Consider the following 131709-nt stretch of genomic DNA (forward strand, 5'->3'; position numbering starts at 1 on the left):
CATCATGCATCACTCTGCATTTGCCCAGATTAAACTCCATCTGTCATTTCTATGCCTAAGTCTCCAATCTATCTATATCTTATTGTAAACTCTGACAATCCTTGGCATTGTAAGAAGTCTGACAACACCAAGTTTAAGTCCAACCAATTTATTTGATAGTAAACTCACAAGCTTTCGAGGTTAAACTCTTCGTCAGGTGAATGGAGAGGTCTGGCCTCAGACAGAGCATATAAAGCACAGACAGTTTACAGATTACTGATTAGAATGCAAATCTTTACACCTAACCTGCTATTCAAGTCTTAAAGTGGCCGACAATGTGAGTGGAAGGAGCACTGATCACAGGCTAAAGAGATGTGTATTGTCTCCAGACACTACAGTAAGTGAGGTTTTGCAAACCCAGGCAAGTCATGGGGGTTACAGATCCTTGGCATTATCAGCAACCCCACCAATCTTCGTGTCATCCGCAAATTTACTAATCAGTACACCAACATTTTCCTCCAGCTCATTTATTTATACTACAAACAGAGGTCCCTGATCCCTGCAGAACATCACTAGCTACAGATTTCCATTCTGAAAAACACTCTTCCACCACTGTTCTTGGTCTTCTATAACCAAGCCAGTTTTGTATCCATCTAGCCAGCCCACCCCAAATCTCATGTGGGGCAGTACAGTGGCACAGTGGTTAGCGCTGCTGCTTCACAGTGCCAGGGACCTGGGTTTGATTGCTGGTTTGGATCACTGTCTGTGTGGAGTTTGCACATTCTCCCCATGTCTGCATGAGTTTCCTTCAAATGCTCCCGCACATTGAAAGACACGCTGGTTAGGTGCATTGACCTTAGCACCACAATTTGGCGACCAGGGGAATTTCACAGTAACTTCATTGCGGTGCTAATGTAAGCCTTACTTGTGACTAATAAATAAGTTAACTTAGTTTTTGTACCAGTCTGCCATGTAGGACCTTGTCAAACGCCTTACTAAAATCCATATAAACTACATCCACACCCCTTCCCTCATCAATTATTTTTATCACCTCTTCAAAAAGTTTTAATCAAATTGGTGAGACATGATTTTCTCCATACAAAACCATACTGCCTGTCACTAACTAGTCCATTTTCTTCCAAATGTGCATATGTCCTGTTCCTCAGTATCTTTCCTCCACTGAAGTCGGGCTCACTGGGCTAACCCTAACCCTAACCCTAATGCAGGATTATCTCTGCTTCCTTTTTAAACAAGGGAACAACACTGGCTATTCTCCAGTCCTCTGGAATCTCACCTGTGATCAAAGGGAATGTGAAGATATCTGTTAACACTCCAGCTATTTTCTCCCCTTGCCTCCCACGGTAACCTGGGATAGATCCGATCCAGCCCCAGGAACTTGTCTACCTTAACGCAGTTTAGGAGTTCAAATACATAATTCTCTGAAGGTGCAAGTGGTAGATAAAGTCATTTAAAATGTCTGTAACATGCTTTAGTGCAATACAAAAAGGGCCCCAGGCTAATAAAATGTGGTAAAAAGTCTGACAACACCAGGTTTTAGTCCAACCTATTTATTTGATAATATACTCGCAAGCTTTCGGGGTTAGCCCCTTCGTCAGGGGCTAACCCCGAAAGCTTGCGAGTATATTATCAAATAAATAGGTTGGACTAAAACCTGTTGTTGTCAGACTTTTTACTGTGTTTACGCCAGTCCAACGCCGGCATACCCACATCATAATAAAATGTGTACAGAGCATGCAACCATAGGCTGAAACTAAGAGCATTATGTGAACTTTACAACTCCCCATTATAGAAGTGACAATGAAACAATAGAGAGAGCTACAACATTGATTTATTAGGATAATGGCAAGCATGAATAATCATGGTTATGAGGAGAAACTTGAAATAGTGTGACAATTCCCATTGAAATAAAGAAGGTTTTGAAGGTTTTTGATTGGGAAGAGATCATTGTTTCTCAGTGGTAGGTAGTGATAAAGGAGGGTCATCAATTTAAAATTATCCACAAACTTGAGCTCATCCAAAACATAGCTGCTTATGGCCGAACTCTCACCAAAATTCATTCATCCTTCACCCTTGTGCTCATTCACAATACAGTCAGTGTGGTCAAAAAAGAGTGGCATGGTGGACAGTGGTTAGTACTGCTGCCTCATAGCACCAGGAATCTGGGTTCAATTCCAGCCTTAGATCACGACCTGTGGATTTTGCATACTTTCCCTGTGTCTCTGTAGGTTTCCTCTGGGTACTCCAGTTTCCTTCCACAGTCCAAAGATTGGCCACGCTAAATTGCCCTTAGTGTCAGGGGACTAGAGAAAGTGTAAATATGTGGGCTAACAGGGATAGGACCTGGGTGGGATTGTTGTTGGTGCATACTCAATGCAGACTTCTGCACTGTAGGGATTCTGTGACTTCCTGTGTGTTAACACCTTGATTTAAAAATTCTTATCCTTGTGTTCAAATCTCTCAATTAACTTGCCTGTCCCTATTTAAGTAATTTCCTACAATCCTGATATGCACCCCTCCCAATCCGGCCTCTTGCATATCCTTAATCTTAGTTACTCCACCATTGGTAGCTACGCCTTCAACAAAGTCAGCCTTAAACGCTGAAACTCCCACCCCAAACATCTCCACCATTCTCTGCTCCTTTTAGACATTCCTTTAAACATTTCTCTTTGGCAAAGTTTTTGGTCACCTGTCTTCATATTATCTTATGCGACCAGGGCCTGTGCAAGAATATTCATTGCTCTAGGCAAACCTTTAGCCTTGACCCTCCTTTCCTTTACAATTAACTTTTGTAAATGAATATTGTGCATTAGTATGAGTAAAAATTCTGCACTTACAATTCCAGATTTATTTTGTACGAGTAAGGAAAATATTATGACACTGACTGTATTACATCATTGTTCTACACTTTGCACAGGATATGTACTGGAAGAAATGCATTTTATAACGTATAATAAGGTTAATATAATGTAATTCTTTGTGTTTCTGCTACCGTTATTTTACACACAATTTAAATAATCATTACGATAGTGACCTGGGTGAAATTATGTTCTTTGATATTATTCTACTGGTTCATAGATTTGGTATAATCATGTAGATGTACAAATTTGTCGCAGAAACAGAATCCCTACAGTGCAGAATGAGATCATTTGGCCCATCAAGCATGCACCAGCTACAATCCCATGCAGGGTCTATTTCCGTAACCCCATTTATTTACCCTGCTAATCCCTCTGACACTAAGGGGCAATTTAGCACGGCCGATTCACCTACCCCACACATCTTTGGAGTGTGGGAGGAAACTGGAGCGCCGGGAGGAAACCCACCCAGACATGGGGAGAATGTGAAAAATTGACACAGACAGTCACCCAAGGATGGAATTGAACCTGGATCCCTGGCACTATGAGGCAGCAGTGTTAACCACTGTGCCACCCTGCCACCCAGAATGAGGAATGTACAAAATTTTAGGGAGGACTCTAATGAAAATACATGGAAATCTATATGTATGTCTGTATGTGGATGTATATCAGTAGATCTGGACCTTTCATTTCACTGTCCGTTTAGTTTTCTGAATAGTTCATTCAGCTTTTTGCCATTCCTCAAATATTTGCCACTCTAGGCAATTGCCTAGTTTGCCTAGTGATTGCATTGGCCCTTCATATGACTCATGTCAAATTTTGTTTGATAACACTCCTGTCAAGCACCTGGGCACATTTTACCACTTTAAAGGTGTTACATAAATGCAAGCTATTATTGCAGGATTATTCAGAGGATTGATGGATTATGGAGAACTTTTCCACAGGGAGTTAGAGACAGAGACAATTCTAATCAAGTCGCCAGGACCGGATGGAATGCATCCGAGGGTTCTGAAAGAAATGGCGGAGGTGATAGTGGATGCCTTGGTGGTTATTTTCCAGACGTCGCTGGATTCCGGGGAAGTGCCGGATGATTGGAAAACGGCTAATGTTACGCCGTTGTTTAAGAAGGGTGCCAGGCAAAAGGCGGGGAATTATAGGCCGGTTAGTTTAACGTCTGTGGTAGGTAAAATGTTAGAATCTGTCATTAAGGAGGAAATTGCGAAGCATCTTGAAGGGAATTGCTTGATAGAGCAGACGCAGCACGGTTTCATTAAAGGGAAGTCGTGTCTGACAAATTTACTGGAGTTCTATGAGGATGTGTCTAGGGCGGTGGATAGAGGAGAGCCGGTGGATGTGGTCTTTCTAGATTTTCAGAAAGCGTTTGACAAAGTACCTCACAAGAGGTTATTGCAGATTGGCGGATGGTGACTAGTGGAGTGCCCCAGGGGTCGGTGCTGGGGCCTCAGCTTTTTACCATTTATATAGATGATCTGGAGGAGGGAACCGAGTGTAGGGTGTCGAAATTTGCTGATGACACCAAGATTGGGGGAACGGCAAATTGTGCGGAGGGTGTGGAGAGACTGCAGAAGGATCTAGATAGGCTGGGCGAATGGGCCAGGAAATGGCAAATGGAATTTAATGTTGGCAAGTGTGAGGTGGTCCGCTTTGGTAGGAAGAATGGTAGGAAGGGCTATTACTTACGGGGCGAAAAACTGCAGCAGGCGACGGTGCAGAGGGACCTCGGGGTCCTTGTGCATGAGTCGCAAAAACCCAGCCTGCAGGTGCAGCAGGTGGTCAGGAAGGCAAATGGGATGCTGGCCTTCATAGCAAGGGGGATTGAATATAAAAGTAGGGAGGTCTTGCTGCAGCTGTATAGGGCATTGGTGAGGCCGCAGCTGGAGTACTGTGTGCAGTTTTGGGCGCCGCACCTGCGCAAAGATATTTTGGCCTTGGAGGGAGTGCAGAGGAGGTTTACTAGGCTGATACCGGAGTTGAGGGGGTTGAGCTATGAGGAGAGGCTGAATAAACTGGGCTTGTACTCATTAGAGTTTAGAAGAGTGAGGGGAGATCTCATTGAGACGTATAAGATGATGAATGGGATGGATAGGATAGAGGTGGAGAGACTCTTCCCGCTCAAAAAAGACAGTAGGACTAGGGGGCACAGCCTCAAGATAAAAGGGGGGCAGTTTAGAACAGAGTTGAGGAGGAACTTCTTCACTCAAAGGGTGGTGAACCTCTGGAATTCTCTGCCTGTTGAAGTGGTGGAGGCTGCCTCGCTAAATATTTTTAAGACGCGGGTTGATGGGTTTTTGATAAGAGAGGGGATTAAGGGTTATGGGGAGAGGGCAGGAATGTGGAACTGAGCCACGACAGATCAGCCATGATCTTATTGAATGGCGGGGCAGGCTCGAAGGGCTGGATGGCCTACTCCTACTCCTATTTCTTATGTTCTTATGTTCTTAATTCCAAAAGGAAAATTGAATATACATCTGAAATAGAGCTGTGGGAAGAGGCAAGGGTGGTGAGATTAATCCTGGAATTGCTTTCATATAGAATTGATACCGATATATCATCTTGGCTTGGAACTATATCACTGTCCCCTCACTGCGGCTGGATTAAAATCCTGGTACTCCCTTTCTAACAGCGCTGTGGATATACCTACAACCCATGGACTGCGACAGTTCGAGAAGACAACTCACACCACCACTTTCCCAAGAGCAATTGTGGTAGACAATAAACGCTGGTCTAACCAGCAATGCCCATATCCCATGAACAAATAAAAAGGAAATACTTCTTGTCTTGGGAATGGGGGCAGGGGGGTGTTGGAGGGTGTGTGGGGGGGGGGGCACATGTGCAAGTGGGAATTAGTCATGTTTTTATAACAATTATATGCTGAAAATCACAATAGTGATACATTAACCGACATTATTTTCAATCATTTTAAAAATAAAGTTTGGGGAAACAGACAGGATTTATAAATAATACTAAGATTAGTACTTACAGTAACAAGTAATCATGTAACATGAAGATGGAATCACAAGGTAACAATGTATCAGAAATACAAGCAATGGGTGAATATAGTCCTTGAGTGAAAATTGATCAATCTGTGAACAGGCTAAAAAAGCCATAGTGATAATAGAATTTGCTTTGCCTGCAGTTTGGATCAGTGTCCTGTGCCAACTGACTAATGAATTCTTAATTGGACAACAAAATCTCATTTGAATTCTTTATCGTTTCTACTAAAAATGTACAATAAATAGCGTGGTGGGAATTTTTCATTTTGGATGTTTGACCATTCAAACTATTCCTTCTAATCTATATCCTCACATTGAATGATGGACCAGTGCTGCCCAGAACATTTCCCTTGACCTTCTTATACTGAGGCACAAATGTTACACTGAGCCCTTAGATAAAGGGATAACAATGTTTACACAAAAATAGAACACAAATGATGGAAGGAAACCACTTATTTTCCGTAATAGGAGTAGGGTTTGAGAGATTTATTAACCATGACCACCACCCCCACCCCCCCCAATCAGATTTTCTTCTTTTCAAAACACCTCTTTCTTCTGATTAATTTGTTATTCTTTTTGTTTTTCATTCATGGGACATGGGTATCGCCGGCTGGCCAGCATTTATTACCCATCCTTAGTTGCCGTTGTTCAGACGGCAGATGAGAGTTGCTGTGGCTCTGGAATTGTATGTAGGGTAGACCAGGTAATGATGGCAGATTTTCTCCCCTAAAGGACATTAGTGAACCAGATGGGGTTTTTTTGACAATTGACAATGGTTTCATGGTCATCAGTAGATTCTTAATTCTGGATATATTTTATTGAATTCAAATTCCACTATCTGCCATGGCAGGATTCGAACCCAGGTCCCCAGAACATTAGACGAGTTTCTGGATTAACAGTCTAGCGATAATATCACTAGGCTATCACTTCCCTTTAATGGGAGATTGAAAGGGATACAGCTTTGCTAGGGTAGGAATAGCAGTATCCTTCCCTGCAACTGGAGCTGACTGGAAGCACTGTTACTTAAATGATCTCAGAACCTGGATCAAAGCTCCCGTTGGTTTGTTAGGGAGCTCCGTGATATACTACTGAAGACATGTCATCACCTACATCATGACTCTCAGCTCTCCCTCTAGGTTTATTAATATAGATGTTTATTAACAATTTAAAATGTCCACAACATTGATTGGTAGGTTCCTGTACATTCATTGCCAAACTATCAGTCAACCCAAAGCCTACCTTGCACCCCTTTATAGAAAATAGAAGCAGGAGTAGGCCATTCGGCCCATCAAACCTGCTCTACCATTCACTTTGATCATGGTTGATCTTCTAATTCAATACCATGATCCCACATTCCCCCCATATCCCATGATCCATTTAGCCCCAAGAACTATATCTATTTTCTTGAAATCAGACAACATTTTGGCCTCAACCAGTTTCTGTGGTAGTGAATTCCACACATTCACCACCATCCAGGTGAAGAAATTTCTCCTCACCTCAGTTCTAAACTCTCCTAGTTCTGGACTCCCTCCAACACTGGGAACAATCTGCGCAATGCTGCACCAGGGTCACCCATGAAACTTGCATGAAAGAGTAAAGAACCAAGAGCGGAAAACAATCAGGAAACTGGGCACTTGAATTCCACAACTCGTTCCCTCAATTAAGAGCAATTAACAATACAAACGAGAAAAGCTGAAACCACACACTTCAGTCTGAAAAGGCAGGCCTTATTTTCAAGTTCAGTTTAACTTTTTATTTAGATTCTGATTAATCTGCCACGTTTCTAGCATTTCAGCATTACTTTCCCGAACTCTTGAGAATGGCTACAGACTGTCAGACAGTCTAGTCTGGTCAATAGTGCAATTCAATCAAATCCTCAAAAAAAATGAGATACAACTAATGGTAGATCATCTATTATATGTGCAGGTCAATGCTCTAAAATGCATGATGGCACAGTGGTTAGCACTACTGCCTCACAGTGCCAGGGACCTGGGTTCAATCCCTGACTTGAGTCACTGTCTGTGTAGAGTCCGATGTTCTCCCCATGTCTGCATGGCTGTCCTCTGGGTGCTCCGGCCTCCCCCCCACAGTCCGAAAGGCATGCCGGTTAGATGCATTGGTTGAGCTAAATTCTTCCTCAGTGTACCCAAACAGGCTTTATCTCGCAATACACAGAGAAAATAGAAGCAGGAGTAGGCCATTTGGCTCTTCGAGTCTGCTCTGCCATTCATGATGATCATGGCTGATCACCAAATTCAAAATCCAGACCCTATCTTCCTCCCATATCCCTCGATTTCTTTAGCCCCAATAGCTATATCTAATCCTTTCTTGAAATCACATATTTTGGGCTCGAATACTTTGTGGTAGTGAATGCCACAGATTCATCACTCTCTGGGTGAAGAAATTTCTCCCTACCTCATAAGGCATGTCTTATGAGGCGAGGTTGAGAGAGCTCGGTCTTTTCCCCTTGGAGAGACGAAGGATGAGAGGTGACCTGATAGAGGTGTATAAGATGTTGAGAGGTATTGAATGGGTGGGTTCTCAGAGGCTTTTTCCCAGGGCTGAAATGGCTGCCACAAGAGGGCACAGGTTTAGGCTGCTGGGGAGTGGGTACAGAGGAGATGTCAGGAGTAAGTTTTTCACTCAGAAGGTGGTGGATGAGTGGAATCGGCTGCCGTCGGTGGTGGTGGAGGCAAATACGATAGGGTCTTTTAAGAGACTTCTGGATGAGTACATGGGACTTAATGGGTTGAGGGTTATAGGTAAGCCTAGTAGGTAGCGATACGATCGGCGCAACTTGTGGGCTGAAGGGCCTGTTTGTGTAGTTGTTCTATGTTCTATGATCTACGTATGCCCTTTATCTTCAAACTATGACCCCTAGTTCTGGACTCATCCAATTTTGGGAGCATTCTTTCTGAATCTACCCTATATAACCCTGTTAGAATTTTATAAGTTTCTGTGAAATCCCCTTTCACTGTTCTAAACTTCAATTAATATAATCCTAACTGACTTAATGTCTCCTCATACGACAGTCCTGCCATCCCAGGAATCAGCCCAGTAAACCTTTGCTGTACTCCCTTTATAGCAAGAACATTCTTCCTCAGATAAGGATACCAAAACTGCACATAATACTCCAGATGTGGCCTCACCAACACCTTGTACAATTGCAGTAAAATATCCCTATCCCAATATTCAAATCCTCTCACTATGAAGGCCAACATACCATTGGTCTTCTCTACTACTTGCTGTACCTATACACTTACTTTTGATTTTGATTTGAATTATCATTATCACATGTATTAACACAGTGAAAAGTATTATTTCCAATCAAAATCAAAAGTCTGACAGCAGCAGGGAAGAAGCTGTTCCTGAGTCGGTCGGTACATGACCTCAGACTTTTGCATCTTTTTCCTGAAGGAAAAAGGTAGAAGACAGAATGTCCGGGATGTGTGAGGTCCTTAATTATGCTGGCTGCTTTGCAGAGGCAATGGGAAGTGTAGACAGAGTCAATGGATGGGAGGCTAGTTTGCGTGATGGATTGGGCTATATTCATGACCTTTTGTAGTTCCTTGCAGTCTTGGGCACAGCAGGAACCATACCAAGCTGTGATACAACCAGAAAGAATGCTTTCTATGGTGCATCTGTAAAAGTTGATGGAAGTTGTAGCTGACATGCCAAGTTTCCTTAGTCTTCAGAGAAAGTAGAGGCACTGATGGGCTTTCGTAACTACAGTGTCAGCATAGGGAGACCAGGATAGATTGATGATGATCTGGACACCTAAAAACTTGAAGTGCTCGACCCCTTTTACTTCATCCCTGTTGATGTAGACAGGGGCATGTTCTCCTTTACTCTTTCTGAAGTCAATGACAATCTTCTTTGTTTTGTTGACATTGAGAGAGAGATTATTGTTGCCACATCAGTTCATCAGATTCTCTACCTCTTTCCTATACTCTGTCTCATCATTGCTTGAGATCCAGCTCACTACGGTGGTGTCGTCAGCAAACTTGAAAATCAAATTGGAGGGGAATTTGGCCACACAAAGATTTGTAAGGAGTATAGTAGAGGGCTAAGAACACAGGAACACAGCCTTGTGGGGCACCAGTGTTGAGGATGATCATGGAGGAAGTGTTGTTGCCTATCCTTACTGATTGGGGTCTGTGAGTTAGGAAGTTCAGGCTCCAGTCGCAGAGGGAGGTGCTGAGGCCCAGGCCATGGAGTTTGGAGATGAGTTTCGTGGGAATAATGGTGTTGAAGGCTGAGCTATAGTTGATAAGTAGGAGTCTGATATTGGTGTCACCTAGGTGTTCCAGGGTTGAGTGCAGTGCCAGGGAAATGGTGTCTGGTGAGGACCTGTTACGGCAGTAGGCAAACTGTAGTGGATCCAGGTAATCCGGGAGGCTGCAATTAATTTGTGCCATTATTAGTCTTTCGAAGCACTTCATAATGATGGATGTCGGAGCCGCCAGCCGTTAGTCAATAAGGCACGCTGCTTGGTTTTTCTTAGGTACCAAGATAATGGTTGTCTTCTTGAAGCAGATAAGGTCCTCAGATTGTTGTAAAGAGAGGTTGAAGATGTCTGTGAATACTCCCGCCAGCTGATCTGCACAGAATCTGAGTGCATGTCGGGATACTCCTTCCGGGGCAGTCGCTTTCCGTGGGTTGACCTTCGAAAAAGCTGTTCTGACATCTGCAATGGTGACCCCAGATACAGGTTCAGCCAGGGCTTCCAGAGTGGAGGGCATGCTCTCACTGACCTCCTGCTCAAAACGAGTATAGAATGCATTGAGCTCATCGGAGAGGGGTGCGTTGGAGCTGGCAATTTTACATGCCTTCATCTTGTAGCTTGTTACGTCTTACTGACCTTGCAATCATTTTTCAGTCACTGACTGCCAATTGGAAAAAGACCCACTTATGCCAACTCTTTGCTTCCAGTCTGCTACCCAGCATCTCAAGGCACTACTTGCAATCCCATGCACTTTAACTTTACATAGTTGTCTGCTATGTGTGACCTTGTCAAAAGCCTTCTGAAAGTCTAAATAAGCCACATCCACCGTTGCTCCCTGGTCATCTCTATTAGTTTCATCCTCAAAGAGTTTCAGTAGATTTGTCAAGCATAATATACCCTTTGTAAATCCATGCTGATTTTGTCCTGTTACAACACTGCTTTCAAAATGCTAAGTTATGAGATCCTTGATAATGGATCCGAGCAACTTCCCCACTACCGACGTTAGGTACACTGGTCTATATTTACCTGCTTTCTCTCTATGCCCCTTTTTTAATAGCAGGCTTACATTGGTTCTTACAGATTGGAAAGTAGCTAAAGTCCAAAGAATTTTGGAAAATGACCACCATTGGATCTATTATTTCTAGGGCCACTTCCCTAAGTACTCTGGGATAAAGATTATTAGGTCCTGGAGATTTACCTGCCTCCAATCCCATTAATTTCCCCAAAAACATTTCTCTACTCATGTTGATTTCCTTCAGCTGCTCACTAAAACTTGTTTCTCTCAGAACTTCCAGTACATTATTCATGTCTTCCTTTGTGAAGACTGAAGCAAAGCAAGAATTTCTTTATTCTCGGTTATGAATTCTCCTGTTTCTGAATGTAAGGAGTCAACACTCATTTTTGTCAATCTTTTTCTCTTTACATGCCTATAGAAACTTTTACAGTCAGTTTTTATGTTCCCCAGCATTATACTTTCATGTTCTATTTTCTCCTTAACCAATCCCTCGGTCCAGCTTTGTTGAATTTTAAACTACTCCTAGTCCTCAGGTCTACTGTTCTCCCTTGTCAATTTGTATGTTCCTTTCTTGAATCTAATACTACCTCTAATTTCTCTTGTAAGCCACAATTTGGCCACGATTCCCTTTTCTCTCTTGCGCCAAATAAGAATAAACAAATTCTTGGCATTCGCATATTCGTTCCTTGAATGACTGCCATCGCCTGTCCTTCCTTTCGTAATGTTCCCTCATCCATCATAGCAAACTCATGACTGATACCATCATAGTTACCTTGACTGAGATTCTCAGAATCAACTACCTCACTATCCACCTTGATAAAGAATCTAACAGACAATTGTAACCCATCCCCGAGGGTTGTCTCACAACTAGATTTCCAACAAATCCTTTCCCTTTGCACAATATCCAGTCACGAATATGTGAACTCCAAAAATTGTTTATTCCTGTTTGACGCAGGAGTGAAAAGGGAACTATGGCCAAGTCATGACTTACAGGGAGATTATCTAGCCTTGATTTCTCTGTCTATGATTTTTCTTATTCTCCTTGCTGTATTTTTTTCTTGTTCTTGATTCTCCTGCTCAGAATCTTTATATTAGGTTCCCAGCCTCCAGCCATATTAGTTTAAACCCTCCCCAACCACTCTAGCAAGTAAAGGCCTTCCCCCCCAACAGTGTCCAAAGCGGTGTATCTGTTTTGCAGGGGAATGCCCACAGAAAATTTCTGCGCTGCCTGCCTCATCCTCTTACTCTACCTGGTGGTCACTCATTCCCTTCCTGCCTGTGGAGTCTGAGCCTGCGGTGTAACCATCTCTATGTGCTATCTATGATACTCTGTGCCTCACGGATGCTCCACAGTGTCCCCAGACACCGCTTCAGCTCTGAAATTCGGGCTTCCAAGTGTAGCTGGTGACACTTTCTGCACACATGCTGGTCCTGGCAACTGGAAACGTTCCCAGTCTCCCTCACGGAGCAAGAAAAGCAGTCCATGGCTTGGAGCTCTCCTGCTAATGTCTTACCACACAAGTTAAATTAATCCTTTTAATATCAGACAATATCAACCCAATCCCTTCTTTTCCACTCTTTGTTATTATAGAATACATTTCTTACAAACAATGAAACACAGACCGTTATCTGAACAATTATAATCAATAGTAGTAAGTAACAACGCAACTGTATTCATCTAAACTGCTGTTTAGATTTCCTTAGGAAGTCCGCCCTTTTAGTCTTTTAAGCACCTGGTTCTGCCCTAAGGTTCACTTTTTCTTTATTCCTTTATCCTCCTGTTGCCTTCTTTAATTATTTCATTGAATTCTACAGTGCAGGAGGCCATTTGGCCCATCGAATCTGTATTGACCACAATCCCACCCAGGCCCTACCGTCATAACCCCATGCATTTACCCGAACTCGTCCCCCTGACACTAAGAGGCAATTTAGCATGGCCAATCCACCTATCCCACACATCTTTGGACTGGGAGGAAACCGGAGCACCTGGAGCAAACCCACACAGACACAGGGAGACTGTGACCCAAGCCAGGAATCGAACCCAGGTCCCTGGCACTGTGAGGCAGCAGTGCTAACTACTATGCCACCATGCCCCCCCCTTAAGTTTCAGCTATTTAAAGACGGACCCTCATATCAGTTACCCTGCTTACCGCTTTGCTGTGACATCACTCTTGGATTTTTCAAACTGAGCACCATGTTTAGCAGCTGTCCCTCGCAGGTCCGGTGCTCTCTGCTCCCCGTAGGTAAGTGAGGTCCCCGAGCCTTGCTTTATCCTCCTGTCCCAGAAGAGTGTCCCTCAAAGGTCTGGTGTTCTCCGCTCTCCGAAGGTAAGTATTCTTCCAGATACAGAGAGATATTAGAATAGGATTAAAACACAACAATACATCCAATTTAAAAAAGTTATAATCTCTCCTTTCCCAGTAATTTGTTTAGACCTGTTTTCTCATCGAGAATGAAATATGGAAGCATTATGGTTGGGCACATCATAGAGATTTTTCTAGCCTTATAGAAAGTCTTATAGAATCCTATAGTGCAGAAGGAGGCAATTCAGCCCATCAAGTCTGCACCAATCACAATTCCACCCAAGGCCCTATCCCCACAACTCCATAAATTTACCCTAACTAGTTCCACTAAGAGGAAATTTAGCACGGTCAATCCACCTAACCCGCACATCTTTGGACTTTTATATTTCAATTTTTTCAATAAGATGAATCTTAAATTTGAGAGGAAAAGCTCCAAACTTTTTATTTGCACCTGATCTCTCGAATTGAGTTTGTTTGCCTGTCATAAACTCCTGATTTGATTCCTCTCACATTCCACAATATGTCTCCACCCCCACGCCCACCCAGCTCCACTTGTCAAAAGCACAGCGTCATTTTGTATTACTTGTCTCTGCCGCATTCCCAGTAAAGATGTCACATTTTGCAGATAATTTCACGTTTTGGCTATTCAATCAACGGATGGTAAAACTCTTGGGGCAACATTGGAGGTCTCACAGCTCCTTGGAAACACATTGCCATAACCTGTTGCATTATTTTCCTCCCTCCAAAGACAGAAAACAGCTGACCAATTGTAAAACCCTGCACTGCAAAGCGATCGCCAACAAAAGCGCTGTTCACATGGTGATAATTCCAGTTTCTGGGAATTTTCTGGCCAAATAATTTCCGTTAAGGGTAAGAAGAGACAGAAAACAATATTGCTTGCAAAGTAGCAGATCCCCTGAATAAGAATTTAAACGGGTTTATCTTATTTTAAAATTTGATTGAAGAGAAATCTCTTTGTAAATATATAACAGTGGAATCAGTGTGTTGTTAGTTTTGTCACTGGCTGGGTGTAGATCCTATGAAATGTCTTTACAAGGCTACACTGTGCTCCAATGTTACTCTGTGGCTTATTTTTACCATTGGTCTTTTATCTATTTATTTCTATCCATGCCTTTCTCTTCCACAAGGAGTGGGTTCTCAGAAGTACGGGTCCACAGCCATTTCCCCATTACTGTCCTCAAATCCATGGAAAGTAATAGGTTGGATTTTCATTCTCCAAGCGGTTGGCGGCAGTCAGAAAAATTCGAGAGAAAGTACCAGGAAAGGTGGTGGTGATAGGGGAGGAATGGGGGGAGGGTGGCAAGGGGGGGGGGGCTGCAGTTGTGCGCGTCGAGCTGGTTTTGCAGCAGCCACAAGGGCTACAAGATGCAGAGGCAGGCATCCTTTACACTGTGGGGTTTGGTCCCAGTTATAATGAACAAAGTAAGGCCCTCTAGTCCTCACCCTGTCCACGTACCCTCCAGTCCTCACCCTGTCCACGTACCCTCCACGCAGTATAATGTGGATAAATGTGAGGTTATCCACTTTGGTGGCAATAACAGGAAGGCAGATTATTACTTGAGTGGGTGTGAATTGAGAGAGGTGGACACTCAGCGAGATCTCGGTGGCCTCGTGCATCAGTCGCAGAAAGCAAGCACGCAGGTATTAATCATAGAATCCTACAGTGCAGAGAGGGGCCCTTCGGCCCATCGAGTCTGCACCGAACACATTCCCACCCAGGCCCTACCCCCTGTATCCCTACATATTACACCCACTAGTCCCTCTAACCCGCACATTCCTGGACACCAAGGGGCAATTTCTTAGCACGGCCAATCAACCTAACCCGCACATCTTTGGACTGTGGGAGGAAACCAGAGCACCTGGAGGAAACCCACGCAGACACGAGGAGAATGTGCAAACAGACAGTGACCCGAGCTGGGAATCGAACCCAGGACCCTGGAGTTGTGAAGCAGCAGCACTAACCACTGTGCTATCGTGCCACCCACACGTAAAGAAGGTAAATGGTATGTTAGCCTTCATAGCGAGGTGATTTGAGCGTAAGGGCAGGGAGGTTTTGCTGCAATTGTATACGGCATTGGTGAGGCCACACCTGGGTGTAGTTTTGGTGTCCTTACCTGAGGAAGAATGTCCTTGTTATAAAAGGAGTACAGCAAATGTTTACCAGGCTGATTCCTGAAATGGCAGGTCTGTCATATTTTCACAGTAACTTCATTGCAGCATGAATGTAAGCTTCCTTGAGACTAATAAATAAACTTGACTTGACTAAGTCAGTTAGGATTATATTCACTGGAATTTAAAAGAACGAGAGGGGATCTCATAGGAACTTATAAAATTATAACAGATTTAAACAGGGTAGATTCAGAAAGAATGTTTGAGGATAAGGGGTAAACCCTTTAAAACTGAGGTGAGGAGAAATTTTTTCACCCAGAGGGTGCTGAATATGTTGAATTCACTACCACAGAATATAGTTGGGGCCAAAACGTTGTCTGATCTCAAGCAGAAATTAAATATAGCTTTTGGAGCTAAAGGTATCAATGGATATGGGGGGAGGGTCCACGATATTGAATTTGATGATCAAAATGAATGGCAGAGCAAGCTCAAAGGACCAAATGGCCTACACCTGCTTCTAGTTTCTTTGTTTCTATGCCAACTCTATGGACCCCTTGCCCACTCTGCCGACTTATGTTACCTCCATGCTCATACAGCTTAAGTACCCTAACTTACAGCTCAGGGGAGACATGGTGGCACAGTGGTTGGCATCGCTTCCTCAGAGCATCACGGACCCGATTCCAGCCTTGGGTGTGTGTGGAATTTGCACATCCTCTCTGTGTCTGCATGGGTTTCCTCCCAATCCAAAGATGTGCAGGTTAGGTAGATTGATCATGTTAAATTGTCCCTTAGCGTGCCAAGAAGTGTGGTTAGGGCCTTTAGTGGGATAAATACATAGGGTTCTGGGGCGAGTGCCTGGGTAAGGTGTTCTGTTGGAGAGTTAGTGCAGACTTGATGGTCCAAATGGCCTCCTTCTGCACCATAGGATTCTATGATTCTATGTTAAGGATCAAGAAAAACAGCATCAGGTACCTTCTCTTCAGACACATGTTGTCCCACAGGATAGAGAAATTGAGGGAAGAGAATCCCTTGAAGGGTCTGTAGACAGAGGAGCAGATTTCTTGACCTGTGTGAGCAGCCGGTTTCTATGGCAGGTCATTGTGACATCTACAACCTCCTGGAATGAGATCTTCTTCATACTGGACTGTGGTGGGGGGAGGGGGGGTGTGGCTGTGTGTTTCCTGCCGTTATAAGGAAATGATGTGGATACACCGGCGTTGGACTAGCCTATGGAGAGCTCACATTGCCCACTCACATTGTCAGCCACTTTAGGACTTGAACAGCAGGTTAGATGTAAAGATTCGCATTCTAATCAGTGATCTGTAAACCGTCTGTGCTTTATATGCTCTGTCTGAGGCCAGAACTCTCCATTCACCTGAAGAAGAGGGAGTCCCCTCAAAAACTAGTGAGTTTACTATCAAATAAATCGGTTGGACTTAAACCTGGTATTGTCAGACTTTTTACTGTGTTATAAGGAAAGAAAGCAGAGAGCAATGATTGTAGTCAGGGCTTGTGTCATAGGAGGGAAAGGTAACGTGGGACAGCATGGTGGCACAGTGGTTAGCATTGCTGCCTCTCAGCTCCAGGGACCCAGGTTTGATTCCTGGTTTATGTCACTGTCTAGGTGGAATTTGCACATTCTCCCCATATCTGGATGGGTTTCCTTCGGGTGCTCCAGTTTCCGTCCACGGTCCACAGATGGGCACGTTAGGTGGATTGTCCATGCTAAATTGCCCCTTAATGTCGGGGGAACTAGCTAGGGTAAATGTGTGGGACTACAGGGATAGGGACTAGGTGGAATTGTGGTTGGTGCAGACTTGATGGGCCAAATGGCCTCCTTCTGCACTGTAGAGATTCTATTCTATTTGTGGAGTGTGACTGTGTTGCCTGGATGCAAGAGGACAATAGAATGAGGGTGAGTGTGAGTGGCTGTTCAGGTGAGGTGCCTGGAGAGAGTGAAACGAGTGAATGTTCTCCTGGGGAGTGCTGGACAGCAGAACGTTTGGACTGTCAAAGTCTAGAGCTTAGCGCCTGAAAGTGTTATATATATTTTCAACTTACAAGAGAACAGTTCCTATATTATTTCAAACCTGAGGAATGAAATAAACCTTAACCACTTAATGAGATACTCACCAAATATACACCAAACAGCTAGCTACTCCTGCAGTAGGGCAAGACCACTTCCTGAAGAGTAAAGAAGTTAGAAAACAAAGTAAAAATAGCACATTTCGCACCCCCCCCCCCCGGCAACTCCAGAAACCCACACCCCTGCCCCACGTACTGAACTCCCGAGTATACTCACTCTCACTGTTTCTCACTCAGGATGAGGTCTTTGCTATTTGCTTCTTACTGATTGTGTCCTTGGAACAGTCCCTTTTTTATCCAGCGTTGAGATGAGTCACTTGCTAGCTTTGCTTCTTGCTGCAATAATCATTACCGATCAGGAATCGCGGAATCGTATCTAACCATAGACATTTTGCAAGCATGGCCTGGTGAAATATTTGCCCGTGACAAACAGCCAGAACAAGCAGTTTGATTCAATCAGCCAATCATTGGGAATGTGGTCTCAACACTGGGAGTCACACTGGCATTGAAATTAATATATGATGTTGCTGAATTGTGTGGTTGGCAGAATGCCTTTTTGGACTAATAAGAACATAAGAACATAAGAAATAGGAGCAGGAGTAGGCCATCCAGCCCCTCGAGCCTGCCCCGCCATTCAATAAGATCATGGCTGATCTGTCGTGGCTCAGTTCCACATTCCCGCCCTCTCCCCGTAACCCTTAATCCCCTCGCTTATCAAAAACCCATCAACCCGCAGCACCCTCTTAGTGAATAACAACCCTCGTGTTGCCAGTAGTAAACATAGAAAATAGATGCAGGAGTAGGAGGCCATTTGGCTTACATCACCATTCATCATGGCCGATCATGCACTTTCAGTATTCCACTCCTGCTCTCTCTCCATACCCCTTGATCCCTTTAGCCACAAGGGCCATGTCCAGCTCCCTTTTGAACATATCTAATGAACTGGCCCCAATAGCTTTCTGTTGGAGAATCCCACAGATTCACAACTCACCTGAAAAAGTTCTCCCTTACCTCAATCCTGAAGGCTTACCTCTTATTCTGAGACTGTGACCCCCTAGTTCTGGTCTTCCCCAACATCAGGAACATTTTTCCCCACACATAGCCTGTCCAGTCCCATTTGGATTTTATATATTTCTATGAGATCCCCTCCCATTCTTCTAAATTCCAGTGAGTACAAATCCAGTCGATCCAATCTCTCTTCATGTGTCGGTCCTATCGTTCCTGGAATCAGTCTGGTGAACCTTTGCTGGACTCCCTCAATAGCACAAATTTCCTTCCTCAGAGTAGCAGACCAAAATTGTACACAATACTCAAGGTGTGGCCTCACCAAGGACTCTACAACTGCAGTAAAACATCCTTCCTCCTGAACTCAAAGCCTCTTCCTATGAAGGCCAGCATGCCATTAGCTTTCTTCATCACCTGCTGTACCTGCATGCCAACCCTTCAGCGACTGTTCCACAAAGACACCCAGGTCATGTTGTACTTCACGTGTGATTCAGCTTATTTAACCTGTTGATCAAATTTTTGAGATATTTTGCCTTTCCAGGGTATTTTGAGGTCTGAAAGTGGTAGTATTTAGCCCATTTAGTCAATATTGCTTTTAGTTTTTTTGTTACAGTACAAGTCTTAAAGCTTGACGAATATCCTTTCATTGTCACTGGAAACGTGTACATCTTTAGACACCATTCTCCCATAAAGATCCAAAGTGATTCTTAGCTCCCAAGGGCTTGCATTCCTTTATTTTCCCTAGCTAGAAAACTTCTAATCCCACACTAGCATTTCCAGTGAGGGTTACCCTGGAGATTCTTTTCCCTAGCCAAAGTTAGGTGAATCTTCCAATCTCATTTAAATCCTCATGAGCTCAGTTTCTTCAATCTGAAGACAAGCTGTCACTTGCATTTGTGAACGGTGAACCATAGATATTTGCTGCCTCCATCTCTCGGCTCTCTCTCAGATTCGAGCAAACCAACACTGTCTGTGAGCTTACACCCTGTAGGCTGATCCGCATAGGCTTCCAATGAACTTTCTGCTCTCAAAGCCATCTTTACGGCAATGATATGGGTCTTGCATCCAGATAGAAATGCTAATTGGCTATCTTTTAGACTGTCTATCTTGAAATTAAATAGACAGATTAAAGTATAACCACTTACTAAATGTCATATCCTCCTAAGCGTTTGGAGACTGAAGACCATTTTTTCAGTCCCAGATTTGGGACATTTTTGGCCTTGGAAAATGAAGCCTGGAAGTTGCGAGTTTTGGTCCAGGCTGGTGGGTTGGATTTTAAGTTGTGTCTGCTGCGTCCAGAATGAGCACAATGGATGCGGGTGTGGAGACAATTTGGGCCCAAGGCCTAGCTGTGTACACTGCCGTTGTGTGAAAGATTGAAAAAAAGCAATAAAAAAAATCTCTCCAGCCCTCACCCCTCAGCCTCCCGCACACTTCTCATTCCCCATCCATGTGAGCCCATGTCACATCACGCCCCCCCCCCCTCCACTCCAAAGTCCCTCATACTCCTTGTCATCTCAGCTCCATGACTCCTTATAGCAACCCCCGCCCCCCCCCACCCCCATGCTAACATAGTTATAACTCACCTTGGGAGGTGGTTGATGGGAAATGTTCATCCTGAATTCAGTTACTAGTGAACTTCAAGGTGAACATTCTGCAAAGATCTGTTTTGGGGCCACTGCTGTTTGTTATTTTTATAAATGACCTCGATGAGGGTGTAGAGGGACGGGTTAGTAAATTTGTGGATGACACTAAAGTCGGTGGAGTTGTGGACAGTGTGGATGGATGTTGCAGTTTGCAGAGGGACGTAGATAAGCTGCAGAGCTGGGCTGAGAGGTGGCAGAGTCTGCAGAAGGATCTAGATAGGCTGGGCGAATGGGCCAGGAAATGGCAAATGGAATTTAATGTTGGCAAGTGTGAGGTGGTCCACTTTGGTAGGAAGAATGGTAGGAAGGACTATTACTTACGTGGCGAAAAACTGCAGCAGGCGACGGTGCAGAGGGACCTCGGGGTCCTTGTGCATGAGTCGCAAAAACCCAGCTTGCAGGTGCAGCAGGTGGTCAGGAAGGCGAATGGGATGCTGGCCTTCATAGCGAGGGGGATTGAATATAAAAGTAGGGAGGTCTTGCTGCAGCTGTATAGGGCATTGGTGAGGCCGCAGCTGGAGCACTGTGTGCAGTTTTGGGCGCCGCATCTGCGCAAGGATATTTTGGCCCTGGAGGGAGTGCAGAGGAGGTTTACTAGGCTGATACCGGAGTTGAGGGGATTGAGCTATGAGGAGAGGCTGAATAAACTAGGCTTGTACTCGTTAGAGTTTAGAAGAATGAGGGGAGATCTCATTGAGACGTATAAGATGATGAATGGGATGGATAGGATAGAGGTGGAGAGACTCTTCCCGCTCAAAAAAGACAGTAGGACTAGGGGGCACAGCCTCAAGATAAAGGGGAGGCGGTTTAGAACGGAGTTGAGGAGGAACTTCTTCACTCAAAGGGTGGTGAATCTCTGGAATTCTCTGCCCGTTGAAGTGGTGGAGGCTGCCTCGCTAAATATTTTTAAGAAGCGGGTTGATGGGTTCTTGATAAGAGAGGGGATTAAGGGTTATGGGGAGAGGGCGGGAAAGTGGAACTGAGCCACGACAGATCAGCCATGATCTTATTGAATGGCGGGGCAGGCTCGAAGGGCTAGATGGCCTACTCCTGCTCCTATTTCTTATGTTATGTTCTTATGTTATGTTAAATGGAGTTTAATGCGGAAAAGTGTCAGGTGATTCACTTTGGAAGGAGTAACAGGAATACAGAATATTGGGCTAATGGAAAGATACTTGGTAGCGTGGATGAACAGATCTCGGTCTTTAGAAGAATGAGGGGAGATCTCATTGAGACGTATAAGATGATGAATGGGGTGGATAGGATAGAGGTGGAGAGACTCTTCCCGCTCAAAAAAGACAGTAGGACTAGGGGGCACAGCCTCAAGATAAAGGGGAGGCGGTTTAGAACGGAGTTGAGGAGGAACTTCTTCACTCAAAGGGTGGTGAATCTCTGGAATTCTCTGCCCGTTGAAGTGGTGGAGGCTGCCTTGCTAAATATTTTTAAGAAGCGGGTTGATGGGTTCTTGATAAGAAAGGGGATTAAGGGTTATGGGGAGAGGGCGGGAAAGTGGAACTGAGCCACGACAGATCAGCCATGATCTTATTGAATGGCGGGGCAGGCTCGAAGGGCTAGATGGCCTACTCCTGCTCCTATTTCTTATGTTCTTATGTTCTAAAGTTGGCACCCAGGATGATAGGGTTGTTAAGAAGGTGTTCGGTGCATTAGTTTTTATTGGTAGAGGGATTGAATTTCGGAGCTGTGAGGTCACGTTGCAGCTGTACGAAACTCTGGTGCGGCCGCACTTGGAGTATTGTGTACAGTTCTGGTCGCCGCATTATAAGAAGGATGTGGAGGCATTGGAAAGGGTGTAGAGGAGATTTACCAGGATGTTGCCTGGTATGGTGGAAAGGTCTTATGAGGAAAGGCTGAGGGGCTTGAGGCTGTTTTCATTAGAGAGATGCAAGAGGTGACTTAATAGAGGCATACAAGATGATCAGAGGATTAGATAGGGTGGACAGTGAGAGTTTTGTTCCTCGGATGGAGATGGCTAGCACAGGGGACAAAGCTTTAAATTGAGAGGTGATAGATATAGGACAGAGGTAGGTTCTTTACTCAGAGTAGTAAGGGCGTGGAATGCCCTGCCTGCAACAGTAGTGGATTCACCAAAGTTAAGGGCATTTAAATGGTCATTGGATAAACATATGGGTGATATTGGAATAGTGTAGGTTAGATGGGCTTTAGATTGGTTTCACAGATCGGTGCAACATCGAGGGTCGAAGGGCCTATACTGCGCAGTAATGTTCTATGTTCCAACCATGACCCCCTCCCTCCCATCCACCATCCTTTGGTCTTACTCCTTCCATGCTAATTCACTTAGTATCCGCATGGACAAATCTCAGGAACGATGCTGACTCAAAATAAAGTTATATTGATGACATCACAATTTTAAAAAGTCTCAATAATAAAATGTCATCCAATACATAGAAATTCCTTCAATTAATCTCTTGCGAAAACAAGCATTTCTATTCTATAACCACTTGATTGAGCTGTCAATTAAACTGCTAACTTAACCAACACCCCACAATGTTAGGTTTTAAAATCCATCATTGCTGCACCAATCCTATATTGAGAGCCCTCATACCAATGTCAATAACTCCACAAAGCCCAGCAGTGAAATCCCTGTCAGCTTTGACAGTTCCAATGAACTTTGACACCTCTAATGAGTCTTCACAGTTCCTTGACACCTTGGCAATTTTTTGACAGCTTTACAGTTCTGATAGTTCTTTAACACCTGGACAGTTCTTTGACATCTTGACAGTTCTTTGACAGCTGCACTTTTTATGCATATTCATGTCTTTTAAAAATCCCAAAGAGCACCTGACATCTCTCAAAGGTGTCCCACGACCATATCCAAAGGGTAACCTCACATTTTCATAAAGATACCCTAGCTATCCAAACAAATCCACAAGGTTCAGACCTGCACTTCCTAGGTCCAATCTACACACTTTGGCTTTCTGACACTTACCTCACTAAAATCACACGTGTGTAGAGCCAGCGATTAATTTATATACGTAGCTGTCTCTGGGTACTGTGTGAATTTAGAATTTGCCCCAATTCTACCCCCATTGAAAATAGCGTAGACTAGGTTCAGGAGTGGGACTTCTGAACTCAGGCCTCTGTCAGCATCTTTGTGAAATTTTAGACCTTTGTGTCTATCCACTGTCAAACAGGGATTGTGGGGGGAGGGGGGGGGGATTTACCTTACCAAAAAGAATTCTAAGTCCAGAACGAGCATGAAAACATGAGAGTTTCAGAGCCATTATTTCCGTGACACCGCCAATTAAATCTTCTGCACTTGGTGCAATAAAAAAACCCTTGATCTGTTTTCCACCAGTAGGGGGAGTAGGTGTTGCCTAAATCACCCTAAAGCCGGCTACACTAGCAGAGGGCATCATTGCGCACGTGCAGGTTTCTGTGCTCTGAAAGTGCAGAGATCTGTCACTGCCTCTGATGCTATCAACTGACCCCCCGTGGGCCAGCAGCCCCACCTCCACTGCACGACCGCAGAGCTCAACGGCTGTTCACGAAACCCCCTTCCCCCAACCAGGAGAGATTGCCACACCCCCTGCCCAGACATTTGCCACTCCCCACCCCCCCAGTGATTGCTGTTCTCCGGTTCATACCAGTCCTCCCTTTCGCTTTCCCCCACTGATTACCTTGGAAAAGTGCATAGTGGTCCCTCCTCCCTACCCCCCACCAATCACAGTGCAGAGTGAGCAACAGTTACCCCCCCCCCGCCCTGTCCCGTGCTTCCACCCCCCTCCATCCCCACCAAATGGCCCAACCCAGTCTGGCCCTGCCCCCAGTAGGCTCTGCCCCCATGGCGAATCCTTCTAACCGACACATCTTGGGACATTAAGGGGGAACTTAGTGTGCTCAATCCACCTCACCTGAACATCTTTGGTGGTGGGTAATTTCTGGAGGCCATTCCTGGCTTACAGCCTCACTGGCAACGAGTGGAGTTAGTAAAATGCTGCAGTCCATCTTCTGTATTGCTGATAGTAAGATTCTGCACTGGGAACGGAGTCAGGCAGAGCAACAAATATGACACCTAGAAAATTACATTTGGCCAATATTTATCGACAAGGGTTTGCTAGGTTTTATTTGGAAATGTTCTATTAAAGTCGCAGACAGGCAAACATCATAAAAATGCAATAAAAGGTTTATCCTGCAACATTACGGGAAAATTTGGTGGACCGTGCAAGGGAGTGTTCACCTTGGATGAGAATTTCCAGCCTTGGGACAAACAGGGCTGGAAAATCCCACTCCTAATCCCTTTTGGTTCACTGAAGAAGTCTGAAAAGTGCATGATTACAGATACCTGGGATGAATGACCGGGGAGAACAATCAAGGTGAAATTCTGAGTCATTCAAAAGCCAATTAGACGGCTGTGACAAGACCACTATTCTATTCTCTTTCCAAATGGTTTAAAGTGGGCGCCTTGTCAACTTCCTGTATTTGTAGTCAGCAGAAACAGATTCACAAGCTAAGAATACGAGGTAAAATCTTTAATTCATTATAAACCCATTAAACATAAGAAATAGGAGCAGGAGTAGGCCATCTAGCCCTTTGAGCCTGCCCCGCCATTCAATAAGATCATGGCTGATCTGAAGTGGATCAGTTCCACTTTCCCGCTTTCTCCCCATAACCCTTAATTCCCCTGTCTATCCGAAACCTATCTACCCTGTGACTTAAATATATTCAACAAGGTAGCCTCCACCACTTCAACGGGCAGTGAATTCCAGAGATTCATCACCCTTTGAGTGAAGAAGTTCCTCCTCAACTCCGTTCTAAGCTGCCCCCCTTATTTTGAGGCTGTGCCCTCTTGTTCTGCTGTCCTTTCTAAGTGGGAAGAATCTCTCTACCTCTACCCTATCTAGCCCCTTCATTATCTTGTATGTCTCTATAAGATCCCCCCTCAGCCTTCTAAACTCCAACGAGTACAGACCCAGTCTATTCAATCTCTCTTCATAAGCTGGCCCCCTCATCTCCGGTATCAGCCTGGTGAACTTTCTCTGTACTCCCTCCAAGGCCAATATATCCTTTCGCAAATGCGGGGACCAAAACTACACACAGTTGCACATTGTCACATGTCACTGAAAACATCCAGTTGTACGTTTCTGACACCACCCTGATACTTCATTTCCTTTATGCTGTCAGCTAAACATTGGGAAAATTGAAGTTATTGTCTCCGAGTACAAACTCTGTTCCCTAAACATCGATCTCATTCCCCTCACTGGCCACAGTCTCAGGTTGATCTCATTCCCCTCACTGGCCACAGTCTCAGGCTGGACTAGACTGTTCACTAATTCAGTGATGAACTAAACTTTGAGCATCTGACTCAATGTCCTCAACCTTTTCAGAAATATTCTAGTTCCAACTCAGTGATCCCATTGCATCTCCGCCCCTGCCTAAAGCAATTTTCTGCTCAAACCCTCATCCACGCTTTGACTATCTTCAAATCTAACTATTAGAATGCTTTCCTGGATGACTTTGCACCCTCCATGATCTTAAGTTCATGAGAAAACCAACTAAGTCTTAGCAAATCATGGTATACGATTGTTGTTCGAGCCTTGGAAGGATTACCAAGACATTGGTGTAGAAGCATAGGATCCCTATAGTGCAGAAAGAGGCCATTCAGCCCATCGAGTCTACACCAACTATCCAAAAGAGCATTCCAAACAGAATCCTCCCCTACACCCTAACCTTGTAGCCCCACACATTTACCATGGCCAATCCATCTATCTGACACATTTCTGGACACCGATGGACAATTTGGCATGGCCAATTTACCAGCACATGGACATCTTTGTATGTACAAACAATTAGTTTATTTACACAGCTAAACTATATACAGCTATCCATGGCTATGTGTAACACTATTGAAGCTCTTTATTGACTCTTAGTCATGTGTCCCAATCATCATTATGGGAGATGCTATTTCCACTGTCCCACACATTAACCTGTACAAAGCCTAATAATCTGCAGTCCTGTTCACCTATCATCCACTGGTTCCACCAACACCTCGATTTTAGAATTCCCATCCTGGTGCTCAAACATTTCCATGTCCTCACCACTTCCTGGCCCTGAGAAAAGAGTGGATTTTAAGAGAGTTAAATCTCTTCCCCACCTCTGTAATCTCCTTTAGCTTTAAAAACGATAATAATTTGAATTTTTATGGCCCTTTTAATAGAATAAAATGGCCCATGGCCTTTTTGTAGGAGCATTTCAAACCAAAAAAAGTGTTTAGTGAGATAGTTGATGCTTTGGTTTTAATTTTCCAGTCTCCTTAGATTTGAGGAGAGTCCCATCAGATTGGAAGATGGCAAATATAACTCCTTTATTCAAAAAGGGAGGGAGACGGAACACAGGACAGGCCAGTTAGCAACATCTGTCATTGGGAAAATGTTAAAAGCCATTATTAAAGAGGTTTAGCAGGTTTATTTGTTCACAGGAGTTTTCAGAGCGCAGCCCTTACACCAGCACAAGCTTTCGGATTATTGACCCTACCCCCAGCCAACCAGACTCACCTGATGAAGGAGCAGTGCTCTGAAAGCCCGTGCTACCAAAATAAACCTGTTGGACTTGAACCTGGTGTTGCTAGACTTCTTACTGTGCCCACCCCAGTCCAACGTCGGTATCTCCACATCATAACATGAAGCGGACAGTAGGCATAACAGGGCCTTTCAGGTTGGCAGGATGTAATGAGTGGTGCGCCACAGGAATCAGTGCTGGGACCTCAACTTTTTATGATTTGCATGAAGGGATGGTTGTCTAAACTCTGGAATTCATTCCCGAAATCTCCCCTTCTTTAATGATCATTTGAAGCTACCATTTTGAATAAGCTTTAGGGCTGCACGGTGGCACAGTGGTTAGCACTGCTGCCTCACAGTGCCAGGGACCCGGGTTCAATTCCAGCCTCAGGTCACTGACTGTGCAGACTCTGCACATTCTCCCCATGTCTGCATGGGTTTCCTCCAGGTACTCCAGTTTCCTCTGAAATTCCAAAGATGTGCTGGTTAGGTTGATTGGCCATGCTACATTGACCCTGTCAGGGGATTAGCAAGGTAAATATGTGGGGTTACAGGAATAGGGCCTGGGAGGAATTGTGGTCGGTGCAGACTCGATGGGCCAAATGGCCTCCTTCTGCACTGCAGGGATTCTGTGATTTTATGAACTCACCCTGTCCTAATGTCTCCATATTTGGTTGTGTCAATTTCTGTCTGATTACACTCCTGTGAAGTGCCTTGGTCTGTTTAAATACACTAAACATCACACTTTGGTCCTCACACAGCTCCTTGTCCACCTCACACTTTGGTCGTTAACAGTAAGAAGTCTCACAACTCCAGGTTAATGTCCAACTCACAACACCAGGTTACCCCAGTTCAACGCCAGCATCTCCACATCATGAGTTATCAACAGGCCAGCAGTATCACTAATGTCCTGCTGGTGGCAGTATTGAGCCATCTGACAACAATTCAGTAACTCCCATCAACAGGAATGTAATGGGAGAACTTCAGTCAAATGTGAATGTGTAGAAGTATGAACTTGAATGGTTGCAAAAAAATAAAAGTATTTGTTTCAAAGACCAACACTGCACCGATTCTCTGAAAGAGTACCTTGACCATAAACACCCTCTTTAAAAGGATAATCCATCTATCAACACATCTTGGGACACTAAGGGGCAATTTAGCATGGCCAATCCCCCCAACCTACACATCGTTGGATTGAGGGAGGAAACCAGAGCACCCGGAGGAAAAACATAGAAACTAGAAGCAGGAGTAGGCCATTGGGCCCTTTGAGCCTGCTCCACCATTCATTATGATCATAGCTAATGGTCAAATTTAATATTCTGATCACCACCCCCGCCCCCTTGTACTCAAGAGTTATATCTAATTTCTTCTTGAAATCACACAACGCAGAAACTCATGCAGACATGGGGAAAATGTGCAAACTTCACACAGTCACCCCAAGGTAGAACCCGAGTCTCTGGCGCTGTGAGGCAACAGCGCTAAGCACTGCGCCACCATGCTCTACAAAATGAGATGTTTGAAGCCATAGTGGGTAACTGCATCACTCCGAATAGTGAGAATTCATAAAGATCAGCAAAAGCAGTCAGTGTGATTCATCCACATTCACCCCTTGCCACCACAAATGCACACAGCAAACAACCATCTGCAGAATGCACTGCCAGAACTCACCAAGTTACGTCAGCAGCACCTGCCAACCGTATGAGCTCTGCTACTAGGGTGAAAAGCAGCAAAGTCACAGGAATGGCCTCTTGACCTGGGTCCTGGAATATGCTCAGACTCAGTTTGCTGGTGTTTGTATCCAACCAGCACTATCTCCGGAACTAGAGGAGACAAAAGTGTGCGAGTGTATATTCAGATGGAGTTGCAATAAAAATGTAGATGGCAAAGTCATGGGGAGACAGTGACACGATGAGAAGATAATAATGTATGGCCTAGTAATCCAGAGGCCCAGGGCTAATGCTTTGAGGACATGGGTTCAAATTCCACCAAGGCAGACGGTTAAATTCAACTAATAAATCTGGAAAATAAAGCTAGTCTCCAACGTCCAACTAAAAACGCAATTGGTTCACTAGGGAAGGAAATCTGTCGTCCTTACCTGGTCTGGCCTACACACGACGCCAGAACCACATATGGTCTGAAATAGCCCAGCAAGCGACTCAGTCAAGGACAATTGGGAATGGACAGCAAATGCTGGCCCTTCAGTAATGTCCACAGCCCATTTAAAAAAGAAAAAATGTCATGAAGCCGTTAATTTCTTTTCACTAATTTTTATATATAATCAGTTTTTAAACAAGGAGCCAAGATTGCAAACACCTGCAATTTCACCATGAAAACTTTGAATTTGGAACCAGCACAAATTTGTAATTATAATAATTGCGGTTTTAAAAGTTATCTGGATAAATCCAGAACATTTTGCTAACCTTGTGACAAGAGAACATCTTTGTAAAATTTACTGTTTGAAATATATCCCTCAACTTCTCAGGACATGGGCTCCAAAACTAGGGCCAAATAATCAAAATAAGTTTTACACTTTTATTGTAACATAAGAAATACCCTGAAAACTTGAATAACCCTTTTTGTACTATTTGTTCCTTGTGTGTTTAATTTGGAGTTGTGGAAATTGTTTAATAAAGAAATCTCAAACTCCAATGCATTTCATTGCTTTTATTTACATCTGCCATTCAGAAAGATTCACACTTTACTGTATAGTCACTTGGTAGTGCAGAGCTAGAGTATTTTTGAAAATGATATTTTGTCAAATCTTTTCACCTTATTCTCATCAGGACAATCACAAGAATATTAATGTACAGGAAACAACATTATACTGTATGAGAAAAGTGCTGATTGGTTGGCAAATGGACTCTGGCGGAGGTGTTGCTATAGAGAAAGCACCAGTTAACAATGACTGACAGTTAACTGCCAATTTCTTGAAAATCTAAACAGGCAACTTACATCTGGTTGGTCAATGCATTGCCCCGTGGAATGAACCAATGCATGGCTGTCACTTTAGCTGAAATAAGTGCAATGTGAGTATATGTTCATTCTGTCTGCAAAAAGGAGGGTCCTATGAATTAATATATGTAGCTTCTAGTACATGCTAATGTGTCACACTGAGAGTCTGACTGATAAATCTTAAATTGGTTGTCAGCATAAATTTTAGCACAGAGGATTATTTAACAAATGCTGTCCAATCACAGAATCAAATCTAATGTTGGACAGTTTTGCAAGCATGGACGGCTGGGGTACAACCTGCACCATGCCCACTGCAAACAGGGGAAGGGACATGCTGCTTGTTACGATTGGATCACACATTGGTATTCTTGCGATTTTCCTGATGAGTACAGGATTAAAAACTTTTGACAAAGTCTTTTTACAATACTGTATTTTGAGGTTGTTTTTAAAGCTTTTCAACTCTTCTGTGCTTAGATAGTCAACTAATTATCTTCTTTCCGTGACAGTGACCAACATTCCTTGTGACTTCTCTCTGTTCTCTATTCCATTCCTTTATTTTCTTCTCCATTTAGGGGGTTGTGTTTTCATCCAGGGTCTGATTAAATCTTAACTGTATACAGATGCTGATGCTGTGCATTCTCAGATTTCCACTATCTACCAATTTCTTCTTTCCATTTGTCTTGTAGTTAAATACTTGGTGCGAGGAACATTCAGTATGTAACACTGGCTTCATGCAATGTGCCTTCTCTAACTTGCAACAACACAGCATCTCTGACGTTTTACTATGACAATAATCAAAAGTAGGTCAGGCAGTAACTTTGACATTCATTCAGCAGTGTGTTGTATATATCAAAAGTTTAACCCAGCATTCTTGAGGAGGAACATACTACAAAAGTAATTCTTTTGCCAGTGTTCTGTTCATGTCTCACCAACGCATCGCTTTGGAAACATTCTCCTGCATTTCAATATTTAAAATAGCTTAAAAAATGTCAGTGAAATTAAAATTAATCCTTGTGTGCAAGTGTCTAACATGCACGCAAAAAAAGTGCGGCTATTTCAGTCTTTATGTAAATGTTTGCAAAATCAATTATTTAAAATCACCCTGATTTGCACAGGTGTTGACACAGGTTGTGTGTTTTGAACTGCATTAGTTTAACACTTGCAGTTGTGGTGGAAGACAAGCTATATACCAATTTGTCCAGGCATAAGTCCAAGGCTGGGACATTCACCTCTCCTGAGCCTTCAATTAGATTGTTTCTGCCTACATCACAGGTTCTTATCAAAATCATAAAATGACATCCAATGTGACAGAAAGGTAAAGTATCATTCACGACCCACCTGCAGCCTTTGACATGATTTCACACAGCAGCTGCCTCCACTGTCATCCAGCTGGTCTGCACTTGCAGGATTCCATCCTTATCTAGTAACAGCTCCAGAATACTTTGCAATGGTTTTGTTCCCCTGCTCGCACTCCCTTTGGTGTTCCCCAAGATACTGTGCTTCAACCCCTCCCTTTTACATACTGCTCCTTGGAGACATCATCCAAAAGTCCAGCGTCCATTCCCACACACAGACTGACAACACTCATCACCACCTCCCCCAGCCCCATCATTATCCTGAAATTCATCATCATGTGTTCTAAAGTCTTGTACTGCTTAGTATCAAAGCTTGGTTTATAGTTTACTTCTCTGTTGCAATTCTTATATTGTGTCTTGAGCTAAGTGTTTTGCTGTCAACTACATCCCAACTTCATCTGCCACGCTCTGGTCTGCCTTCCTCCCAACACCCACCTCGCACCACTGGCTTTCTGCTGTGGTCACGGGGATGATCTCAATGCGGTCGTGCATTTTAAGGTGCATCAGGCAGCATGCAATGAGTTCCACGTGCCTGTTGCCAAGTAGTGAGGGCACAAACCCGCGACTGTCCGTTACACACTGGCTAACAAGTGTATAACTTCCAGGGAGTAGCGGCCTTTGTGGTCAAGGTGATGGAAGTTTGGAATCAAGTTCTGCTTTCACAGAAAACCTGGCAATTCAAAATCTGCATCAGACAGGTCCATAGTTATGTTGACTGACCCTGAAGGGATGGCTCTCGCATGGAACCTGCAGAGGTGAACCCATCAATATGGACTGGGAGTTGACTGTGATGGGAGAATAGTCTGAGTTGGACCTGCAGCAATAAGTTTACAAGTGATTATCTCCAGATAACTGCATGTTGTTAGCTAATTGAACACTTGCAAGTATCTTCGTACACAATTGGAGAGCATTGCTCCTGCTCTGGACTTAAATTAAGTGGCATATTTGTCCCTCTGGGGAGAGATTACAGCAGTGATGGAAAACCTAGGCTAGCGAGTGGACAAATGAGTGGTCCACCTTCATCTCCGTGAGCCGCAAGCTTGAAATCACCTTGTTCACTAACCATAAAATTAAATACATTGAATATACACCAAATATTTAATAATGAGCTACAGAGAATATTTAATCATTTATATATTAATAAAACTATGTCATATGGTAAAACAAAATAAATATTTACACTTTGGATGCAGAGGGAGCGCCTGGCTCTCACAGTCAATAATGCGAGCAATCAGCATGCATCTCACTTCACTTGCCCTTGCTTTGTGTGTGTATCACTTGAGTCGTACCAATAGGAAAAAACTACATGGATGGAAAGCAGTGGAAAATGGCAACCCTGTGCATGAGTAACGGTTAACAAGATGTCTCAAGAGCTACACTCTGATGAGCTGCAGATTGCCCACCAATGGTTAATAGTCACTACAGGCAATCCAAATCCCCCATCACTCAGTATAGATTTCTCAGTAATCTCATCTGAAAACATAAGCACGTTAATAGACTTCTGCATTTGCCAGCCAACTGGTTGATAAAATTAAACAGCTTCTGATGCTCCTGTTTAGCCCCATTTATGTTGGTTGGACCTGATATCAGGAAGAAGGCATCATCTCCACTTCAATACTTACCCAAATGGTTCAAAGACTTCAGCTGAATTTTGTACCACTGGCAACAGTTCAGCCAAAAATTACACACACCTTTTCTCTGGATAATAAACTGGTTTTGGACAGATGAGACATGGCTTTCCAAATAATTTGCATCCACTGATGATTCCACGTGTACGGGTTATCATCCCATTAAGGCGGGGAATCGTTTAACTGGCAACTGGGGTGGCCTGAGGGACATGACAAGTCTTTCTACAAAAGCAAGATTGTATTAATTCACATGGTTTTATTTTTAGACTTTCAGATAAGTTTTAAAGGTTTCTTTTATTTGCCTCAACTGTGAGCAGCTCTGAAATTACACGTTAATAAATTTGTCAGCTAACAATTTACTCAAATCTCTTTTTACGCCGAATCCTTCTGCCACAATGAACAGTTTATCAAGCTCCAGTTTTAACTTCAAGCCATCGGTGATGTTGCAATCCGTTTTAACCATTTCTGTCAGCCTGCTACAGCAAATGAAGAGACCAGGGTGAGTCAGCAATTGCAGTTCAGTGTAAACAAAAATCAACTGTTGCTTGATTTGCTGCTGATGAATTACTTTGTTTGGGGGCCGGTGGGGGGGGGGGTGAAGTCAGGTGTAAAGAGACATCTTTCTGTACTTGTGATCTCCTCTCCTGACTCCAACAGTTCTCCAAGATCAGTCAAATGCATAAGTTAGGTCACCTGCCTTCATTCAGGGTGGGTGCCCATCTGAGGAAGGCAGAGCTGCTACGGTGTAAGGAAGGGATTGACCTGGGGAGGGGGTTTGGTATTGGGGGGAAATGGGTGAGCTGCATGTGAAAAGGAAAATCTAGTTCAATGAGGAGGCCTGTATGCAGCCTTGCTCCGATTGTGATTCTCCAGGTTCCTTCTTGTCCAGCCTCTGCAGTCTCGTCTCGACCCGTGCAAAATCCAAGAACGCTCTCAAAAGAGCAGTCACTGCCTTAACTGTACACCTTTGACATCAGGTGGTCCCAGTTTAGGATGGATTGGTATAATTGAAATGAGGGCAATCGGATTGGTTCGAGATTAACATCAAGGTGTAATATTTTGGGGAGCTGTGGGGGACTGTGTTTAAACTTGAAATTAATCGTACCAACAGTCACATGCTTGCTATCCTAACTTATAACAGCAACATCACTGCGGAAGTGTCTGTGAAATGCTCTGCGAGGTCATGAAAGGCGCTACAGAAATACAGAGTTTCCTCTGTCTCAGTGTATTTCCTGGGAGGGGTGAGGGAAGAGAAAGTGCTCGAGTCACCACAAAATGTAAGCCTGTTTAAAAGCTGCTTCCAATTGGGATCGAAGACATTACTAATTGGGTTCAGTTTGTGCAGTTGGTCCCAGCTCATGTTGCGTGGAGATTGATAGGACTGTGTACTGGCTACGGTACCACAGCAAGTCAAACCTCTGCACTTCTGTGCTTATCTCAAGAATATTTCGCCAAATGAAAAAAAAAATGAAGAAATATATTTTCGCCCCAAACTTTTATTGAAAACTTACAGCAATGATAGCAAAGTCAAAAAAAAAAATCATCTTATAATGGGCCAACGAGGAAAGACCTATAGACAAAATCATACCGTGAAGTGAACACTGGCCATGCAGTTCCTCACCCAAGTGAGACAAGAAGCCAAGAAATAAATAGTAAATAGCAGCTCAAGGCAAATGGAGTCCAGACAAGTGCATCATTTCCACAGCAGGAGCAGGAAAGACGAAAGAATTTAAAAGACAGTAATATCAGGAATGTTAATAAGGCAAGGTCCAACTTCTGCAGTATTTTCACCTTCAACCACTAACTTTAAAAATCACAGTACAGCCACAAAAAGCGCACATACATAGCAACAATATCTAGCAAGTTTATTAAAAAAGTGACCCAATATATTTAACCTACTTTGTTGTGCCAAAAATTAAATAATTTAAAGAAAACATTCTAGTGAAATATTCATATTCTTTGTCCCCCTTATTCATTTTTAACAAGTATTTTATGGCAAGTTTAGAGAAATTACAGATAAGATGTAACCCATGTAAAACAAAATCCAAGCACCCTGAATGTCATAAACTGCTTAAATGTTTCTTCAGACTGAAGTCACACATGCACACAGCCAAATCTGTGTAATCTTATAAAGATGGAGAATTTCCATGGGAACAAAAGGTCCCCTATTCTCCTTCCCTCCCATTCCATGCACTCATCACATTTCTCTTTCACTTTCCCACCCCTGGACAAATTAACTTGATTCATGTCCATCTTAAGGAGCCTCCCTGCATGACAATTCATCACCAAAAATGCCACTGCAGCCCTAGACTCAGTATCTATCAGCCAATCATTCACACCAACAGAACAAAGATTAAACTGGATGGCTTTGGAATTTGTAGGTCAAACCAGATTTATATATTGTTATTGATTTCTCTGTCTGCCTCAGAACGAATTCACCAATGTGACGGCTACATCACAGTATGGCAAAATGTACTGTTTGCACAGGGTACACCACAGGGAGGTGGCTCATCAGCCCATTATGCCAATGTCAGTTGTTTGCAAAAACAATCCAATTATTGTCATTCCTCTGCTCTTTCCCCATAACCCTGTTATAATCCTTCCTGGCTATCTATCCAATTCTCTATGCATGCAGAAGATTCTGCAGGATAGAGCTAAAATTGCATTTTTGAACATTGCTAAAATTAATTAAGGTATGGTACAGAAAAAGTTGTAAATTCTTGACTGAAAAGTAAACCACCCAGTTACCTGGATGCATGTATTCTACCGTCGGAATTGTGGACAGTGCCCCAGTAAGCCTGTGTGGACAATGCTAACCCTTGTCCTAATCCTCTCAAGTTCTCTCTCCTGAGAGCAGTGATTTTCACTTCCAATACCCTGCACTCAAAACAGCCAAACTTCACGAGCTGCTTCACTCGAGAACCTGGGCAGAAACTCCGCAAAACAAGCACATCTGATGCTGTACTAACCACATGCATACAAGCCTTCCATTGGGAGTTGCTGAACTACATGTAGCAATCTTGCCTCCCAAGCCAAGGAGAGGGAACCCAATTATTATGGCCCAGCAAAACCTCAACCAACTCACAGAGATTGAATAAGGGGCTATTTTGGCACTGCATGGTTCAGCACCACACCACATGGCACACTTATTTGCAGAGGCTTTAGCCCAGCCTCCTCTTTTTATATTTTGTGTTCAATACAAAACCTCAATTATGTTCCTATTTTTCTCACTACTTTGATCCATGCTCAAGAAAGCAGCTAGAAGCATTTGACTAGGCCCATTAGCTGAACATGGATTCGCAACCTCCCCTCCCAAGAATGAATGCAAGAAGTCTGGGCAACAACTTTCAAAACTAAAACTGTACTGTTAAATTAAGGAAGACACAACAAAATACCCCTCATTGCCATAAATTTACAAAAAATACTCTGCTAGACAGTACGGGTCTATCAAATTAACCCGAACAGCTACATTCTTGAGTGGTAAATGGTACATGTGTGCAGCCTACTGGAATGGAGAACACTTAAAACAGAAGATTCAAAATACTTAAATAAGGGGTAAAAATCACAGTCTTAATCTGTAAACAAGCAAAATTCAAAAACAGAACCTTTTTTTTAAAATAGCCATCAGTCCCATTGATAAGACACAAAATGGGCCTGTGAAGGGTTTAAAAAAATCCCACACAAGCTGAACGTTGCCCTTTATAAGAGTACAGTGTTAGTTTTCACAGTTATAGAACAGATCTCGGCCACAGCACAAGAGTCCCTAACTCTTCTACAAGTCGCAGTCTCCTCCTCCAGAGAACAGCCCGTGCAGACACATTAAAAGAAGCTAGAGAGAAAAAAACACAATGGGATAGATCGTCAACACAGGAAGATATTTCAGACAAGTGCAGAGGACAGGACACCAAACAGAAATCCCGAGGGTGGCGGCAGAGGTGGGGGGGCAGAAATTAAACAATAATGGCTGGTGCGGCAGGGAGGGAAAGAGGATGAGGAGCTTGGAAAAGGTGAAAGCACGCAGTGTCTCCGAGCGTCAGGAGAAATAATTTCCCGAGGTCTTCAAATAAACAAAGACACCGTAGGACTGAGGTGCAACAGCTTTTAATAGCTTAAGATATTGTAAAACATCCAGAATAATCCGTGGAGTACGTGCAAGAAAAAGCAGTGAAAAAAAAACAAACCCGACTAGGGGGAAGGTTACAAAAAAAAAAATTCAGTGCAAGACCTACACAAATGGACCGAGAATAAAATGTATAACATATTGTACATGGCATTCTTCCGTGGAATCTCTAAGCAAGATAGAACCATCTCAGATTCCACCTGGGTAGAATGACTGACCTGAGGAAATACAACATCTCACTATTAAAACACCTTAGCAAGGTCTGAATGGAATGCTCAAAAACATTCAACTTTGCCGCATTTACAAAATAAATACTGTGCAATTTATTTTTTTTAAAACATAAAACACCCAAAAGCAATGCGCTTAATGCACGTCACATGGGCCTTTTAAAAAAAAACACATGCACTTTTTTTGGTGTACAATGTTAATCATTTAAATTCTGCTTTCTTAAAAAAAAAGGTCTTACTCTGAGCAATATACAAATACAGAACAAGCTTTTGTTGATCACAAAAAGCCGGGCACAAGTCTGGCTTCGTGTTTAAAACGCAAAGGCCACAGCCGGTGTGCCACACATCAGAAGCTGCCCCCTTCTAACATTGGCCACTGCTCACAGAGAGAAAAAAAAACAAAGAGAAACATGCTCCAAAATGACTGAGGGTCTCTAATTATTCAGTGCAGAGCCAGGGGTTACTGTAAAGAAAGAGTGCACAAATATGGACAAAAATGAATGGCAAACCTGAGAAACCCATACGATTCAATTCACATTTATTTGTATTTAAAACCTGTGTTGGTTCAAACCGTTAGTTTGCACAACATTAGCTTCCCTTCATATTGGGAGTGCAATAAAAGTGGAATTAAAAAAAAACACACGCACACAAACACACACACACGCGCACACACACACACACAGACACACACACACACAATGCCCTTTCAAATGAAGCCCTCCCGCTCCCTACCATCCCGGTCATCTAAATGTTTGGACCTTTTATTCCCTTATTAAAAAATTACACATCAGTGCCACACGCTGCCTCAAACACAAGAGCAGGAGCGGTTACAAAATTGCTTCACATTATAGAATTGAAACAAGTGTCAAACCAAGAGTTAACAAAAATAAAAATCCTGTCTTAAAAACTGGAGGAGAAAAATAAGCAACAAAAATACTACTCCTTGCCTTAGCAATAACAGGTATTCCCCCTGCAAAACTTCACTTTATTGCACTTTTTATTTGACCCACAAATTTAAGATTTCCAGATTCTCCTGGGATTTTAAACAATCACAAATCCTTTATTTTGTTTGGTATTGTATCACTTCCCCTTTGATGTAAACATGCATTTTCTAACATGCCCGAAATTAAACTATTTGTCAAGTTTAAAAAAAACAAAAGGTTTGTTAGATATTATTATTACATGGATCAAAAAAACCTAAAAAACAGGAGCAGCAAACACAGGCAGCAAAAAGCGATGAGACATATAAATGATGACAACTTCATGCAATCGCTTCCTGAGGATTCTAATGCACCTGAAAACCATACGGTTTTTTTTTATGCTGGAATTACTGAGTTGTACACAGTCTCTGATGCTCATTTGGCAGCTTGTGTAGTACACCATGCTAGCACTGAAGTGGTAAACTGGGAGTCCTTTTGTCAGTTCCATACTATTAATTGCTGGATTCCTTCATTCAGCACAGCCACAGTATCAGGTTTGTACACGTGTTTACATGAAGGTGAGGTGGGGTTGAGGAAAGGGGAGGAGGGAACGAGAAGATGGGGAATGGAAGGGAACAAGCATCGGAATGCAACTGGGAGCAAAAGGGAGTTCATTCCCAACTTGGAGGGAAGGATTCTACAGGAAGCCTGAACTGAAAATGAAAGAAAAGTAGGATTAATTTTTCATGAGTTACTTCAAACTAGATGAATGTTCAGCCAAGTACTATTTAAATAGTAAATAATGAATGAGCGCAGTTGTACATGTTAAAAATGAAAACGAGTCACTTAACAAAACAAACATTCGATACACACAGCAGTGGAAATGAACTTGCAGGTGAATTAAGAAGAAAGCTCTCCAATTATATGCACAATTACTCCAGCTATACAGCTATCCTAGGTAAGAGCAACAAAAATCAAGCTTGGGTGAAGTTGGAGGGAGGAAAAAGAGAATCTGCCCTAAGCCGTGATTATTCCCATCTCCAATCCTATTGGAGAAGATCTTCACCTCAGAGTCAGGAGGTGTCATGGTCATGCCTGATTCCATAGAGCTGAACATACAATCCAGGATTTGTTGCTGAGGGAATGTTGCATTGTTACAACCGATGCCTTTCAGATAGGCCAAGGAATATCGAGTCAGCGTACAAGATATGCTTCAATTATGTAAAGCCTTGGTCAGACCCTAACAGGAGACCAGCCTTCAATCTGAGGTGACACACTTCCAGAGGGATATAATGGCCTCAAAAGAGGTACCACGCAATTTGCCCAAATGATACCAGGACTTAAATTATGCAACCAGGTTGCTTATTCTCCATGAAGAGGTGATTAAGCTGAGTGGTTTTCAAAATGTAGCAACAGAGAACATACTCCTCTGATTGGAGGGGAGGAGAGGGACAGAATTTTAAAACCTGAGTGAGGTCATTCAGCAGCAAAATCGGAAAGTACTTTTCTACATGGAAGATAGTAGAAACATGGAATTCTTTCCCCACTCCTCACAACCAGAGGTGGTGGGTGCAAGGATACTTGAGATCAATTCCTTAATAGGCAAGGATATCAATGGATACGTGGTGAAGATGGGAAAATGGAGTTGAGTGACCAACTGAATAGTGGAACAGGTCAAAGGGGTTGAATGATCTACTCCTGTTCCTGATTATTTTTAAAAAGACCTCCCCAAGAATAAAAAGCAGTTCAATTAAAGTTGGTATGTAAAGGTCTATACGTAATGATGCTACAGTACTGATTAGGGAAGTGTGCCTGAGAAAATTGGAAAACCCAAGCCAGATGTTCAGAATTAACATTTGTTTCTAAAGCTATGAAACTGCATTTACCAAGGCATCTGGTTTCTTGGCAAAAGATGCTGGGGGTTCAAGAAACTGGAAATGGGCTTTTTGAGGAATGCCATTTGGTAATAGTAATCCAGCATTAAGCATTCAGACAATCACCATCGAGTGCCTTATACCAGTCAAACAAAAAGGCAAACAAGGGGTTTGATCAATTTTTCTGCACTAAAAGGGACTGGCTATTTTAACTCAGAGTGCAGACAGAAGTACCATCATAGTTGTTCCACAATGCCATACAATGCTCAGAGTATCAACAATTAGTTCTGCAACAATGGATGCCAGATTAACTAGTGCAAGTGGGGGGGTGGGGACCAGACAACTATTTATCCCTCAACTGCTACTATCAAGAACAGATCAAACAGATTATCCACTCAATTGTCTCACTGCTATTCTTGGGAGCTCGTTGTGCACAAAAACGTCTGTTAACATTTCTCTACATTCCAAACAATTACCACAATTCAACCTGCTTTGTTGTTGTTAAACTGTTTGAGACATGCTAGTAAAACAAGCTACATTAGTACAATTCCTTTCTTCAAAGTTAACATGCAACAACTTTTTTTGAATGTAATGTATGTAGAAAACAGGGGAAGGTTTAATATCATCATATCTACCAACACAATCTGCATTGCCCAACATCAGGGCTTGGGTCGCTTCATAAACGCCCTTCAATATAATTTTTTGTTCAAAAGCTACATCGGAACAAAGATATTTGCCAACAGATTAACACATCTGAGATCACATGCCTTGTATTAGACAGAAAGTCAGAATCACCTTTGGTAATGATTAGCCTGAACATCCATCAACAATCTACACAAACCATCAAACAATAATGGAGTGCACAGTGTGCGTGATAACTGATTCCACTGCTGTGTTTGAGGTTAGTAATCAATCAAGCTTACCAGACAATATGGATCTCATGCAGCATGCAGTGAACAGCGTTAACTGTAAAACAGTACACATGCAAAAGCTGATATGGATGAACGGGTACAATGATAAAAGTGCATACACAACACTTGCTTGTTCTTTTCATCCCTCAGGTTTGCATCAAATCCTATCCTGCTCAAAAAAAACTTCTTTTATGGCCACAAGAATCTAAAGAATTTTATTGCTCTCCATATCAGCCGTAGTGTTGGTTTTCAGAAGGGTGACAATTAGTGGAAACAGAGGTTTCAACTTGGTACCCTAGCACTTACGAAATATTATTAAAATGCTCCAACATTTTTCATCATTATCTGTAAGTCTGCATGCTTTTGCTATAGGTTTCTGTTGGAGAACCCCCTCTTCTCTGTATTTAGATCAAGATCTGAAATAAGGTGGTGCCTCATTCATTCCCGTTGTTTTAGAATTGCTACTTAGTTGCTGATTTTAGCAAACATTTGGTGCAAGTTTCACCTACAATAATCGATCAAATAGGATTGTCAAATAGGAGGCAGAGAGTGGGGGTCAATGGGTGCTATTCGGATTGGCGGATGGTGACTAGTGGAGTGCCCCAGGGGTCGGTGCTGGGGCCTCAGCTATTTACCATTTATATAGATGATCTGGAGGAGGGAACCGAGTATAGGGTGTCAAAATTTGCTGATGACACCAAAATTGGTGGAAAGGCAAATTGTGTGGAGGGTGGGGAGAGTCTACAGAAGGATCTAGATAGGCTGGGCGAATGGGCCAGGAAATGGCAAATGGAATTTAATGTTGGCAAGTGCGAGGTGGTCCACTTTGGTAGGAATAATGGTAGGAAGGATTATTACTTACGTGGAGAAAAACTGCAGCAGGCAACGGTGCAGAGGGACCTCGGGGTCCTTGTGCATGAGTCGCAAAAACCCAGCTTGCAGGTGCAGCAGGTGGTCAGGAAGGCGAATGGGATGCTGGCCTTCATCGCGAGGGGGATTGAATCTAAAAGTAGGGAGGTCTTGCTGCGGCTGTACAGGGCATTGGTGAGGCCGCAGCTGGAGTACTGTGTGCAGTTTTGGGCGCCGTACTTACGCAAGGATATTTTGGCCGTGGAGGGAGTGCAGAGGAGGTTTACTAGGCTGATGCCGGAGTTGAGGGGGTTGAGCTATGAGGAGAGGCTGAATAGATTAGTCTTGTACTCGTTAGAGTTTAGAAGAATGAGGGGAGATCTCATTGAGATGTATATGATGATGAATGGGATGGATAGGATAGAGGTGGAGAGACTCTTCCCGCTCAGAAAGGATAGTAGGACTAGGGGGCATAGCCTCAAGATAAAGGGGGGGCGGTTTAGAACAGAGTTGAGGAGGAACTTCTTCACTCAAAGGGTGGTGAATCTCTGGAATTCTCTGCCCGTTGAAGTGGTGGAGGCTGCCTCGCTAAATATTTTTAAGATGCGGGTTGATGGGTTTTTGATGAGAGAGGGGATTAAGGGTTATGGGGAGAGGGCGGGAATGTGGAACTGAGCCACGACAGATCAGCCATGATCTTATTGAATGGCGGGGCAGGCTCGAAGGGCTAGTTGGCCTACTCCTGCTCCTATTTCTTATGTTCTTATGATCAAGAGGACTCCCTGTGATTTCCAATCAACACAGCAAGCATAAGTCTGCAATGCTGCTTTGTTGCCGGCCTCCACCTGAACAGCAGTGTTGTTGCACAGCACAAGGGGAAAATAAAACACAGGCACACTGAATACAGGAACTTTCATTAAATTGGAGGGTGTAGCAAGGGGTAAAGAGACACCTGCTTTAAGACCACTAAAACAAAATAGATTAGTTTAAAAAAGGGACCACAGTCTGCCTTATGTATACAAACAGTATCACAATGTGGCTCACTTATAAATCATATGAAAGCATTGTCTGTAAAAACACATATATAATCCTTGAACAAGATTTAAACTGTATTTTTGTGTTTTCTTGTGAGCTTTGACCAACAAGCAATTTACCCCTTGGCATAATGGGAAATAAACTTTAATAAGACAGACCACATTATTTTGTGCTCATGTGACGTAACGTCAAAGAGAAGCTGGAATCTTCTGACTATCTCTCTCCCAATAGATATCGGTCAAATAAAGAACGTACTGTCTTTCGCAAATCTTTGGGTTGGCTGAAGGCGAGACCACCCCCAAAGGAAACCCCTGAGAAATCCCCTTACAGAGAACAATTCTGACCAATGTAGTTCACCCTCACTGACTTGTCAAATGACTCAAGGGACTTAGTGCCTGCATTCTACTTTGCCCAAAGTGAACCAAGTACCATGAGATTGGTCTGAATTAAAGTTGGCTGACAAACAAAAGGCCTTGGTCGGGTGGCAACTGTGAGCTTTTCCGAAGGTTCAAACAATGCACCTTGTACGTATCTGTAAAAAGTAGATCCTATTGCAACCATGGATGATTTAGCTATATGCCTGTTAGAGATTTCACCATTCAAAATGTTATGTTTTGTGCAAATAACCTTCTGACTGACCCATAAAATGGCATTCAATGGCAACTGTACTCATCAGCCTTGCGATAAAGGGGAGAAATGTGTTTTTCTCAGTGCATTTTCCAGTGGATCCTGTGTAGGTCAGTTTCGACAGCCAATAATGCATTTGTTCACTCAGCCATGAGTGGAGTTGAGGCATAGGTAATGTACATGAGCTGCTTTAGAATGAAAGATTTCCTTCTGAAATGACTAGCTCATCTAAAGCTTTTACCATTATGGAATTGGCCTGTCCTTAATGGTAGATTCTACTTGACTTCACGGACACTGTTGGGACTTGCACTGATGTTAATTCCATGGGCACTGCTCAGAATTTTACAGTCCCTCGTGGGGATATTTCACATAAGGGCATTGATGTGGCTAACCAGTTTATAGCCAGTGTTCAAAGTGGCGTGCATTCCTCAATAACAACGAAAATGGTACAATCTGAAAGGGGGTGCAAGAAGAGAGAGACTTCAGGCTGCATGTGCGAAAAATCTGAGGGGCAGGACAGGGGAAGCGTGTAGTGAATGAAGCTTACGGGATTGTGGGATTATATATATATATAAGGCAGCATGTGTTACTGTATGAAACACTAGTTCTGCCACAGCTGGAGTATTATGTCCAATACCAGCTAGCATATTTTAGGAAGAATGTGATGACTTTGGGGAGGGTACAAGAGAGATTTGCCAGAGTAATTCTAGTAATGAGTTACATTACATAGATAGTTTGAAGGAGCTTAGGCTGTTCTCCTGAAAGCTGAGAAAGCCAAAAAGAGATGTTTAAAATCGTGAAGAGTTCAGATGGAATAAGTGGAGAGAAACCATCATGGACTGAAAAGTTGGTGGACAGAGACCACAAATTTAAGGTGATTGGCAAATTCAGAAGTGGCATGAGGAAAGATCTAGTTTGTGAACCAACAATTTTTGAAGATTTGGACTGCACTGCCTGATATGGTGCCGGATACAGATTCAGTAGTAGATTTCAAAAGGGATTTGGATAAATTGTAGATAAAACTGCTGTAATAAGAGGAAACACAAGGAAGAGTGCAATTAACTGGGTCATACTTTGAAGGAGACTCGATAGACAGAATAGCCTCCTGTGCTGTACTATTCTAAGAACAGCATACTTTTAAACTTACAAATCACGTGCATCTAAATCCTGGTGGTTAATCCATAAATACAAGTGTATTGGTGGTGGTGGTGATGGCAACAGTGAGAATAAGTGACACTAAAAAGGTTCTGCTGGCACCATCAGTTAAAAAGCACTCAGTGCAGAAAAACATCTGGGAGAAGTTCACAGTGAACACGGCCAACAGAGAGGTCAGAAAGGGAGACTGAATGAATGGTCAAAACAAGGAGAGAGCGAGTAAGGTAAAGCACGGTAGCACAGTGGTTAGCACTGCTGCTTCACAGCTCCAGGGTCCTGGGTTTGATTCCCAGCTCGGTTCGCTGTCTGTCTGTGTGGAGTTTGCACATTCTCCTCGTGTTTGCGTGGGTTTCCTCCGGGTACTCCAGTTTCCTCCCACAGTCCAAAGATGTGTGGGTTAGGTTGATTGGCCATGCTAAGAAATTGCCCCTTAGTGTTCAGGGATATGTAGGTTAGAGGGATTAGTGGGTATAATGTGTAGGGATAGGGGGATAGGGCCTGGGTGGGATTGTGTTCAGTGCAGACTCGATGGGCCGAAGGGCCTCTTTCTGCATTGTAGGGTTCTATGATTCTAAGGTATAATCAAGCAAATGAGGAGAGAGGGAGCAAGAGGAAAGAATGAATTGAATAGGGTGATCAAGAAGCATGGCAAGTAAACAATGATGATTTTGGGGAAGGAAGAGTGAATAAAAATGGAATGTTAAAGGAGCACAAGGTGCTTTTTCTTTTAATTCATTCCTTGAGGGATTTACTAACACCAGAAGCAGTTCAGAGAAGGTTCACCAAGATGGTTCCTGGGACGGAGGGAATTGTCTTATGAGGAAATGTTGAGCAGGTTGGTTCTGTACCCATTGGACTTTAGAAGGATTGGGAGGTGATCTTGTAAAAACACGTCAGATTCTGAGGGGGCTTGACAGAGTAGATGTTGGGAGAATTTTTCCTCTCATGGGGGAAAAGTTTAAGATGAGGAGTATCCCATTTATGATGGGGATATGGGAGACTTTCTTCTTCAAGGGTCATCAGTCCTTGCAGTTGTCTTCTGCACAGTGCAGTGGAGGCTGGGTCATGGAATCTTTTCAAGGCTGAATTAGATCCTTAAGTGAATCAAGGCATCAAGGAGTTTAGAAGAATGAGGGAAGGCGGGGGAATCAGATAGAAACCTATAAAATTCTAACAGTACTAGACAGGCAAATGCAAGAAGGATGTTCCTGATAGTAGGGGTGTCCAGAACCAGAGGTCATAGTCTGAGGATAGGGGATAAATCTTCTGGATGGCAATGAGGAGAAATATCTTCAACCAGGGCGTGGTGAATCCGTGGAATTCACTACCACAGAAAGCAGTTGAGGCCAAAGCATTGTATGTTTTCAAGAAGTTAGATATAACTAAATGTTGGATTCTCACTCCTGGTGATGATGTGGAATGAGTACTAGGTGCCTGTGGGTGAGGGCAATATCAGGCTTGGCTTCAACATGCATGTCCACGATCAGCATCAAATGCTCGAGGTAAACAGGGGGAAGAATGGGATGTCGATGCCAATGAAGCCATACCTAAGTGATGCTGGGTTGGGGGGTGGGGGGGTTTGTTCACTGATATGAAGACCCAACTCTTCTTGATACTGTAAAAATTCCAAGCAGCAGGAACTATGGAATATGGGATGACTGGTCACCAGGGGATCATCAGAAGATATTCCTAATTGCAAGGCATTTTACAAGAACATGGTTTCCATTTATCGAGTACCACAGAATGCCCTCCCTGGCATTCACCCCACCCAATGAACAGTGCCAACCAGGAGGTGACCTGCCTCCCACCAGCTAACAACTGAGGGAAAATAACTAATCTGGCATTTATCAGATGTTTATTCGGGCTATGAAATGCACTCTCCCAAATAAAAATGGTGCAAGATATTTAGCAAGAGCTAATTGTGTGCACTGCATTTTGGGCTGGTGAGCTACACCAATGTGATGCAGCTGTTTAGTCTCACAGCGTACTTGAACAGATGTTTAGCTGGGTAGTTTATACTCATAGAAATGATCTGTGTTATTTCATCCTCCACCAGATATGGGCTTTATATGGATAATGATCAATTGATGCTATGTTTCAGGTTGGACCAAGAATGGAAAGCTCTTGTTCACAGTAGGTTCAACTAGCTACTGAGGTTGTTGAAACTAAATTGCCGTGATCATTAAAACTATTGAACGATAAAATATGAAAATAAGCTTGCTTCTTTAAACAAAAAAAGGTATGCTTACTTTTTCCGCTCCTTCTCTCGTTTCAGAGTCTGCTGGCTTCCTGACTGCTGGGCCTGTGACTGAAGTAATTCAGCTGCAGTCTTCCTTTGCTTAAAGGCATTAATCTCATCATCCAGGCTCTTTTTCTTATCTTCTAATTTCTTCTTTTCATCCTGATGAAGTTTCTTTAAACGATCAAATTTATCATGCAGCTGGAGATAGAGAAAGAAATAGTGAGGGAGGGAAAAAAAAATCAAAACAATGACTACACCTCAAAGTAATTAACTGACAGCAACAAGTCAGGGTGTCCAGAGAACATGGGAGGAGCAAAGTACTTTCTATGGTCATAAGAGAACATAAACAGCCTTCTGCCTAAACTTGCTCCCACCACAAAAATCTTGCTAGTTTCTCCATGAATAGAGGGACCAAAATAAAACCAAGGGTAGCCAATTGGCACAGAGGTTAGCAGTGCTGCCTCATAGCTTCAGGGACTTGGGTTCAGTTCCTTATGTGGGTGACAGTGTGGAGTTTGTACATTCTCCTGGTGTCTGAGTGGGTTTCCTCTGGGTGCTCCGGTTTCCTCCCACAGTCCAAAGATATGCAGGTTAGGTGGATTGGCCATGCTAAATTGCCCTTAGTGTCCCAAGATGTGCAGACTAGATAGGATTAGCTATGGTAAATGTGTGGGATTATGGGGATAGGACAGGAAAAGGGGTCTGAGTAAGATACTCTGTCAGAGTGCACAGGCTCAGTGGGCCAAATGGCCTCTGTGCTGTAGTGATTCTATGGCCTTTATTACCTCCTTCTCCGCTTCCTTTAGTTCCGACTCCTTCTCCTTCACTCTCATGACAAACATCTGTCTCATCTCTTCCTCTTTTTTCTGGAGCTCTCCGAGAAATTCATTCCTCTTTGCCTCATATGTTTCCTGCAAGCTGCAACAGGAATCCATCATTTACCTGACACTAAGAACTTGCAGAGTTCAATTAACACTGCCAGTTAACTTTGCAGTAAGCAATGATAACACATACAGAGAGCACTTAACTGAGAAGGGGAAAATCATCAGCATTCCCACCCAACTCAAATATTTCATGAACAGCAGCTCCTGTGCAGGTTTAAGGTGAAAAAGACCATCAAATTTATCTTCCCAGATAGATTCCTATAGATCATTAGACTATTAATCCAGAAACTCAGCTCATGTTCTGGGGATCTGGGTTTGAATCCCACCATGGCAAATGATGGAATTTGAATTCAATTAAAAAAAACTGGAATTAAGAATCTACTGATAACAATGAAACCATTGGGCGGAAAAACCCACCTGATTCACTAACGTCCTTTAGGGAAGGAAGTCTGCTGTCCTTACCTGGTCTGGCCCAAATGTAACTCCAGAGCCACAACAATGTGGTTGACTCTCAACTGCCCTCTGAAATGACCTAGCAAGTCACACAGTTCCAAGGCAACTAGGGATGGGCAATAAATGCTGGCCCAGCCAGTGATGCCGATGTCCCATGACTGAATAAAAGAAAGTTCAACAACAGTCAACTTCTACAGCATTCCAGGACAACCAAGGTGCGAACCTTTACATTTCTAGGGTGTGGTAAGGGAGACTAGGTGCAGCCTCATTGGCGCAGATGTTGTAGAAACTCGGATCTCGTGCCAGCGCTCTGTACCTGAAGGGTTTGTTATCGGGATCTGTATCCTTGAATCCCATCTCCTCCAGTTTACAACGCCGGTACAGCTCATAATGACGGGTGTGCGTCTGTTCCCGTAGGTCCTCCATATTGACTCGGATTAGCATCTCTCTTAGCTTCACAAAGTCACAGTGGTTTTCATTTTCCACTGCATTCAAAAACAAAAACATATTAAAATTGTAAAACAAAAATCAAAATATTTGACTCCATCTTCCCAGGAGGAAAGCCAACCAGCAACCAGGTAAATGCCATACACTAATTAATTCAATTTGCTCCATGTGGACATTGTTGTCACACTTCACATTTACTGGGCACTGGTATTAGGATTGGGGTGTGGGAGGGGGGGAGGTGCGAATGGGATGTGCCATTAGTCTTTAAAAATACACCTTTGCAATACAATGTGTATCCACAACCAATGGTTTGCAGAAGGCGGATACTGGCAGACGAGTGTGAGCAAATAAAAGGGGAACTGAAAGCAAAGCTTGAGCTAAAATCAGCATTAGCGGAACCGGTGACTAACACACTGACTGAACAGGCTTGCTCTTCTGCTCAGATGACCCTTACAGACATGTCAGCTCACTCTAACCGGGACTTTCAACATAAGCCCTCGTTTCATTTCTCCGTAACGCAGCATCACTTCTGTATGGTCTCCAACAACAGGCTTGCCGACTACTATGGAGAGAGGATGGAGTTAGGATTTCTCTTAGAGACAGCCTACAACCCAATGATAAGAGATCATTACCAGGCACACTGAAAGCTGATGCCATTCAAAGTCTTCATGTTCTTAAATTTTTTTAAGAATTCCTCCTCCTTCATTTGTGTACCTCTGAGACCCTAAACCAAGTCTTCAGTTTTCACGTTGTGAGTGAGTGTAAGAGCGCTCACACTCACTTGGCCCTGCACCCGCCCAACGTTCTCATGATGCTGCTTTCAGCGAGGGATACCAGATAACCATCTGGAGCCAAAATCCTGGACAATTAGCTCCCACACAAGGAGCCAACTGTCGTGCTTTTACTGCCCGACTGAGATCAGCTAACTCAGCAGACTCTGATTAGCCACCGACTAAACACACTGCGTGGAGATAGCAAAGCAACAGGGGGCGTGGAACCCTCAATGACCCATTTGTGGCGCACGGGAAAGGACACCACCTAATAAAGGAATGTTTCAATCACTTAGCCAGAATGTAAGTCTGCAGCATTGCTACACAAATCGCTCTGCAGCTGGTCAAATAACTAGTAAAATAACAACCCTCACAGTGCTCGCAACAGTGACATGGCAGGGTCAAGAATACACCAGAAGTTCTGCAAACGGCAGGCCCTTCCCAAGACTGTCATACATGTGTCCGGCAATAACTCCCAGTCACACCATTATAAATCAGCATCACCCTGGACCATTATGGTTAACACGTAGGAAGCATAAAAGTAAATAAAAGGAGAAAAGTGGATTCAAAAGACATTTTACTTTGAATGGTGATTTGATGGCACTGCATTATGTTGGACATTAAGGAACAGCCACCAACAAAGGAAAGACTCAAGTCATTGATCCACGTTAAACAACATCAGAGAGCTTTGTTAGTAGTTGGCAAATATTCGTACCATCACTTTGCCATGAAACCAACTATGAAACCAGCTTACCCTGCACAGTGCCCCAGGGGTACTGGCGTGCCTTCATCATCTTGTTCCCAATCTTGATTTCCTCTGTGCTCCCAACTACAGCAAACGGCAAGTGTGCCTGAAATACATAGAAGTGCCCGTGTTAATCGCTCTGATAAAATATGTTATAATACAAATCCTATTGGCTTGAATTTTAAATAATACAGCCATTAAATCATGCCTGAAAGAGCGATCCAATTACTCCCACTCTCTTTATGGAAACAGTGGCACAGTGGTTAGCACTGCCTCACAGTGCCAGGGACCCAGGTTCAATTCCCGGCTCAGGTCACTGTCTGTATGGAGTTTGCACATTCTCCCTGTGTCTGCGCGGGTTTCCTCCGGGTGCTGTGGTTTTCTCTCACATTCTCAAAGACATGCTGGTTCGGTGCATTGACCCGAACAGGCACCATAGTGTGGCAACTAGAGGAATTTCACAGTAACTTCATTGCAGTGTTAATGTAGGCATTACTTGTGACAGATAAACTTTTTTCCACAGCCCAACGTGTTTTCTTTCCCCTTTTATTATCTGTTCAATTTCCTTCTGAAGTTATCTTTGAATCTGCTTCAACCGCACTTTCAGGCAGTGCCTTCCTGATCATACACGGCAGTGTCAACAATTCCTATCCTACCCCACTTACTGACTCTCCTGCAGCGGAGACAGAGTAGATGGGGGAACTATCAAAAGCCCTCATTGTTGGAAAATTTAATGGAAGTGAGAGCTTCAAAGAGAATAACCCCAGCTTCTGCAATCTACCACATAACTGAAGACGCCATCCCTGGTACTGATTTGGCAAATCTCCTAAGGGAGATGCTGACAACATTCCAATACTATTGTGCCCAGAACTGGACACAACACACCAACAGAGAGCTAACCAATTATTTACAGAGGTTTAGTACAACACCACACTCATGATCACCACATCCAAGTCCCACAACACTAAAAACAGACCCGCACACTTCTACCTGTAACAATAAGGATCCTGTACAGTGCATCAACACCATCTCAAGGGCAATTAGCAATGAGCAACAAATGCTGGTCTCACTAGGGAGGCTCACAACACACAGAAACAAAGACTGTTCAACTTGTCCAACCTAATTTTGAAGTTTCAGATCATTAAGCATGAGGGGTCTATCAGAATGAAACAATCACAAAATAGGAATAATGCAGCTGTGTGTCAATCAGAGACCTGTAATGTTATGGGAATAACGCATTAAAAACTTAAGCCCCCGCAATCACAGTGCAGAGTTAATTTACACCAGCAGAAATGAAATGCTCACTGAAGCGAGAGAGTGGCCTTATCTGACAGTCACAATATTCAGGTTTGTGGAACATGACATTCTAACATTACTGATATGGTGTCAGAAAGAATATATTCATCCATACACATGGATAGAGTTCAGCTAAAACATCAGGCACATGCATCAACTTTGCCACTCGAGGGCTGATTTGATGGGCTTTGAAGTGACAGCTTGCACCGAGCTTTCACAAGAAAACGACCTTGGTTCTTTCATGCTTCAGTAAAATGGCAGTGCTTCTAAACACAGTGTAAGTGCAGCAGGCACAAGATGGGTAGGATAAAACGATTACAGATTTACACTTCTTTATTAGTTCCTTTGCAAGCTGAATTTCCCCTCTGAATAATCACAGCACGAATTCAAGAACGCTTTTCTGTAGACAAGTATTTGAAGATGGAGAAACAAGTATGAAGTGAACGTTGGGACGTTCAACAAAACCCCAGAATTGACCCTCATGGAGGAGAGAGGAGCACGAGCAGGGGGAAGTGGAAGAAATGGAGAATGCCTGATTGCCAGAGGGAAGCGGGGAGCAAAGCTGCCAGTGCCTGTCTTACTGTGCACCAGGGAGTGCCTGGCTTTGCTCACATACAATTCCAGCACCGTGTTATATGGTTAACTCTGATGTTTTCCTAACAAGAGATGCGCAATCTCCCACATCCCATCTTAAAACAAGTTAAAGGCAATAGCGTAATGTGAATTAATGACTCGCAGCATTTATGATACACCATCAGAAGTTTGTTTAATTCTGGTCTTGGGCAAAAATAGCTTCTTATACAAAGCACTGGCTGCAAAATCACTTTTGCCTACAGTTAGCCTTCCAAACATTTATTATGATTTGCCAAACAATGCAAAGGACACTAGTTTGGGTACATGCCAGTTTATATGTCCCTTGCAAAATCTTCACTTCAATGTCACCTTTCTATTCTGCCCCATTTTTCTTTTAAACCAGTGTGCTCAATAGGTCACTCATAGTCACAGCACAAAGTATTAATCTGGCAGATCATAATTTCTGGTTCCGTCTTAAATTGGAAGCAAAAAAAATTCCAAAAAACTCACATTCATTGTTCCATTGATCTCTGCCACTGTCTCATCATCTGTTGGGAACTGGTAAATCTGCACTCCATTGCTCACCAATTCACTCATTATCTTGATCTTGAATTTCTGGAGCTCATTCTTGGAGATGGAATCTGCTTTGGCAATGATTGGGATTATATTGACCTAAAGGATAAAACAGACAGAGGACAGTGTTTAAGTGCTTTTTGCATGGTGTAGGTTTGCATAACTTAGCAGCTATTAAGTTCAAAGCACGCAAAGGCTACATACTGTGGATGAAACAGTGAGTTGGGGGATCAAATTGCCTCGGGTGGTTTGATAGGAATTGTGAGCTGAACATCTGTGTTACAAGTTTTCAGGAGAAATGAGAAACAAAAGGAAAACAAAAATGGGTGAAGAAACAATCAGAAAAGGATCCCATCTCTTCACTAGAACATCTGGAGCTGTGTTAATATAGAATTTATGCCAATAGTTAGTCAGTAGGTACAGTAATAGTAGAATTCTTAATTTGCATTTCAGGCCACAGAACTGTGGGATCAAGAGGTGTGGCAGAGGGGAATTCAATTCAGAGAGACAGGCAAGAACAACAGTGAAAGTCAGGGAACACTTGCAAGTAGTGCTTCCTTGGTCTATATGTTTCTACTGAAACATGGAAAGAAGCCTTGCTGGACCAAGTTCTGGGAGAAGCAAGTAGGTAAATATCTGATTAGAGAATAGGAAAGCAACTGTCTGCAGGCAAAGCTCAGAGTTGCAAGAGAATGAGGTCATGTTTCATTGGGAAAGACTAAACAGACTGGAGCTTCTTGTTCCAGAGAAAAAGTCAAGGGATGATCTAATGGAGGCCTTTAGCAATATGAAGGGTTCAATATGACAGATGTAGAGATGTTGTTTTCACCTGTGGAACAGTCCAAAACTCAAGAGTAATAAATACAAGAAATCCAATACAGAATTCAAGAGCAACCCCTTTACCGAGAGGGTGAAGCGTGAAATCTCCACCATTTGGAATGGTTGAAATGAATAGGTGCATTTAAGGGAAAGCCAGATAAGGGACAGAAAGGAGCAGAAGGATATGCTGATGGTGGTGAGGAAGAGGAGGTTGGAAGAAGAGGAGCTTAGATTAGTTGGCCAAATGGCCTGTTTCTCTAAATTCCATGCATGCCACTGCCATCTCTGAATGACACCCTGAAGAGTTAGCATTTGGAGCTAGAGGCTGAACATTGACAACTCAACAGTTAATGATTACTGACAGGCGGAACAATTAGTCCTGGGGCGAAGCTATAAAAAAATGTTTGACAGAAGCTTGAATTCCAAATAAACAGGTCAAGTTCTCACTCCTGCAGTTTCAGCAAAAGATAAAATCATCCTGGTCACTACAATAATTAAAACGCTCCAAAGGAGGGTTAAGATTACGTGACCCTCTAAGTGAAGATGGTTCCCCCCCCCCACCCAAACCTAACTCTTTCAAGGCTGGTCCCCAGGTCTCTTGCTCTTTCTGATGTACATTAATAACCTAGATCTTGGGGTACAGGGCACAATTTTGAAAATTTGCAGATGATACAAAATTTGGAGTAATGTGAATCGTGAGGAGGGTAGTGTAGAATTACAAAGAACAGAGACAGGTTAGTGGAGTGGGTGGACAAATGGCAGATGAAATTTAATGCAGAGTGTGATGCGATTTGTTTTAGTAGAAAGAACATTAAGACACAATAACAAAATAATCAGCACAGTGCTAAAGATGGAATTGGGTGTATATGTGCATGAATCCTGAAGATGGCAGGGCAGTTTGAGAGAGCAGTTAATAAAGCATAATGTCCTAGGTTTTATTAATAGGGGCATGGAGTACCTAAGCAAGGAAGTTTTGTTAAACTTAGATAAAAGACTGGTTCAGCCTCAATACTGCATCCAGTTCTGGTCACTACATTTTAGGAAGTATGTGAAGGCATGAGAGAGGGTGTAGGAAAAATACGTGAGAATGGTTTCACGGATGGGGAACTTCAGTTATGTGGATAAATTGGAGGAGTTGGAGATGTTTTCGTTGGAGAAGAGGTGGAGAGGAGATTTGATAGAGCCATTTAAAATTTTGGGGTGTATGGATAGGATAAGGAGAAAGCACCAGAGGACACAAATTTAAGGCAATTGGCAAAATAAATAATGGTGACATGAGGAGAACCTTTTTCACAGTGCATGTTAGTATCTGGAGCGCAGCTCCCGAGAGTGAGGTGGAGGCCAGTTTAATCAAGGTATTCAAGAGGGAAACTGGATTATTGACTGAAAGGGAAGAATGTGTAGGGCAACAGAGAGAAGACACTTGGTGAATTGCCCCTTCAGAGAGACAGTACAGTGCTGTAACCATGCTGTGGTGAGGTTCTGATAGGATTCTGATATATTAGACTGAAACCATAAGAAGGGCTACTCCTCCCGTGCTACACCCCACCTTGCTGTCCAATTTTTTCATGGTCACCAAATCAAGAGACTTTAAAGAATGGCCGGTGGGAGCGATGAAGTACAGACAGACGTGGATCCGACTGTCATGGTAGTTGTGCAGTGTACGTTTGATCTTCAGCTCTTCCTGTAGGTAGGCTTCAAACTGAGCATCAATAAACTCGACGATAGACTTGTAGCTGCGGAACAAGATGTCACAATTTTTAATTTTGATGCCAAACAGGAGGAAATCACAAAGCAATTTCTATTTTTGGACAGAACTAAATAAAGAGATCATTTATATAAACTGACTCACAGAAACAGCTGGACCAAGCAGAAAGACAGCAAACAGTAGTCTGCCAGAGAGGAAGTGGGTTCTGCCTCAGGAGGATTAACCTCAGTCAATGAGAGTGGGACTGGAACAGGTTGGGAACAAGTAACCTGCACGCCATTCCCCCTTGAAGCTCTCGAATGACAGGGCCCCGAGGTGGGCACAACTTAATGAGAATATTCCCAAGTTTTTCAAACTCCTAGCCAAACTACCAGTGAGGAATTGAGATGTTTTCCCTGGGCCAAGGAAACAAAGATCAATCCTGACATTCTACTCCTGAAAATCTCATTACGCCATGCACAAGAATACTCATGATTAGAAGAGGTTGATGAATCCATTGACACTCCATTGATCCATCTCGCCAACCATGGGCCCCAATTACACATGATACTACCTGAGGCTCAAGGAATAGGGCCTGGCTGGGATTGTTGTCAGGGCAGACTCAATAGACTGAATGACGTCCTTCTGCTCGAGGGATTCTATGATGATACCCCAATGTTGTAATCTTCATTATTATGTTTGGTAAATTATTTTAAACATTTATTACTCTGAGTAAAGTAGTATGTCCTAATGATCTATTCTAAATGTACCAGTGTTAGTACATATTCTCTGGTCCAATTTCCTCTGGGTACTCTGAAGTAATCATCTACTTTTATCTGGATTACACTGAACTTCTCCCTTCACTTGTGTAGACAGGGTCACCAGTGGCCTGACCAGCATTTACTGTCCATTCATATTTGTTGTCATGAAGGTGGGCCTTCTTGGACCACTGCAGTCTTTATGGTAAAGGTTCTCCCCACAACAATTGTTTGCAGCTAGTTGATGCACTTCAGAGAGCACTTAAGAATCAACCACCTTGTTGTGGGACTGGAGTCACAGATACGTCAGACCATATTAAGGACAGCAGCTTTCCTTCCCAGGAGGGCACCAAGGTACTCGTGTGGACTGTAAATAGGCCTATTTCTGGGACGTAGCTGCTATTTGTAAGCAAACTATTGGACTTATAGGACAATCTGACAATTTCACGACTACCTTTACTGTTGCAAGCTTTTTATTTCCAGACTTTTCAACTACTGTGATGGCAATTTGAACTCTCTCTGGATCTGCTATCCAAGCCTCTGCTAAGTCTAGTAACATTAGCACTACATCACCATAACACTGAAACCAGCAAAGGTCAAACTTGTCCAACGTTTCCTCATAACTCATTCCGTCACACTTGGAAACTGGGTCTCACTATTCTATGTGCACTTTCCAACTAGATCTCTTCTTGACAGCGTGATGTCCAAATCTGAATATATATGGTAGGACCAGGATGTTGATTAGCCTTCAAACAACCTGCATAGAATTGTGCTCTGGTTACAATATTCGAACAATTCATTAGCTTTAATTACTTCATAACGTTGCCTTGACACAGATGTGATGAGGTTGCCATTAATCCCAAGTCTCCTAAATCTCCTTGTGCAACTCAACATTTTCTGCTAATTACAACCTATGAAGAAACCCCACTCCACTCTGAAGAGTAATTTGTTATATGATGCACCTTGAGACATTTCAATGTGGTAAAATACTGCATAATTGAATTACTCTGCGCCCGTATTCAATTTAAATTGACAAACCTGTCAAATTGCATAACTAGGCTCAACAATTTTGTAAATTAAAACTACATCATCCGCTTCCACGATGGCTTAATTTTTTGTTCTATTAGCAAATGTGACCAGTTCATAGTCTTTTCCTTTGCTAGCCAATTTGTGAAACATTACGAGTGAGGTCCAGTAGCAGGTCGGGTACTTGTGCTTTTGAGGGGTGAGGGAGGAAGGAATAAGGTGGAGCAACTGACTGATTTACAGGACAATGGCAAAGCTCAGGAAGGTGCCCCACTGCTGCCTGGATTAGATCAGCACAGACTGTGGTTTGTCCTGGGATGGATCCTAGATTCTTCCTGGGCCGTACAGTTCACTGCTATACTTGCTGATGCCTTTATCCACTGAGTCACTGTTGGGAGGACCCACATGTCCACAAATGACAGGAAACGATGCCCATAATGGAAGAGATGCTCAATGTGAATAACTCATAAGAACATAAGAACATAAGAAATAGGAGTAGGAGTAGGCCATCTAGCCCTTCGAGCCTGCCCCGCCATTCAATAAGATCATGGCTGATCTGTTGTAGCTCAGTTCCACTTTCCCGCCCTCTCCCCATAACCCTTAATCCCCTCTCTTATCAAGAACCCATCAACCCGCTTCTTAAAAATATTTAGCGAGGCAGCCTCCACCACTTCAACGGGCAGAGAATTCCAGAGATTCACCACCCTTTGAGTGAAGAAGTTCCTCCTCAACTCCGTTCTAAACCGCCTCCCCTTTATCTTGAGGCTGTGCCCCCTAGTCCTACTGTCTTTTTTGAGCGGGAAGAGTCTCTCCACCTCTATCCTATCCATCCCATTCATCATCTTATACGTCTCAATGAGATCTCCCCTCATTCTTCTAAACTCTAACGAGTACAAGCCTAGTTTATTCAGCCTCTCCTCATAGCTCAATCCCCTCAACTCCGGTATCAGCCTAGTAAACCTCCTCTGCACTCCCTCCAGGGCCAAAATATCCTTGCGCAGGTGCGGCGCCCAAAACTGCACACAGTACTCCAGCTCATCGATGCTCCCTCAGATCAGACACCACTGAAATCCTGTACTTGTGATTTTAAATCTGCATTGCCTTCTCCAGACAATCTCTCTACTTTGGTTCTCTGTCCACAGTCAGGAGGTATTGCATACAGATAAGCGAGGAGCTCCACAGGGGATCTGATGGGCTGACTTGCAGAGCAGTTTTGAGCTGCCAAAATGCAACATGAACTCTACAATCAGAGGTGGGAACTGGAGTCCTCTCAGTCGTACGTTTTTAGTCACTGTCTTAGGAAACTTAGTCTAATAAATATGTCAGAATACAAATATTTTTCTCTCTTCCCCCAAATATGGCACCATCGTCCTTTAGGACCATTTATCCATTGCACCCAGAATTCTGTAAAATTTATGGAAAGATTTCACTGCAAGACCAAATAAACCCTGTGGCAGATAAATATAGATCATGCAGTCCCATCTGTCAAAGGTTGACAGACATTTTGGTATTATCACTTTTTAAAACGTTCCAAGTAATATTTTCATGTTACTGTGTAAGAGCTATATAATACTGCTGCATAAAGTTAACTTTACTGTGTTCAGTGCAAGATCCTACCACCACATTGTTTAAAGTAATAGCTGCCACTTCAATCTAACTGAACTCTAAGCTTCTTTGTTTTGCAACATTGACTCACATCGATGTTGAAGACTAAACCAGGTCCCTTTAATCAGCTACTTTTGTACAAAGCTGAAGTCAGTGGGATTAATCCTCATGATTAACCTTCACCTTTAGCGGTACACAGCGGTATGTGGGCTGCACAGTAGCACAGTGGTTAGCACTGCTGCCTCACAGCGCCAGGGACCCGGGTTGGATTCCCAGCTTGGGTGTCACTGTCTGTGTGGAGTTTTGCACAGTCTCCTCGTGTCTGCACGGGTTCCCTCCGGCTTCCTCCCACAGTCTGGAAGACGTGCTGGTTAGGTGCGTTGACTTGAACAGGCACTTGGCTGTGGCAACTCGGAAATTTCATAGTAACTTCATTGCCGTGTTAATGTAAGCCTTATTTGTGACTAATGAATAAACCAACTTTTAACTTTACACAAGGGAAGGTGAACTCCATGTCTTTAGATGGTTGGTGCCAGATGTCTGTTTGGATTTGCAACACCAAAACTTTACTCCAAAACAATTAAAATCAAGAGATACTAACCGTGGGGAGGAAGAAAACAGTGGGACAGAAATTCTACAGAATTTGGCTGAACCACTTGGGGGCCTCTTGCGTATAAACTGCCAGTTCTGGGCATCCTTTCATCATGTGAAGTCCACAAGTGCTCAACAGCTGTGGATCTTCCAGAGGGGGGAATTAATGCAACGCCATTACACAACAAGTGTCTCATTTTACACTTGCTTTTGTTTGTCACCTCTCATCTCCTCTGGAGAGCCCAACGCATTCAACCCAACAAGTTCTGGAAAGAGTCTGCTTTTATGCAATCTTTCCTAATCTTTTTCCATGTCAACCAACTCCATCAAATCACCTCATTCTCCTCTGCTCTAATGAAGCTGCATTCCTGTTTTCAGTGTTATGGTTCAGGTCAGAAAGGGTGTGGGATGCCCTGCCTGCAGCAGTTGTGGACTCATCAACTTTAAAGGGCATTCAAATAGTCATTGGATAGGTATATGGATAAGATTGGAATAGCTTAGGTTAGAGGGTCATTAGATTGGTTCCACTGGTCAGCACAAAATCGAGGGCCGAAGGGCCTGTACTGTGCTGTAATGTTCTACGTTCTATGAAACTCCAAAGTGTTTTATGAAGCCCATCTGAATCATAAGTTTTACATCCTGAATTTGGCTAGGATAAGCACGAGATGTTTCACTTCAGGTATGATTCAAATATCCCACTAGGGAGCTTTTAGCAAACAAAGTTTATTCAAGAACATAGTTAACATGTATAGTAAGAAAGTTAGCAAGAACTTTTATCAATTACTAACAAGAAACAAAACAATCACTACAATATATAACTCACAAATATCTCTAATGAGTTCCAATTAAAATCAAAATCCACTAAACAAAACCCTTTAAACAGGTTTATCACCACATAGGCTAACGCTCACTTAATACTGGAATCCAGTACTCTGGGCTGAATGCTGATTTCAAATGATCTTGAAACTCAGAGCAACTTGCAATCTTTAAAACAGATTCTTTACTGCAGGATGGCAAACAAGATGTGATTTCAGCTAACTGGTAAGACTTTCAAATTAAAAACACAGAGAGAGAGAGAGAGAGACTTCTTTTACCTTTGCTTCTAACACTGCAGCCAAAAGCAAAACTGTCATCTGACCAGCACAGTTTTTTTCCTATTTCTTCTCCCACCAATGACATCACCTAAGGCTGTCAGCTACAGAGATCATGATTTACAAAAAACTCTTAAAGGGACATTAATGTCACACCAGGCAGAATCCTAGACAATCTGCATTTGACCCTCTAATTATCTCAAATTTCTTCCTACAATATGAAACCGAGAATGCACACAATACAGTAACAATGGTCTTGGGGGCTTCACACAAGTTTACCATTATAATCTGTTCTTTACATTCTATATCACTTGTGATAAAATCTAATAGTCTGTCAGTCTGTTCATCACCTCAGGTGCTTCATGTCACCCGGAATCCTAAATCTACTTTAAAACCGGTACCACTAATCTATTTACAACAAGCACCCCCTCACTTCTCCCAACATTGAATTCCTCCAACCAACTTTCTTTCCCATTTCATCATTTTATCAATATCCATCTTGTTTGAGTTATTTACCATGCCTGACTCTATTATCTGAAAATCTGGATACCGCCTCCAAGCCCGTTAAGTTAATCATCACAGATCTCCTGTACCCACCAGAACAAGCACAGAGGTAAAGGTCATTCAAAAAGCAGCACACACAATCTGCTAAAATCAGCACTCCCATGGTACTGCAATTGTCATTGGCAATTGGCAAAGCTGGGGTCCAGAAGCAGGCCTTGAGCCAAACTAACACTTAGTACAAAGAAATTCAATTCAGCACACCGAGGCACAGAAATTAAAATAGTGTGTGAAAGTTGTTTCTGACCTTTCTTCCTTGTTAATCTGGTCCCCAAATCCCACACTGTTTACGATGGACAGCTTCAGGCGGACATTACTTTCCTGTAGTTCATAGTTGTTGGACTTTATGTGGACTCCTGGCTGATTGTGAGCTGCTGGATCACCTTCGAACCTGGTGTTGAACAGGGTGTCCATTAAGGTGGACTTTCCAAGACCAGTTTCACCTAAAATCAAGGCAGGTTCAAATTGTGAAATAAGCAAAGTGGCCCAAAGTATGACAACATCAATTAACTTCTTTGAATGTTGAGACACTAGCACTACAAACCATACTAAAACTGTGGTGTTGGGAAAATACTCTAACTATTGGTTGTAATTTCTCTAACAAGGTGGAGTATGCTGAACAGATGTACAGTCTATGTCAGTTTTTCTTGGCAGAGATCAATCCCCACCAGCAACTGGCAAGAATTAACTCCAGTCAGAACAGAGGATAGCATTGTCCACAAGGGTGAGAAAGGGTGCAAACGTGGGCTAAATGTTGCCTCAAGCTGCCAACACAAACAGAACAGAAACTGCGTAAGCAGCACACACAAGAGCACTAGGCAACGGGATGACAGAGATAAAACAAAGGCACTCGTGGGAAGACCCTTTACAAGAGACTAGAAACGCGCAGAAGTTACAACGTGGCTGCACCAGTTCACGCAAGCTAATCACATTCACCTGCCATGCTCCCACATCCTGTCGATCCAGTTTTTAAAATATATTTAATCTGATCTTGAATGTGATATTGTTACTTCCATTTCTGGTTGTAGCAGAATCGAAGAGCAACGTGGATAAGGCTGCTTGCTAACCCACTGCCACATTTTAATAGTCAAAATGAAACTGATTCAAAAGCATCTGACATGTTAATCTTCAAATTACACCACTGATATAGAATCATAGAAAAACTACAGCACAAACAGGCCCTTCGGCCCACAAGTTGCACCGATCTTATCTCTACCTGTTAGGCTTACCTATAACCCTCAATTCTATTAAGTCCCATGTACTCATCCAGAAGTCTCTTAAAAGACCCTATTGAATTTGCCTACACCACCACTGACGGCAGCCGATTCCACTCACCCACCACCCTCTGAGTGAAAAATTTACCCCGACATCTCCTCTGTACCTACCCCCCAGCACCTTAAACCTGTGTCCTCTTGTGGCAGCCATTTCAGCCCTGGGGAGAAGCCTGAGAGTCCACCTGATCAATACCTCTCATCATCTTCTACACCTCTATCAGGTCCCCTCTCATCCTTTGTCTCTCTAAGGAGAAAAGGTCGAGCTCTCTCAACCTATCCTCATAAGGCATGCCACCCAACCCAGGTAACATCCTTGTAAATCTCCTCTGCACCCTTTCAATGGCTTCCACATGCCTCCTGTAATGAGGCGACCAGAACTGAGCACAGTACTCCAAGTGGGGTCTGACCAGGGTCCTATACAGCTGCAGCATTACTTCCCGACTCCTAAACTCAATCCCTCGATTGATGAAGGTCAGTACACCACAAGCCTTCTTAAACCACATCTTCTACCTGTGAAGCTGATTTGAGCAACCTATGAACCCAGACCCCAAGATCCTTCTGATCTTCCACACTAAGCGTCTTACCCTTGATATTATATTCCTTTTTCCCATTTGACCTGCCAAAATGTACCACTACACATTTATCCATGTTGAAGTCCATCTGCCACTTCTCCACCCAGTCTTGCATCCTATCTATGTCACGTTGCAACTTCTGACATTCCTCCAAACTATCCACAACACCTCCGACCTTCGTGTCATCAGCAAACTTACCAACCCATCCCTCCACTTCCTCATCCAGGTCATTTATAAAAATCACAAACAGCAAGGGTCCCAGAACAGATCCCTGGGGCACTCCACTGGTGACCGACCTTCATGCAGAAAAGGACCCATCTACAACCACTCTCTGCCTTCTGCGGGCAAGCCAGTTCTGGATACACAAAGCAACACCCCCTTGGATCCCATATAGTTGAGCAGTGTTTGTGCAGGTGTGAAAGACAGGAGACAGAGAAAGAGGAAGCCACAGAACGGGCACAATTCAAGTTCTTGTCCAGTGCTAATGCCTGCTGGGATGTGTATCCACAGGCACTGAATAGTTACCTGTCTGGTATGCTGCCCCATGCAGTCAGGCAACTTGAGGTGGTGACTGAGCAGGAACAAAAAGTGGGGGGGTGGGGGGGGTGCGCGGGCAGTAAGAGCACCGGGAGACAGCTAGAGAGGTGACGAGGAAAGGGAACTGAGGGGAGGTGAAAAGGGGGAGAGAGGGGAGAGGGGGAAGAGTGGGAGAGAACCCAATACTTGCAACTTTGATATCGTCTTCATCAAATTGCATGTGGGGAGAGCTTTAAGTCATCAAGCTCTCTGGTTAAATAGATGTCCTTATCACTTTAAAAACTTTCCCACATTGAATCCCATCTGCCACGTTTCTGTCCATTTCACCATTCTGTTTATTTCATCCTGAATTGAAATTATCCTCAATATTTACTACTTTGCCAAGTTTCCCACCATTTGAAAACTTTATAAGCGCTCCCTAACATCAGAGTCTAAGTTGATATTAGGCTTAAGGAGTAATGGGCTCAAAATTATCCTCTGGAGAACTCCATTGCAAGCTACTTTCCAGTCTGAAAAACATCCATCCAAACACCACTGCTTCCTGCCACTGAGTCAATTTCATATCCATCTGGTTAATTTCTCCTTCATACCTATGGGCTTTCAATTTCTTCAGCCTCCCATCTGCTCCCGTTTGAGACATTCAAACCAACTCAAATTGAGTTACTCCAGATATTCCTACAAGGATATACACCACGTGAAGGTTAATGGAAACAAAACCATCCATACTGGAGCCTAATGGATTTGGACCCCAAATGGGAAAAGATGGCATAATGCCATCTAGACTAGAATCCAGAAACTCAAGGCAATGCTCTGGGGACCCAGGTTCAAATCCCACCATGGCAAATGGTGGAATCTGAATTCAATAAAAACCTGGAATTAAAAGTCTAATGACAACCGTGAAACCACTGTCAATTGTTATAAAAACCCACCTGGTTCACTAATGTCCTTTAGGGAAGGGAATCTGTCATCCTTACCTACACGTGACTCCAGACCAACAGCATTGTGATTGACTCTCAAATGCCCTCTGAAATGGGGGGCAATTAGGAGTGCGAAATAAATGTTAGGCCCATCCAGCAATGTCCACATCCCATTAAATGACTAAATTTTAAAAAGTACTGAGAAAGGGAATATTTGGCTTGAATCTTTTAACTGGTTGGTATTTCATCATTAGTTCCTAATATCATGACAATGAAGAGAAATGATAATGGAAGGAAGTAGTATTTATAGTGCAATGGGGCACCTTACTTTGACTAAGAACATTACTTGTGGAAAATTACTTCCATTATTACAAAGCTGTTCTCCTCTGCATTTACCCCAGGGGCATGTACTCAAGAGTCATATTTCACATTGTGTGTAATGGATGCAATCCAGTGGTATTTCTTTTTCAAACAAATATGAGTGTTCAACTTAGAAGCAGGATTAAGCCATCCATCCCCTCGAGCTTGTCCTGTCATTCAAGAATATCATGGCTGATCTGATAGTAACCTCAACTCCTTACTTCCACCTATCCCTGGCAACCTTTCACCTTCTTGTTTATTAGGAATCTATCTACCTCTAGCTTAAAATATTCAATGTTTCTGCTTCCACAACCTTTTAAGGAAGAGTGTTCCAAAGACTCATGATCAGTAACTAATCAATCAAGCACAACTAGAATTAGCCGATGTCCTGAGGCTTTGCCAGTGAGCAGGTAAAGAAGAATGTGCATGGTCCAAGTTGCAGTAGCACCAACCGTTTAGGTGCATCCATCATATATAAAGCCAGCAAGTTCTAGCAGGAAGATGTCCTTTAGAAAGCCTTGTTAGGTAGTTGACTAATGAGTCAGCATTTCAGGTGAATCGAAATTTTGGACACAGCTTTAATTTACTCATTTGTATTGACCCTTACATATCAAACAAAACACAAATCAATTCTTCAGAAGCAAAAATCCAACCGCAGTTATACTATACTATTTACTGAAGTCAAACTCTCCTTCTGCCTCATTAGAACTTGCTATATTCGACTCATTCATCCATTCTCCAATCTACGTGACTGTGAAACAGTTTTCAGAAAGTTATGTTCTTTCACAAGTTAGTCTTAGATGGGAGTGACCTTAAAGTCCATTTGAGTTTATTCTTCCACTAAACAAATCCTACTATCCTGTCACAGAATCTTTACAGTGCAGGAGGTCATAGAGACAATCAATTCTGCACTGGCTCCCTGAAAGAGCATTCTACCTAGTCCCACTTCCCTAGTCCCCTAACTTTGTACATTTCAGATAGCAATCAAACAATGCCTCAAATCAAACCTGCCTCCACCACTCTCCCGAGTAAAATAAAATTCTTTCAATCGCTTTTACTTGTTATTTTGAATCTGTGCCTCAGTGCCAGGGTCATGAGTTCAATTCCAGCCTTGGATGACTGTGTGGAGTCTGCACATTTTCCCCGTGTCTGTGTGGGTTTCCTCCAGGTGCTCTGCTTTCCTCCCACAGTACAAAGATGTGCAGGTTAGGTAATTGGTCATGCTAAATTGACCCTTAGTTTTAGGAGGATTAGCAAAGTAAATGTGTAGGGTTACACGAATAGGGCCTGGGTGGGATTGTCAGTGCAGGCTTGATGGGCCGAATGACCTCCCTTCTGTCTCATAGGGATTCTATGATTCTAATTCTTGACGCTCTCGTATGGAAACCATTTCTCATTGTTTATTTTTATATTGTGGGATGTGGGCTTCGCTAGCCAGAGCAGCATTTGTTGCCCACCCTAACCGCCCTTGAAAAGGTGATATTGAGCCACCTTCTTGAACTATTGCAGTCTACATCTTGTCTGTACCCCTCAGGATCTTGAATATCACTATCAAGTCAGACTTCTTTTGTCTAGGCAAACAGTTCCAAATCTATTCTGAGTTACAGTTCTGAACCATATTCAAGAATCTCCTGTAGCCTCTCCAATTTCTGCATATCCTTCAAGTATGGCATTTAGAACTGGATAGAGTATTCCAGATCAAGCCTAACTGGTGTCTTATACACTTCATTTCCTTACTCTTGTACTCAGTGCCCCTACTAATAAAGCCTAAGATAGTGTTGGCTCGCTCAACATGCCCTGCCATCTTCAATGACACACGTACATGAACACCTCTGTTCCTGCAGCGCTTTTAAAGTTTCTCCTTTTATTTTGTAATGTCTCTCCATATTCTTCCAGTCTACATGAATCACCTCACACTTGTTTGCATTGGGCAGACAAGTGGCAGATGAAGTTCAATCTACCAATTTTTTCAACTTCATTCGTGAATTTGCCATTTCTTGAATAGATCCAGCAGTATCTTGGCCTCAACTCCTCTTTCATAAATTAATTTGTAAAGCTACAAGCATCAAATCATATCGACACATAGCTGAAGATGCTAAAAGAAAAAGACTTGCATTTTTCACAACAAAAACAGGAAAAATGCTGGAAAATCTCAGCAGGTTTGACATTGCATTTTCAGAATGTTTTTCATGGCCACCAAATGCCTCAAAGTTCTTTATTACCAATGAACTACTTTTGAAGTGAACTCCAGGAAGCTCACATCCTTTTTCAATCTTTCAAACTGTAGAAGGCACAAATCCCATATTAATAACGTTGGCAATATCTAAAAGTATGCTTGAATTAGTGGTTATGTCAATGGTTAGTAACATACTGGCCTCCCCGTTCATTTTTCAAAGCAGTCATTTATTTATTATGTCTGCACTGTGTTGACAGAAAGACATTCAGTGATCTGTTACACGTGCCAGGGGCCAGCAGGGGGAAGAAATTAGTTAATATCTCCATTAAGATCAAATTTGTAATGAGATGACAACTTCTGGTAGACAGACAACTCATGACAAGTGTCTGAGGTGGAAGGGTTCCTAAATGTAATTGATGTCGAGATATATTATCAATGAGCTGAAAACACCAACACGTCTGCTTGCACTGCTAGTCTGTGCAGCTAAGCTTTGAAGTGGTTGAATTTTAAAAGTTGCTCGTATCAATTTTCCTCTTCATCCACCCTCAGGAAAGAAAAGACTCATACGACAGCTGTGGTCACTATTTGTATAAAAATGGCTCTTGGTCATCTGTAATCACTTTTATGCAGGATGGAAAATATTTGTTTGCTTCTTGATCTCATTCCAATCATGAACTTTTCATTTATTATGTTTCCGATTATCGCCCATCTCTATTTCCAAGTACTCTATTTGAATCTTCTGCCTTCTTGGACATCCCTATCACCGCCACTCTTCCATATTTGCTTTCCACAGACATCCACAAGCTCACCAATTCCCACAACTAGCCGACGCTCTCTTCCCCAATTCCACTTCCTCGAAAGAGTCTCTTTGTTCCTCCAATTCACATATTTGTTGCATCAGCACCAATTTCTCGTTCTGAAAATTGGTGCAGACACGATGGGACGAATGGCTGCCTTCCGCGCTGTAACAATTCTGAGATTGTGAATTGATTCCATTTTCCTCAGTGGAGTGACTGAATTCTCTGTTTTCTTCACTGGGGTTTTCTTTAAACATGAGTCAGAAATGCCTTTTGACCATGTCTGTCCCATTTCCTGAGACTCAATGGAGTCCACTTTCTCAGCCACGACAGGTTTCCCACCAACCCCCCATCACATCATACAATCCATTGCATTCAGGACTTCACTGACCATTGACATGAGCCCAAAATGCAGATCTTCCCCTCTCCCTTCATTTTTCAAAGCAGTCATTTATTTATTTTTTTTTGGGGGGGGGGGGGGGGGCGGCGGGGAGAAGGTGGTGTATATGTGGAGCAGTGTTAACTGACTTGCTGTGTATTTATAATGTATTTTATGTTCCACTTTGGAATATGGTCACATACTGGGGGTTGGGAAGATTGAGGAGAGGAGGTAAACCTTGTTTGCTCTTTGGATCGTGAATGTTGTTTTTTTTTAAACCTATTTTCGCCTTTCCCCTGGATGCCATATCTGACGCTGGGAATTTATTTAATATCAGTCACAAGTAAGGCTTACATTAACACTGCAATGAAGTTACTATGAAATTCCCCTAGTCACCACACTCCAGTGCCTGTTCAGATCAATGCAACCTAACCAGCTCGTCTTTCAGAACGTTGGAGGAAATCGGAGCACCCGGAGGAAACACACGCAGACACGGAGAGAATGTACAAAGTCCACACAGACAGTGACCCAAGCCAGGAATTGTACTCGGGTCCCTGGCACTGTGCAGCAGTGCTAATCACTGTGCTACTGTTCCGCCCCCATTAAATTGAATTGAAGCCAATTTAAGCATTGCAATTCCTAAGTTAATGGAATAAAGGCCAAGACAGAACCTGGAAACCTACTAATCTGCAAGGCCCAGTCCTGGACCAGACCTGTTCATTAACCTCCTCGAGACATTAGGAAACTGGGGCACGGAGGAGGAAACCCAATATTTCTTTCATCATTTCAAATTGCAAAACACAATGAAGACAAATAAAGATACAAACTGAGTTTTCTACCCATTTAAGCTAGAATTCATTGGGTTTGAAACAAAATAGCAACTTTTAAGTGATTTGTTTTGTGCCTGTGTTGTGACTCAGTGTATCTTAAGGTATTTCTCCTGTATGAAACATAGTAAGTAGTCTCACCAGGTTAAAGTCCAACAGGTTTATTTGGTAGCAGGAGCTTTCAGAGCGTTGCCACTTCATCAGGTAAGTGCTTCATTTATGAAATATGCTAGAAATCTTTCCACAGAGATTAGTGCCTTTAAATGAAACTGAATAACTTTGGTTCAGCAGCCAAAACTCTGTGGAATACTGGGACACAAGCAAGTTAATATCAGGTGATTGCAAGACCACTCCAAACAGTACACATTATTTGTAGGAAGAGCAATGCAATCCTTATTACATGGCAAATCACATCCCTCATCCACCAGCCCCCCCATCCTATACTGCCACCCCATGATCCCCTTCCCCCACCCCAGCCCCTACCACAGGCAAACCACATTACAGCACCAAGCAGTTCACTAGATCACCTGAACATCTGATCATTTCGATTGAAAACAGATTAAACAAATTTAATAAAAGTTTTCTAGGGAACAAAGCCAAAACTGCAAGGAGGGTGGGGTGGGGGGGGGGGGGGGGGGGGGTAAAAATCAGCAACTGCTTAAAAAAGCTGAAATTAGAAAAACAGAAAAGAAAATTGCCATCATTCAGCATTTACAGTGGTTACAATGGCTAGTGCAAGGAGGAAATAGCGAGGCATCTTGAGGGGAATTGCTTGATAGAGCAGACGCAGCACGGTTTCGTTAAGGGGAAGTCGTGTCTGACAAATTTATTGGAGTTCTATGAGGATGTGTCTAGGGCGGTGGATAGAGGAGAGCCGGTGGATGTGGTCTTTCTGGATTTTCAGAAGGCGTTTGACAAGGTACCTCACAAGAGGTTATTGCAGAAGGTCAGGGGACATGGAGTTGGGGGTAGGGTGTTAGCGTGGATAGAGGATTGGTTGTCAAATAGGAGGCAGAGAGTGGGGGGTCAATGGGTGCTATTCGGATTGGCGGTTGGTACCTAGTGGAGTGCCCCAGGGGTCGGTGCTGGGGCCTCAGCTATTTACCATTTATATAGATGATCTGGAGGAGGGAACCGAGTGTAGGGTGTCGAAATTTGTTGATGACACCAAGATTGGGGGAACGGCAAATTGTGCGGAGGGTGTGGAGAGTCTGCAGAAGGATCTAGATAGGCTGGGCGAATGGGCCAGGAAATGGCAAATGGAATTTAATGTTGGCAAGTGTGAGGTGGTCCACTTTGGTAGGAATAATGGTAGGAAGGACTATTACTTACGTGGCGAAAAACTGCAGCAGGCGACGGTGCAGAGGGAACTCGGGGTCCTTGTGCATGAGTCGCAAAAACCCAGCTTGCAGGTGCAGCAGGTGGTCAGGAAGGCGAATGGGATGCTGGCCTTCATAGTGAGGGGGATTGAATATAAAAGTAGGGAGGTCTTGCTGCGGCTGTATAGGGCATTGGTGAGGCCGCAGCTGCAGTACTGTGTGCAGTTTTGGGCGCCGTACTTACGCAAGGATATTTTGGCCTTGGAGGGAGTGCAGAGGAGGTTTACTAGGCTGATGCCGGAGTTGAGGGGGTTGAGCTATGAGGAGAGGCTGAATAAACTAGGCTTGTACTCATTAGAGTTTAGAAGAATGAGGGGAGATCTCATTGAGATATATAAGATGATGAATGGGATGGATAGGATAGAGGTGGAGAGACTCTTCCCGCTCAGAAAGGACAGTAGGACTAGGGGGCACAGCCTCAAGATAAAGGGGGGGCGGTTTAGAATGGAGTTGAGGAGGAACTTCTTCACTCAAAGGGTGGTGAATCTCTGGAATTCTCTGCCCGTTGAGGTGGTGGAGGCTGCCTCACTAAATATTTTTAAGACGCGGGTTGATGGGTTTTTGATAAGAGAGGGGATTAAGGGTTATGGGGAGAGGGCGAGAATGTGGAACTGAGCCACGACAGATCAGCCATGATCTTATTGAATGGCGGGGCAGGCTTGAAGGGCTAGATGGCCTACTCCTGCTCCTATTTCTTATGTTCTTAGTGCTGCTGCCTCACAGCGCTAGGGACCTGGGTTCAATTCCGGCCTTGGGCCACTGTCTGTATGGAGTTTGCACATTCTCCGTTTCTGCATGTGTTTCCTCCGAGTGCTCCGGTTTCCTCCCACAGTCCAAAGACGTGCAGGTTAAGTTGATTGGCCTTGCTAAATTGATTCTAGTTTCAGAAGGATCAGCAGGGTAAATGTGACGGGTTATAGGAATAGGACCTGGGTGGAATTGTGGTCAGTGCAGACTCAGTGGGCCAAGTGGCCTCCTTGAGCACCGTAGGGGTTCTATGATTTATTAAGAAGAAAGACAAGCATGTACTTCACAATGTGGGTATAACGCAGCCCTGAATTAACAAAAGACGTGCCCCCAGAGTGTTTGCTTGTTTTACAGCTGCTGTGCTTTCTCAGAATTTTCTATTATTGAAGCCATCATCAGCGTCCTTTAAGTCATCATTATTGATGAGTTCATGAATCAGGAGCCTCTGGCACACATAAATGAAAGCTGGTGGTCACTTATTGTCAAGGAGCCCTCCATTTATTTCCCGAGCCTCTATTCAGAGTTGAGAGTGGGGAGCTTTCATCCAATGTGTCAGACAGCAACTCAAAACACTTGCAGCAAAAGAAGTGATTTCAAAGCAGTCTGCATTTTCTACCCAAGGCTCAAGATTGTGTCCATACCGGAACAGATGTGTTTCCTCTGATTCTTATTGGATTGCCCAACAATGATAAATTTCAGATCGAGAGCCAGATTGAGTAGTAGTGACGTCCAGTGAACGTGGAACAGAGACTGAATGGAGACTGGACAGTGTAGGAGTGTTTGTTCACAGGCTCTGTCTGTACACATGCGCACACACATGCCAACACACACTGCTGCAGAGTACAGAGGCGCGTTTGTTCTGAATCCAGGAGATTTTCAGTCTTTGCTCGACACAATCCAGAGAATGGTGCAGTTTGCCTGACAAATTCCTGAAAAATGGGCAGTGAAATGAAAACAAAATGCTGCAGATTCTGGAAATCAGAAGTGTAAACAGAAATGCTGGTAAAACTCAGCCGGTCTGGTGGCCCCTGTGGAGAGAGAAAGACAGCGTCACGAGTCAAATGTGATCCTTCTTCAAGGAAGAGTCACACTGGACTCGAAACATCAACCTTTCTCCTCTCTCCATAGATGCTGTCGGACAAGCTGAGTTTTTCCAGCATTTCCTGTTTTTATTCCCGAAAATTGGGGTTGCACTATTAGCAAGAAATTGGCCAATGAAGTTCACTGGCAGCAATATCTACAGTTTCTGCAACTGCTCAAATCCCATTGGGATTCCAGCCATTACTTGCATGAAAATGGCATCTTGACACCGGTCAGAATTCACTGCATTTCAAGAAAATCGCCTGCAAGTCAGATTTGCTGAAACTCATTTTGTTTTAGAGCTGGTGTCTTCCATTTATCATCCACCAGTGATCATAATGTACACAATTTAGTCACAATGCAAGATGCTTAGCACACATTTGACTCTCAACATATAAATAATACCTCTTGACATATAAATAATACACAAAAGTTGTTGCCAAGTGCTTAATTGATCCATTAGACTTGCAGGTGAATCATGCCATGATTGATTTGTAACAATAAAATCAGGCTCTCAGTTTCAAATCAATATAATTCCAGCATTAGCTCATAAGTGAATGGAAGTTCATTTCATTGAGAACAAAAGAGTGGGAGTGGGAGTGTGACACAAGAATGCCCTTTAATCTAAATGGCAGGAAATCTTTGTGAAAACAGAGCCTCGTAAAAACCTTAATGACGGAGATAAACTCACAGCCTGATATTCACAGTAACTTCATTGTGGGACATCGCAACAGCAGGTTACAGTCCAACAAGTTTACTTGCTATCACAAGCTTTCGGAGCATTGTTCCTTCATCAGGTGAGAAGCAGCAGCACTCTGAAAGCTTTGACACCAAATAAACCTGTTGGACTTCAACCTGGTGTTGAGAGACTCCTTACTATGCCCACCCCAGTCCAACACCGGCATCTCCACATCATAAAGTCATTGCCCTGTTAATGTAAGCCTACTTGTGAAACAAATAAATAAACTCCCTCTCTCATAACTATCTCAACCACAATTTCCAGGAAGGGCACGAGGGATATTACATGCAGTCATTCTCTTATTTTGTTAGAAAGTATGCGTTATAGCTCCAAATTAGTTCATTGATTAAAGTCATCTGTCAGTCATTATTCATCTGTTCAACAATGAACTCAAACACTGAATCTCCACAACAATGCCACAGCAACACGGCAGAGCTACACAAACTGCATTAGTTTATCTGGGATTCATACTGAGCATACTTCAATCTCTTCAAAATCCTAAATCATACTCATACCTACACCTAATCATACACTATTCCATGTACTACACAGAAGCACAAGGCCATCTAATGCAGTGTTTATCAAGGTATGGGGCGGGAGGGGGGAGGTGATGTCTATTGAAAAATGGGTTGCCAAAAATGATCCCAAAGATCACTTGACCTTTTACCTCCCCCATTTTCTCTCCAGGGGGAATCTTGCTACAGTACCACGAGGCAAGAATAAACAGGTCAGCGCATCCTGTACATGCACTTGGCACCAGGCATCCTAAGTGCAGCGTGGGTTGCGATGGACAGCCATTTGTTGGAAGTAGGGTGCTGAATAAAATAGTTTGAAAAACACCAATTAACAATCTTCAAAAGCACATCCTAGGGTCCAGGTTTGACTTCATTTTCCAGCTAATCACAACCTACATAATAAACCAAAAATAGTGGTAATATCAATGGACTTGTAATCCAGCAGCCCAGGTTAGTGCTCCAGGGATATATTGGTTCATGGCAGCTGGTGGAATTGGAATTCAATTAATAAATATGGAATATAAAGTTAGCTTCATGGTCACCATTAGAAAGACTATCACTGATTGTTGTAAAAGCCCATCTGGATCAAAAAAGTCATTTACTTGGTCTGGCCTACATATGACTCCAGAACTCCAGCCATGCAGTTAATTTTGGCTGCCCTGTGAAATGGTCACTCAGTTCAAGGGCAATTAGGGATGAGCAGCAGGGCTTTGCCTGCCACCGCCATGTCTCATGATAGAATAAACTAAAAGAGGTTTACACTGTGTGATGCTGCGTAGTCAAGATTTGAAAATTCATGAAAGAGACACCAGAATTAATAAGTTTCCAATGTTTTAACCACATTTTGCACCTTTGACTTGATTGGATCATTAACACTCATCTGATACTAAATGTCCTGGTCTCAGTTCATAGAGCAATGATTCCAAAACCAATCGCCAGGATCAAGGCATCAAAATAGAATTTAAGAATTTCTTGATAATTCCTTTGTCAAGTTTAACAAAGACTTGGTGGGCTGAAGGGCCTGTTCCTGTGTGTACTATTCTTTGTTCTAAGGCACCATGGTGTAGAAACCATACTAGAGAAGTGGGTGACTGACATATGAATGAAGTGAGATTTGGCATGGAAGATGTTGATAACAGTGATATTTGAGCGTCTGATCAGAGCACACAGCCAGACGTGAACACACAATTCAGGCACTTTTTGTTTTCACACTGTTCAATTTTCTCTGCTCCTCAAATCAAGTGCATTTTATCAAAACCAAAAGCTAATCTGCTCCACATGCATACTACCTAACACCGAGGGCCAATGCTTGGAATTTATTATGACTAATCATGTAGAAACACTTGGGTGGCAACATGAGGCTTTGTACAGCTGAGTCTAATGAACTGCCACTTATATGATGTGCATGCTGTAATAAGTCTTCAGAAGCAAAAGTCCCTTCACCAGACTCCCTTTACTTACAATTCCAACAGCAGTACACAGAATGCAATCAGTCAGCAGTCTACCTTTGGGAGTCCCAGAGGAACTGACACTCCCTGTTAAATACAAGAAAAGGACTCCCTGATCGGCCCATCAACTGACTGCAATCTTTTTGGTAACCTCCCATCCCTCCCAATCAGTCCCACAGTGCTTGGCTGACCCACACAATGTTCTCTGCTCTTTCGATTTACTGCATCAATTCTTTCAGAATTCCCGTGATTAAAGAGAACACCAAATGGGGAAGTCAGTCCATCACACAGAAATCTCGCTGCAGTTTTGTGAAGCATTACAAGCTTACACCTCCTCAGTTTCAGTCGCCCGGGGCCGGAATCGAACCCGAGTCCCTGGAGCTGTGAAACAGCAGTGCTAACTGCTGTGTTGCCAAACTGCCCCTAATCAGGGAGTTCATACTCCCAACCTCAATGGCCTGACTGAAGTCATTACACACATGGCAGTACTTGTTAAAAAAAAAACAGTTGGCAATTCATGCCATTTAACTGCTCTGTTTTAACTTTTTCCCATCATTTGTAAATGCCATATGACAAGCAGTAATTTCTTGCGAGTAATACATATAATAGATAAGGATCATTAAGGTACATTTAAAAAACCTAAAGTTTCCGACTTTTTCTGTGTGCTTAAAAAAAAGTCAGGTTCCAAAACACCCCAGTAAATCTGGGGAGGGTGACAAGCTTTTATTTTGAACATCATTTAAACTCAATAGGCGTGGGACTTTAAAATGATGGTGAAACTAAATGACACTTCACAATTCATGAACACCATTCTGCTGAGGTTTGCATCAGATTCACCCAACGCTGGAAGAGCTCACGTTTACTGCTGTGGCTCCAACAGTACAACAGCCACATGACGGTTCGGTGATAAAAACTGTTGGAGATTATGCACAGGGGAGTTTTTGCAATATTGGTTTTAGTAAATAAAAAGGGTCTGTTTGTGTGTGACACGGGTCAAACTTTGATCGATCACCTCAGTTTTCAGGAGGATTAGCTGCACAGCAGCGCAATGGCGCACTTCCTCCATATCTAAGTGGGAATTTCCCAGCTGGGACATGGGTGTGCTGGCAAGGTCAACATTTATTGTCCACCCCGATTTGCTTCTGAACTGAGTAGCTTGCCTGACCACATCAAAAGGACAGCGAAGAGTCAATCACATTGCTGTAAGTCTGGAGTCACATGCAGGCCAGGCCAAGCAAAGACGGCAGACCTCCTTCCCCAAAAGATATTTATGAACCATTTTTTTTTACAATAATCAATGAAAGCTTCATGGTCAACACAGCTGGAACTAGCTTTCAATTTTTAAAAGGAAGTTTATTTATTAGTCACAACTAGGTTTACATTCACGCTGCAATGAAGTCACTGTGAAAATTCCCTAGTTGCCACACTCCTGTGCCCGTTCGGGTGCTAACCACTGTGCCACATGCCACCCTATGAAGTGAATTTAAATTGTTTGATGGCTGGCAGAGATACAGTGGATTGAAAAGCCTCTTTTCATGCTGTAAAACTCTTGACTTTAAATTCCATCAGTTGTCTTGATGAGGCTTGAACCCATCTCCCCTTATCATTAGCCTGAGTCTCTGGATTATTAGTCCAGTTGTTAACATGGGGTGAAATACCAACCTTTGCTACAGCACGAAGAGTACAGCCCGCACCACCATTCCTAATGATCCAGATCCAATTATAAACAAAATCCAAATAATTCATTTTCCCACGAGTCAGAGACACCCATGCCTTGAACCTGTGACATCAGCTTGGCATGTACAGCACACACATGGACTGAGATGTTAGATACAATGAAGGCACCTTCTCCAGGCCGGATTTCAGGGTAAAAATAATCATGGGAAAATACAACAGTGGGAGTTCTCACAGTGAGGAAAAAAACTAGTCATAAACCTGAAAAGTTTAACTCTGTCCCCCCTCTCTCTCCACAGACGCTGCCAGCTCCACTCAGCATATCCACCAACTTTAGTTTTTATTCCAGATCCAACAATCTGTAGTATTTGACTTTTGTTCTGTTGGAGAACAGTTACTTTTCAGAGTAGAAGATGATATTTCCCCAGGGGGTCAGTATCAGGAACATTGCTCTTTTTCATTTCTATTAAAGACTTTGGCTTGAAATTGTAGGGCAAAATTCCAAAATGTGCAGGCAACAGAAATTATAGAATTATTGTGAACTGTGAGGAGGATAGAGGTCAATTTCAAAAAGACAGAGAGGCTGGTGAAATCGGCAGATAAGTGGCAGGTTAAATTTAATGTAGTGATGTGATACATTTGGTAAGTGAAGCAACAAGCTATATAGAACCAAAGGGCACAATTCTAAAGAGGGTGTAGTAATAGAGAGAGCTAGGAATGTGCATGCACAAATTGTTGGGAAGGTGGCAGGGAGGTTAGGAAAGTGCTTATAAAGATATACGGGATCTCTATAAACCAAGACAGAGAGCACAAAAGCAAGGAAGTTATGGTGAACCTTTTAAAAAAAAAACACTTTTTCTGCCTCAACTAGAGCACTGTGCCTAGTTCTGAGCATCACATTTTAAAAAGTATTTGATGGCATTAGGAAGAGTGCAGAAAAGATTCATGAGAATGGCTCCAAGGTTGAAGAACTTCAATTACATGAACAGATTGGAGAAGCTGGAGCTGTTCTCCTGAGAGAAGAGGAAGTTGAGAGGAGATTGGCAAAGGTACTCAACGAGGACAGGGTAAGTAGGGAGAAGTTGCTCCCCTTGGCAAGAAGGATCGAGAGTAATTGTGCCTGTAATTGTGGACGTTAGATCAGATTACTGACATCAAATTCAACTATCGGTAAAACCCATGGAAATCCCCAGGTGTGGAATAGGTTCTGCTTTTCTGCCCCATACACGGTTCCAGCCCTTCCCCTTCAAAAAAAAAATTCACACAAGATTCAAAGGTGAAACTAGACACTGGCACAGAATGCTTATCAGTTCCACAGCAATTGGTGCAAAGGTCACTGCCATGTGATTAGACTGCAGCATTTTAAATGTTGCATCCATATTTACCCTTTTCCAGTGCTGCAATTGGAACTTTAGTGAAGCATAATGACGTATAAGCAAGAGAGCCAGGTCTAGAAGCACACAGTTAGGGATTTGATCTTACAAATTTGAATTGCCTGAATTCAGCATTTTGAACTTGGAAGTTATTTTAGAGAGAAAAATCTGCATTTCTATAAACACCAGAGTGTGGCCTCTCAGAGATTTTCACAGTAGCTTCATTGCAGTGTTAATGTAAGCCTACTTGTGACACTAATAAATAAGCTTCAACTTTATGAAGTACTTCTGAAGGGCAGTCACTATTTAATGTCAGCCAGGCAATTTTCATTCAGCAAGGTCCCACAAACAGAAATGTAAAGACCAATTAATTGTTCTTAGTGATACTGTTTGAAAGATTAATATTAGCTAAGAGAACAACTTTGCTTTTTGTCTAAGGTATAACAGAGACAGCCTGTTTAAGCAGCTATCTAAATTTTCCAGAAAATGCATAGTTTTTTTCATTCCAGCAGCTGCCTCCAAAACAATCCTTTTGTTGCCTCTCTACTACTCAAAAGAACCATTCAATGTAGTAAATTGTTCTATACACTGAGGACTTCTTGGCATTGGTCCACAAACTTAGCTTTCCCCAGCGTGCACCAATATTTCATTGGCCTTCAATTGTTTAGTTGCTTAGATTAGTGCTCCAAACAAACTTGACCTTCCACACACTGTTGAACACAACTACCAATAAACTCCCTCAATCACCTTAAGAACCAAACAGTCCAAATTTTTTATTGGATACTAGATGTTAGCAGCACAACAATGGATCATTTAACCCACCGAGTTTCTACTGGCTTTATGTTAGCCAATTGAAAATGAATCTTGCTGTCCTCCTCTCTCCTAAATGGATCTGCATTCTTCCCTTAAAGATGCCAGTGGTCTCTGCATCATTACATTCACTGATAAGTCTGAGTGAATCAATTTCTCCTAACTTAACACCATTCTTTATTGTCTGGTGACAATCCTAAATTTTCCCTCAGCATTAATGCTCTAACCAGAGGAGAGAGGTCACTCCTCATTCACCCCTCTATGTTCTTGTCAGGAAAACAGAAGTATCTTTAAGTGATCTATATTAGTGTTGTTAAATATTTGAAACAATGCAAATACATTAATTAAAAGGTTCTGTGTCAGGGTAAACCTATTAGATTCATGTCATGCAAAGGTATTTGCATGTCTGGGGGAAGGTTTCAGTTCAAACTGTGTTCCAGTTGTGCTGAGGAAGTTTACAGCATCAAAAGTAAACTTGAGGTTGGAGAAATAATGAGCTGTTTCTTAACAGCCAGAGGCACTGTTAGAATAGGAAGGTTTTTTTTTAAAAAGTGTAATTTTAGCTGAATTCATAGCAGTTGGGGCTAGAAAGCAAGAGAGGGAACTTCTAGCAAAGCTGAGAAAAGGAAAGCCATACCATGGAGTAATGATTAAGACAACTGATAGCAAAAATTTAAAAGAATAGTTAAGGAAACTCGGCAAATAAAGAGACCAGGTACCCCTTCACCCTGATCTGGTTCTACACATTCTTAACACTGTTTTACTTTTCATATCAATAAAGCCTTTAAAAGACTTTTTTAATTTTATATTGTGCAAGGTTTTGTAAATAAAATGCCTGTTATATCTAATTCCTTTTCACTTTGCCACTGCACTTCTTATATTCACGATTTTCTTTATCCTTGTTGGCCCTAGCTTTATCATATGATACACCAAGTCTTATTTTAGTTTTGATTGCTCTATTTAATACCAGAATACTTGTTAAATGCAACTCATTTTACCTAGTGAGAATATTTATATTGCACTCCCTCACATTTGGAAACTATTGTTAGCATTTGTGTCTGATTAATTTAGACCAAATCCTTTCTTAGTTCAGCCTTTTTCTAGTCCCCAGTTTCTCTTCATTATCCTTTTCTATTTTTGCATTGAAGCCATGTTGTGGTCACTCTGTCCCAATTATTTGCCTTTGCTTGTGGTTATATGGTCACCCTTTCATTTTCCCCCAAACGAAAACAAGCATGATTTTGATCCTCATTAGGGTAGAAACATAATAATCTAAGCAGCACCACTGGATAGATTTTGTTAAAAACGTATCCTCCACTTTGATCACACGAGATGACAGAAGCACAATATAGCTTCAGCATGGCAACTTCAGATCTATAATATTTTTGACAGCGTAGGCTTAGCATTTCAGCTGTTTTGTTGCTGTATGCTGGGTTGCTGCAGAGCAGTTTCGAGTCAATGGAATTTAAAGTGGGCAAGTGTGGGGTCATCTGATTTGGATCGGAGATGAATATTTCCTAATGGTGAGAGAAAGGGAGCTAGGGAGAAAAGGATTCAGGTGTGCAGGTACAAAAATCACTGAAAGCTAGTTTGCAGCCTCTTAAAAGGGTAATGAAATGTTGATCTTCATCACAAGTCAGCTGAACACAAAAGTAATGTGATCACTTTTCTCCCCAACCCCCACCTTCTTCACCAACAAATCCAGACACCAACATCACCCCCACCCCCAGTGGAAATCTAGCACTCTTTCCCATACCCTTATAGTTTCCCAGTTTACTCTCTCTTACCTAATTGGACCCTGGCTTTTCTTTCTGTCAACCAATTCTTTATCCATGTCAAGGTCCTAAACTTAAGCCTTGTTTGTGAACGTTAAGGTGTTCTGAAATGCTAGGACTACATCATAGAGGCTTTCAACGTTGACCAAGACCAAGATGTCACTCAAGGTAGGGAAGTTGGGGGGGGAAAAGAGTGTTCACCACCTTCTGAATCTAAAATAGTTGCTATTCCCAAGGTTACGTTCATACAGTTAATCCTTAGTTTGATTCCCAATGATCACTTCCATTATTCAAATCAGTAACTGATGCAAGAACAATGAGTCTGCAGCTTTCAACTGACAGTTGTCCTATTTGATCTGAGAAACAAACAGTATGGAACATTGGGGTCAAGTAGCCAAGCAATCTTTGAGAAAATTTTAAAGGCACAAGCTGCCAATAGTTTAGATTTCCAGTTCAGTGGCTCTGTGACCTCCATCCTAACAGACAAGGTTCAGAAAAGTTAATAAATGCTAATAGCTTTGAAAAAACAAATCATCAGTAAATCAACCATTCAGGAAATTAAAATGAACTTAATGGTCACATCTGCTCTTTTGCATTGGAACAAAGCAAAGTTCTAATCTATTGTCCCTACTTCTGAAGCTGCAATGGCAAGGTGGCAAAATCAAATGTAGGCAGGAGGGTGCTGCCAACCATTTAGTAAGTTACCTAGGGGCTGAAATGACGGCGGAAATAACCCAAGAATTTGAACAATTTTTCGCTGAAGGATCACGGGAGCACGTTTGCATTTCTCTGGTATCTTATCTCAATAAAGGTACAGAAAGTGGCTAGGCAGAGCCATGCAAATGTGAGCACTGTTTTCTCTGCCAATCTCCTCTTAGCACTGCAAATATCTGAACTTTCTCACTTGTATAAAAAGGCTGTCTTGTGACTTGCAAGATCAAACTGCTGAAGGACTTTATCCTTCAAAAGATTGAAGGCAATGCAAAGAATGTAACAATTTATATCCTCTCTGTACAAAGCAAGATCACTATATCTCTTTCAGTGAGTTACAGTACTGTAACTCATTCAAATCTAAATCTGTGACCTAACAATGGCAAGTTAACAGGCACTTAGTGATATGGTCAACAAAAATCAGTCTTTGGCCCATATGGGTTATAACAAATTCAAAATATATTTCTGAATTGCATTAGGAACAAGAAAACACAGGAACAGGAGGAGGTCATTCAGCCCCTTGAGTTTGTTCCATTCTCAGCAAGAGCATGACTGATCTGGAACTTCACTCTATATAGAGCTTTTGCCCCATAATCCTCAATGTTGACAAAAATCTATAAATCTCAATGGTCATTTTCAGAAGGCAATTCCAACCTTCCAGTACCCTTTCTGTGAAGAATGGTTACCTAAAAAAAAACATTTGAAAGATCCAACTTTGCCCCTTAGTCCCAGATTTCTCAACTTGTAATAATAGCTTCTCCCAACCTACTCCAACTGTCCCCTTGGTACCTTGAAACTTTCAATCAAATCATCACTTAATCATCTAAATTCCAGAGAATACAAACAGTTTGTTCAATCTCTTCTCATAGCTTAACCTGAAGTTCAGATATTATTCTAATGCTATAATGCATTCTCGCCAATGATTCAGTTTGCTGTTGCCTTCCGCAGTATGGCTGACCAGGTAACTCCACCCACTCTTTACTGTCTGCCAGTGCTGGAGGGATATAAAAACTGATAATCGACCTGTTCTGGGTACATGGCCAAACACGTCTTGTGGCCATCAAATCCTGTGGTGGGACTTAAACCTGGAGCTTTTGGCCCTGAGATGGGGACACTACTACTGTGCCATAAGACTTTTAGATTCCATTCTTGATTATTTTCAGGGTCTGTTGTTGACATTTTAATGTTCAACATACCTAGACTCCAAAATTCTTTGGACCTCCAGTGTTTCTACCACAGAAAATAGAATTATTTGTTATGCTGGTTTGACCTTGCAAATGATAACACATTGAGAAAGTATCCTGTTCTATCCATTTTAGGTCCAAAGTGGATGAAGCCACTTTTGCCTACATTAAAACCCATTTGTCACAGTGTCACCTATTCATTTAACTGACCAATATCTCATTGCAATTTTACACTTACACTGACATGGTTTACAACCTCCAATCTTTTTTTCTATCAGCAATTTGGATATGTGGCTCCATCATTCAAGTTCTTAATCATTACAACAACAATTTATACTGAATGAGAAGAGAGGGCAATAGGACTCTGATTGGTAAAGGCATTATCACTGTGCATTCTCCATGGCAACAGTGCTACCAATCAAAGCCCATTTGCCAACCAATTATCACCCTCTTCTCATGCAGTGTAAATTGTTGTTCCCTTTACATTTAGTGTTCTTACAAATTGCCCTGTTAACTGCAAGTCAAAAAGCTTTGACAATGTATTTTTTTTCAGCAATACATAGAATTAGCAGAAGCAAAACATAAGAACATAAGAACATAAGAAATAGGAGCAGGAGTAGGCCATCTAGCCCTTCGAGCCTGCCCCGCCATTCAATAAGATCATGGCTGATCTGTTGTGGCTCAGTTCCACTTTCCCGCCCTCTCCCCATAACCCTTAATCCCCTCTCTTATCAAGAACCCATCAACCCGCTTCTTAAAAATATTTAGCGAGGCAGCCTCCACCACTTCAACGGGCAGAGAATTCCAGAGATTCACCACCCTTTGAGTGAAGAAGTTCCTCCTCAACTCCGTTCTAAACCGCCTCCCCTTTATCTTGAGGCTGTGCCCCCTAGTCCTACTGTCTTTTTTGAGCGGGAAGAGTCTCTCCACCTCTATCCTATCCATCCCATTCATCATCTTATACGTCTCAATGAGATCTCCCCTCATTCTTCTAAACTCTAACGAGTACAAGCCTAGTTTATTCAGCCATCTTGCACACAATATTTGTTTGTAGCATCAGCTTAAGTGAAGGTATACTGCCAAACAGTAAAGATGCGCGAACTGGCACACATCCACAAATGCCATTCTATCAGGCCATTAGCTATACATCCATCAATTCTGAACATCATTACTTTGCATTCCCAATAGAAATATCTGCATGCTTAGTGATGAGATAGTAGACACAGCCACAAAGTTGCCAAGAAGCTAATGCTACAGTAGCAATTCTCAAAACAATTTGATTTATATACAAGGCAACTGCATTTGCAACTTGGAATGTTTTGCCTTTTAGATTTCACTGAAACCAAAAGATGCACAATAATGCGTGTCACAGAAAGCAAGCAATATATATGTAAGTCTTTCAGTCACGATAAGTATGATTAATGCTATATCATTCAATGTTTCAGCAAAGAAAGAACTTGTGTTTACATAACATTTTGCACAATATCAGATCTTTCCCAAGAACCTCACAACAAATTATGTTAATCTGAAGCATAGTCCCTTCTGCAATTTAGGGAAAAAAAGAGTAGCCAGTTTAAATGCAAGGTCCCCAAAACATCAATGAAATAAATGAGAAGTTTTGCTGTTTCCAGTGATTTTGATCAAAGATCACACAGAAACATAGAAAATAAGAGCAAGAGGTGGCCATTTGGCCCTTTGAGCCTGCTCCACCATTTATTATGATCATGGCTGATCATCCAACTCATTAGCCTAGCCCTGCTTTTTCCCCCCATAACCTTTGATCCCATTCGCCCCAAGTGCTATATCCAGCCGCCTCTTGAATACATTCAATGTTTTGGCATCAACTGCTTCCTGTGGTAATGAATTCCACAGGCTCACCACTCTTTGGGTGAAGAAATGTCTCCTCACCTCGCTCCTAAATGGTTTACCCTCAGACTGTGACCCCTGTTCTGGATGCCCCCACCTTTGGGAATATCCTCCCTGCTGGGGAGATAGTACAGACAGCCAAAAAGTTGGCAGGAAGGTAATGCAATTCTCAAAACAATTCAGTTTATATTAGGCAACTGCAGTTGCAACTGGGGAGAAGTAAACCCTGCACATTCTTTGAACGATGCCCTGGGGGTTCCTTTATATCCACCTGAGCAGGCAGACAGGAGCTTGTTTAATATCTCACTCAAAACATCAGAGCCTTTGGTCACCACAACTTTCAGCCTAAAATTACATGCTCAAATCTTATAGTGGTGCTTGATCCCTCCTGATTCAGAAACAAGAGCCGTACTCAGTAATTCAGTTACTCCACGTATAAATTATCTCAGTGTCTAAATGCATCTGACAAATTGGATCGAGTGTTAAGTTTGCTTCAGCAAGTTTGGGTATTTTTACAAACATATAGTCACAGTCCCTTCCCTCCCTCAAATTTCAACATTTTTAAAATCTAAAAATGAACCACATTCTTTAAAAAGCACGAAATTTCCACACTTAAAAATAGGATCATGACGCAAGCACATCCAGTGTATTAATCACCGCCGTGTGTACCAGTCCAAACTAGAGAGAAACAGCAGACAGTAATCAGATTCAACCCACAGTGGATGCTAACAGAATAATTACTGAAATTCAGCAAAGTTTAATTATTTTCAGAATCTTTGGAATTAAAACGGCCTACATATATCAAAGGGGAAAAACTACTGCAATTTTAAACTCCCCTACAGGGCAAGGACTTAATTAAGGATATTATGAAGTAAAAAAAATACAATTCTCATGCCTTTAGGGCCTGTGTTTCAATCAATGAGACAAGGGATTTCTCATGATGGCCCCGAAAGGCAAGTACAATTTAATCTTATTCCATTTCCAGTAGATGCCAGTCCAGGTTACATAATTGTTAATGTTTCCATTTTTGATTTGGTCATCACTGAGGCCAACATTAAGAGATGTACAATGCAAACATGCAACGTCACGGGCTAGAAATTTAGGAGCAGGAACATTCAGCTCCTTAACCCTGTTTTTTAATTCTTCGAAGGGATGTGAGCATCATTGGCTGGGTCAGCATTTATTGCCTACTCCCAAGGGCATTTAAGAGTCAACCACATTACTGTGGATCTGGAGTCACAAGTCGGCCAGACCAGGTGAGGACAGCAGACTTCCTTCCCTAGTGAACCAGATGGGTTTTCAACGACAATCGATAATGGTTTCATGGTCACATCAGACTTTTAATTCCAGTTTGTTTTAACTGAATTCAAAGTTCACCATCTTGCCATGTGGGATTCATACCCGGTCTCTGGATTATTAGTCCAGTGACAGTACTACAGCCTTCTGCCTGTGCCACACCATTCAATTTGATCCAAGCAGATCTTTGTAGGGATGGGAAAATGACTTCTCAGAAGTTACCATTATGGCAGCAGTGAGAGTGTTCTCTAATGCATCTGAACAAGCACATACCACAGAAAGTGCTCAGTACTGAGCAACAAAAATAAAGTATAAATGCCTGCCATTTAAGAATCATCTTTCAGCCTGGAGAGCATTAGGTTCATTAAGACAGAACAGCATGGAGTCATTTAGCCAGCTATGCCTGCAGTTAAGTACTCACCCACACATAAGATGTTGAAGCAGAAGCCCTGACACACTGACTTGTTGACTAACTGGTCTGGCATACTGTCAAAGCCAACGTGCCCAGACAGCGAAAGGTTGCGGGCACCTTCGGACTGGAAAACAGGAAAAATCAAATTAGGTGGTAACTGGTCACATCAGTTGTACCAAGCTGAAAATATCACCTGTCATATTCAGAGGTTCATTGCTAATTACCAGTACAGTACTTCAAAATAGAAAAGTGAAGGCACATTGTCACAAGGACAAAGTTAGTGATGTTAGTTTACAAATGGCCAGGCAGAAGCTACATGCAAAACATAAAAGGGGGCTCCCAGCTCTAACTGGGTAGCCCCAACCAATCAGAATGTCCAAATTACATCACGTCACAGTCCTTGGTACTGCAGCTGATTAATATATTGTGACATCTTGTCCACTAATAGGCAGCAATTAGTTAGTCTTCAAATCTATTTGCTGACTGTAAAAATAACATGTACCTGCCGGATCATGAGCCAAACAACTTTTGCAAAGTTGACCACTTAACCATCACACAGCAGCAAATGTACACTCTCAAGCCTTCCACACACACTGAATCAACACCAATTTAACTACTTTTCCAGAATTCATCCAACCATGTTCAAAGATAGTGTCTCCCCTAAAATAAAATGTGACAAATTACTGCCCCAGCCAAAAGCAACGTCCTTGGGTTGAACAAGATACCTTTAATGGCGTGATTTAATTGAAAAAACAGATGCTTTCACAAACTGCTGCTAGGTTCCCTCAGGGTACATTAAGAGAGGAACTACTACAGTTTGAAGATGGGGCGGTTTAAATCGAGTAAATTCTGTTGTTATGGTTACATCAATTACTCAGCTGTCAAGTCAGATAGGAACCTGACTGGTTACAGCATCACACAGTTAGAACCATAACAATTTGTTACATCACAACGGGAAGTTGGAATGGGTTTCAAGGGTGAAATGCTAGTTTCTCAGATTAATACTGATATGGACAAGGTGCACTCATAATACAGCAAAGTGATGTTGATAGTATGTCAAGTAGTTCAAGCTAAGACTCACAGGGAAGCAAACATCCATCAGCATTCAGCAGCTGAATCTACTTGACTCCTAGATGTAATAAAACATTGCGGATCATTGTGTTAGACAATTTGGTTTCTGTTCTTCGCTACATCATCTTTCCCCTCTCCCCCTCATTTCTAGCCTATACAAAAATATGTTTAACACATGTTTCATATCCTTTCTTGATCTAGAATAGATTACCCCTGAAAGAACACAGGAGCCATTCTTTATTGAAAATGCAAGTGCTCTTTAAAAAAAAACTAAAGTCAAAACCAAAGGTAAGGTTAGGCAGAATCACTCTCCTGCCAATTCTTCATCCCTGTGGGAAACATACCTCATTCCTTGCAGTGACACCCAGAGCAACACAAGCAAGGGCTGAGACTCTTCAGCCCAAGACAACATGAATGTTTCCCCTCTGTAAATGAGTATGAATCTGTAATCCACTCCCCTAGACAGCAATCATAATGTAAGAGTATCCAATATATAGCAACACTATTATTGTATATCCGCCTGATTCCAGCCCCAACCACTGGCCTTCAGATTTTAACTACATGTAAAAATGTAATTAATGCTTTATTTGCAAGCATTAAATTCATTACCTAGTCACTGACAGTGGTATCCAGAGGAAAACCACACATTAATGGATTATATTATTTCACTAAATAGTATTGCATGGATATTTGATTTATTGTCACGTGTATTAACATACAGTGAAAAGTATTGTTTCTTGCGTGCTATACAGACAAAGCATACCATTCATAGAGAAGGAAACGAGAAGAGTGCAAAATATAGTGTTACAGTCGTAGCTAGGATGAAGGGAGAGATCAATTTAATGCAAGGTAGGTCCATTCAAAAGTCTGATGGCAGCAGGGAAGAAGCTGTTCTTCAGTCGATTGGTACGTGACCTCAAATTTTTGTATCTTTTTCACAACGGAAGAAGGTGGTACAGCTTATGTCCAGAGTGCACGGGGTCCTTAATTATGCTGGCTGCTTTGCTGAGGCAGCAGGAAGTGTAGACAGAGTCAATGGATGGAAGGCTGATTTGCATAACAGATTGGGCTACAGTCATGATCTTTTGTAGTTTCTTGCAGTTTTGGGTAGAGCAAGAGCCATACCAAGCTGTGATATAATCAGAAAGAATGCTTTCTATGGCGCATCCGTAAAAGTTGGAGAGAGTCATAGCTGACATGCCAAATTTCCTTAGTCTTCTGAGAAAGCAGAGGTGTTGGTGTGCTTTCTCAACTATAGTGTTGGCATGGAGGGGTGGGGGAAACCAGGACAGGTTGGCGATGATCTGAACACCTAAAATCCTGAAGCTTTCGACCATTTCTACTTCCTCCCTGTTGATATAGAAGGAGCATGTTCTCCACTATGCTGCCTGAAGTTGATGACAATCTCCTTCATTTTGTTGATATTGAGGGAGAGATTATTATTGCTGCACCAGTTCACCAGATTCTTTATCTCATTTCTATGCTCTGTCTCATCATTGTTAGAGATCTGACCCACTACGGTGGTGTCGTCAGCAAACTTGAAAATCGAGTCACACAGTCATAGGTGTATAAGGAGTATAGTAAGGGCTGAGAACACAGCCTCCTTGTGGGGCACCAATTGCCAGGGATGACTTGATGTCAAATTATGTCAAATCACAATTAACTATCTGCCCCGTTTCAGTACCTTGCAGTCAACTACTGCAATTAAATCCATTAGGCAAACATCCAATACCAAATAAAAAATGTCCCAGCTCAGCTTTTGGATGCAATTCTGTTCAAAGGAACCCCCGCAGATTCAACTGCAGAAGCATCCCAATTGAATAGAGGCTGGTAAAGATGGCAAAGTAGTTACAAAACCACACTGATTGACAAGGGAAGGATCATTGTATTTGATTGAATTATAAATTCACCAATGGATGATTGATCAGTTTGTGCACTGCACATCAGTGAAGTATCCATCTCCAGCCCAGTTACTGGTGTCACTGGCATTGAAGTGACAGCAATGTCTAATGGTTTAATATTACACCATAGCACGCTACTGACATTCCTATTTAACAAAGAGTCAAATCTCAGCCAGGCAACTATAGGTTCATAAATCTTGCATCGATATTGGTAAAATAATTAAATCAATCATCGTGTGTACACGTAAACAACGACCAAGAGGAAAAGAACCTTGCGTATCACAATACATACATTCACTATCTGACGAACAGCCATCGCAGCTTTGGAAATGTCTTGCCCAACTCAGTTCACAGACTTTTTTTTTGAGGAAGTGGCATTAGTGAAAAACACACTATTTCCAAAAAAGCCCATCAAAATTCCCCCTATGTATCAATGCAACTAAAATTAATACTGTTAAAGGAAATGTCCGAATAGAGGGAGAAATGCTGAGTGGAAAGCGGTGGGATCAGTTTTGGGGCTTTTTTTATTGTTTCCAATCTGCGCGAGCCATTCAGAAACCCAACGCGGTCGGTCAAATTTGAAAACTGATTCAGGGAGGGAGTTACAAAAACAAAAATTGCCAAGTGGGCTAATTATTGTTAATGAAATTCCATATTGACAACCGGAGAGCTACCAAACATCGCAGGGACAAATACAGGCCACAGATTCAGCCCTTCGAATGTCAAACAAACTAAATGGAGAAACTACATTATACCGTTCGATCAGTCGAGGGGGACAAGGAAGGTTCCAAACACAAAACCGTTCCCTGGTCAGGCCAGCTCCTAAGCTCTAAAAGGAGGTGGATTGGATGGGATCTTAAATCAGCATCCAGAGCACAGCACACTGGAACAAGGCAGTAATGGAAGGAAAAATTCAGAACAGGTGAGACAGATGTTAACACTTGGAATAGTCTGTTAGGATAGGGGAGACAACTCAGACTCATTTAAAGTGCAATTGTATGAATTAATGAAAGGAGAAAGATTATATTTTAAATTGTAAAATGGAGGGAATGAACATAAGAACATAAGAAATAGGAGCAGGAGTAGGCCATCCAGCCCTTCGAGCCTGCCCCGCCATTCAATAAGATCATGGCTGATCTGTCGCTGCTCAGTTCCACTTTCCCGCCCTCTCCCCATAACCCTTAATCCCCTCTCTTATCAAAAACCCATCAACCCGTGTCTTAAAAATATTTAGCGAGGCAGCCTCCACCACTTCAACGGGCAGAGAATTCCAGAGATTCACCACCCTTTGAGTGAAGAAGTTCCTCCTCAACTCCGTTTTAAACCACCCCCCTTTTATCTTGAGGCTGTGCCCCCTAGTCCTATTGTCTTTTTTGAGCGGGAAGAGTCTTTCCACCTCTATCCTATCCATCATCTTATACGTCTCAATGAGATCTCCTCTCATTCTTCTAAACTCTAACGAGTACAAGCCCAGTTTATTCAGCCTCTCCTCATAGCTCAACCCCCTCAACTCCGGCATCAGCCTAGTAAACCTCCTCTGCACTCCCTCCAAGGCCAAAATATCTTTGCGCAGGTGCGGCGCCCAAAAATGCACACAGTACTCCAGTTGCGGCCTCACCAATGCCCTATACAGCTGCAGCAAGACCTCCCTACTTTTATATTCAATCCCCCTTGCTATGAAGGCCAGCATCCCATTCGCCTTCCTGACCACCTGCTGCACCTGCAAGCTGGGTTTTTGCGACTCATGCACAAGGACCCCGAGGTCCCTCTGCACCGTCGCCTGCTGCAGTTTTTCGCCCCGTAAGTAATAGTCCTTCCTACCATTCTTCCTACCAAAGTGGACCACCTCACACTTGCCAACATTAAATTCCATTTGCCATTTCCTGGCCCATTCGCCCAGCCTATCTAGATCCTTCTGCAGACTCTCCACACCCTCCGCACAATTTGCCGTTCCCCCAATCTTGGTGTCATCAGCAAATTTCGACACTATACACTCGGTTCCCTCCTCCAGATCATCTATATAAATGGTAAAAAGCTGAGGCCCCAGCACCGACCCCTGGGGCACTCCACTAGTCACCATCCGCCAATCCGAATAGCACCCGTTGACCCCCACTCACAATTATTTCTCGCTGTATCAACTGTATATGGAAACTTTCTTGGATTTATTTAAATCCGTATCCCTCAAACTTCTCACATACAAAAAATTGGAATCCCTTTCGCCACAGCAGCTGTTCTGCAAATAGTTTCAAGAGGAATGAACAGTTAATCTGTTTTTGACATTGGTGGCGGGAAGGATTCCTTGGTCTTCAATTGCTACCAATGGATCTTTAACATTCACTTGAACCATGAAATGAGGCCAACAGAAGAATGGTACATCTGTGAATATAGCAATCCCTCAGCGGTGCAGTGCAGTGCAGTGTCAGTCTGGATTATACGGTCAAGACCCACAGTGCTGTTTCAGCCCACAATCCCATATTTCTGAGGTTTTTATGACCCAAGTGAATTACCGACTGGACCAAGACGGGAGTGAATACAATGTACATAAAACTACATTGTCGGGTACACTTAGACAACAAACAGATCTAACCAGCCCTGCAGGTCAAGAAATAAATCAGGCGGTGATTACAGGAACAGGATGGCAAAAACTTCTGGTAATACAAGCTTTTTTCTCTTTTTCAGTAAGTCTGTCCCAGGAATTATTTAACTTTAGTTGACACAGATTGGTCAATTTTGAAATTCCTTGGTAGTGTCACTAGATGGAATGAATTGGAGCATCAGAAATCTTCATTAGCTCACAGGACATAATGCTATAGTGGGAGATATGTCACCATTGTGAGCCAATCTGAAGAACTCTTATCTCCCACTCCTTTCCGCCTTTAAAAAAAATGGAAACAAATTACTTTTGATAAATGTGAGGTCCAAATCAACGTGTTTCCACAGGTACCTTTTAACAGCCTTGATGTTAGGCTGGCATTGGAAAAAGCAATCTTCCATTCTAAAAGCTATATCACTTCACCAAAGTTTAATCTACAAAACAAATCTGCAAGCAATGCACCGCAAGATGTTAAACAAGGTGATTTCAATCAGAAATAAAGAGAGGCAGACTAGGCAGGCGGAAAGACAGTTTGAATGTGGTTTCCTGTTTCCTCTTTATGCTCCCTGCAGTTTCTGTTTTACACAGTCATCGCCATTACACTTTGCTTCACAGTTTGAAGGACGCTCAAGTAAAAAGTAAATGAATTTCCACACTAAGCCCTTAAACAGTATCAGAATTTATACAGCACTGAAAATCTGGAAACTGTAATCCGGTTTCACCAGATACTGCTCCATGACACTGTCCATGCTTTATTTGGAGTAAGGTTTTTAAGCTGCTGAGGCAGATCTGCATTTAACCAAGATCACTGCTCAGGTCACAGGAGGGAAATGGTCCAAAAAGCACATTCCACAGTATATCGTTGGCCATTTGCGGGGGCAAGTCCAGTAACTTGGCAGCTGCATGTAAATTCTGCTCTCCTGCTCAAATCATCAAGATTAGCAAAGCAGGAACAAAATAACAAGCTTTTTTTTGAAAAAAAAATCACAAAAACCAAGCTGTGTTTTGCTAATGTTTTATGAATAACGTTAACATTATCGAGACAATCAAAAAAAACAAGACTGGCACATTTTGCATGCATGATTCTTTCAAAAATAATCGCGGATGCTAGAATCTGAAACAAAAACAGAAAATGCTGGAAAATCTCACCAGATCTAACAGCATCTATGGAGACAGAATAGAACAAATGTTTCAAGTCTGATGACCCCTCATCAGAGCCAGACAGGTGCATCAGAGCATTATATATTCATTGCCTGGATTTGGCTGCTACCCTTGCCTTTCTCTTTAAAATTATTAATCATCTGAGGAAGTGGGCTACACAAACCATCAATTAAGTTTAACTGCTGTTTGGTGAAGGACCTTTGCAGATTGCTTGTAAATTCCCAGTTTTGATACTTTGAAGATCAAGTCCTGACAAATAATTTCAAAATTTCTGTATTTGCTTAGATCTTTCCAAATTCATACAAGTTAGCGTATAGATTACATTTTTTAAAAAATGCTCATTAAGACAAGGATGATCTCAATTTAGGTATCTACTGCCAGCATCAAGCAACCCCAGGTCAAGTGCAGCATTGTGGCAGCCCAAACACATTTCATACAAAGGCCCTTACAGCTGGCTTCCAGAGGAGAAAGGCTAGTGTGTCTAATATGTGCCTCAGTTCTCTACCATATGTAGTTTTCAAAGGACCAACAAAATGGCCTTTGTGTTCTGCCCAGAACTAGCTTCTCAACAGTTCTTCTGTACTTAGTTCTCCACTCAAAACTGTGTGCTGAGGAGGCTATGAATTTGCACAGTTATCCGAATCTAAAATAAGACTGAAGCATCAGTCGATGCAATTGTTCAACCCGATTAGATTTTCCAGTATTAGACTAAATGCAGGTACCAGGAACACACCAGAAAAAAAAAATTCTCAGCCAAGCACTCTGAGCAAAGCTAACAGGAATAGTCATGCTTGTATGACTCATTGTGATTGTGTTAAAATACTCACATCTGGATCATCTCAGATATTAATGCTGGACTGTAACTATCAAAAAGGCTGAAGCTCTTAAGAGATAGTCCAGGGATGACCTGACGGACGTCTTTAACTTTTGATTTGATTTATTGTCACATGCCGGATGATTGGAAAACGGCTAATGTTACGCCATTGTTTAAGAAGGGTGCCAGGCAAAAGGCGGGGAATTATAGGCCGGTTAGTTTAACGTCTGTGGTAGGTAAAATGTTAGAATCTGTCATTAAGGAGGAAATTGCGAGGCATCTTGAAGGGAATTGCTTGATAGAGCAGACGCAGCACGGTTTCATTAAAGGGAAGTCGTGTCTGACAAATTTACTGGAGTTCTATGAGGATGTGTCTAGGGCGGTGGATAGAGGAGAGCCGGTGGATGTGGTCTTTCTAGATTTTCAGAAGGCGTTTGACAAAGTGCCTCACAAGAGGTTATTGCAGAAGGTCGAGGGACATGGAGTTGGGGGTAGGGCGTTAGCGTGGATAGAGGATTGGTTGTCAAATAGGAGGCAGAGAGTGGGGGTCAACGGGTGCTATTCGGATTGGCGGATGGTGACTAGTGGAGTGCCCCAGGGGTCGGTGCTGGGGCCTCAGCTTTTTACCATTTATATAGATGATCTGGAGGAGGGAACCGAGTGTAGGGTGTCGAAATTTGCTGATGACACCAAGATTGGGGGAACGGCAAATTGTGCGGAGGGTGCGGAGAGTCTGCAGAAGGATCTAGATAGGCTGGGCGAATGGGCCAGGAAATGGCAAATGGAATTTAATGTTGGCAAGTGTGAGGTGGTCCACTTTGGTAGGAAGAATGGTAGGAAGGACTATTACTTACGGGGCGAAAAACTGCAGCAGGAACGGAGTTGAGGAGGAACTTCTTCACTCAAAGGGTGGTGAATCTCTGGAATTCTCTGCCCGTTGAAGTGGTGGAGGCTGCCTCGCTAAATATTTTTAAGACGCGGGTTGATGGGTTTTTGATAGGAGAGGGGATTAAGGGTTATGAGGAGAGGGCGGGAAAGTGGAACTGAGCAGCGACAGATCAGCCATGATCTTATTGAATGGCGGGGCAGGCTCAAAGGGCTGGATGGCCTACCTGCTCCTATTTCTTATGTTCTTATGTATTAGCATACACAGTGAAAAGTATTTTTTTCTTACTCGCGATACAGACAAAGCATACCATTCATAGAGAAGGAAACAAGAATGTAGTGTTACAGTCAGAGCTAGGGTGTAGAAAAAGATCAACTTAATGCGAGGTAGGTCCATTCAAAAGTCTGACGATAGCAGGGAAGAAGCTGTTCTTAAGTAGGTTGGTACGTGATCTCAGATTTTTGTATTTTTTTCCCTGATGGAAGAAGGTGGAGGGAGAAAATGTCTGCGGTACTTGGGATCCTTATTTATGCTGGTTGCTTTGCCAAGGCAGCAGGAAGTGTAGACAGATGGGCCAGACTAAAACTGGGGCTCATAAATAAAAAATGGCCACTAATAAATCCAACAGAGAAGGCAGGAGGAACTTGTTTCCCAGGCTGATTCAAACGTGGAACACGCTACCAGAGGGAATAGTTGAAGCTAGGAGTGTGGCTGTTTTTAGGGAGAAGCTAGATAACTACGTGATAGGGAAAGGAATATAAAAATTTGCTGTTGTAGGGTGGGAAGATATTCTTGAGGAGCACAATGCAGTTGGGTCAAATGGTCTGTTTCTGTACTGTAAATTCTATGCAAGGGGAAATCTCAGTGCTGGAATGGAGTGTAAACTGGCAACTTCCAGTGAGACAACATGAGCATTATTAAACATCTATAGGAATGGTTAGAGGTGCACTGCACAGATCAGGCAACAGCTACACATAACCAGGTTAGATCTTTTTTATTTCCTGATTTCATTCCAAAAGCTCAAAGGGAAATCAGACTGAAAGTAGAGGGTGGCTAGAAAGAAAGTGGAATGGATGCAAAGTGGGGGATAAGAGAATGTTGCAAATGCAATAGCTGTGATTAAAAGGTTCAGCATAGTCTGGAGAGAGAAAGCTGAAAACTCTGATCAGAAATAAAAAAGGTAATTAAGTGCTGTGCTGAGCAGTCTTCTTTGAAATGGGAACAAAATCATCTAGCCAGAATAGCACACACTTTGACTCATTCCTAATTATCATTTTCTAATTAAACTTACACTGCCAGAAGGCTTAATACGCAAAACGTTATTAATATTTTGGTATAAAGTGTCATGAAATAAAAATGTATACATACACAGATTGAATAAATCAGGGCAAAACAGTAAACACACAAACATTGCATCACAGATCTGCTCGCACTTCATAAAGGTTACAAGTACGTCCACTGTCTCAGCCACCTATATTGGCTAATGAGTTGAATGATTACTATGTTTGAGGAGACAATGGAATAGGATTGTGTAATGGTACTGCACCAAGGAGAAAGATGACATAAGTATGGTAGTCATGAGGTGGAGATGCTGCATTGGACTGGGGTAAGCACAGTAAGAAGTCTCACAACACCAGGTTGAAGTCCAACAGGTTTATTTGGCGCTAGCTTCGGAGTCTCAGGCTCCTTCATCAGGTGAGTGAAGACTCACTCAAAACAGGACTCACTCACCTGATGAAGGAGCCTGAGATTCCGAAAGCTAATGCCAAATAAACCTGTTGGACTTTAACGTGGTGTCGCGAGACTTCTTACTATAGGTATGGTACACAGCAATAAAAACAAAACTGTAGAGTGAAGCAATACACATATGCAATTACTGTTAATTGAATGCGGCTAGAGGATGAAAACAGGATACTTGGCAATAGATGAATAGAACTTTGGCTTACTGCTGCTATAACTATGAAGTTCAAAAAAAAACAATGGCTTAAACATGTTCCTCAGTGGTAACACAGAAAATACACAAGCTACCAGAGATCTCATCATAATATTTCTTCAATATTTTTCTATCCAGTTTCACATTCCTGACATGCTTCAGAATTTATTAAGTTAGTGATAAGTAAATTTATTGGTCACAAGTAGGTTTACATTAACATTGCGATGAAGTTACTGTGAAAATGCCCCCAGTGGAAGTCATAAGACTGACTGAAAGAAACTCTTCAGACAACAACATTTTTCTCCTTGATGAGGGAATTTATTCACAGTCTACAGCTGCTAAGAACATGATATTGGATGTCAAAGCTCAATATTTGTATTTTTCTTTTCTAAACGTTCTTTGTAAATTTTCACTCCCTCACTGAAAAGGTTTTGACTCCTTGTCTGTGGTAATGGGTGCACTCTAATGCATTAGCAAAGCGGCAACCATGTGAACACAACGGGTGTCAGGCTGTGTGCGCACTTTTCATATACATGGAGAATTACAACATCCACATCTACACACTTCCAGCGGGAGCCATAACGTAGAACAAGGTCAAGTTTTCACTCCATTACCCCAAGACGATAGGGACAAAACTGCAGGCTGCCATAGTTAACATATTCCCCACTCAAGGTAATCAAGGATTCTGTTTATGGCTCAACAATTTCAGCATTTCCAAAATTACCTTTGTCCTTCCAAAGACAACAATGCAACCTTCAATATTTAAATACATATCCAACTAAACAGGGTGCTAATGTCTTATTAATTTATTTATATCACACTGGAAACACACAGAATGCCATTTTCCCACAATACTGTGAAAGATTAATATATTAAATTAAGAACAATGAATATTTTAAATTCTAGGCATGCAAATAACTGTTCCTTCCAAATGAACATTCTGCCAGCTAACGCTATTACAATAATATTCTTCCTGCCATATAATGAAGCTCACACAGCAAAACTTAAAAGGCAAAGGATTAATGGGTATAATGGAAAACTTGGCAGAACCAACGGAAGGGATAAATACCAACGATAAAACTAAATAGAGCTTTCAGTTAAAAACAAATATCCAGGCATCTGATACCAAGTTGCAACACATCCTTAGATTGTCAGATGACATTCAGAAACTCAATTCATCAAGTTTAATGCTGCAGTACTTTAGTCACCCATCACTCCCCCTTCTCCATCTCAAATACCAAGAGCAGCAACAGAAGCAACAGGAGATGACAGAAATACTATCACCTCCAAATCACATTCTGTTGTAACTTGGGGATATAAATTGGTGTTCCTACATTATAGCTGGGTCAATATCTGGAAATTCCCACCTAACCTCGTGGAAGTGTCATCACAAAGACTGGTTAAGAAGGCAGCTCGCCACCAACTTCTAAAGGCAATTAATGTGGCCACATCAACATCACCACAGCTAAAGAACAAACTAAAATGAAAAGAATGCAATATTACATTTCTCAACATTAACATCTTTCACCTTGGTGAACACCCAACATGGTTGTGAAGCTTTGATGTTTTAGCGACAATCTCAGGTTTACCTCATGTCTCACACACACCCCTCCCCACACCTTACACCTTACTGACAGCCATCTGCTAATCTCTTCACAACATGCTAAAGAGGAACACATGGAGAATTCACTGGGCCGGCCTGTCTAACAGTACTGGGAACTTTCATAAGCACCAAACCACACTAAATCTGTATGGAAAAAGGACTCAAGTGTTGAGAACTGAAAGTGTGAGCCAAACAGTAAACCTGTCGACACAAGAAACTAAAATGACTGAACTCCATTACAGAACCATTGATTTAGAAAGCAAACCAGTTCATCAACTCAAATGAATATGTGTTGCTATCCAAATTACCATAAGTTTTAAAGCCATCAGGGCCCTTTAAAACACAACTTGCATTTACAGCACCGTTAATGTAATAAAATATCCCAAGGTGCTTCACAGAAGCATTCATTATAGAATAAAATGTGACACTGATCCACATAAGGAGAGATTAGGGCTGATGACCAAACGTCAAGTCGAAGGGCTAAATGTTAAGCAGTGTCTCGAAACCTGAAAAGTGAGGTAGACAAATGGAGAAGTTTAAGCAGGGAATCCCAGAACTTGCAGAGCAGGCAACTGAAGGCACATTACCAAGAATAGAGTGATTAAAACTGGTAATGCTCAAGAAACCAGAATTAAAGCACAGCAGATATCTCAGAGGGTTATTGGCAACATTCACTCCATTTTTTGAGCTCACCAGTGATTACTTTATGTGCGTAGCCTGCTTAAATGTTTTTGTGCTGGTACTTCCAGGGGGTTGACTTTTGCACAATCCCATGGGATTCCTGGATTGCTCTGTAGATTAGAGGTAATATTGGGTTGTGGAGGCTGGAGGACACTAGGAAGGCAAGAACGTGTAAGGATTTGAAGGCAAGGATTGGAGTTTTTTTTTAAAAATCGAGGCACGGCTTAAACAGAAACCAATGTGAGTCTGTGAGCACGGGGTGGGGTGGTTAGGGCAGAGGCAGAGTTTTGGATAACCTTAAATTTACAGTGATAGCACCTTGATGGTCGGCCAGGAGTGAGTTGCATATTACAACATATAATTGGCGAGTCCCCACTATTCTCCACAGCATGCTGCAAAGTAACACCCTAAATCACATCAGTTAAATTGCATGTTTCAGTTACAACCTCACAGAACCAAAATTGTTTTGATTAAAATTGCCAACAAATAAAAGTGGGTTTGAATATATTCCAACTACTTTACAAATCTCACAATTCAGAAGATCGCCTTAAAATACAACAGCAATGCCTCAACATCCTTTCAACCACAGGTACCCCCCCCTTCATACATTATTCCTTGCTCCTAACAGCACTCATTTTAACTCAGTCAAGTGGTGCGCTGCATTCGCAGTATGCAAAGCTGCATTTCAATGAACCATCGAGGCACCAAGAGTGACGGTGCAATAACGCACAGGGCAATCGTGTCTCCTTTAACACTTAGGTAAAATAAATCAGTTTGTAAAAACCGTTATGTGGGTGTGAACTGCAAAGGACTGGCCGTGAATAGCATGTCACGGTTACCCCTCAGCTGTGAGATTTGAACAAGTGAAAGCCAGTACGTTTAATTGTGTATAATGGAAAGCACAGTTATGAAAGTGCAGGTGGCATTATAGGAAGCCAGTAGAATAAGATCCCTCTCCTCCTACAACGGGTCTGAGCAACCCTGCCTGAAAATGGCGGGAGGGAGACAGTGTCTCTCCCTCCCCTTTCATTTACCTTTTCGTTTTTGAATCATTATTTTAATTGCATTTTTTAAGATTCGCCTCAGAAGCCAACGCCCAGTGCATTTCTTCCATCCACCCCCTCTTTTCCCCGGTGAACAATAGCTGAGGTGACCAGCAACCCGGGGGCGATCATTAACCAAAAACGCACAAAATGCAGCCTGCGTGCGAAGGGCTGAGAGAAACCCCCATGCATTTTAGCCAGAGCTGATTTTGTGAAGGAGATCGGGAATAAGGAGTGTGAAGCTACTCACTCACCATCTGCCGAGCTACTTCTACCGCCGCCATTGTCGATCCGCCGCTAACAAGAAGCTGGCGGATCTCAGCCACAGGCACTGGATACATGTTGGCCGCTACCACTGCGCCCAGAGGGGGGAAATAGGGGCAGCCACAACCTTTACCTCCCCAACTCAAACAGAGGTTCTTGGCAGATTATTCATTGTGGTAATAGTACAGAGTGTTACTATCCCAATCCGCGTTTCGAACTGCCCTTTGCCTTCCCCTATGCAGTCAAATGTTTATCAGCATGCGGATGGCGTCCCCTCTTTTCAGAATGGTCGCGTCCCCGTTGGACACATTGTTGCCAGAATAGCGGAAAGAAGTATCTGTTTTTCTGTGAATATTACTTTTTTCGGCTTAAAGGGATTATTGTGTTGTTCCTTCATCAACAACAAACTTATACTGGAATAGTCGTCTATTTGTCACAAATTAGTTATTTCCCAATGCTTTCGACATGATTTTAAAACTTTGTTATTTATGCTTTATAAAGTCGCAAACTAATTTAAGACTGACAAATATTTGGATCTATTTGGGGCATGTTTCTTAACTCGGTGTTAAAACATTACAACGCAGTACAGGCCCTTCGGCCCTCGTAAAATAAAAAATTACAGTACAACAGCTCGAGCCTGTAGTTGCTGCAGAACAGGTGCGGAAATTTCAGTGTTTTAATGCCACAGTGGTGGCGTCATCACAACTTCAGAGGGTTGCAAGTTGTCCTTTTTAAAAAGTTGTTCTTTCCCCTCCCACTGAATTTAGTGGGTGATGGTGCAGGCGGTAACAAGAGCAGCCAGCACCTACAACTAGCATCAAAGGTGCCTAACCTTTAGCTATCTGGGTTGACGCAAACTACAGTATAAAGTTGTTATACCTCCTACAGCAAAAAATGACTAACCCATTAATCTGTACAGTGACTCACCCTTCTACTGGACACAATAAGCCACATATCTGATTTCTTTTTTATATTTAAATGAGACCATAAGAGTTTGACCCACACACCGCTCTACTTGAACCATAGAATGACGATAGCACAAGAACACCTATGGTATCTGTGCCGACTCTCAGTAAGAATAACTCAGTTAATCTCACTTTCGTGCCCTTTCCCTGTAACCCAGCAATTGTTTTCACTTCAAGCGCTTATCCAATTTCCCGCTGAAAGCCACATCTGAATCTGCTCCACCACACTATGCATTCCCGATCCTAACCACTCTCTTAAAAAGTTTTTTCTCGTGTCACCATTAGTTTAAGTTTTAAGTTTATTTATTATTGTCACAAATAGGTTTACATTAGCACTGCAATGAAGTTACTGTGAAAATCCCGTAGTCGCCACACTCCGGCGCCTGTTCTGGTACACTGAGGGAGAATGTGACATGACCAATGCACCTAACCAACATGTCTTTTGGACTGTGAGAGTAAACCAGACATCTGGAGGAAATCCACACACACACAGGGAGAACATACAGACTCTGCACAGACAGTGACAAAAGTGGGAATCTGAACCCAGGTCCTTGGCACTGTGAGGCAGCAGTGCCAACCACTGTGCCATTGTGCCACACCATTAATTCTTTTGCTATGTAACTTAAATTGATTCTCAATTTTTCTTTCAATGAGATCATTTTTCCCCATCTACAGTCAAGATTTTGAACACCTCCACCAAGTGACTTCTCCATATTGGCATCCAGTATCATAGAATCCCCACCTTGAAGAAAGAGGCCATTCGGCTCATCAAGCCTGCATCGACAACAATCCCACCCAGGCCCTGTCCATGTAACCCCGTATATTTACAATGCTAATCTCCCTGACATTAATTGAATGATTGACCATTGCCATTCCACCTAACCCGCACATCTTTGGACTGTGGGAGGAAACTGGAGTACCCAGAGGAAACCCACGTGGATATGGGGAGAACGTGCAAACAGACAGTTACTGAGGCTGGAATTGAACCCAGTCCTGTAAGGCAGCAATTCTAACCACTGTGCCACTGTGCCATTCTGAGAAGTGTAGGCAGTCTGATCGTTTAGAAAGAGTTTAAAAAGAATTGAAAGGGGCAGTGGTGAGATTGAGCTGCGTGCCATTGCCAATATATATGAAGATTATGCTGTGCTTTTGGATGCTGACTTTGAGGTGCAGCATTTGGATGAGCAATAGGAGGGGAGTCAAAAGTTATTGGGAGACACTAGAGGTTACAGAACAAGAACAGGAAGAGAGCCTATCACAAGTCATTCTCTGGCTGTGATAAGAATGGGACCAAGGTGAAAGCAGTTCCATCCAGCAGGATGACAGCAGAGAGGCTTTGGAGGAAATGGGTTGGTGAAAGTGTGTTAAAGGCTGCAGACAAGTTGAGAAAAAAAAGCCAGAGGGAAAGGTTACCATTGTCACAGTCACATTGGATGTGATTTGTGACTTTGATAATTGGTGTTTCAGTACAGTAGCAGGGAAAAAATTTAATTGGAGAGATTTACTCCAGTAGAAATTGACATGTATTTGGGAGGCAAGCATGGGTTCAAGGATCTTGGAGGGAAAAGCAAGGTTGAAGGATGGTAGGGTGAAGGGTTATTGTTTGGAGGGGGAGGTGATTACAGCAGATTTGAAGGAGAGAGAGGGACAATGAAAACAAATATGCATTCACAATATCATTGAAGATAGGGACCAGGAGGGGGATGTGGATTAGTCAGCAGTTTAATAGCAAAGGGAACAAGCGTTGAACTCAGAAATGGCATGACAGGAGAGAGAAGACAAATTCGAGAAAGAAGTAAGTTCTGCATTAAAGTAGTGGGGAGCGTTAGAGATAGTTTGGCCACATGGGCTAATGAAGACAGGCAAGAAGCAGAGACAGCTTATCAGATGGTCTCAATCATAGAATCCCTACAGTACAGATAACAACAATCCCTCCCTATCCCCTTAACCTCACATATTTACCTTGCTAATCCTCCCAAAACTAGGGTCAATTTATCATGGCCAATCAACCTAACCCTCACATCTTTGGACTGTGGGAGGAAACCGGAACACCCAGAAAAAACCCACGCAGATATGGGGAGAATGTGCAAACACCATACAGACAGTGACCAGGCTGGGAATTCAACCCAGGTCCCTGATGCTGCGAGGCAGCAGTGCTAACTACTGTGCCACCATGCTGCCCCAAATATGGTTTCTAAGATGTAATCTTTATATTCCAGAATGGAAGAGTGAGCAGTTTCAGCAGATGAGAACAGAATCCAAGGTGCTGTCTGTGGTCCAGCTAGATCTGGCAGTGAATGGACAAATCACTTATCCGCCTGTCTGTGTCCCATGGACTTAAGGGAGCAGAAATCAGGGCCAGGCAATGGCAAGGATGAGAGAGCAATGATTTTATTGTGTTTCAAAGGTGGAGGTCAGAGTGCAGTTGAGCAATTCAGTGCCTGCGGGAATGTTGTGGCAAATGGAGGATCAGAATGGAGACAGTTTTATAGCAGGTTATAAGTAGCAATTTGTAAAGCACTTATCACAAAGCACTTAACAACCAATGAATTACTTTTGTGATGTAATCACCATTGTAATACAGGAAAGGTGACAGCGAATTTATGCATAACAAGCTCCCACAAACAGCAATGTGATCACTTTTTTTCTGATGTTGCTAGATAGATAAATGTGCCAAGACACCAGGGGTAATACCCTGCCTCTTCCTCAAAAAGTTCCATGTGAACTTTTATAGCCAGTTGAGAGGGCAGACAAGTTTATCCGCCTCTAGCAATGCATCACTCTCTCAGTATTGCATTGGAGCATCAGCTTTGCAGCACAGTGGTTAGCACTGCTACCTCACAGCACCAGGGACCTGGGTTCAATTCCGGCCTCAGCTCACTGTCTATGTGGAGTTTGCAAATTCTCCCCGTGTCTGCATGGGCTTCCTCCGGGTGCTCCAGTTTCCTCCTACAGTCCAAAGATGTGTGGGTTAGGTTGATTGACCATGCTAAATTGGCCCTAGTATGAGGGGGATTAGCAGGGTAAATATGTTACGGAAATAGGGCCTGGGTAGGATTGTGATTGGTGCAGACTCAATGGGCTGAATGGCCTTCTTCTGCACGGTAGGGATTCTATGATTGATGTTTGTACTCAAATCCCAGAGTGGAATTTGAACTTAAAACTTAATGACTCAGAAATGAGAATGCTTCCAATTAACATTACCACACTCATAAACCAATATAGTCGACATCATCAGAAGAGGTAGAAAGTTGTTCTGGATGAAAGATGTAAAGGTTCAGGAATGCACCATTACAAAAGTAGCATTAAGGAATCAGAACTCTCAGCAACTTTTACAGATGCACCATAGAAAGCATTCTTACTGGTTATACCACAGCTTGGTATGGCTCCTGTTCAGACCAAACCATCGTGCAAACCAGCCTCCCATCCATTGACCCTGTCTACACTTCCCGCTGCCTCAACAAAGCAGCCAGCATAATTAAGGACCGCACGCACCCCAGCCATTTCTCTCTTCCACTTTCTTCCTTCGGGAAAAAGATACAAGTCTGAGGTCTCGTACCAACCGACTCAAGAACAGCTTCTTCCCTGCTGCTGTCAGACTTTTGAATGGACTTACTTTGCATTAAGTTGATCTTTCTGTACACCCTAGCAATGACTGTAACACTACATTCTGCACTCATTTCCTTCTCTGCAAAGGGTATGTTTTGTCCGTGTAATGTGCAAAAAACAGTACTTTTCATTGTATGTTAATACATGTGACAATAATAAATCAAATCAAAATCAAATCAAAGAAACCAGCCATTTGTGTCTGAACGCAAAGCAACCTAACTGGGCAATATAACTGGGGTTTATTGACTGCATATCATACTCTAGCCATATCAGACTGAGACTGATGTTTTCAGTGTAACCGTAGTCCAAATGTCAAGTGTTAACATGAGTGCAAATTTCTTTGTAAAATACCAATAGCCAGAACTAGCACCAACCTGTATCAAGTGTAATGTAAGTTCAAACATCTACCAATGGTTTGATTCACGATTATCCCCTACCATTTCAAATGGGAAAGGGTGTGGCAGGGAGCAGGGAATTATACCTTTGCTCTTCGAGTATGTGTGGCCATTTCATAACACTGTCCTCTGCTGGAAAATGCACATGTACACAAAAGTTGGGTAAGATCACAATTTGGTTCAATTACAGTGCCTTCCATAGTCAAATACTTTGGTAATATCCAACACCAGCACCTATAGCTCAATGGTAGATTAATATAATCCTTGAGGGAGGTGGGGAGAAAGCTGACAGGAAAAATATTCATTTTAAGGAGGGAGCTCAACAGCTCCATGAATGGTAAGAGATTGAATCACGAAGGACATCCCACGTACTTTGGTGTCACCCTTGACCAAGCACAAACATGCAAAAGAAATCTGAGCAAGACAGCAGCAATGATAAAAATGCGAAACAACCTCCTCAGCAAACTTGCTGTCTCTTCACGGAGTGCAGATATTCAAATCTTAAGGATCTCAGCTTTTGCCATCATCTACTCTGACTGCAGAGTACTGTGCACCTGTATAGTACAACTCATCCCACACCAGTCTTGTAGATACCCAGCTCACTACAACAATACGTATCATCTTGGGTACCCTCTGATTAACTCAAACTCCCCTGGCTCTCAGTCCTGAGTGAATGTCCATTATACCACCCCACCAACCACCACCCCCCCACCTCACTGCCAACCCTAACCCCTAACATAAGTTAGCCACAAGAAAGTCCCTGGAGAAAGTTTATATAAAGCAAAATACTGCAGATGTTGGACATTTGAAATCAAAACAGAAAATACTGGATGAACTCAGCAGATTTGGCAACAGCTGTGGAGAGAGAAAAACAGTTAACATTTTGAGTCCATATGCCTCTTCTACAGAACTAAGAGAGATAGAAATGTGATGAATTATATACTTGGAGTCGGGGTTGGGGCAGAGTGGAAAGTTAGTGATAAGTCAGAGTTAAGGAGAGATTGACAAAGATACCATGGACATGAGACAAAGTTGCTGTTAACGGTGCCATTAGAGATAGAAAGGTATTAGTAGTGGCAAAGGTAGGAATGTGTTAATAGGAAAACAGTGCTCAGTGAAAGAAACACTGAACAATAAGGAACAGTGATCATGTGGGGGAAGGGTGGCTTGCATTGGGACAAGTCAGGGGAACCAGATAACATAAAACAAAAGGCTGGAGTCATGATGGAGGGGCAAATTGTTGAACTCAGTGTTCAGTCCAGAAGGCTGCAGCATGCCTAATCGGAAGATGAGGCATTGTTCTTCCAGTTTGTGTTGAGTTCAACCCAAGCCTTACCAAACCATCTGCTGCTTGCCTCCCATCACGGCAGCCTATATGGTTAAGACCACTTTAAAAAGTCTGACAACACCAGGTTTTAAGACCACTTTGCCAGGGAACTATGCAGAAACCCAGTGGCATGATCAAAATGTATGACGGAGCCAGTGCATAGGGTGGACTCCTGCTTCTAGTTTCTATGTAACAGAAATGGAACCAGCGTACCACCATTAATAACCACTTCCTCATCATAGATCCCACTTATCGGGCTTCACCCTGCCACATTGGAAACTCCTCAACTATTTTCACACTGGCCAAGGCCTCTGTGCAGCAAATTGGTACAAGTGGGGTCTTGCAGGGAACCTGGACTGCAGTTCTGCTCCCCAACCAATGACTCATTCCATTGATGACCGTTTTCCGATAACATTCAGCAGACAGCTCAGAGATCGCCCTTTTGCCACTGAGGGAACTATTGTCTGGCTTGGTGATTACTGCACATACTTATAAATATTTAAATTACTATATAAAAGACGCTACAAGAATTGTTTCCAGCTCTCTAACCCTATTTTTCTTCTTACTAATCCTTTTAACAACCCTGTCTCTAGTTTGTGAGCTTTGGGGAGCGGCGTATGACAAATAACAAGTGAATTGCTGCAAATGATTGGAGGAGGAGATGCTGGACACCAGAGATACTGAACCTGAAATTGTCCAGTTACTTTATTTCAAATCAGTTTTTTTCCTTCCGGCTCAATTCATAAATATTGCAATCAGACCTCGGTTTGTAGCAGCAAGTTTTAAGTTAGTCTTCTGAAATTTAGAACCCATTTCTTTCAAATTGAAGAGAGTGTCCTTCTGTGACCTGTTGCAGCTGAGATTTATTTTAAAGTTGCTTCCTGATGTGAACGCTGCACGTGTGGGTTTTCAAAAAAAAACATAATTGAGAAATCTCTATTCTGCTTTTGCAACCGAAGGCATGAGAGAAAACTCGTGACTTGAGTTCCACTGTGAGAGCCGAATCAGCAGATTATTTTAAACCTATTTATTTTGACCGGGGTAAATTCTGAAGCCAGAGCAGCAGGTTGGATGAATGCGAGGAGGTGTGAAAGAATTTTTTGCCTGCGTTTGGGAGACGAGAGGTTGGTGCAGGGGCTGTGTGTCTGATGGAGGGATGTACAGGAGACGCACATAGGGGCATTCCGGATCTCTCTCTCTCTCTCATTATCTGCTGTATACATTTTCTATATATACAGTAAGGAAATTCCACGGGGGCGTGGGTACACAAAAGGCACTAAGCGAGGACAGCAGCCCACTACTGCTTTCTATATCACTTCATCTCTGAGCGTGGACTTTGCCACCAGGAAGAGCGAGCAGGGGAAGGGAGTTGAGAATGTTTGAGAAGCTGGGGGAGATGAGCCAGAGCCGGTTCCTAGTGACGGCCAGTCCGGCGGGAGACGCGCCCGCCGCCTCGGAGTGCGGCGGGAGCCACCCCCCGCCCGAGGGGTGCAAGATGCTGACCTACGGCGCGGTGCTGGAAGACGTGAACCGCCTCTCCCACCTCCTGGGCCGCTTCTTGGAAACGGCGGAAAAATCCGACAGGCGCCACGGCGGCGCAAAGCTAGCGCCCGCCCGAGCGGCGGAGAGCCCCGGAGGGTCGCTCCCGGGCAGGAGCAGGGCGGCGGCGGCTCCCTCCCCCTCGGGATCGGGCCGCTCGCTGAGGCAGCGGGAAAGCCGCCGGCGCCAGAACGGCGCGTCGGCGGAAAGCTCGCCCGGCGCCAGGCGGAGGGGGCTGAAGGAGCTGATGCGCCGCAATGGCTGGGGCGGCTTGGGGGGCATGTGGAGCGGCCAGGAGGCGGGGAGCGGCGACCGGGGCTCCCTCTCTTCCTCCACCTCCACCTCCTCGGGCACGGACGAGTCGGCCGGGCTGCTGGCGCTGGAGCCCCGGGAACACGAGTGGATGGTGGCGGCGGCGGCCGGGGACTGGGACCGGATGGAGGCGCTGTTGCTGGAGGACCCCGGCCTGCTCAACAAGAAGGACTTCGTCAGCGGCCTGACCGCCACCCACTGGCTGGCCAAGCTGGGCAAGGACGAGGTGCTGGTTAAGCTGGCGCGCCTGGCCGAGAGGAGGCGCTGGCGGCTGGATGTCAACGCCAAGGCGGGCGGCGGCGGCTACACGGCGCTCCACCTGGCCGCCATGCAGGGCCACCCCATGGTCATCAAGCTGCTGGTGGGGGCCTACGGCGCCGACGTGGACATCCGAGACTTTCGCGGCCGCAAGGCCTGGCAGTACCTGGGCGGGCAGGCGCCCAGCCAACTGCGGGAGCTGGCCGGGGCTCAGGAGGAAGAGCCCCCCCGGCAAAGCCCCCTCCCCACGGCGGAGCAGCCGGCGGACAATCTGGCCAAAAAGACCGACTTCTCCATCGTTGCCTCAATACACCGGTTCCTGAAAACATCTCCCTGGTGGAGGGGAAAAACAGAAGCGGACCATTAATTAATAAACCTCTCCCACCATAGACTCAAACTCTGGGTGCTCCCAACTGGAATTGGACACCTTCCATCTCAAATCCTGTTTTTATTTGGGGGGGGAAAGAAAAAAAGGAATTGACTTATTATTGTCACTTGTACTGGAATACAGTGAAAAATATTAAGACTTGCCTACCTAACTCAAAACACTTGCCTAAGATCGTTTCATAATCTGTCCTCTAGATTTTGGAAGGTTTGCATTTAATTTTAGTCCTTTTTCCTTGAAGGAAATTTTCTCTCCGAATGTATTTTGTGTTTTGACATCTTACCAAAATGCGCATTTACAATTTCTCCACTGTGGAGGTGGGACTGGAATTCAGGAGTGGCAACACTACTCACTGTGCTGATTTATGATTCCAAAGTCCACCAGAAAAAGCTGTTTTTGATAATGTATGTGTATCTGTGTGTGTGTATACATGTCTTTATCTGCACATGTCGGTACGTGATGATATCAGGATCAGATGTGGTGGAACAGGTCACAAGGATGGAAGATTATCGTTTATCTTAGACCAATATAACTTAAAACGTTTATATTCGGTTTCCTTTTCAAAACATAAGAACATAAGAAATAGGAGCAGGAGTAGGCCATCTAGCCCCTCGAGCCTGCCCCGCCATTCAATAAGATCATGGCTGATCTGTCGTGGCTCAGTTCCACTTTGGGCCGAAGGGCCTGATCCTTGTTCTGCGGTTCGTTTTAAGTTCCCGTAATTAGAACATATTTGTTCAAGGCGTGTATGGATTTCAACGTATTCTTGTTCCTTTGAGACCGGTTATTACTGTGGAAATATATGCTGTTTATATGATTCGTATAGAGATTAACAGTTCAATAAAATTAACCAGGTACCGAGATTAAAAATACCAGACTTTTTATATGGTGCTTTTTTTAAAAGTGGGTTGCTAACTTGAATTTGTCGTCATGGTAATACTTAACAAGTAACCTTCTAAGATCGTTACTTATTTTCAACATATAAGAAAACTAATATCTTCATGCTTATCAGCTATAAATTATGTTTAGACATGTTCTACGTGAATATGTTTTCTTCTGCATATTCCATATTTTTGCTCGGAATTTTGACTTTCAGACCATATCCTGCCAACAGGGTTGAGTATCCCAGTGTCTGAGAAAGTAGGGAATGGCTTGATCTGTTTATGGATCCTTCATTAGAACAGATTTCTGCTCAGGGAGATTGCATCTGAATGTTGACCTCTTTGAGACTGATGCATCCTGAGCATGTTTCCAAAATCTATTTTAAGTGCAGATCCCCCTGCATTTTCAGTTCCTCCCAGTATTCTCACCCTCTCCCCTTTCTCACTGTCTGTGTCTTTCCCACGCATTTTCTCCATCTCAGTTAGTTTTGAGCTGTTTTGTTCCTTTATTGCTTCTTCCACCGCCTAACTGCAATAATCTTTTCTAACTTTAGATACTTTCATGCTTTTCTATTAAGCAGTTAACAGGCTATTCAAACTAATTAATCACCCACATAAGCACATGTATATACAATTCTTCCCCTTGCAGTTTAAACATGAAATTAGCCACCCATTTGTCCTTTATGTTTGAGCCTGTAAGTGGCTTGTTTAATTAAGCTTCTATTTGGAGTTCTGATGAAAAGTTAACTGAATGCCAACTTGTCTTTGCTCCTTGTGCATATTGAAGGATCTGCTGTGCTTTTACAGCATTTTCTCTTACTGTTTATTCAGAACTTGCATATGTGTGTGTTTTCAGTGCAGTTACTGATCTGAACTAGTAGTTGTAATTCAAATAATATTAGAGTAGTATTATGCAGCTTAATTCCCTGGTGACTGGATCTGAACCATTCTTAGGAATATTCAGGCAAGCCCACAGCTCTCTTCTAAAATCGTAGAGGCATACAGTTGTACAGCATATGTATGTACAACTCTTCCCCCTGCAGTTTAAACATGAAATGTTCACAGAGGGGATAATCCATGCTCTCCTGAGACTTAAATCTGAGGTCAAGCAATTGTAAGAATTACTGAGGAATTGCGATTGACCACCAGGGAATTTTGTAAATCAGGTTGGGAAATAAACTAGGTTTTTTTTGCTCTATGTGGTGCCATGTATGAGAATACACAATGCAATTTCGCTGCACGATTGCACCCTGACTCTGGATTTAGACTGAACATTACCGTATCAGTGCAAAGTGGAAATTATAAATGTCAAACATGCAATGTTAATGCACACTAGGTTGTGACTGTTCTACAGCTGAAGTTTTGAGACCCAGTTATACACCATTTACATTGTAAGTCCAGAGCCAGAGTTTAATTGTAATTTGAATGACACTAGCCATGGCAATCAAGTTTGTGCTCGTAAGTACAGTCTTCTTTCCTCCAGTATAAATGCAAGTTAACATTTTATAGGTTGGAGCTGGCAGGACTACCCATTTTCTGTAATATTTAAGACATTTTGACTGTCTTGCCTAACTTCAATTTGGGTAACCTAACTTCGTTAGTTACACAATAGGATGCGGAACAGTTCAATTTGGCATTGAAGCAAACTGTCTTCTTCAACTGATCTGAACTCCGTTGTCAAGTACTTTGTCCAGATAGAATCAACAATGCAGAAAGAGGCTATTTGGCCCATTGAGCTTGCACTGACAACAATCCCACCCAAGTCCCATCCCCATAATCCTCCTAGTCCCTCTGACACTTTTGGCATGATAGATTGCCCCTATCAACCTAACCTGCACATCTTTGGAGGGTGGGAGGAAACCCCGTGGACACAAGGAGAACATGCAAACTCCACACAGACTGTGACATGAGACCAGAATTGAACCTGGATTCCTGGCGCTATGAAGCAGCACAGCTAACCACTGTGCCACCCTGAAATAATTTCAGATTCCACATTTATTATAATGGAAGCACAATGAAATGTTATTTCAGCTTCACAAGGTTTCTTTTGCTGAAACAAATGAAAATGAAGACTCAAGGTATCAAAGGTAAATGTACGCCCAATATCTCAAATTTTGCTTTCATGCAAACAGACTCCAGTGTAGAGTAGTAAGACAAAACCTCAGGAATAATTTTAGAAACAGTTGCATGTTTTGAGAATATGGAGGCTTGCAAGGTTTCTTTCTTAATAAATAAGCTAGAATTGATCTTCTCAGTACAGCTGCCTAGGGTTCAATTCTTGGCTTGGGTCACTGTGTGGAGTTTGCACGTTCTTCCCATGTCTGTGTGGGTTTCCTTCAGGTACTCTGGTTTCCTCCCACCGTCCAAAAGACTTGCTGGTTAGGTGGATTCGCCATGCTAAATTCTGCCCCAGTGTACTGAACAGGGGCCAGAGTGTGGCGACGGTGCAGAGGGACCTCGGGGTCCTTGTGCATGAGTCGCAAAAACCCAGCCTGCAGGTGCAGCAGGTGGTCAGGAAGGCGAATGGGATGCTGGCCTTCATAGCGAGGGGGATTGAATATAAAAGTAGGGAGGTCTTGCTGCAGCTGTATAGGGCATTGGTGAGGCCGCAGCTGGAGTACTGTGTGCAGTTTTGGGCGCCGCACCTGCGTAAGGATATTTTGGCCTTGGAGGGAGTGCAGAGGAGGTTTACTAGGCTGATACCGGAGTTGAGGGGGTTGAGCTATGAGGAGAGGCTGAATAAACTGGGCTTGTACTCGTTAGAGTTTAGAAGAATGAGGGGAGATCTCATTGAGACGTATAAGATGATGAATGGGATGGATAGGATAGAGGTGGAAAGACTCTTCCCGCTCAAAAAAGACAGTAGGACTAGGGGGCACAGCCTCAAGATAAAGGGGGGGCGGTTTAGAACGGAGTTGAGGAGGAACTTCTTCACTCAAAGGGTGGTGAATCTCTGGAATTCTCTGCCCGTTGAAGTGGTGGAGGCTGCCTCGCTAAATATTTTTAAGAAGCGGGTTGATGGGTTTTTGATAAGAGAGGGGATTAAGGGTTATGGGGAGAGGGCGGGAAAGTGGAACTGAGCCACGTCAGATCAGCCATGATCTTATTGAATGGCGGGGCAGGCTCGAAGGGCCAGATGGCCTACTCCTGCTCCTATTTCTTATGTTCTTATGACTAGGGGATTTTCACAGTAACTTCATTGCAGTGTTAATGTAAGCCTGCTGTGACTAATGAATAAACTTTCTAATTTAGCTATCTTGTGTTTTTCAAACGACTTAGATCAGGGTTTAGTTTGCTGGATTCATCCATCCCAAGGAACATGACTAGAGGTAATGGGACCAATTTGCATTTTTAAAAATTTCTGAGTGGCTAACTATATACGTAGTATTTTTTAAGATCTGAGAATAAACCTGCCATATTTTATATATGGACGGAGAGAGAGGGGAGTGGAGAAAGAGACAAAGAGGAAGGTGGGATGGATAGATAACTATAAAGATCACTCCGACAGATTTCTTCTGGTCACCGTGGAAGGGATAATTGTGTCATTACTCAAGGAAATATTGTGAAGGTAACAGATACTATTTCATTGGAGGAGGAGGGAGGTGAAGTTCCCAGATCACCCTGTTGCTACTGACCAATACACTTACAATTTTGCTGTATTCTTAAAATAGTGAGCTGAGCCACGCGGGGGAGGGGGGGGGGTGGGGCTCTTTCGGAAAGCTGAGTCGCGTGGAATAACAATTTCAATGCACCTCTCAATACTCTGCAACCTTAAGGGATACATTTCCATCTATTTACAAGTAGTTTCAAATGCCGCAATCCTTCGGGTGAATGCAAATATCCTGAACTGATATTAATGATTTCAATTCAAATCAGTTTGGAATAGGACGGAACTATTCACTGGATGGGTTTTGGGAGGTATGATTTTGGTTTGAAGAATCACATTAGAAAAGTATTATGTTGTGGCTTGTAATCTATTTGCTACATTTCTGTGGTTACAAGGGTGATACCGAAATGGGACTTAGTGCGAGACTTCGGATATTACGTAAACAGTATGAACAGCATGGAAACGTGGCATAGATTAGACGCCAAGAACTGTCTCAGCTTTGGCATTCCAAAGCAAATTGTACACGGAGTAACCAAGATAACAATGGCTATGCAGCAAACGGCTATTGATCCTGTAGGAAGTGATATAACAGCAACCTTAAAAGCGGGTATACTGAACATCATGCATGGTATTTATTTTTAAGACTCTCAAAATGTGTGCCCCCTCCCACCGCGCCCCCCCCCCCCCCAAAGAAAGCATTCATTGTTTGAATATTATTTGGTTAGTTTTCCAAGAGTTGGGTAGACTTCCTGTTTTGTCGCATGTAAGATTGGGACATTAAAGCAATTTAATTGTGAACAATGTGCATTGTGATCATCTATTAACTGTCAAACAGACTCTCATTTCAAATTGTTTCTTGCTACAACTAATTGCTTTGAATTCAGAAATTAGTGGTCATGATATTCACAGATAGACGCCTAATCCGTTTGTCCTCATATTCTTCTGACCGCTATTATGAAGCAGATATTAAATAGCATCTATACTTTCATTCCAAAATGAGTCGAAGATCGTAGAGAGTAAAACATATCTCTTCATTATAGAATCGACATGTCGCCTTATGAATGTACAGTTAATCCTTTCAGCCGCACAGACCTCAATTCCCCAACACCCCACCCAAAGTTGTAGTTTAGAAAACTTCACACCAGCAATGCACAGTCCTGTGCTGGGGAGGTGTGTTTGTAGTGAGTAGAAGTATTGGGAAGAAATATTCATGTGGAATAATTGTAAAGCGCTAAACTTAATACTCAGTCATATTTCAGACTCCTCGGTATATTATGTTGACCGTTAAGAAGACTCACAACACCAGATTGAAGTCCAACAAATTTATTTGGTATCATGAGCTTTCGGAGTCCTGCTCCTTCACCAGATGAGCGGGGAATTGAGTTTACAAACAGGGCACATATAGACACAGACTCAATTGCAAGATAATGGTTGGAATGCGAGTCTTCACAGGGAATCAAGTCTTTACAGTTACAGATAGTGCGAGTGGAGAGAGGATTAAGCACAGGTTGAAGGAGTTGCGCTCCAAATGCTCGTGATACTAAATAAACCTTAAATGGACTTTAACCTAGTGTTGTGAGTGCCCACCCCAGTCCAATTCCGGCATCTCCACATTATATTATATTGACAATTTGGCATATGTCACCTAGCTCAGGAAAGTTGCTAACAAAGTGGGCAAATGCTTTTCATTTTTGTAGTAGCCCAATGAACTGACGGCACTATGGGAACCTGCTGACGTGTTCAGTGTTCTGTATGTTTGGTTTAATTATTGAATGAAGCAGTTTACATCTACAAACCCTACTCAGTGAGATCACCCACTCAAGTCCGCCTTCAGGCTGACTGAAGGACTGCACACACCTGAGGCAAAACGTTCTAATCCAGATCACAGCAGGTTACATTGCTGCACAGATAGAGAAGTCACAATGTCATTAGTAAACAGAAACCAAACTGATTAAGACACTGAGGCCTCCTGCAGCAAATCTGAATTCATAACAGTGCTCCATCAGCACTGATCTGGAAACAAATGTATCGGCGTGAAACTGACAGTAAATCACTTATTGCAAACTCGATTCTTACCTTCACTCTGTACAACCAATAATTCTGTGCACAGAAATGCAAATATTTCTGTACCTATGGTAATATAGTAATAAACCATGTTACATACTGAACTTACCTGTTGTGCAGACATGGTTAGATATTAAATCATTAATTGGTAATAGTCATTATTTTCGTTTCTTTCTCTCTATATTATTTTCTCTCCTGTTATTGCTGTAGGTATTGAAAACTTGCTGGTTCCATCCTTTGCTACATTTCCCAACTAGCTACTTTTCATGCACAGGCAGAATACAACCAAGTATTCAGATTGTTTCTATTCAACTAACCATTTGCAGGAGGTATGGGGAAAAGGTGGCAGAGTGGCACTAAGGCTCAATTCTGTGTGGAGCATGCACGTTCTCCCCGTGTCTGTATGGGTTTCCTCCGGGTGCTCCGGTTTCCTCCCACAGCCCAAAGATGTGTATGTTAGGTGGTGACGCAGCAGTAGGTGGATTAGTCATGATAAATGCGTGGGGTTGCAATGCTGGATGGGGTGGTGGGAGCTGCATAAAATGCTCTCTCAGACAGTCAGTGCAGACTTGATGGGCTGAACGGCCTCCTTCTGCACTGTCTGATCCTATGAACAGAGATTGCTCAAGGGTGAGAGCCCTGTCTGATTTTTCCTTACTGGCGGTGCCCAGCTTGAGATTCGCTATCTCAGCTGAACCTGGGCGTGTGCAGTTCAGCTGCTCAGTGAATGACTTGCTGACCTATGGAACTAACTCACAGTTCTGGTAAAATGAGTTCTGGTTTTTTTTTTGTTCTCAGCGATCAATCTCTGCTGCCCTCCTTCACCCAGAGAAAAGGGAGAACAAATTATCTGGATTACCCAACCTTCTGTTTTGCTAAGGAATAAAGTCAGGTGAACATTAAACATCTAAATACACAGTCTGAAGTAGTACTAAGGTTGCCAACTCTCCAGGATTGGTCTGGAGTCTCCAGGGATTGAAGCTCAATCTTCAGGACACTGCTGTGTGCGACCCTGGAGAAAAATCATCAGGATAATAAAAAAAAACAACAGCTTGCTTCTGTCATTCTCTTTCATCATTTCTCCTAGCCAGACATAAAACTATTGAAAATAGGTGGGGCTGGAATCAAGCAACAACCAGTTGGTTACTGAGTCTTTTCACTTCCCTAATGGTACAGGAAGGCAGTGCATCACCAGTGGTTGGGGTGTGGGGGAAAGTCATGTGCTTAAACCTCCAGAAGTACATTTACTCAGAGTTGGCAATTTAAAGTAGAACGGGAAGCAGTCATGATGTCCTCTCTTAACCCACATGACCGTGAATAACTGTAACTGGACAGTCATCCCATTGCTGTTCTTGGGCAAATTGCTCTTCCCTTTAAATCTGCACAACAGAAATTGGAAATCGGATGTGGTCATAGTGGATGTTTCCAGAAGGAAATAGGAGGAAATAAACTGATAGGATCGCTCCACAGAGATGAACGGTGTAGATTATAATGGGGTTTCATTACCACATAGACCCAAGCTACGAACTGAACCTGGGTTCCTGGCGCTGTGAGACAGCAGTGCTAACCACTGTGCCACCCAATGTGCCACCATGCCATCTGGTAGGGATTAATGTGAAAAGGAATGAGATAAATACATTTAAAATTTAATAAGACCAGGTGTACTGAATAAACTCATCAAACTCAAAAGAGAACCTGGTCCAGGTGGACTGTGTACATGTATCTTCTTTTAATAAACTAGGAAACAGATAACAGGGGTAGTACTATACTTTAAAATAATTTATTAGAAAAAGGTAAAGTGCCAGGGGACTTGTGGACAGCTAATTTAATTCCCATATTTAAGAAAGGTATCAGAACATGTCCAGGCTATCATAGACCAGTCAAATTAACACAGATAGCAGAAAGAATAATGGAATTCCTACTAAAGGGGAGAATAGAAAAACAGTGAGAAAAGGGGAAATAAGTAATGAATAGTCAGCATAGATTTCACTCGGCAAAAGCTTGCTCAACCAACCTGATTAGAGTCATAGGGCAGGATTTTACTGCCTCGCTCGAGTGAGACCAGAAATTTCTGCCCGAGGTCAACGGACATTCCTGTTGTCTGCCCCTCGCCTGCTCTGATTCCATGTGGACAAGGCAATAGAATTCTGGTGATAGAGTTTTACAGCACAGGAAGAGGCCCTTCAATCCATTGTGTCTGCACCAGCCATAAGAACATAAGAACATAAGAAATAGGAGCAGGAGTAGGCCATCTAGCCCTTCGAGCCTGCCCCGCCATTCAATAAGATCATGGCTGATCTGTCGTGGCTCAGTTCCACCTTCCCGCCCTCTCCCCATAACCCTTAATCCCCTCTCTTATCAAAAACCCATCATAACAAAAGAATCACAGATTCTTGCATTAAAAAGGATGATCTGCTAAAATAAAGACTTTCATGTCAAACTAGCTGCTCACTGGTATATAATAATAGCATTATTAGCTCAGTTAGAATTAATTGCCCATCCTTAATTGCCCTGGTGAAGGTGATGGTGAACTGTCCAGGTGGTGTAGGTACACCCACAATGCTGTTAGGAGGGGAGTTCCAAGAATTTGACCTGGTGATAGTGAAGGAATGGCAACATGGTTCCAAGTCAAGGTGATGAGTAGCTTGAAGGGGAACTTGCAGGTTCCCACATGTCTGCTGCCCTCATCCTTTTAGACAGTGGCGGTTGTGGGTTTGGAAAGTGCTGTTGAAGGGACCTTGGTGAGTTGCTCCAGCCCACCTTGTAGATGGTACATAATGGTACGCCACCAGTGGTGGAGGTGGTGGATGGGCTGCCAATCACGTGAGCTGCTTTGCCCTGGATGGTGTCGAGCCTTGTGAGTGTTGTTGGAGCTACACTCATTCAGGCAAGTGGAGAGTATACTAGCACACTCCTGGCTTACCTGTAGAGATGCTTTGGGGAGTTAGGAAGTGAGTTGGGCCAGTTGGATAAGTTAACAGAGGGCCCGTGTGAACTGAACACAAAGAACAGACAGCAATTTCAGGAGATGAGGGAATGAGCGAAAAGGAAAAAACAAAAAGAAAAGTAATATTGTTTTGGGGCCTCCAGAAATAAAAGAACCCATAGCACAAGTTGAAGAAAAGGTGGGAGCCCCCTTAGTATCCTAGCTAATATATATCCCTCAGTCTTCATCACAATATCAGATATCTGCTCATTTATCTGAATAAATTCAGAGAGCATTTTATGTGCAAATCGGCTGCCACATTTCCTCCATTTAAACAGTGACTACGCTTTAAGAGTGATGTGCTTTGTGATGATCTGAGGTTGTGAAAGATGATCGGTGGTATTTTCCACCGCGAGAATCCTAGCAGGCATGACAGGACCAAGCAAAAGTCTGTTGAGATCAGATGGGATTTTCCTGGTTTTGGGGCGAGTGTGGCCAGAAAATCCCACCCAATATTTAAGTTTCTTTTCTTTTATAGGCATCAACATTGTTGAGTGTTTTGGTCACTGACTGTCCCTCAAGGATGATGTTAATGGAGGGTAGTGTGTTTCTACCATGCATCTTCACATGACTGAGCATGACGATTTTCGACCTGAACACCTTTGGGCATATGTATATGAAGTAGCAGGATTTGGAGTACGGGATTTGCTTCCTTTTCTGCCCTTGCTCCAGCTCAGCAATAAGGTTTTGAGACTCAAAGCAGAATGCAGCTTGGACAGATTGTTGCATTCTGAGTGATTAGGAGCAAGCCTCTCCCAGTCATCGATGTCAATGCTGTTGCCCTTCAGGGAGAGCTCCAGTATACGTTGACATGTTTTCTTTATCCTCCACTGGAATGTTTGCCATTTCTTGTCTCGAACCTCTGCAGTCTTTGGAAGTTTTCCACTCCACTGAGTGAGCTGTGAAATCATGGGTTGGTTTTCCGTTTGGAGTGTTGTGATGCCTCTGGAGGTGCAAGAGTTGTACAAAGTATCTGTGCTTGCTCTCAGGATTCCCCATGTCAGCAATCCTAAACCAAATTGCCGACAGGCAGAGGGGAAGCTAACAGATGTCAATAAGTGTACAGCCATCTCTCATTGTTACATTTTGGGGTCTCGGGTCAATTCAATAAAAAGTATCTTTTTTTTTGGCTTCCTATATTTGAAGACAATTTTTGGCCATCCTGACATGTGGCCAGTACAGTGAAATTGGTTTTACAAGAGTTTTGCCTGAATTCCTGTAGATCATGCTGTATAAAAGGTTACTAGATGGGATAGGCTAATATATGAAGTCGATGATGATGTATTCCTGACATCAGTCAGTCATGTGTAAGACTCTCTCTCTCTTGATTCCCTTTCTCTTGACAGAAAGATGCGGAGATACCAGTGTTGGACTGGGGTGGGCACAGTAGGAAGTCTCACAACACCAAGTTAAAGTCCAACAGGCTTAGCCGGAATCGCGAGCTTCTGGAGCGCCACCCCCTCATCAGACTCACCTGATCAAGAAGCAGTGCACCTAAAGCTCACGACTCCAAATAAACCCGTTGGACTCCAACCTGATGTTATGAGACTTCTTGTTGAGAGAAAGAGAGGTTGGAACAATGCATAGGAGATACAAGTCTAATGGCAGCCATGGCCAGAGTGGGGTATTAAAATGGGATCATCAATGCAAACCTTATTTTATAACTCTGCACTCACTGCGATGGGGAAAGAGATCAATGGAATGCTGACTGGTTTGAAACTTATTGGACTGAAATAGAGCCAATCACTACTACCAGGAGGTGGGGCCTCATGAACTACAAACCAGTCCCTGGCAAAGAAAATCCAGATGTTCCCAGAGATGTCAGAATCAGGTCTCAGCAGACTATTCGGCTCTGCCCCACTCAGTACTGGTTGAAACTCTGCAACATTGTACAATCTGCTGCTGAATCCAGGGATGCTGGGGGGTTGGATGAAGAAATCAAGAGACAGACCAGGCCCAACAGCAACCAAATCAGCTCCCCTGGAGGCGACGTTAATCATTACTGAACCAAACAAACAGAATTAAAAGGGGGCAGAGCGTTTACTTTGAACTCTGTGCAATGGAGAACGTTGTCACCAAAGAAGTCCTTGGTCCCGTTCTGGACTTCTCTGACCGGGGGAAGCTGGACAGTGAAACCACCATTGTAAAGCTGAACAAGACCAGTGACTGTCTTTTCAGTGGTAAAGTCTCATCTAACAATGGCATTTCACCTGAAATCATCCAACGTGGAAACCCAGCTCTGCTGCAGCATCTCCGTGAACTTGTATCTCTGCTAGAAGGAAGCATTTCATAGAATCATAGAATCCTGCAGTGCAGGAGGCCATTTGGCCCATTGAGTCTGTGCCGAACACAATCCCACCCAGGCCGTATCCCCATAACCCCATGCATTTTACCCTAGCTAGCCCCCCCTAACACTAAGGGGCAATCTAGCATGGCCAATCCACCTAACCCGCACATCTTTGGAGTGTGGGAGGAAACCGGAGCACGCGGAGGAAACCCACGCAGGCATGGGGAGAACGTGCAAACTCCACACAGACAGTGACCCAAGCCGGGAATCAAACACGTGTCCCTGCCGCAGTGAGGCAGCAGTGCTAACCACTGTGCCACCGTGCCGCCCATTTGTGCAGCAAGATATTTGTGCTGTGAAAATAGTCCCTTTGTACAAAATCAAAGGCGGTTGCAGTAATCACAACAATCTCTGAGGCATCTCCTTGTTAAGTATTGTGGGGAAGGTCTTTGATCAGGTGGCTCTGAGTAGATTGCAGACCCTGGCATCACGCATGCTGCCAGGGTCAGTGACACTTCAGACTAGCAGATAGACAGTTAGCATGAATTCCTTACTTTGGCAGTGACAGGAGAGTTGCTGTGAACATCACGGTATACTCTACATTGCCTCATAGACTTCACCAAGGATTGCAACCTTATCAGCAGAGATGGACTCTTTAAATTGCTGCAGAAAACAGCCTGTCCTCTGCACTCCTGGACGTTATTTCTTCTTCCCAGGAGAACTTGCAATCTTTAATCAGTCCAGCGATGTGTGGGCTAGGTTACTTCATTGTGTTACATTGCCCCTTAGTGTCAGGGGATTAACAGGGAAAATACATGGGGTTAGGGGAACAGAGCCTGGGTGGGATTGTTGTTGGTACAGCCTCATAAGAACATAAGAACATAAGAAATAGGAGCAGGAGTAGGCCATCTAGCCCTTCGAGCCTGCCCCGCCATTCAATAAGATCATGGCTGATCTGTCGCTGCTCAGTTCCACTTTCCCGCCCTCTCCCCATAACCCTTAATCCCCTCTCCTATCAAAAACCCATCAACCCGCGTCTTAAAAATATTTAGCGAGGCAGCCTCCACCACTTCAACGGGCAGAGAATTCCAGAGATTCACCACCCTTTGAGTGAAGAAGTTCCTCCTCAACTCCGTTCTAAACCGCCCCCCTTTTATCTTGAGGCTGTGTCCCCTAGTCCTACTGTCTTTTTGACAGTCTGGGCACTTATCTGCTCTAATACCATCTTCTAACACTTGGTCCATAGCTGTATATGCTATGATGTTTCAAATGCTCATCTAAATGCTTCCTATATGTTGTGAAAGTTCCCACTTCTAAAGCCTTTTAGGCAATGAGTTCCAGATTCCCACCACCCTCTGTGTGAAAAGGTTTTTCTCAAATCCCCACTAAACCTCCTGCCCCCTTACCTTAAATCTATGTCCCTTAGTTACTATACCCTCTACTTAGGAAAAAAGGTTTCTCCCTATCTACCCTATTTATGTCCTGCATAATTTTGTACACCTTGATCAGATCCCCCTCAACCTTCTCTGCTCCAAGGAAAACAACTTCAGCCTAGCCAGCCTCTCTTCATTACTGAAACACTCCAGGCCAGGTAACATCCTGATGAATCTCTTTTGTACTCTTTCCAGTCTTATCACAACCTTGCTGTAATGTGGTGACCAGAACTGCACAGGGTACTCCAACTGTGGCCTACCTACTGTTTTATTCAGCTTTTTAGTACACAAAAAGTTTCTTGAGAAGATAGCACAGAGAGTAGACAATGGTAACGTGGTAAACGTAATTTATTTAGAATTTTAAAAGGCCTTCAATAAGTTTGTTTGTTCACTCACTCACTAACCCACCCATCCACCCATGCCAAAGGCAAGTCCTTATCCCATTATCTGCTGGTGCGTCATCCTGAGCTGCTTTTCTTGATAGTTGTTTTTGTCAGTGGTGATTTGCCGTTGTCTTCCACTCTCAGGGGCAGAGACATGAGGTGGGCCTCCAGTCTACTTCAAACAAAACTGGAATTGAACCCCTATTGTTGATGTTAATCTGAACTACACACTTGTCATATCTAGCCAACCGAACAAACCAGCCTTCTGCAAAGTCAGGAGCCAGTCTTCAAGACAGAAAGCAGAGAGTGGAGATAAAGGATCGTAGTAGATGATAGGAAGTGGAGTTCTAGAAGGAATAGTACTGGGGCAACTTCTGCTTGCAATTTATATGAACAATTAGGACTTTGGACTGAATTTACAGATGATATCAATTGGGAGGGATAATTAATACTGAAAGACCTGAAACAAATTACAGAAGAGGATTGATAAACACGTAAAATGAGAAAATAATTGACAGATGAAGTTCAACACAGATAACCAGAGAATGTTTGAAATTAAATGTAAATGTACCTCTAAATATAACCTGTCATGGCAAGTGTAATGAGGCAGCTCACGCACTGTATTGAAAGAAACTGATCTGTACTGAACTTCATGTAATGTCAAATTTGAACTTTTACTTAATGCACCTTTACAAATTTTATGAATAAAGTATATTTTTGGACGAAAAAGTAACAGGCTGGGTTTATTTTCTCCTGAGAAAAACAGCTGAATGGTGACCTAATAGACATCTTTAAAATTATGAAAGGTTTTGAAAGAGAGGATACTGAATGTTTCCACTTGTGGAAAAAGAGACTAACTAGAAGTCATCAATATAAGCTAGTTACCAAGAAATCCAAACGGGAAATTCAAAAGAAACTTTTTTACTTAAAGACTGGGAATGTGGAACAGGGAATGATTGAAGCATATAGTATGGATACCTTTAAGGGAAGATAGATAGATAACAATGATGGATTTAGTTTATTTTTGTTTATCCTTTAATGGAATGTGAGCCTCACTGGCAAGGCCAGCATTTGTTGTTCATCACTAAGTGCCCTTGAACTGAGTGACTTGCAAGGCCATTCAGAGCATAGTTAAGAAGCAACCATTTTGCTGAGTCTGGAGTCACATGTACGCCAGACCAGGTAAGGATGGCTGATTTCCCTCCCTAAAGGACATCAGTGAATCTGATGGGTTTTTCCAACAATCAACGAAAATTATCATGGTCACCATTACTGAGATTAGCTTTTATATTCCAGATCCACTAAATGCAGTGCTGGCTTTGAAATGCTTATTCTCAGGGCATTAGCTTGGGCCTGTGGTTTACTAGCTCCGTGATGTAACCACTATTGCATCATTCCCCGCAATCTAGGAAAAATGGATGGAGACTCAAATAGAGCATAAACTAGATGGGCTAAATGGCCTGACTCAGTGACTATATAATCCTACAAACACTTTAAAAGTAATTAATGGGTTGACATTCAATGGCATTACCATTGCTGATATTTGTACTTCTTCAGTTCAGGCCTCTTACACATCCCCAGTTTTAATCATTCTACCATTGGGGAGGCCACCCCTTGGAAACCAATGTCTTTAACCAAGCTTTTGGTCATCTGCCCTAATCTCTCCTTATGTGGCTCAGTATCAAATTGTGCTTGTTAATTCTGTTAAATGCCTTGGGTCATTTTGCTACGTTAATGGTTTGCTCAAAGTACAAAGTTGTTTACAGATAATGTCTTCACCATGTGCTTCCTAATTGTTGAGAGAGAATAAGAGCATGAGTTATACAAAACTTTTTGTCTCCTTTACAATCAACAAATTACTTCAGACATGTACTCACAGTATGATATTGACATTACTAAGGATAAATGATTGGGTTTGAGCGAGTGCTGGAACAATTTCAGAAACACCTCTATCTAGATTTCTGATAGACAAAGGAATTAGATTTCTGATAGACAAGGGAATTAAGGGTTATGGGGAGAAAGTGGGAAACTGGAACTGATCCACTTCAGATCAGCCATGATCTTATTGAATGGCAGGGCAGGCTCAAAGGGCTAGATGGCCTACTCCTGCTCCTATTTCTTATGTCCTTATGTTCTTATCTTGTTATCCTTTACAAAATGTGGCTAAAAAATAATAATTTTCAAAGGTCCAGGTTGGACCAGGGCTAGACTGTACCCCACTCACCCACCCAACCTAGGTCTCGCCCATATAAGCTGACTGATATGTGGCATTGGAGGTAGTCCAGAGAAGGTTCACTAGATTGATACCAAGTATGGAGGTGTTTTCTTATGAGGAGAGGTTGAGAAAATGGATCTCTAAGAATTGGAGTTTAAAATAATGAGAGGTGACCATATTGAGTCATATAGATTCTCAGAGGACTTGGCTGGGAAGATTGTTTCCCCTTGGGAAAGTACCAGAAAGTACCAGAAGTCTAGTACCAGAAAGCATAATCTCAGAGTAAGGGGTCATCCATTTAAGACAGAGACAAGGAGGAATTTCTTCTCTGAGAAGGTAGTGAATCTGTGGAATTCTTTCCTACAGAGAACTGTAGAGGCTGGGTTGTTAAGTTTGTTCAAGATACACAGATTTTTAAACAGTAAGGGAACCAAGAGTTATGGGGATAGGGCAGGAAAGTGGAGTTGAGGATTATCATATCAGACCAGTCATGACCTCATTGAATAGTGGAGCAGATTTGATGGACCGAATGGCTTACACCTTCTCCTACATCTTATGGTCTTACATACCTGCATTTACAAAGCATATCAATGAACCAATGCTCTTCGAGGTATGGTTGAGAAACTCCATCAAAGGAACCTCCATCAAATCTGCTCCACCATTCAATGAAGTCATGACTGGTCTGATATGATAATCCTTAACTCCACTTTCCTGCCCTATCCCCATAACTCTTGGTTCCCTTACTGTTTAAAAATCTGTGTATCTTGAACAAACTTAACAACCCAGCCTCTACAGTTCTCTGTAGGAAAGAATTCCACAGATTCACTACCTTCTGAGAGAAGAAATTCCTCCTTATCTCTGTCTTAAATGGGTGACCCCTTACTCTGAGATTATGCTTTCTGGTACTAGACTCTCCCACAAGGGGAAACAATCTTCCCAGGCAAGCCATCTGAGAATCTGATACGTCTCCATATGGTCACCTCTCATTATTTTAAACTCCAATTCTTACAGATCTCAGCCACCAGTGTTCTTGTTTGGACAGGTGAAATCCAGAGCCAGCGTGCCAAGCCTTACACCTAATTTGAGAGCTTTTGCCAAACTGTTGCCAGATGTGTGCTGGAACCAGTTTTTAACCCCAAACGTTTTGCAACAAAATTAGATGCATGGAAACACTCATCACCTTCAAGTCACATGCTATCGCAACTTGGACCGATAGCCTTGTTCCTTCATTGCTGTTGGGTCACACTCAGTAGGAACATCCCCTCTAACAGCACAGTGGGAGTACCTGCACCACAACAACTGCAGCAGTTCAAGGCACCAGTTCACCAGCGCCTCCTCAAGGCCACAATAGTGAGGAGCATTAAATGCTGGTATTCCACAGAAGGTTACACACACCTCAAATGCATACATTAAAAAAAAAGACATGTACAAAACAAGTCTTAGACAAAGAAAAAGGCAAAATACTGTGGATGCTGGAATCTGAAATCAGAAACAGAAAAATGCAGGAAAATCTCAGCAGGTCTGATAGCACCTGTGGAAAGAGAATAGAGCCAACCTTTCAACTCTGGATGATGCTTCGTCAGACCCTTCATCAGAGACTGAGACAAAAATACTTCTTATTGTCACAATCACTTTTAGTTTCCAATCCTTTTTTAAAAATATTAGAATGACTGCAGTAAAAAACTAGCTTGCTAAAATCCCAGCTGCAGCCAAGACTTGGGAGAAAAGGATTGTGCAAGTGTTGAAACAAGTGCCCAACAGCAGGAACTATTGCAGGAACTAGATATCCAAAAATTGCATAGAAGCAGAACTGCCAAAGTGGCATAAAGTCAAATACATATTCAAAAGTGAAACTCCCCAAATAGAACAGAAAATTTCAGCAGTACCTGGCTTATACAAGCAAGCAACACTGAAAGAGAGAGTTCCTTGGCAAGGGATCGATTTTCACTCAGTTGCATTACATTAGGATTTCTAATGATGATCTCACACGTTGTTTCTGAAGCTTCTAGGATGTTGCAATGGCTGCGCTCAGGCCAACTGAATGGATGTGGTGAAGTTTGCTGTCAGCATTCACAACCCTAAACTTTGGAGTCTAAGGAATGTAGCTGAGGTGACATTTTTATTGGAGTGGGGCTGGTCAAAAACAACCTGTTGCAAAGCAAATGAACTGGCAGAATCCAGCAGCATTAATAATGGGGCATGGTTTCACTTTTGGGTTTGTTACTTCTAAATGCTTCAAGAAACCCTTTATCTTAGCTCCTTTAAATAATTATTCATGGTAGCCATCCAGATACAAGCTAAGGGTAAGTTGTGTACAACTGTTGAGTGGGAAATTGCATGCAAATTAAATTCACAAAGCTGCTGACATTTACAATGCAAAAGAGCTACACTGTATAAAAAAATCAGCTGGGTTTGCCGATCATGTGAACAAGAGGAGTGCATGGTGGAGCATTTTCAGGGAACCCAAAATTATTTGCACTCCTGCACCAACAAAATGAATGGGGGTTAGCTATAGAAATATTTAAAAAAGGAGCAGGAGTAGTCTATTCGGCCCATCAAACCTGGTCTGCCTTTCAACATGATCATGACTGAGCTCCTACCTCAACACTGTTCTCTAGCACTCTCCCAATACCCTTGGTGCCTTTAGTTTCCAGAAATTTATCTATTTCCTTCGAAATATATTCAGTGTCTTGACTCCACAGCTTTCTGTATAGAGAATTGGGTAGTCTTATGAGGAAAGGTTGAGGGACCTTTGGAGCAGAGGAGGATGAGAGGCGATTTAATAGGCGTTTATGAGATGATGAGGGGGATAGATAGAGTGGATGTTCAGAGACTATTTCCTCGGGTGGATGTAGCTGTTACTAGGGGGCATAACTATAAGGTTCATGGTGGGAGATGTAGAAGGGATGTCCGAGGTAGATTCTTCACTCAGAGAGTGGTTGGGGTGTGGAATGCGCTGCCTGCTGTGATAGTGGACTTGGACACTTTAGGATCTTTCAAGAGGTAATTGGATAGGCACATGGAGCACTCCAGAATGATAGGGCGTGGGATAGCTTGATCTTGGTTTTGGACAAAGCTCGGCACAACATCGAAGGCTGAAGGGCCTGTACTGTTCTATGTTCTAGAATTGAGGTTCATCACCTTCTGAGTGATGAAGTTTCTCCTCATTCCAGTACTAACCGGCCTACACTGTATCCTGAATCTGTGACCACGTGTTCCAGACTCCCTCACCAGGGGAAACAACATCTCTGCATTCAGTCTGTCTGTGGTAACGTGGCCCCTTTAAGGGAGCAATCCTTGGGGGCCATGTGATCGGGTTGTACCCTATGGAAAAGCCGCATGGGAAGTGGAGCCAATCAGGAGCAAGGATGCTGCCATGGGTCGGGGAGGAACATCAACTGAAGCCAGGGAGGAGAAGAGGGTAGAGGCGAATTACAGTTCTGTCAGACCCTTGATTCTATTGTTTTTAATAAATCAGTTATAACTTGAAGCCACAATGAGTTGCCTCTAAAGTCATTACACTGGCGATGAGGAAAAACTTCGTTAGTCATTGGGCGATCACAATGTGTAACTAGAGGGCGAGAAGAGTGAGCATCAAACTACAAAGAAGGTACACCACATAAAGAAGCCTTTAATTGGAAAGATTGAGACTGTTGACCCAGAAGTAGAAAACTGGGGTGATATATTAAAAGGCTGTGTTATTTATTTATAGCTAATGTGATCACAGTGGACGAAAACAAAGGTGATTTATATTCCTCATAGTCTGTGGCGCACACATATACAGTCTAGTGAGAAGTCTAACATCGGCTGACAGGCCAGACACAAATGCCGGAATTTTACCACCTCACCCACCCAAGGCTCCTAAGATCCATCTCCCCCCGTACCCCCTCATCCGAGGTCAATGAAGAATGCAGCTCTGCGAGCCTTGCCCATCCCGATTCTAGGGCAGGTGTGCCGATAAAATTCCAGCAAAAATCTTTTGTCCAGGTGCCCAAAATAGTCAAAAATCATTTCAACTCCCAACTTTCAATCATCATGTTGAGGTATAAATTTCATTCTTTAGTCTGGAAGCCAGGGGAAGAAAGACATGAATAATGTACCAGAAGTTCTGAGAGAAACAAGTTTTACTGAGGAGCTGAAAGAAATTAGTAGAGAAATTAGTAGAGATGGGATTAATGTAAGACAAATATTCAGAGCTTGATAATCTTCATCCCAAAGTACTTAAGGAAGTTGGCCCTGGAAATAGTGGATCCATTGGTGGTTATTTTCCAAAATTCTTTGGACTCTGGACTGATTGGAGGATAGCTAAGTAAACGTGCTATTCAAAAAGGGAGGTAGAGAGAAACCAGGGAACTTTAGGCCAGTGAGCCTAACATCAGTACTGGGGAAGTTGCTAGAGTCCATTAACAAGAATTTCATAACCCAGCATTTGGTATAATCAGACAAAGTCAGCAGGGATTTACAATGTGGAATTTATCACGGAATCTACTGGAATTCTTTAAGGATGCAACTAGTAGAGTTGACCAAGGAGATCCAGTGGATTTACTGTATTTAGACTTTCAGAAAGCTTTCGACAAGGACTCTCATTGCAGACCGCTGTGTAAAGTTAAAGCGCATGAAATTGTGGGTAGCATCTTGAGATAGATAGAAAGCTGGTTGGTAGGCAATGACTAGTGGGAGTGTACGGCAGGGATCTGCGCTAGGACCCCAACTGCTCACATTATATATTAATGATTTGGAAGAGGGAACTGATTGTATCATCTGCGAATATGAAGATGATACAAAGTTGTATGGGAGAGTGAGCTGTGAGGGATGCTTCAGCGTGATTTGGACAGGCTGAGTGAGTGGGCACATGCATGGCAGATGCAGTATAAATGTGAGGTTATCCAATAATAGGAATTGTTTGAATGGATGTAAATTGGGAAAGGTGGATACTCAGCGAGACCTTGGTGTCCTTGAGCATCGGTTGCTGAAAGTAAGCCCGTAGGTACAACAGGCAGTAAAGGCAGCAAATAATATGTCGACCTTCTTGAGTGAAGGTTCTGTGCCTTTAAGAAATATGTTTTAATCATGTTTCTCTGCGGAATGCTTCAAGCAGGCTCTGGCATTTTACTGGTGCCCTGTTGCCTGTGTCTTTTATTGTTGCTGAAGCAGGATAATTGAAGAAATGTTCATTTTAATCTAAACTAATGCAATGTTTTGTGGTTTTAATATGTCCCCTGATTGGGGGTGACTGACAGGTCATGTCATATGGCTAGGGACTGCTCTGCTTCACAGAAAAGTCCAGTTTTTAGTTTCACTTTTCAGTCATAGCTTAGACAGAAGTAATAGTGCTTTCTCCTTTTCTCTGGAGTTGGAGTTTCTGTTCTCTGTGTGGCTGTTTTTTGGAAGCTGCCAGGGATTTAATTTTCCTCTCTGAGACTTGGCTGTTTTGGGGACATGCTTCTCTGCAAACAGCTAGCCTGGATTTCAGTCCATTGGTGTTACAAAGCTGAAGATCCAGCATCATGCGAGCATACTTGCATTTTGTGCCAAGTCCGGAGAAGGGTGTGTGGGTGTGGGATGGTGTTTAACTTGAAATAGCAGAGATAGCTAGCTGTCAGGAGTTGTACTGTATCATGTTTAGGTCTTGTAATCAGTAAAATTCATGCTAATTATTTTTGTTATATGTTAACTGTGTTCTTAAATAAACTTTGTTTGATAAAAGCTTCCAAGTTGGTCACTTGAATCATACCTGGAATGAAAATCCTTATGCTCACCTAGGGACATCTGAGGTTGTTGGCACTTGGAAGATTGCTGGAGACAGGAAGCCGCTGAGTCTGAGTCAGTTGATGAGCCTCTGGACTTGGTCCTAAACCAGTTAGTGGAGCTACAAAGGCAGTCAAGGGAAGTGATGTTAGCTGCATTTCTTTGATTGCAGCGCAGTGGAGTGGTCCATTCAGTCTGAAGTGATAATGTTAGCATGCCAACGCACTGAGGTCAAGTGGTAGGATGGCAGGTGCCCATAGAGACCTTGGTCCAGCATATCGGTTTTGTACTCCATCACTATAGACTAGAAGGCACCCAGCGTCAACGCGAGAGAGCTGTGAGGCAGCTCCATCTCACTCCAGCTGCCCCTTTCCCTCAAGGGGCAAGCCAAGGGCCTCTGGGCACTCAAAAGACAAGGGCTCAGCAGCTGGATATCCTGGGACCATCCATCCAGGTGCCTGGTTAATCCAAATCCCTATGCCCCATTGCCTCCAGCCCCACAGCAGGAGACCCAAAGCAGGCCAGGACCCTCCTCCAGATCTCAGCCCACCAAAGTCATGACAGATAATAGGATGCAGCAGTCAGCAGGCTACGTCCATGTCCACTCTGGATGGTGTGGTGCACCAATTCACCGCAGGCAGGGTAAGGCATGAAAAGGACATAGTTGCACAATATGGGCACTGATATTACACACGGAAATAATGTTCACACACGTAAGTGTACACTCATTTTATCTCTCCTTTTGTCCATACCTCCTCCTCATAATGAGCTATGTTGATGTAAGTCACATGTGAAATATTGATCTCTGCACACACTTATGCCAGCTCTCTCTCTCCTGCGCCTATGTTCTGTGCAGTGTTTTACCATCTGACCACATCAATAATCCCTACCCTTCAATGTAAGATATGGTTTGCACAAGAACCCCATTCCCATGTGTCACTGGGTCCCTTTCTTAGCGTAGAGGTAGGAGGTAGGAGGTATCCACCACCCCCCACTCCATCTCATCTGTATTCTTGAGAAATGAAGGTATGCTGATTAAGCAGAGATGTGACCATGCACGCAAAAGGCTCGTGCACTGCCCAACTGAATCTGCCCATTATCCTCAGAACCCTGCTGAAGACACATGAGCCTATTAATATGCGTGCTGCCATCAGCAGGCAGGTGCCTGATGTCCCGATTGTCAATCTGCTAATCCCTGCAGAACTGAAAAGCACCTTGCCATCCCCTTCATCGGAGTAGGTGCGCAGCTCCTCCAACTCATCATCTGAAACGTCCTTCTCCTTTTGCAGTGCCAGGTTGTGCAGCACATAGCAAGTCACGTAACGTGTGACACCCTTTGCAGAGTGTGCTGAAATGCTCTGCTAGATCTATTCAGCCATCAGGACTACTTTTTCACTGTCCCAATGTGGTGTTCCACCAAAGTCCAGGCCATGAGCCTCATATTTTCTTTCAGCAGGAATTCAAGGCATCCGTAGAAATCCAAAAACTGCAGCAAATTTCAGTCCCGACTTGCTTGATCTGTCAACATTGAGGGTCTTTGCAAAAGTAGTGTCTGTGGCCTTCATTTGGCATTTGTGAACAGAAGCTTGGGAGATCCTGCAGAGGTCTCCAGTGGAGCCATGGAAGGAGCCTGTGCTGTAGATGTTGAGTGTGGCAGTACTTTCACTGCCACTCCCCAAAGCACCAAATCCTACATGCAGCAATTGTGAATGACCAAATCCCTTGACATGTGCAGGCATTGGTGATCCTGATTCATGCTCATGCCATGTCTATAGACCTAGGGTCTAGCCAGGCAACCACCAATGACTGCTCTTGGAGGATGATCCTCTGCACTTGGAGGAGCACTTGGTGCCCCTTGTTCTCAAGGGTTTGGCTCCTCCCCTTGGTGACCCAGGTGCCTCTGTCACATTCTTCTTCTCCTCCATTTGATTA

General features: G+C 42.9%; 2 protein-coding genes across 6 annotated transcripts; one reads left to right on the top strand and one right to left on the bottom strand.

Moving 5' to 3' along the window:
- Positions 1–34226: 34226 nt before the first annotated feature.
- Positions 34227–99475, bottom strand: LOC145342351 (septin-6). Of its 5 annotated transcripts, XM_080187863.1 has the most exons (11): positions 99374–99475; positions 85443–85557; positions 60833–61028; positions 54816–55002; positions 52385–52546; positions 50015–50111; positions 48360–48528; positions 47492–47624; positions 46714–46904; positions 40811–40853; positions 36832–38726 (listed from the first exon to the last, which is right to left on the bottom strand). In XM_080187863.1, exons 1-10 carry the CDS (start codon positions 99458–99460, stop codon positions 40850–40852), a joined length of 1341 nt encoding a protein of 446 aa, XP_080043989.1. In that variant the 5' UTR covers positions 99461–99475; the 3' UTR covers positions 36832–38726; positions 40811–40849. The 5 variants fall into 5 exon arrangements, with proteins under 5 accessions (XP_080043988.1, XP_080043989.1, XP_080043986.1 ...); XM_080187862.1 differs by lacking the exons at positions 36832–38726; positions 40811–40853 and adding an exon at positions 34227–36575; XM_080187860.1 differs by lacking the exon at positions 40811–40853 and having other exon boundaries at positions 36832–37556.
- A 7579-nt stretch (positions 99476–107054) lies between these two features.
- LOC145342472 (ankyrin repeat domain-containing protein SOWAHC-like) lies at positions 107055–108736 on the top strand. The gene has a single exon (XM_080188035.1). It carries the CDS (start codon positions 107055–107057, stop codon positions 108153–108155), a length of 1101 nt encoding a protein of 366 aa, XP_080044161.1. The 3' UTR covers positions 108156–108736.
- Positions 108737–131709: the final 22973 nt, after the last annotated feature.

This window comes from Carcharhinus amblyrhynchos, chromosome 4 (assembly GCF_965287045.1).
Source record: "Carcharhinus amblyrhynchos chromosome 4, sCarAmb.v2.hapA, whole genome shotgun sequence".
NCBI classification, from domain to species: Eukaryota; Metazoa; Chordata; class Chondrichthyes; order Carcharhiniformes; family Carcharhinidae; genus Carcharhinus; species Carcharhinus amblyrhynchos.

What these genes read in the sequence shown, in the direction of transcription:
- LOC145342472 (XM_080188035.1), top strand. Translation starts at nt 107,055, where the DNA reads ATGTTTGAGAAGCTGGGGGAGATGAGCCAGAGCCGGTTCCTAGTGACG.
- LOC145342351 (XM_080187860.1), bottom strand. Translation starts at nt 99,460, where the DNA reads ATGTATCCAGTGCCTGTGGCTGAGATCCGCCAGCTTCTTGTTAGCGGC. An exon ending in CCCGATAACAAACCCTTCAG is followed by an intron (nt 47,625 to 48,359) that starts GTACAGAGCGCT and finishes TTCCTGTTGCAG; the next exon opens with CTTGCAGGAAACATATGAGG. An exon ending in CGAGAGAAGGAGCGGAAAAA is followed by an intron (nt 37,557 to 46,713) that starts GTAAGCATACCT and finishes CTTTCTTTACAG; the next exon opens with TAACCCCTGGCTCTGCACTG.